Below are 144179 nucleotides of genomic sequence, written 5' to 3'. Positions count from 1 at the left end.
TTCGGCTCATTACATTGCGTCTGGGTCTGCACAGATCTAAACAGTGTAGCTGCTGCAAAGGTGTATCATAGTCATGGCATAGGGTCCACATCCTCTATCTGCCCCAGCCAACAGCATGTGCCATGCTTAGTCACTCAGTCATATCCGACTTTTTGTGACCCCATGGACTGTAGCCCTAGAGGCTCCTCTGCCCATGGAGATTCTCCAGGCAAGAATACTAGAGAGGGTTGCCATGCCCTCCTCCAGGGTATCTTCCCAACCCAGGATAGAACCCAGGTCTCCCTCATTGCAGGCAGATTCTCTACTAGCTGAATCCCAGCCAAGAGCATGACCTTGCTTAAATCACTAACCCTTGCACCACAGTGTTTCTACTTGTAAGACGTGGATCATAATTCCTGTCCCATGTGCTCCTGTAAGAATGTTGTAAAAAAAAATGAGATTACTGATAGCAAAGCTCTTTGTTTGAAAGGTGCTATTTAAATCACAAGTACTATTATTAAGGCTCTCGGCAATTTTTCAGCTAATGGACGATGCAACAGATGGGACCTAGAAGATGTTTGATACTATTGATATTTCCCTTGGAGTTTTTTTCTTCTTCCCACCTCTCTTATTTATTATTTATTAAAATTCTAGCTCTCATCTACATAACAAGAAGAAAACAGAAGGCTTCTGTGTTCGGGCTGAATTTGCAAAGATCACCTTATCCATGCAGTTTAAAAATGTATTATTCAGTGCATTTTTTCCCCCTTGGCAATACCGTGTAGCATGTGGGATCTTAATTCCCAGACCAGGGATCAAACCCATAACCCCTGCAGGGGAAGTGCAGAGTCTTAACCACTGGACCACAAGGGAAGTCCCCACCTCTTCATTTTTAAATGCATTGAGGCCTTACCAGGAGAAACAACAGACACAACTGGATTAAGATGTTATAGATGTGCTAGGATTTCTTTCTTTTCTTTTAAAACTCCTTTTTAGGTGTTTGGGGCTAATAAAATAAAAATTAAAAAAAAGATTTTTGAACCCTACCTATACTAAAAATGCTTATCTGGAAGGTATAATGTAAACACTTTAATAGAGTAGCATTAAATACTGGCAGCAAGAGAGTTCCAGAAAAACATTTATTTCTGCTTAATTTACTATGCCAAAGTCAATTATTACTATTATGATCCACTGTGTGGATCATAATAAACTGCGGAAAATTCTGAAAGAGATGGGAATACCAGACCACCTGACCTGTCTCTTGAGAAATCTATATGAAGGTCTGGAAGCAACAGTTAGAACTGGACATGGAACAACAGACTGGTTCCAAATAGGAAAAGGAGTACATCAAGGCTGTATATTGTCACCCTGCTTATTTAACTTCTATGCAGAGTACATCATGAGAAACGCTGGGCTGGAAGAAGCACAAGCTAGAATCAAGATTGCTGGGAGAAATATCAGTAACCTCAGATATGCGGATGACACTACCCTTATGGCAGAAAGTGAAGAGGAACTAAAAAACCTCTTGATGAAAGTGAAAGAGGAGAGTGAAAAAGTTGGCTTAAAGCTCAACATTCAGAAAACTAATCTAGTCCCATCACTTCATGGGAAATAGATGGGGAAACAGTGGAAACAGTGTCAGACTTTATTTTTGGGGGCTCCAAAATCACTGCAGACGGTGACTGCAGCCATGAAATTAAAAGACGCTTACTCCTTGGAAGGAAAGTTATGACCAACCTAGATAGAATATTCAAAAGCAGAGACATTACTTTGGCAACAAAGGTCCATCTAGTCAAGGCTATGGCTTTTCCAGTGGTCATGTATGGATGTGAGAGTTGGACTGTGAAGAAAGCTGAGTGCTGAAGAATTGATGCTTTTGAACCGTGGTGTTGGAGAAGACTCTTGAGAGTCCCTTGGACTGCAAGGAGATCCAACCAGTCCATCCTAAAGGAGATCAGTCCTAGGTGTTCAGTGGAAGGACTGATGCTAAAGCTGAAACTCCAATACTTTGGCCACCTCATGCAAGAGTTGACTCATTGGAAAAGACCGTGATGCTGGGAGGGATTGGGGGCAGGAGGAGAAGGAGACAACAGAGGATGAGATGGCTGGATGGCATCACTGACTTGATGGACGTGAGTTTGAGTGAACTCCAGGAGTTGGTGATGGACAGGGAGGCCTGGCGTGCTGCAATTCATGGGGTCGTAAAGGGTCGGACACAACTAAGCAACTGAACTGAACCGAACTGAACTACTGGCCAGAGATACACTGAGCATTTACACTTCAATGAAGGAGGGGATCAGGAAAACCTGGTAATGAAGGCCCTGCCCACTAAGAAACAGAAGGAGAGGGTTGGAGGTGTGATCTAGCAGGTGGAGGTGTGAAAGCAGAGACACAGGAGGTTTGTAAACGGCAGCTTGATTCATAGACCCAAGCTCCCAGCAGTCTCCATCGCCTGCTTATTCTGTGCCTAAAATCACCTATGACCAAACCAATTCCATCCTGAATGTGACTGAGTCTTCCTTTCAATACAAATAATTTCAACAGTTGACTGACTGACATGGTGCACTTTAAGCTGTAAAACACAGCTAAGGTGAGAGAGAGAGAGAGATGCCTACTAAGACCCTTTGTGTGCATGCGTGCTCAGTTGCTTCAATCGTGTCCAACTCTTTTCGAACCCATGGACTGTATCCTGCCAGGCTCCTCTGTCCATGGGATTTCCCAGGAATGGGTTGCCATTTCCTTCCCCAGGGGACTTTCCCAACCCAGGGATGGAACATACATCTCCTGCTTGGCAGGCACCTGGGAAGCCCCAAGAAAGACACATTATTTAGTCCCAGTTTGATTTTAACTCAGGCACCTAAAGGATGCTGTTAAAGCTGCTGAAGCAAGTCTCCAATGAGCAGGCTGCTGCTGGGCAGAACAGGGGAGAAAGGAAGAGGTTGTGCCTGTTTATTGCCGCTTGGTGTTGACCCCAAATAAATGGATGCTAATTGAGAGGCAGTGTGGCTTCCTAGTTTATGACACCCTGAGTGTATGCTAGAAAGTCTCAGGAGGGCCACTTTAAATTAAACCTAATGTTAAACTCTGCTTCATTAGCACTGCTGTAGTGGATTTCACTTTTTCCTGTTAGGAGAAGAATGTGGTATGTTACAGTTTTCCTGCTGCAAAACACTAAACTATCAGATAGAGGTGAAGAAGTGATTTTGGAACTGAATGACTCACTGGCAAAGAACCAGACAGGATGGCATTTTACTAATTAAGATGAGTGGTGTGCTAACCAGATGGGAAGAATACAGAGTAGAACAATGGAGAGAAATCCTCAGAATGACACCATTATTTTGGAAACTGTTATGAATCAGATGGGTGCTGGGGGCCTATAAGCAATTCCCAATAAAAATGAGCCAATCATTCTTGAACATTCTGAGAGCAAAAGCGTTAAGGCTATTGAGAACCGAAACTTCTGACTTCCTTGTAATTCATCTGTACTTGATGGGGGTATGACAGTAATAGCAGAGGTGGAAAGAGCCCCTACTTTTGCCAAATATCACTGCCAGTCAGCACACTGCTCTGCCTTTGATCTCACTTAATCTTACCCCTGACGTTTGCTTTTGCTTTGTTCCCATTTACACATAACCTGTGCAGACTTTACGCATTAGTTTAAGTTCCTTCGTCGAGTGCCAGAGCCAGAGGAGCCCCTTAGGCTGCCAGTCACCCAATCTGTTGGTGACTTCACTTGCAGCAGACATGGAAGCACAAGACTGGTTGTCTCTGGACTGACCACCAGATACTTGGCTCTGGGCAATACATAAAGTCCAACCGGGGCCAGAGGTGCTTTCACAGATTGATAGAGCAACAAGTTGACCCAAAAGAGAGAAATTCAAGCTTGTAGCTTTACCTAAAAGCTACTAAGTGAACCGTCCTACTCAGAGTCTCAGGAGGAAAACTCTGACGTTGACCACTGCACAGCTGCCTTCCTCTGCCAATGACAACTACTGCCATCCCATAATAAAGAGATGATTATTCAGCTCTCTGATGCAAGTCAAAACACTCACATCTCCTGCTCACAAGGAGCCAGCATAAAATGGGTACTGAGCTCGGAGAACAGGTGTGTTTGCGCTTGGAGGAAGCAGCTAGGGATATGAAAATGACTTAGCAGCTGGTGAAAAAGAAGATTGAAGCTGTGCCAAGCAAAGGGTGTTTTTTCCCTAATTATGCAAAAGCCTTAATTTCATTGATCATGTTGTTCTCTTCTTTCTCCATCTAAATAATATAAAATCTATGTAGCCACTCTTTGGGGAAGTCAAAAACATTGCCAGGAACACTTATTAAGGGAATGAGGGTCGAAAAACACTCTTTAGTGGATAACCTTGCTATTTTCTCAGGACTTGTGAACCATGCTAAGCTTAATTAGAAAAAAAAATGAAAGATGTAATAAAATGAGATGTAGTCATTAGAGCTGGAAAAAAAAAAAAAACAGCCTATAAAGAGTAACCTCTGAAAACAAGATCCAGGAAAGCTGATAGGCTCTTTTTTTATTTGCACTGCTATTTAATTGTTGGCATGCATTCCTTTACTCATTTGACAAACATGTATTTTGTGCCAGGCACTGAGACACACTTCTAGAATATAAGGATGAAAAGTTTGTTTTCTGCCTCCCACAACAGCACATAATCTAGGGGTGAAAAATTGTTTTCACCCTAATTCAGTTGAAGTGGTAGTGCGGGCAGCTGCTTAGACAGAACTTCATTCTAATTGAGAAGGTTAGCCTGACCTTTTATCTCAAGTGCAAGTTCCAGTTTCTAAAGTTGCAGTTCGGTGGAGTCCTTGTGATGATGTGTAAGAAACTTAACAAATGATTTAAACTGAAATCAAGGACCTTGGTCACTCACATACTGACGATGCAACCCCGAAGGCTTGCTCCGTGATCCTGTAAGTAATCCTATGTGAGCATATAACCCATATATGCTCACCTTCTCCAAACAAAATAAAGTTAAAGACCCAAATCAATAAAGTAAGAAACCTCCCCAACATTCACATTGAAAAGAACAACTGCTTGAAAAATATGTTCATAACATCACTGCCCTTTGCCTCGTTTCTTTCCCACTCAAGGAAGCAACATGTGCCAAGAGACCAAGGAGCGGAAGCTACCTTCTGACTCTACAGCTTGTGGCTGTGAACCGACACCACACATCTCTCTACACTGTCAGAAACGGCGTCAGGCATCCTCAGAGCTGGAAACAGCAGTCACGGGCTGAGGTTCCATGTCGCTCTGTTTGACTTAGAGAGTGTCAATCACTGTGTGGTCTCAGATACATTGACTTGTTCACTGTTTGGTAACATTGCAATGACAATGTGTTTTCAATATATGCTGGAAGGACAATTTAAACACTTGACAGCAGTGAGAGTCAAGACAGACCATATTTTCCTTGCTGAATCTAGTATGCAAGAGAATCTGCACAAACCGCCAGTGTTTTATTGTCATTTACATAGTCTTAAAGTGTAGAAGGGTTGGTTAAGCAGGCAATTCGCTGGCTGGTTTTACCTTGAGAGCCTGATAGAGGAATGAAAGGTTACTAGTTGAAGAGAACAAAGAGGACTAGAACCACAGGTGCCAACCCACAGGTTTCCTATTCATTTTGCTCATTCTCTGTGCTGCCTCTTTCCTTAAACCCTGCTCCCACCCCCAGGCTACTGTTCGGGAAGTGTACGCTTAACACGGTCCATGCAACACTTTCAAACCGGTCATCCACTTGTATTAAAGGAAGGGGTCCAAGGAGAATGCAAAGAAAACATATAAAACACAGTCTGGCAGGATAATTTACTGAAGTATGCTTTATTCTCAAATTACACTTCCATCTTCAGCCCATTTCCAGAAAAAGAGCCACACCCTTTAGATTCCTTTGTTGCAGGAGCTCAGTGTTTCCTTTTTGACTTTGTCAACCCGTAAGAGCTCCTTGAAGGTATCATGGTATTATGTCATCAGGACGATGAGAAAGAAGCTGATCTGAGAGAGAGGGGGGTTCCTTCCTCCCTCATCTGGAAAGGGAGGAGCTTACAACCTGTACCGCTTACCTTACATGGAGCTTCAGCAGAGACAATGTCCAGGGCCAGGTGTCATGGCAACAGCAGGATTGGCTGCTTCAAGGAAACACTCACAGGCTTAGACAAAGTGCATATCAGTGGTGACTATGCGGTCTCTGTGAAATAAAGTAATACAACATTTCTTAGTCACACATATGTATGATTCTAAACTGGACAGTTTCAAATACAAACAAAATAGATTAAGCACATTTGTTAGCAGTGCATTCTACTTAGGTGTCTTTTTCTCCCAGGGATTGGGTGGCTGCTGTTATTTCTTCTTTGGTTATACTTTGTAGGGCAGTGCCAACTTCTCCAAGGACCACTATTCTGTGATCAGAAGACCCAGACTCTATTATCTGGGCTTTATTCTGTTCTATGGTCTTTAGTTAATTGAACACCATTTTGTGGTTGTCAAGAATTGTGAAGGCTGTGAGATTTTACTTACTGATTAGATAACAATAGTTAGCCTGCCGTAGTTTCATGAATGTTGGCTGATGACATAAGACTCTTGGGTCAAAGATGAAGGACTTACTACTCACAGCACAGCAAGCAGCATGGGTAGCATAGGTCAGTTCTTCCTTGTTTTCAAATCCCAGGGAGGCAATGCAGATGAGCCCAGAAGGATGCTGCACATGTGTGGGTGGCATTTCAGAAAAAGATCTTTGAACTTAGGGAACTTAGATCTTTTATACTGGACAGCAAGCATGTCTGCCCTTTGTTCTGGTAGGAAACACTCTGTCTTCAAAGACTGTTTGCTATACAAACCTTCTTGAAAAGACATTTTGGAGCAAAGGTCAGTCCATGTCTCTGCTCCCGAGACACGCAGAAATGTGATGGACACACAGAAAACAGTGCTGAGCCTGCCGTAGCATTTATAAAGGCTAAAAACTAACATGACCTCAACTCTCAAACAATCCAGTAAAAGAAACCAATTAGCTGGTTTGTGAAACAGAAAACTTCATTTTCCAGAGCTTCTTTTCTTGTGATTATGAAATAGGAATGATATCTACTCACTCACTGCTTATTTTGAGAAACAAAGGAAAAAGAACAGTCTGACAAATGCTCTGAGTTTCATGATGGACACTCTGAAATAGAAGAGCATCATATGAAAACATTCTGGGTTCTAATCACACTTTTATTCTCTGATGCCCTTGAAGGAAGTATGATAAGCATACAGATATTTCATTCTAATAATGTGAAAATATTAATTTTTTAATGCTGAACGTGAATTTAAGCCATTAATTTCATCAAACTATAAAGCTGACTTGTTTAGCTGCTCAGTCACATCTGATTCTCTGCAACCCCATGGACTGTAGCTTGCCGGATTCCGCTGTCAATGGGACTTCCCAGGCAAGAATACTGGAGTGGGTTACCATTTCCTCCTCCAGGGGGATTTTCCTGACCCAGAGATCAAACCTGCCTCTTTTGCATCTCTTGCAGTGGTAGGCGGATTCTTTACCACAGAGCCACCTGGGAAGCCATAAAGCTAACTGCTTGTGTGCCTGCTAAGTCGTTTCACTCGTGTTCGACTGTTTGCAAACCTAGGGACTATAGCCCACCAGGTTCCTCTGTCCATGGGATTCTCCAGGCATGAATACTGGAGTGGGTTGCCATGCCCTCCTCCAGGGGATCTTCCCAACCTGAGTCTCTTAGGTCTCCTGAATTGGCAGGTGGGTTCTTTACCACTAGCACCACCTGGGAAACCCATAAAGCTGACTGCGGCTGCTATGTCGCTTCAGTTGTGTCCGACTCTGTGCGACCCCACAGACGGAAGCCCACCAGGCTCCCCCGTCCCTGGGATTCTCCAGGCAAGAACACTGGAGTGGGTTGCCATTTCCTTCTCCAATGCATGAAAGTGAAAAGTGAAAGTGAAGTCCCTTAGTCGTGTCCGACTTCTAGCGACCCCATGGACTGCAGCCTACCAGGCTCCTCCGTCCATGGGATTTGCCTGGCAAGAGTACTGGAGTGGGCTGCCATTGCCTTCTCCGATAAAGCTGACTAGATGTGCCTAAACGTTCTGTTTTTATTGAAATCACTGTTTGGATTTCTTAAGAAAGCCAACAGATTTGTTGTCTGTAACATTGCTGCATAGCTCAGGAAACCTGGGTTCTCCTTACAACATCTTCCCCACATCCCTTTGTCTTTTCCTGAAGACAATGATTCTTCATCATGTATACTCTATATCCCCTACACAAGGAAGTCTAGAGCCACACTCTAGATCTAGTTAATCGATACATCTTAGGATAGAGCCTGAAATGTGCCTATTAAAAGGCCCCAGGTGATTCTGGAAGTCACTAGTTTGAGAAACAAACCTTTAAAATAACCACCAATAGAATTTCAGTAATTGTATTCATTTTCTAAATTATGGACTACAAGACAGATGCATAGGCCAAGAAAGAGAAAATAATTTTTTTTAATTAAATAGAATGACTTCTGAAGACCAAGTATATCTTAATTATATATATGTAAACAGCCTGATTAACAATAGGAAAAGGGTTACATAAAGTATTATACGTCCACTCAATGGAATATTTTGCAGTTGTTTTAAATGATCATTATGAAAACTAATTAAGCAATATAAAAATATCTATGAGAGATATACAAAAATGTAGAGTACAAAATTGCATGTATGTAATTTCTACAACTAAATATATATATGAGTTTAGGAAAAACTAAGAGAGAAAAGGTCAGAGTTATAAGATTATAGATGAATATGCCACTTTGTATTTTTTCAAAAATATATTTAATGTATTTTTTCTACAATTTAAGCTAAAGAAATAGATTGTGATAGAGTTTGGGAATCCAAATTGCAGCCTCTGATAATTCTATCAAACAGAATAACAGTGCTATTTTATAAGTATTATGAAATGGGAATAAGTGAAAGTGACTAGTTCTGTATGTTTTGATTGCTGATGGGGCCTAGATTTCACATTAAAGTATTAAGGTCTTTTTGTTTCCATCATCTTCCCCCTAACATCCAAACACTTATCCTTAAGACTTTTAACTCACTTCTCAAACTAGAAACCAAATACTCTCCCTTTTCTCCTCCCTCCCGCAGTAGCTTAAGGTTCCTGCATCTGTCCACTGTCTCTCAAGGCATAGCACCATGATCTAGCCTCCAAAAAGTACCTACATTTCCCCTCTCTGGAAACCCACAATAGAATTCACAATAAATTTTGCTCTGCAGTGCAAAAGTCACCTGATTGACCTACGAAAATAAGACATACTTGGGGGTTTTTTTTTTAGAGATTTTTGGTTCTTCTTAGAGTTTCAGTTTAGGAGGAAAGAATTTTATCCCTCAACTTACAAGTTGAAAACATGATATTGAGACTCTGAAGATGAAATACCTGTCTTCAACCACCCCCTTTTTCATAAGCAGTAAAATAATGTAAATAAAATAAAATCTTGTGTCAGGAATGCCATGAAATGTTCAGGAGGTGCAGCATACATGAGGTTAGGCAAGAGATTAAGTGGTGGCCAACATGGATTCAGAACCCTGCTTGCTAGATCTGTTCCTTTGTTTAAGGGACTGTACATTCTCCTCAGGGCTTCCCTAGTAGTTCAGACAGTAAAGAATCTACCTGCAATACAGGAGACCTGGATTCGATCTCTGACTCAGGAAGATCTCCTGAAGAAGGGATGGGTTACCCACTCCAGTATTCCTTCATGGAGAATTCCATGGACAGAGGAGCCTAGTAGCTACTGTCCATGGGGTTGCAAAGAATCGGACATGACTTAGTGAGTAACACTTTCACTTTCACATTCTCCACTGGGAGATGAAAGCCTCCGTATGTTTGTTTATTTTTAAAGCTCCTTGATTGCATGGTTTTCACCCCATCAAAATGCCTACCCAGGAAAGACTTAAATATAGCAGACAACCTGTGAATACAGAACTGTTCCCTTTCTTAGCACTTTTCCCCCACCTGTCCTTTTAACCATACTGGAAAAGAAAGGAACTAGATCAGACCCTCCCAAGACTACTCCTGGTGCTCAATTTTTTTCAGGGAATACAGACTCCTGAACAGAATATGACTCATGTTTACCTGACTTAACTCTAGCATCTGTCCCACTCAAGCACAATTCCAGGGAAGCTCAATAGTAATGATACTGGTGCCCCTAAAAATGCCATAACTCCTTCAGGATATTGAAAACAAAAGGTAAGCTGGCTCTTTGTATCTACAATAAGTCTTCCCTATCAAATGATACAAACTCATAGTTATAAAATAGGCAAATACTCAGAATGTAATGTACAATATGATAAATGCAATTAACACTGCAGTATATGTGAAAGTTTATCCTGAGTTCTCATAAGAAAAAAATTTTTACTATTTCTTTAATTTTGCAACTATGTAAGATGTAGATGTTCATTAAATTTATTATGGTAATCATTTCATGATGTATGTAAATTAAATCATTTTTCTGTATACCTTAAACTTTTATACTACTGTATGTCAATTATATCTCAATAAAACTTGAAAAAAAATAAGTAAAAAAATGTCCTTTCTCCTTATGAGCTTTAACTTCAGAAATAATGTGTGCATATAAGTGCTTAACACAAAATCCAGAACCATTGTGTATCTAATGAATAACAAGTATTCTCATCACTGTTGTCTCTCTCATCTAAACTTTTAGTAAAGAGGAAACCAGTCAAACACTCAATTGTAGGTGGGAAGAACACAAAGTAATGCACTGGGTAAGTTTCAGACTAGTTCCAAAACTGTATTTTCCGCTTAGCTAACCCTTACCTATATTGATGAATGTTCATATCATGCTTAGTATTGAAACCGTAACTTGTGACAGTCATGTGCCCACACAGCTGCCCCAAACCACCACAAGCCTGCTTCTACCACCAAACCCATCTTATTGTTATCAATTATTTAACCACTGATCTTTTTTTTATAGATCTACTTATTTTTAGCTTTCTCTCTAATTCAACTCTAACAAAAACTACAGCTTTAATTTTAGTTATTTAATAGTGTCCATTTTGTGGTTACTATCAGAAAACTTTTCCTATGAGTTCATCTTAGTGATTCAAGCAGTCTATTTTTTCATTTACATTTTTAAATTATGAATACGATAACATTTACAGGAGACTTGGAAAATACAGAACAAAATTACATATAGTTCCACTATATATTAAAATTAATTTTTAAGTAGATAAAGATTTTTAGTTGGAGTTTCAATATCAAACTCAAAAATTAATAGAATAAATATTATTCTATCTAAAAAATAGAATAAATAAATAAATATACAGAGAAGTAGAAGGATATAGTAGACCTGAAAATCACTGTGAACCAATTCAACGTAATTAAGATTTATACAATTTTCACACAACAGTAGGATACAAATTCTATTCAAGTTCCCATAGATTATAAAACTAGGAGACACTGAAACATATCCAAGGACATAAAACAAGGTGCAAAATTTCATGGTCTAAAGGTATTAAAATCATACAGGGTCTGTTCTCTTATCATTGTGGAATTGTGTTAGAAATCAATATCAAAAGATATTTGAAAATAACCCACATATTTTCAAGTGCAATGTGACATTTTCAAGAAGTTTAAACATCAAATTATACAGAAGAAGCAGCCCCAGAATTAACCTTTGACAACAGTTTTATTCAGTTCCATCAATAATTCAGAAATATGAAGAGTCTTAGAAACCCATAATGTTAACTACTGAGTGTTAAGACTGAATAAATCTCTGAATTAGACTGTTTGAAGTTATGAGTCTATCCCAGTTCCACCTGTATCTAATTCAAATCAAGGCTCTAGACACCATGCAGCTCATTGAATTCTCTTGGTGTCTCCAGGCTTGGTCCAATCTGACCCTCCACCTAAAGTGGCAAAGACTATCAGGCCAGAATTAGTAGGTATAGGATTTATAGAGAGTCTAGGAGTTAGACTGGCATTTGCCTCTCATCTCCACAGGGAGAGAAGGAGCATATCATAGAATCAGAATAGATGAAGATTTATCAGAAAGAGAATGATGAGAGATGATGGAAAGTGGGAGGAGCAGATCACAGCTCACTGCCATGATATAAAACACAGCTGGACACACCTACCTAATGTGTGTGTCAGGTGTAACTTGACTATGGATTCTTAAAGAAATACTTGTCAGACATCCATCATGTTTGAGAAATATCTTTATGGATATCAAAATACATGATCTAACAGGCCCTCCTCCCCTCTGGGGAACACAGCATGTATGCCATACAAAGATCACAGGCCCTAGAGACAGACATATCTGGATTCAGATCCTGGTCTGCCATTTACTACCTCCAAGTTACTTGGTCCCTCAGAGCCTGTTTTATCCTCTGAAAAACATCTAATTCACAAGGGAGTTGTGAAAATGCAATGAGAAAGCTTAGCCCAACACAGAATAGACTCTCAATAAAATTTAGCTTCTTATTAAAAAAAAAAAAAGATGTTAGCTTCCTGCTCTTTTCCTTCATAGGAATTTGCCTACTAGGTGTTAAGGTAATAAAAAATAATCCCTGAATTTCCAAGATTAGCCTTTTGTGGAGTGGCTCCACTTCAAGGCAGTCCAATTAACACCCACTCTTCACCTTCACCCATGTGTTCATCAGTCTCAACAGGGTTAATCACTAGAAGGAAGTCACACAGCAGATTCAGGCCTCCTCATTCTTAATCCCAATTTAACTTCTGAGTATCTGTTTGCAACAGGAAACCTGAAGTGCAAAGGCTTTATTTGTAGTTTAAAAAAAATAAATGGCTCTTCAAATTCATGCTCTTCCCGCCCCATCCTTCTAGGTTCTAACACAATTAAAAGATATTTCTAATTAAATGTTTACAATAATTTTTATATTAATTTATGTCACATATATTTATGCTATAGGAGAGCCACTTTTTATGAAGTATAAATACTTATTATTACTTTTCCCCTGCAGGGTTTTCTTTTAAAAGTCTTTAAAGAAATAAAATATCAAGACTTTGCAATGCTGTTTGCACAGAACAATCAACTGGGGACATTTTAAAAATAATGACCCTTGGGACAGACCTCAGACCAATTAAATCAGCGTCTCTTGGGGTGGTACCAGGCACTGGAGAGTTTCTAAGGTTCCCCCAGATGATTGTAATAAGCAGCCTGAGGGAAGCAGTATGGAAAAGCCATGACTAGTTCTCTCCTCTTTGTTTATTACACCTCTCCCCGCTGATTAATCTCTAGTCCCGACTCCAGCCAAGGCTCCGGATGGGATTTTAGAAGAGCCACATCATCCCTTTCCAGGAAAGAGCCCGGTGAGTCTGCACTCACTTCCCAAGCTCAGCCCCAAAGCATTTCCTATGACACAGCTGTTCCTTTCAACCTTCCTAATGACTTGGCTTGGTTCCATGTCCCCACGGCACTGGGCTCCTCTTTTAAACTTGTGCTAAGAATGCCTCCATCCTGTGGTCACGAGAGATTTTGTTCTGTCTGCTAGTCCTTCAAGTTCTGGTTTCCTTGACAGAGCAAGAATCACCTGGGGATCTTGTCAGAATGCAGAGGCAGGGCCCACAAATTCTGCATGTCTAATAGCCTGATGGTGCTGCTGCTGCTGGCCCATCAACCACATGTAGGGAGCAAGGACAAGGATGGTTTTTTCATCCTTAAATTCTAAGGAAGAATCAATTCTGTTGTTTCAAGGCCTTTTTTTTTTTTTTTTTTTCTTTTGTGGGACATTCTTTGCTACTTCCAGTATATTTAATGTTGAGCATTTAAAGCACAATTAAAGCATCGCTCCCACACAAAAGCACAATCCATTTTGTGAAAACCCACTTTTATATTCAGTTCACAGGAAGTACCATGGTAAAAAGAAAGAATTTTTCTGTGTAAATTAACTGAAAGCTACAATTAGGAGCAGTATATCCTATATCCAATGAAGATATCAACCCAAGTTGCTAAATAAACACCACCACATCGCCTCTGGAGCCCTTGGCAGATATCAGTGACCATTCATAATATTCTTTCTCTTTGAGCACAAATTTAGTCTTAGAATCCTTCCCAGCACAGTATCCAATATCCAATATTTGCATCCCTGACATGGATATGATGAGAAACAACTCCAAGAAGAGCATTTCCCAAAGGGAGTAGCATTTTATTTATTCTGGCCAAACAATAACATTTCTTGGTGACACCAACCTGACAGTGAAATAAATTAGTATGTTTAAATGGTCACACACTTATGATAACATTATATATATTTTATCCATGACTATGTAATTATATGTGTGCTTTATCAATACTTCTGAAATCCTTGATTTTAGTCTTTCTGATCTACTATCAACAACAAACAGCAATAGTTTCAAATGGTACTATGAAATAGCTTTGATAGAAAACCCATAGAAGACATTTAGAATGTTTGTTCCACACCCCATTTGCTACCATGCAAAGAACACGGTTTCTCCCTGACTACATTTCCTGGTTCCTTGTCAATGGGTGTATATCTGGAAAGCATGTGGCTTAAATCAGAACTCCCAAAACGTTTGGATTTTATGCACTACTAATATTTTCAAAAAATATTTTGGAGACCAATATAAAGCTGTTCATCTTTAATTTACTAAGCAAAGACATAAAACAAATGACCATATCCTAACACTGCTGTTTTATTTTTTAAAAGCACACATTAATACCAAAAAAATTAAGTAGGAGGGAACAACTCTCAGAATAAAAAGTGGTTCTTTAAAGTGAATAAAGTTAGCTTTAGGAAAAAAATCACTACATTATCTTCCTCATCACACAGTCTGTTAAAAACTTAATCATAGACAGCAGACTATATACTGTCCTTAGGGCACTATGGATTTAGAACTCTGGGCAGCAGGTAATGTTTTCCTCATCAACAACAAGAACTAGGGTCTTTCTTTGCTCAGGGAATGAATTGGCTCTATTTGAACCAGAGTTGGAAATCAGTGCCTGCCTAAATCAGCCTTGTGCCTATCATGGTATTGTGCTCTATATGGAGGACACCCAGCTGTCCCTGTAGGGCCAGCTCCTGTATCCGTCTGCTCCATCTCAGCTTCTTTCCCTCATCTGCTCGTCCACAGTGATAAATTCTATCACGTCTACATATGGCAATCCTCTCTCTGACCTGCTGAGGAAAAGGCCTGGTTATGGACAAAATGAGCTTTCCCTTTCTTCATTTATTCTAGGATGTGAACCTCTGATTTCTAGCAAGTCACCATAGACTATTTTACACTGTGTGGGTTGCTTTTATGAACCTACTTATGAGGCAGCCCACACAGTATTAAGTACTTAGAAGAGGAACAAGTTTCTGACTCTCTGTCAGATTTTAATCCTGCCATTGCTCTTAAGAAGCTGCATTGGCTTTGAAAAGAAGGCAAAACAATTATGTTTTCTCCCAGTCTTAAGCTGGCCTCAATGACAGAAAAGATGAAATCAAAGAAAAAAATTGGAGGGATTAGAGAAATAATAACTTTTGAAATCTTTACTAGCAGGTAAGCTGTGGAAGCAGTGGCAGGATTTCAAGCAAGGGAATGGCAGGAATCAGGCCAAGACCGTGACATCAAGACTGGAAGTACGACACTGGAATCCAGAGTAAAGCAGAAATAGCACAGGCCACAGCTGTGAGTCTTGATAGTGCCAAAACTAGGAACACGATAGGTCAGCATTAGATCATTATTTGAGACTCAGGAACATAAAAGGCCAGAGGCAGGAGGATGCTTAGTGAAGCGCCTGATTCAGGCTTTCTGGAAAATAAGACCTAAGAGACCTTAAAAAGACCTCTTGGAAATCTGCTCCTCTGTTGTATCTAGCCTAAAAAAATAACTCTCATTTGAACAGTCTATTCATTGCCTGTTTGTGGAAACTACCCTGAAAGAATGATGAAAGCCTCTGAGGTTGATTCTACACACCAAACTGGTTCGGTCATATTGACTAAAGCAATATTTTAAATAAGTATGTAAATTAAGCCATTGTGTTCTGTTGATAGATATAGCCTGAATCTACACTTTGTGTTAAAACTGTCTCAATAATAAAATTACTGATGTGTGTAGCAGTATAAGTAGACTTGTTCCTGTTGCCACTGGTTTTCTTCTGAAGTCCCAGAGCAGAGAACAGTGTTAAGAGCTCACATCATAAATTTGCTCAGGAGTCACTCAAAAACACAAATCCAGAAATTCAACTTTAAAAATAAAAGGTAAGTAAGTTTACTAAAGGTAAACTAAAGGTTACTAAAAAAATAAAAAGTAAGGTGATGAATCCTGACAAGATTATATTTGGCATGGGGGTGGGATGGGGGTTGGGGGATGTGGGGGAAGGAATTGTCCAGAAAGAATAATCATTTACTGAAAAATTTCAAAAGGAAATGGTAACAAAAAGACAAAAGATAGATACTAGTGTGCATTTAGAAAGAAGGGAACACTTTTGCAATATTAGTGGGATTGTAAATTGGTATAGCCACAATGGAAAACAGTATGGAGGTTCATAAAAAATTTAAAAATAGAGCTACTATATGATCCAGCAATTCCACTTCTGGGAATATACCCAAAGGAAATGAAAACACTAACTCAAAAAGATATCTGCATCACCATGTTCACAGTAGTATTATTTACAATAGCCAAGACACAGAAGCCACTTAAGTGTCCATCTATGGATGAATAAAGTTGTGAGATACATGCATATATATATATATATATATATATATATATATATTATTCACCCATACAAAAGCACAAGGAAATCCTATCATTTGTTACCACCCATAAGCATAATGACCTTGAAGTCATTATACTTGGTGAAATAAGGCAAAGAAGGAATAAGATCTCACTTATGTGTGGGATCTAATATAAAACAAAGAAACAAACCAACTCACTAAATTCCTTGAAAAAGAAATTAGGTTTGTGGTTACCAGAGGTAGAGTGTGGGAGGAAAAGGAGTTCAAGGAAGGTGGTCAGAAGATACAAACTTCCAGTTATAAATAAGTGCTAGAGATGTAATGCCCAACATGATGACAATAGTTAACACTGCTACACGACATCTAGGAAAGTGAAGAGAGTAGATCCTAAGAGTTCTTATCACAAGGAGCTTTTTTCCTTTTATTTTTGTTGTGTCTATAAGAAATGATGGATGCTAACTAAACCTAGTATCGTAATTATTTCACAATATTTGTAAATCAAACCATCATACCATATACCTTAAACTTAAACAGTGATGTATGCCCATTATTTCTCAGTGAACTTACGGGAAAAAAAGGGAAATAATGATTGAGATACAGAGCTTCAATTAGTCTCCTCAGATTTTGATAGGATTTACCACCTTAATATTTAATGAGTGGTCTTAAATCCTTGCTAATTTATCATGGCATCCGGTCCCATCACTTCATGGCAAGTAGATGGGGAAACAATGGAAACAGTGACAAACATTATTTTTTGGGGCTCCAAAATCACTGCAGATGGTGACTGCAGCCACGAAATTAAAAGATGCCTGCTCCTTGGAAGAAACGCTATGACCAACCAAGACAGCATACTAAAAAGCAGAGATATTACTTTGCCAACAAAGGACCATCTAGTCAAAGCTATGGTTTTTCCAGTAGTCATGTATGGATGTGAGAGAGTTGGACTATAAACAAAGCTGAGTGCCCAAGAATTGATGCTTTTGAACTGTGGTGTTGGAGAAGACTCTTGAGAGTCCCTTGGACTGCAAGGAGATCCAACCGGTCAATCCTAAAGGAAATCAGTCCTGAATATTCATTGGAAGGACTAATGCTGAAGCTGAAACTCCAATACTTTGGCCACCTGATGCGAAGAACTGACTCCTTGGAAAAGACCCTGAAGCTGGGAAGGAATGAGGGAAGGAGGAGAAGGGGACGACAGAGGATGAGATGGTTGGATGGCATCACTGACTTGATGGACATGAGTTTGAGTAAGCTCCAGGAGTTGGTGATGGACAGGGAAGCCTGACGTGCTGCAGTCCATAGGGTCGCAAAGAGTCGGACATGACTGAGTGACTGAACTAAACTGAATTTATCTCCACACAGATGCTTGATTGCCGCTGAATATCAACTTGCATAAAACTGAACATCTCCTCACCACCATAGTCCCATTCTCTCTACATCCTTCATCTAGGTTCTACAGTGACTACAAAGTTTCAGTGAAATGAGAGATTTGCATACAGTATCTAGAGTGTTGTCTGGCACAGCAGTGTCTCTCAGCAATTTTCCAATCATCTACTTATAGATGCAGTAGCATCGTCAACAACTGCCTTTCCTTGCTTTTCCACAACCAGTCCCCACAATCTGCCAACTTTACAGTCAAATCATCATTCCTAACTGACCTCCTTACCTCTTCTCTTCATTATATTATAATATTTTATACCTCTCTGTATCCCACAAACTAGTACAAAGTAATTTCTTTTCTCAGAGCTTTCAACCATTAAATAACCATTTCCTCTGAAGGCTCAGAAGAGAATGGTATACACAAAAGATGTCTCAACTAGATGACAGAAATTTTTTAAACATGATGGGAAATCCCAATAAATAAATACCCAAGGTACGTTTAACCTCAGAAATTTTCAAGACTCCAAAACTATTCTAGCTGTGGTTCCACCTGTTTCCAGAGCATGGCCCCCTAACTCTAGCAAGGAGCACTCAACTGGGAAAAAAAAAACCTTGCCCAGCACACCCCTGCCTGCTGGGTCACCAGTTGGTTGAAAACTGGTTCTTGTGCAGGCAGCTTCCCTGACAAGCCCCCACTTCATTCCAACCAATTTCATTCAAAGCTACAAACCTAATCCCCACGGAAATGTTCTCTGGTTTTGCACCTAAACTAAGGGAATTTTCCACTCATTCTGATTATTATAGATTCTCCTCTCAAGAAAGAGTATATCATATGGTAGAAAGAGCCTGGGCTCCAGAATCAGACAGGCCTCAATTCAAATCCTGGTTCCACTTAGTAATTGTGTGACCTTGCCATTTCTGTTTTTTCATCTGCAGAATGAGAACAAAATCTACTTAATAGTGTGGTTGAGATGAGTCATTGAGATAATGACATTAATGATAATACAGAGCAGTTAGTATGGCATCTAGCACAACAAAGTTGCTTAGTAAATGTGTTTCTTTATCTTCTTTATTAATATTTATTTTTGGCTCTCTTGTCTTGTGCCCTGAATTATTTTGAAGATCTTGGGGGAAAGCCTGGAGTCCTGCCAGTGATGACTCATAATGAACATTGTCATAAAGTTTCTTTGTTGTATACCTTGGACCATAATTCTTATAAATGGGTAAGACCAAAGTATTCAATTGTATAGTTTCCTCAAGTTTCTGGGTGGGATTCAATTCCAGAAAAGAAGGAATGTCCAAAGCCTTTCAGTCTCTTTTTTCTGTGAATAAGAGTCTTGTTACTATAGGAAGTTTTTCTTAACATGTAATGCCAATAGGAAATTCTTCCTTTGGATATATCATTAACTCAAATGTACAATTAACCTCATAGGGCTTCTGGGTACTGTGAGGGTACAAATTATGTGCAAATCATGGCCTCTACTCTCAAAATACATGGAATAATTCTAGAACAATAAAAGAATATATAAGATATAGCTAAACTGTGTGTTTCAGAATTTCGGTGCTTAGAAAAGTTCCAAAGAGACAGCAAAGTCTCCCTAATGATAGGGGAAAGTTTCAGCTTAGGGAAAACGAAAAAGATTTCTAATTCAAGAACAGAATATTCACAATGAATGTGTCATCAAATACTAAATTAACTATGTTTGTTACAAGTTGGATAACTTAATTTTTCTTCTCAAGAATCCCAACCGCAGCCTTGCATACTGGGCAAGAGCCCATCTCTGCAGCCCACCTGTACTCAACCATCCTTGTTCACATTTGCATTCCCCACCTTCACCCGTGCTCCACCGTCTTTGCTTCTCAGTTTTCTCCTATGTCCTATCCCCTCATAAACAAGTTCTGTGTTAGAAGTTTCAATGATGACAAGAGATAGAATGATAAAGTATTGATGTGTTAGAGCCAGATGCCATTTTAGACATCATAGATTACCCTTCCCTTCATCCACTCTATGCAAAGGACTTTCCATCTTCCACTGCCATTCAGTTACTCATTATTTCACTTCAAAAATATCTAAGCCACCCTACCATATACAAAGTTCCCAGTAACTGTAGTTACTGCTAAATCCCATTTTTCCTTAAGAATCTTATCTCCTGCCCCTTCTCTATGTCATCAGGTTAAACAAAACTGAGAAATGGATACAACTCTTTGGTACTCCTAACCTCTTCATTCTTAACCCACATTCTTCTTCACTGATCACCCCCATCCTAGTTCCTCAAAAATTTCTCATTTCCCTTATCAATAGTTATCATTAGAGTCTTCAGTTACCCTAAGGTTTAATGGCCCATAACAGTATAACGTTTCTCCTTTATGAATTACATTTTAATTGGGGCAAAAGACTTCTATTACAAGTAAAGGTCTAGCCTATTTTGGACACCAGTCAAGGAGGATTTGGGGAGCCCCAAGGCTTCAGTGTGGAGAAGGCAATGGCACCCCACTCCACTACCCTTGCCTGGAAAACCCCATGGATGGAGGAGCCTGGTAGGCTGCAGTCCATGGGGTCGCTGAGGGTCGGACACGACTGAGCGACTTCACATTCACTTTTCACTTTCATGCATTGGAGAAGGAAATAGCAACTCACTCCAGCGTTCTTGCCTGGAGAATCCCAGGGATGGGGGAGCCTGGTGGGCTGCTGTCTCTGGGGTCGCACAGGGTTGGACACGACTGAGGCGACTTAGCAGCAGCAGCAGCAACAGCAGCAGCAACAAGGCTTCAGTGGGGAGCTGAAAAAACATTTTAGAGCTAACACGTGTTATATCTATCTTTAAGTAATATAGATAATATACTTCAATAAAAGCTACTGTTGAACATTGTCATAACAGGCTAAAATGAAAACAAATCCCTTACATTCAAAAGTTTCTAGGTAAAACTGTGTATTTCCTCCCAGTTCCAAAACCACTCTTTGTTGTATGCCCTATGAAATGGAGCTGAAATGTTGGAATATTTCTTCTTTCAATAAGCGCAATGTCAAGTTTTGTCAGTGTAGAGAACTGGAGAGACACTATGAGAGGAACAGGGCTTCTCTTACTGATTCTGGAACTTTCTATTTGCTTCTTCTTGTTCCCAGCTCATTGCTGCCAGCTTCATGTTTGAAGTTCATCCAGTGCCACTCATCTCCATCAAGTTACTGTGGCACATGTACAGACAGCTTCTCATCAAGTTTCAGCAGCATCCTGATTGACAGCTTCCTGAGTCTCATAGGCATCCCAGAAGTCAGTTACCCAGCCTTGGCCCATCTGCACTTTGGAGGAGTGGAGTGGTTCCTGCTTGTCCAGTGAGCACAGATCAGTCCTAATCTGGGCAACTGGATTGCAAAATTCTCTGCAATCCAGTGGTCCACAGCCATACCTTTTCCAATGTGGCCTTAATCTCAGTCTTGGGGAAGAGGAATATTTTCCACATTTGCTCCCTCTTTAGGTACCATCCCTGAACTCTAGGCTATTCTTTTGAGTTATCTTTATCCTTTATAAATCACCATCTGTTACAATTAATAATTCTTTATATAAAACTTTTCCTGTTTAAATTACTCTATGGTGTCTGTTTCCCCTATTGGCTTCTCACTGATATAAGAAGGGGGAGGAAAATATCTTCATTTCTGAGGAATAAACTGTCAAAGCATTCGTTTAAAAACTCAAAGAATGCAAAGAATCAGACAGTTTGACTTTCTGCCACAGCAATCTATTACAAATGAACATAATATCTTGATTATAATAAATGAAGTAGAAAAAAAAAACAATGAACATTCAAATCTTAGAAAAAAAATTCTCATATTAAGCCTGCACTAAAACAAAGCAAAATAAACAAACAAAATTAAAAATTCAAACCTAAATACACAAGGGCCCTAATCAATTGTCAAGTTTCAGTATTGTTGTGCCCAAATGATTATGTCCTGTACTTATTTTAAAAAATCATCTGAGGGATCAAAGAAAAGGAAGCCAAACTAATTAGACTTTTATATTTGTTTTCTGCAAAAATATTAGTACAAAATATGCCACCTCGTGCGAAGAGTTGACTCATTGGAAAAGACCCTGATGCTGGGAGGGATTGGGGGCAGGAGGAGAAGGGGACGACAGAGGATGAGATGGCTGGATGCCATCACCGACTCGATGGACCTGAGTCTGGGTGAACTCCGGGAGTTGGTGATGGACAGGGAGGCCTGGCGTGCTGCGATTCACGGGGTCGCGAAAAGTCGGACATGACTGAGCGACTGAACTGAACTGAACTGAATGCCACAAACAGGATCTGCTGGAAGCATAAGGCCCACTGTCATGATACTTTGTACATGGTGTTCAGAGTTTCACTCTTTGACTCGTGAGATTCATGACTGTCTCACAGTTATTATAAAGATCAGTACCTAGGACAGTGCTTGCCACATAGCAACTTCTCCAAAAGTCTTTTTTTTTTTTTTTTGATGGCTATTGCTGTTACTCATGATTTCTTTTTTTACTATAATGAGTATTATAGCAAGAAGATTTTGGTTGCCAGTAACAGAAAAGCCAACTCAAATTAGCTTAAACAATTTTTTAAAGTGCTACATAATAGGGAAGTCAAGAGATAAAGGAAAGTAAGCTCTGTATTCCAGACCAGAGTTCTGGAATTCACCGAGATTAGACTGACTTGAGTCACTTAATAGCTCTCACCAATAGATCTGCTCACCACAATAGCAAAGTTCAGGGAAATGTTATATGCTGACTGATTTAAGCCAATCCTAGTTTACGCACGGAATCAAGGGTGGAGTTTTCCCAAACTGCGCATAGACTATAATGGGGAAAAAGAAAAAACAAATATGGATGCTACACAGAGATATAAAAAGATCTTGCTTAAATAATTTTAATTTCCCTCTGCCTAGTTTTCCTGTAAAGTTCATTTAAATTCACATTGTGATTTTATAGAGAGAGTGAATAAACAACAACAAAAATCTCACATAGTCTCATCATGTGCTGCTGCTGCTGCTAATTCGCTTCAGTCGTGTCCCATTCTGTGTGACCCCATAGACGGCAGCCCACCAGGCTCCCCCGTCCCTGGTATTCTCCAGGCAAGAACACTGGAGTGGGTTGCCATTTTCTGCTAAGTGGTTAAATTCTTTAGATACACTCATTCAGTCCTCAAAACTACCGTAAGATTTAGGCAAGGAGCTATCCATGGAGTTAGGATTTGGAACCTAGACAATAAGTCTCCAGGAACTGTGTGCCTAACCCTTCTGCTAGACTACCTCTCAATAAAGCAGTGATTTTCCCCATTCAAAGCCTGAAACCCAATGACAAGAGACAAAGCACATAGGCCATTTACTTATAGAGTAATCTAAAGTTCTCTAGTCACCTCCACTCAGCTTCCAAACCTTAATGGCATCCTCACATTATAAAGTTAAAGATGATCAGGTACATGGGATCTAGAATCTCTAATTCTTAAAGACAGGAAAGCTGTCAACACTATCAATCAGCTGCTTGATACTGAAAAAGTCAATCTGAATCTCAGTTTCTTACTCTTTGAAGTAGAGGACTACAACTAGGTTATCTAAAGAACAGCATGTACATATATACACACAATTACTCCTAGACTTCTATTACGACCTCAATTTTTCCTCCTCAAACAATAGCTTGTGATTTTACTTGGGACTCTTGTTTATTGAATTTTTTTATCATGTTTCTGGCATCTCTCCAAATATGATAAAATTAAAAAGGAGCTTAACTGGTAAACCAAAGAATAAATAACACACAAGAAATCATGAAATCTCTCTGCGAGATTCAGCTAGTTAATCCTCCCAACACCCCCCTGGAATCAAGCTAAACCATTTTCAAAGGTCAGATCTTTGAAAGCCTGACTTATTTGATTAAAGCCATAGAAAAAATCCAGAGTTTATGGATTATCCTTCCTGTCTCTCCCTCTTTTCTCTTCTCGTCTCACTGCCATTATGTCTTAGAGGTTATAGATGGGGTAAAATGTTTTTTTATCTCTTCATTTATATAGAATTACAAGTTGGAACTATTCATCCTGCTAATATTAGAAACTATATCAGGACTAAATTACTGTGCTGTGTGCTTGCATAGAAAATTATTGATGCACCTTAAGCGCCTCAGCAATTTCAATTTCATAAATTTACAAATCCAAAATAAATACGTCTCAGGTAGTGCAAAATTTGCTTTCCACCTTTTATAAATTCTTGACCTTCATAAAGAATCCAAATAATTTCTAATTTCTCTGTTCTAATACCTAAACTATCTTCTGGGTTTCTCAGCTTGATAGAAAGTGCCTGTGAGACTCATTCTTTTGGTTGGTGATTCTCATTAACCTCAGACAAGAGAAATCCCAGTACATAGATCAAAATGAAAGGACCAGTTGGCAATAAACTAAATATATTGCTACATTGGCCACTAAAAGAGAAAGTAGAATGTACAATACTGAAACAAACCTTTCTGTGATGAGGTACCTTCATTCCCTGATGAAATTCTGTCAACTTATAGAGATTTTTTATGGAGACTTAGATCGTTCACCTTGTATCTGGTAGGAAGTATCATGGATTTTTTTATGAGACTTACTGAGCAATCCATAACAGATTAGAAGGGGAAAAAATTGAAGGCCAAGTAAATCTGCAGAAACAAAATGTGCACTGTCATCTTCCTTAACTAATGGTATTGCATCTGCTCCAAGGCTGCTCTAAATTGACACTTGAGAAAAGGCAGCAAGCCTACAACCTCCTCCACTTCTCCCCATGATCCCTACTCCTGCCCCACGCTCCTTTTGCTGTCTCTAGTAATATCATCCTTACATGCCCATCCTAAGACCAAAGTGGTAGATATCCGGCAGGGATCGGAGGTGACACATGCTCAGTTTGTTAACTTCCTGGCAGGCTGGAAGCTTTCAAATTGGACGTGAGAAGAAATAAAAAGTGGTGGAGAACACATCTGAATTTCTTTCTGCCTCTAAGATTTCGTGCTCTCAGTGACTGAAGGAATCTGTATTCAATCAAGCACACTGTAACAGACATCCCAGATGCACTACAGTGAAGTTGTTAAGAACACAGACTTTAGAGACAAATGTCAGAAAGTGAAGTGAAAGTTGCCAAGTCATGTCCAGCTCTTCGCGACCCCATAGACCATACAGTCCATGGAATTCTCTAGGCCAGAATACTGGAGTGGGTAGCCTTTCCCTTCTGCAGGGGATCTTCCCCAACCCAGGTCTCCCACATTGCAGGTGGATTCTTTACCAGCTGAGCCACCAGGAAAGCCCAAGAATGCTGGAGTGGGTAGCCTATCCCTTTTCCAGAGGATCTCCCTCACCCGGAATCTGAACCGGGGTCTCCTGCATTGCAGGCAGAGGTTTACACTTACTAGCTATGTTGCTGCTACTAAGTTGATTCAGTCGTGTCCGACTCTGTGCGACCCCATAGATGGCAGCCCAGGAGGCTCCCCCGCACCTGGGATTCTCCAGGCAAGAACACTGGAGTGGATTGCCATTTCCTTCTCCAATGCAGGAAAGTGAAAATTGAGAGTGAAGTTGTTCAGTCATGTCTGAATCTTAGCGACCCCATGGACTGCAGCCTACCAGGTTCCTCTGTCCATTGGATTTTCCAGGCAAGAGTACTGGAGTGGGTTGCCATTGCCTTCTCCATACTAGCTATGTGCCCTTGGATAAATTAGTTAGCTCTCTTTATGCCTCAGTTTTTGTATCTGTAAAAGAACACCTTCTTTGTAAGGTACTTCAAAGAATTAAATGAGGTAATACATGTAAATCACTTAGAATTGTGCAAGGACAACAGGAAATGCTATATAGGTATTAGTCATTATTATCTTAGCTGAGACTTTTTATAACCTTTCAATGTTCCCAAGCAACGGTCATTTATCCTATGTTGATTTTTCCCCAGACCATGGAACTCATTATCTCCCAAGGTAACTTACTATTTTTCTTTCTTTCTTTCTACAGTGAAGCAAAATTGTGTTCTTTTTGTCTCCTACTTACCTTGAAGTTTACCTTGGAACTCTACAGAAGAATATAATTGATATTTAAATGCAGTTATTTCCTTTCTATAAGCCAAACATCTTCCATTCCTGCAATCACACATCTGTAACATGAATGAGTTTATAACTAGTTTGTCTATGGTCTTTTTAAACAGTAACACCTGGAAAGATGGGTCTGGAAGAAGAACTAGTGCTTCCCTCATTCTAGAGGGAATTCAAAGGTCCTATTCATTTTGGAATTTTATTAGCATCCCCCTATATCCACCTCAGGTGAAAGTCTTAAGTCTTTTTTTGTATGACTGCTACAAATTGCATCTCATCATCCCTTTCTGACCATATGCAATTTTTTCCTGTTTTTTTTGTTTGTTTATAGGATGGTGGATGGTTGTAGAGTAATGTAGTCTGTAAGTAAAAGTAGTAACTAGACAACTTTATAGTTACTCCTGTTATAGCTCATAAGGCATCAGCCTACAACATGAGTTTGTCAAGATATTTTTGGATTTTAGTTTTATCAACCTTTATTTCTTCATACATAAGGAAGTGTCCTCTTTCTTTTGATAGTCAAAAATATGTAGCCATATCATACAATGAGGATGACAGAGCACTGGGAAAGGTAGAGTCCTACTTCTATTGCTAGTCTTAAAATAACAGGCTTAACATACTTCTTACATGCTCAGGCTCTCTGGGTACCTCGCAGCTTTGGTTTGTAATAATAGTTACCCAAAACACTAAAATGGTGTCTATCTATCATCAAGACTGTAAATAATTCTTTAGAATGTTAAAGGCCAAATTAAGATTTTAGAAAATTTTTACTTATAAATCTATAGAAATGAAAAAAAGCCACAAGGTTAGCCTAAAGGAAATCAGAATGAACTTACTGAGAATATGCAAAAGGTACAAAATTGATTTTTAACCCTTGATCTTCTGCTTGCTCAGTTCCTGGATGTCTAGGCAGGCATCTTCTCATGAGTCGCTCTGGCTCTGAGAACTGCCTCTCTGCCCACACAGCACCTTGTACGTATCTCTGCTCTCATCTTTGGCAATGGGTGGAGGAAAATGTTGTTTGCCCGTCGGTCTGTTCCTTAAGATCATGAGCCCCTCAAAGGCAAGAAAAAGCATTTTAATGATTTTTACACCCAGCATAGAACCCAACACTTAATAGATAATATATGTTTATTGAATAAGCATGCCTACCTCCTCCCTACTTCCACCAAATCTCCTTCCCCTCTTCACTCTAAGGGCACTTTGATTCTACACGTCTCTATGACAGAAAACGTACAAATCAACACTGGAGCAATACTTTGGCAGAAATTTATGTTGCGAACTATCCATACCAACCATTCCTCCCAGTGCCATTTATAGCGATTGAGGTGGTAGTGAAAAAAGAGTATCCGTTCCCCGCAAATGCCAGCCCTGTTGTGGCCATTGGCCAATGAAATCCCAGAGCATCAGCCCACCAGCAAGTAGAGGCTAGAAAATTCTGCTTCTCCCACAAATACCATGCCTGGAATATAGATTAGTACTGCAGGTGTCTTTGTCATTAAGTTTCCCAATTAAACACCTACCCGTGCAGCCTGGCTGCTTGTCTCCTTGGCCAGAGTTACAGGCACCTGGGTCCCCTCCTGAAGGAAGAAGCCTATCTCTAAATCCCGGTCAGCAATGAGGAACATCAGCTTTTGTGCCTTCCACCTCCTCCAGGGTAGACTCTGCTTTCCAGGAACTCTTCTTCGGGAGGTCTTTCACCCAGACCTGCCTAGAGAAACTTGTTGTCCTATGGTGGCAGTCTCTTAATTCTTTGATTAGCAAACTGTTGGTCGTTCACCTCTGCCTGAATGGGAATCTGACTTGTGACTCCCAACCCCTAATTTGGACTTGGAGCTCCCCACCCACTGAGTCCCCTCCAGTCCTAAACATAATATTCTAACCCTTGTCAATACCAGCTTGGCTCTCTTGGCTCTCCATACCAATTTGCTCCTTCCTCCCCTGCAGAAATCACTGTATTTCTGTCTGCTCTAGTCACATGGTGTATGACTCTGAGAGGAAAACAGGAGGGGGAGGGAATAGGAAAAGGAACCACTAGAGACAACAAAAGCTTCCATCTGCCTCACATGTTTTGCTTAGAGCCAGAACCAGCATAGGTTCTACATTCCACACACACAGCCAAAATTTCCTCCAAAAGAGTCTTTGTGTCTTCTTTGTCTTGGCCTCAGGACCTTCTTGCAAACAGAGCTCCATCAAGTTGAGACCGATTACCCAGGATTAGCTGGTTCTGCTGTGTCTTGGGCGCATACCAAGCTCATACACCAAAGTAAAAAAAAAAAGGCGGGGGGGAGCGGGGAGAAGAGGGAAGGGGCCCAGAATGGAGGGACCATTGGGGCATTTCCCAGTTAAAGCATCAACAGCGATTTAAAAACAAACAAACAAAACTGTGTTTATAAAATCCAACTCCAAAAAGTAAATTCTTGAGAGAAAAGTTTTCCTTTCACCAATGGCTAGTTCACTTTTTTGTTGGCTATATTTATAGTATTAGATAGGCTTTGTTTTCCCATTATACACAGGAGAGTTTGAGGTTTATATCAGTAAACTAATAAGACAATGTAAGATTCTAAAGGATATTAATACTTCCTTATATGTTAGATAAGTAAATGGAATGTTTTTAATCATAAGCTTATTCATCATTTTAGATTAATTCAGAATTATTTCCTTTTTATACAATAATTTCTTCAGGAATAGAAATATCTCAGGCTTATTTGACACTTAAGAGAGGGTGGTGTTTTAAAGTGGAAAAGAAACTAGACCAAGAATCTGAAGTTCTAAATTCTAGTCTTTTACTGACTGGGAACCTTTGAGTAAGATCTCAGATTTCTCATCCGCAAAATGCAGGAGCTGAACGAGGAGAGGGCTCCATCGCCACAGTCCTTTTCCTGTTTAATAACCTGCTACACTGAGAAAAACACACTCAGATTCAAAAAACAGATTTTAATCTGAGTGCTGCCTCTAACCTTCTTGGTGACTTTGAGCATTTGCCCTCTCCTGTTTCCTCATCTGTAATAAAAAGGAAATGGAACAGATGGTGTTTAAGGACACCAGCTCTGAAATTTTACAACAAAGGAAAATATCTGGGGTGCACATGCTGCCTTCTATTTGCATGTAGATCTTGATGTTTTACTCCAAGTAGCCTGAGAAGAATCTATGTGTTTGTAAAGCATTTCCCCAGTGTTCTGGCACATACACTTATCCATAGAAGAGCAAATCTTAATTCCCTGGGAGGAAAACTCTTAAGAAAGCAGAAAATTGTGGTCAGACTCTGGAATCTAGCATAAACTTTATTATTATGAGGCTTCATCCTAGTGACCCCTGTAGGCCATGTAGCAAAGACAGCTATACTAAAATCTTGTCTTCACCTGCTGTTTATAATTATACTGCTTAGGTCCAAAAGTGATTTCCTAAAACCTTAAAAAAACATGTATCGAATAAGCTTTCTTTAAAATTTTCTGACATGAAAATGTGCTTAATCCAAATGTATTTTGGGATTTACAATTTCTGGATTTTTGTTAAAATGTCCTAGCTCTTCAAGTAAAGTATCTTTGCTTCAAAAGGAAGTCAAAGCTACAGTCACGGTGGTTTACAGACATTTCTGGTAGCCTTTGCTTCATTTCAATATCTTGCCACGATTGGCTGTTGATAGTTACAAAAAAGGAAGTCTTCAAGTTGGGGGATTTCTCAGTGGAAGTTCCCAGTTTAACACAAGGGAGATCTCAGGACAGTTTAAGCAGCATTACTAGAGCCTGCAGATAAAACTTCCAGACTCTGTAACTGTCTACTTTAAAGAGCAGTAGTCTACGAAGGAGTCTTGTAACCTGCAAAAGAGGTAATCAGAACTTTAGTAGTTCTTACCAATTCACAAACTAGCAAGGTAGCCTGGATGTCTTAAACTGCTGTGTTGCAGATTCGCTCTACAATTGATTCTGTTAAGTGAGTAATTTATGATGTGATTCAATAACGTCTTTTGGTCATTGCCATAGTTGGAAATTCAGCCTTTTAAAAAATGTGGTCCCTAGCCAAGATTACGAGAAATTTTTAAAAACTGTGATCCTTTTGCTACTGTCCCAACTTTTAAGATAAAATTTATGTCTCTATTTGAAATGTTTTTTTTAAAGTTTATGTCTGGAATACAGCCTTCTCCAGTGAGTGGTTTCTATAACGTAAAACTTAAAAGGTATCTATTTGGCATAAGTTAAGTTGTATATAGCTTATTAGGTTGAAAAGTAAATACTATATATATATTCATACTTTTTTGGTTAAATTTTTAAAGATCAATTCTGACCTGATTCAGTGTGTTCCTTTCCATCTTCTAAGAAATATGTTTATAAATATTTCTTTACAGTATTTTCCTTATATTAATAGAAAACTTTGCATTACCTATCTTCAAACATTTAAATTTACACAATAGCAATCCAGTCTTATTTCATTATCCGTTGGCCTTTATTTTCACAAGAAGTGAATATTAAAAATTGTGTAGAGTATTCTTAAGAATAAGTTGATTGTTCAAAAAAGATGAAACTACAAGGGTCATCACTACTCTTATATAAGCACCTGCCATTTATCGTGTCTGCCAGAGGGAAAATGATCACAGGACCTTCCAACTAGTAACTAGCAGCTGCTGCTGCCAAGTCGCTTCAGTCGTGTCTGACTCTGTGCGACCCCATAGACGGCAGCCCACCAGGCTCCCCCGTCCCTGGGATTCTCCAGGCAAGAACACTGGAGTGGGTTGCCATTTCCTTCTCCAATGCATGAAAGTGGAAAGTGAAAGTGAAGTCGCTTAGTCGTGTCCGACTCTTAGCGACCCCATGGACTGCAGCCCACCAGGCTCCTCCATCCATGGGATTTTCCAGGCAAGAGTACTAGAGTGGGTTGCCATTGACTTCTCCGAGTAACTAGCAGAGCCAGGGCTTAACCATAAATCCACATCACTTCTTTTTTTCTGGCTCTCTGTTACCACTGCCTTGCCTTCTTACAACACTGAAAAATATTTTAGGATATCTTATCCAAACTGCAAAAAGGATGGGGTTTTGGGGGAAGGGTAATACTGGGCCAAGGTCACAGGAGAGCCAAGTCATTTACAGAAACAGATAATTCATTCCTAGGTCTTCCTTGTCCTTACTTGCCCACCCCATCTCCTCACTCCCTCCAGGGCTCTCTTCTACCTGGGCACAGGTGCTCACATTTATCTGCCCCCATGCAGAACAAGGACCTGGGAATGTATTCCAGGTCTAACCTGACTGAAGTTCCTGCTAGCAGTCAACTAAAGCAATGTCCAATTATTTCTCTTAAACACTTGTGACAGTGAAAGAGATGGCCAACTGGAAGATTCAAAGAAATCTCTAAAATTCCTCCCCAAAAGTGTTGGTTGGAATTTCATGAAACTTATGCACTAATTTGAGGAAAACAATCATTCTTCACAGGAAAGAAACTTCCTGTCTGCAAACATTTTTTCTTTCCATGTGCTAAGGCCTCAGGAAACAGGTTGTTTATTATAAAATGTATTCCAATGCATTTTATCTTCTTCATGAGGGTAACAGGGATGCAATCTTGATAAGGACATTCTTTCCATTGTATTTTCTAACTAAATACTGCTGACATTTAGGAAAGTTCTTGATATAATAATTTTATCTTGCATCCAGTGATTGCATTGATATTTTACTTATTCTAAATTATTTTGGGTAATTCACATGCAATGCCCAGATAGGAAAAACATAACTTTGTCTTCTTTTTTTCTTCTGATGGTAACATTGGCAAGAACTTCTAGAACAGTGTTTAATAACAGGAGATAGCAGCCAACCTCATCATGTTCTGATCTCAGTGGGAATTTCCCTAGTGGTTAACATTAAGAATGACGTTGGCTATTGGTTTGAGATAAACACTTTAATCATAAAAACCAAATAACTACCAAATATACTCCTAACCCTAATTTGCTAAAAGTGAATCAAGACTTCATGTTAAACTATATTCATTGTCTTTTTTATATCATTAGAGACAACCGTACAAGTGTTTCTACTTTTAAACTATATGGGTCCTGTAGTTACATGATACAGTAATTGCATTTTTTAAAGTACATGTTATAGAAATCATCCCACAGTAATAAAAGTAGGTTCATAACTATAAAGTGTATTTTGTTATCGTTCTAGATAATAAATTGGCTGATCAAAACAAAACAAACCAAACCTACACATTTCCTCCTTTTCTCTTCAGTCCACATGCTTTACGCCTCTCCTCTATTATTTTGGCTTCACAATTCAGTTCACAACTCAAATTAACAGAAAAGAATGAAAACAATGTGGCATAGCCAAGGAACCCTATCAAGGCAGAGCAACCATTACTCAAACAAAGCAGCTGCTCCTACACATTGTGCAAAAAGCTTTCTCCCTATTTTAGCAGTGCTATCTGCAGGCCACGGTTCAGCCAAAAGTGGTGTGCAAAATGTGTGTCCAAATTGATTCACCTTATACCAGTTTATATTAACAAAATACATACTGAAAAAGAAATGCCTATAGTTTATTGAGAGTTTTTGCATTCCTATTTATAAGTGAAATTAATCTTCATTTTTATTTTCTGATAAAACTACCAAACATTTCCATGTTCTAAAAAAGTTTCATGGGACTTAGTGGCTCCTTGAGATATTTAAATAGAAAATCTTAGCACGTTTGTCCTTGGCACACATTTTTGGAAGTAGTTCTTTAAAAGCTTTTCAATGTTTTCTGTTGTTATTGATCTATTCAAGTTTTATGCTTATTTTTCACACAGTTTAGGTTTTTTATGTATTTTATAAGTAAAGTTTTATGAAAGTTTTCAAATGTATTATTATGCAAAGTATTGTATTTCTGATCATCTTCATAACCATATGGATAACCATTTTCATTATTAACTTTATCCATTTATGTTTTCTCTTTTTTCCCTGATATGACATGTCAAAGTACGAATCTCTTGGATGTATCACTTTTATGGTTAGCTCTTTTTTAAATAATTAATTATTGCCTTTATCTTTATTCTATTTTCCTACTGCCCTTCCCTCTTTTTTTTAAACTATTTTACTTTTCCTTTCCTTAGTTTTAGAGTTGGATGTTTAGTTCATTTATTTGTATTATTTCTTATTTGGGAATCAAAGTATTTAATTCTAGGAATTTTCTGAATACTATTTTAACGACTCTTAAACACTTTTGCTATGTCAATTTCACATTATTATTTTGTTTTTTAGTTGCCATTTTATTTCCTCTCTGATCCCAGAGTTATTTAGGAAAACAAAGGGTTTTTTCTTTAGCTAATAGATTTTTTTAGAACAGTTTTAGATTTAGAGTAAAAGTGAACAAACCCTACAGAGAGCTCCAGGTACAACCCTGCCTCTTCCCCATCCTTCCCCCTGCTCCCCAAGACACATAGTTTCCCCTATTATTAAAATATTAATGTATGGTACACTTGTGACAATTGAGGAACAATATTGGTACATTCTTATTAACTCAGTTTATAGTTTATTTAAATTTCCTTATTTTTTCCTTTTAAAAAATTGAGGTAAAATTCAGAGCAAAATTAAACATCGTAAAGTGAACTATTCAGTGGTATTCTGTCCTCTCATAATCTTGTGCAACCACCACATCTATCTAGTTTCAAAGCATTTTTATTACCCCAAAAGGAAACCCTGTACCATTAAGCAGTTGCTCTGCTTTCTTGTTCTCTTCAGTCCCTGGGGACAACCAGTCTGTGTTCTGTCTATACGAATATAGCTATTCTGCATATTTCATGTAAGTGAAATCATATATGTGACTTTTGCTGTCTGACTTTTTTCATCCAGCGTAAAGTTTTCAAGACACATCTATGTAGTGTGTACATGCAATTTATTAATCCATTCATCTACTGATGGACAGGGTGGCTGAGCTGTTTTCCCTTTTTGGCTGTTGTAAACATAATGCCGCTATGACTGTGCATTTGCATTGTTTGAGTACCTAATTTCAATTCTTTTAAGTATTTGCCTCACAGTATAATTGTGCATTTGAATGATTTTCTTATGTTTAACCTCCCTTTCATTCCAGGGATAAACCACACTTGATCATGATGTATAATCTACTTAATATGCTACTAAATTCAGTTTGCAAGTATTTTGTGGAGAATTGTTGCATCTTCATCCATAAAGAACCGACTCCAGTTTTCTTGCCTGGAGAATCCCAGGGAAGGGGGAGCCTGGTGGGCTGCCGTCTATGGGGTCACACAGAGTCGGACATGACTGAAGTGACTTAGCAGCAGCAGCAGCAACAGCATCCATAAAGCACACTGGTTTTTAGTTTTCTTTTCTTGTAGTATCTTTGTCTGGCTTTGGTATCTGAGTAATGCTGGCCTCATACAATGAGTTGGGAAGTATTCCCTCCTCCTTTATTTTTTTAAGAGTTTGACAAGTGAAGTGAAGTGAAAGTCACTCAGTCATGTCCGACTCTTTGTGACACCAGGGACTATACAGTCCATGGAATTCTCCAGGCCAGAATACTGGAGTGGGTAGCCTTTCCCTTCCCCAGGGGAGCTTCCCAACCCAGGGATCGAACCCAGGTCTCCGGCATTGTGGGTAGATTTTTTACCAGCTGAGCTACAAGGGAATCATTCTTCTCTAAGTGTTCAGTAGAATTCACTGGTGAAGCCATCTGGTCCTGAACTGCTTTTGGGAGGTTTTTGGTACTGAGTCTTTATTTGATATAAATGTCTTTATTTGATATAAATCTATTCAGTTTTTTTTTCCTAGATTCAGTTTTGGTATTTTGTGTTTATAGGAATTTATATATTTCATCTAGATTATCTAATATTTTGGTGTGTGGTTATTCACACTATTGTTTTATAAATAATTTTTTTTTTCTGTTTGGTGTGGTAATGTCCCCATTTTCATTTCTGATTTTAGTTACTTCTTTTCCTTTTTCCTAAGTCTAGCTAAAGTTTCTTCTATTTTTTGATCTTTTCAAAGAACTGACTTTGACTTCATTGATATTATTTTTCTATTCTTTATTTTATTCATCTCTGCTCCAATCTTTATTATTTCCTTCCTTCTTCTGTCTTTGGATTTAGTTTGCTCTTTTTCTTTACTTCCTTGAGCTGTAAAGTTAGGTTACTGATTTAAGATCTTTCTTCTTTTTTAATGTAGACATTTACTTCTATTAATTTCCCTCTGAGCACTGCTTTCATGGCATCCTATAAATTTTGGTATGATTTAATTTTTTTCACCCATCTCTAAGTCTAATTTCCTTTTTTAACTCATTGGTTACTTAAAAATGTGTTGGTTGACTTCCATATTTGTGGATTTTTCATTTTTCCTTCTGTTATTGATTTCCAGCTTCATTTCATTTGGTTGGAGAATATACTTTGCATGATTTCAATCTTTTTAAATATATTGAGACTTTTTGTGGCCTAACATTTGATCTGTCTAAGACGGGAGAATGTTCTATATCCACTTCAGAAGAATGTGTATTTTGCTGCTGTTGGGTGGAATATTCTATATATACATATCTGTTAGATCTATTATTTATGTTATTATTCAAGTCTACTATATCCTTTTTGGTCTTCTGCTTTTCTATCCATTACTAAAAATGATGCAGTTAAGTCTCCAACTGCTAGTGTAGTACTCTATTTCTCCCTCCAGTTCTATCATTTTTTTGTGTTATATACTTGGGGGGGGGGAGGCTCTACTGTTTGATGTGTATATGTGTGTAATTGTTATGTCTTCTTGATAAATGACACTTTTGCAATACATAAGGTCTCTTTTTTGTCTCTAGTAACAGTTTTTAACTTAATCTATTTTGTTTGATATCAATTTAGTCACCCCATCTCTCTTCCACTATTTGCATGAAAAATTTATTTCTGTTATTTTATTTTCAACATACTTGTGTCTATGGATCTAAAGCAAGTCTATTATAGACAGTATATTGCTTGATCTTGTTATATTATCCACTCCACAAAACTCTGCCTTTTGATTAAGAGGTTAATCTATTAACAGTTAAGGAATTACTGGTAAGTAAGGGTTTACTTCTGCATTTTTATTATTTGACTTCTATATACCTTATACCATTTTTCTGGTCTTCACTTCCTCCACTACTGCCTTCTTTTGTGTTTGATTCTTTTCTGTGTACCATATTATTCCCTTCTCATTTTCTTTTATGTATTTTTTCAGATATTGTCATAGTGGTTATCATGGGGATTATAATTTGAAACATTTATAACAATCTAATTTGAGTTAATACCAGCTTAGCCTTAATAATACAGAAAGCTCTACTCCTATACAGTTTATTTCCCTCTTCTACATCCTTGTAATCACAAATTTCATCTTTATACATTGTGTGCCTGTTAACATAGATTGATAAATTATTTTTAAGCATTTTCTTTTAAATACGTAGGAAATAAAAAGTTACAAACCAAAAACAAAATCATGACAGTCTTTATAGCTACCTAGATAGTCTATGGGGTCACACAGAGTCAGACACGACTTAAGTGACTTAGCAGCAGCAGCAGATAGTTACCTCAACCAAAGTGTATTTCTTTGTGTTGCTCTGAATTATTGTCTAACGACCCTTTTATCTGAGTGATAGTTGCTCAGTCATGCCTGACTCTTTGCAACCCCATGGACTGTAGCCTTTCAGGCTCCTCTGTCCATGGAATTCTCCACGCAAGATTACTGGAGTGGTTGCCATTTCCTTCTCCATTTTATCTGAAGGACCCTTAATTCCTTTAAGGGTAAATCTATCAGCAACAAACTTTCTCAGATTTTTTTTTTTTGTATCTCAGAATGTCATAATTTCTCTTTCATTTTTGAAAAATGGTTTTGCCAGATACAGAATTTTTCATTGACACCTATTTTTTTCCCCAGCATTTTAAGTATGTCATCCCACTGCCTCTGGCCTCCATGATTTCAAAGTGAAATTGGCTGTTAATCTTACAGAGGATCCCTTGTATATAAAGAGTTGCTTCTCTTTTGCTGCTTTCAAGATTCTCTTATTATTGTCTTTGGCATTTAACACTTTGATTATAATGTATCTCAGGGTGAATCTATGAGTTTAGCCTACTTGAGTTCATTGAACTGCTTGAATGTGCAGATTCATTCTTTCAACATATCAGGAAGTTTTCAGCCATTATTTCTTTAAATTTATTTTCTGCTCCTTTACTCTCACCTCTCCTTCAGAACTTCCATAATGTATATTTTGGTTTGCAAGATGATGTTTTATAGGTCTCTTAGACTCTATGCACTTTTCTTTATTCTTTCTTTTTTTTTCTGTCCCTCTATCTGGATAGTTTCAATTATCTTATCATCACATTTACTAACTTATTTTGCCTGCTCAAATCTGTTGTCAAACTCCTCTAGTGAATTTTCCATTTCACTTATTGTATTGTTCATCTCCAAAATTTCTATTTGGTTTCTTTTTACAATTTTTTTTATCCCTTTTACTGATAATCTCATTTTGTTCATATACCATGTTCTGACTTCCTTTGGTTGCTTGTCCATGGTTTCCTTTAGCTCTTTGGGCATATGTAAGACAATTGATTTAAAGTAAGATATTTTTATACTAAGTACAATCTCTACATTTCCTTAAGGTAAACTTTTAAAGACTTTTTAAATGATAATTCTGACTACTTACTTAGTAAAATTAAAAATCAACTGCATGTAGAACCAGCTACTTAAGTTACAGATATTACCTGTACAACATGGGTTTGAACTGGTGGGGCCACTAATACATGGATTTTTTTTACAAACGTACTACAGTACTGCTTCTCTGGTGGCTCAGTGGGTAAAAAATCCACTTGCAAAACAGGAGACTGCCTGCTATGCAGGAGATCTGGGTTCAGTCCCTGGGTCAGAAAAATCCCCTGGAGATGGAAATGGCAACCCACCCCAGTATTCTCATCTGGGAAATCCCATGGACAGAGGAGCTTGGCAGACTATAGTCCATGGGGTCACAAGAGTCGGACACAACTTAGTGACTAAACCACCAACTACCACCACCACAGTCCTACATGATTTGTAGTTGGTTGAATCTGCAGCTACAGAACCATGGATATGGAGGGCTGACTGTAAAGTTATGTGTATTTTCAACTCCTTAGAGGGGTTGGTGTCCCAGCCTTCTGGTTGTTCAACTATCAACTGAATCAGCTAATGTTTACTGAGTTCGTCCTATAATTTAGGTCCTGTTCATATATTATCCCACTGTACACACACACATATAGACACAACATTTGAGGCCAGTAATATTGTAATTTATACTTGACAGGAGAAGAAACTGAAGCTCAGAGTTAGTAAAGTCATGTGGTTAGTGAATGGCAATACCAACATACCAATGAGGCAATTTTAATGACAGCTCTCATTTATAGTCTGTTTGCATTAGCCTATATGAGCTTGAGTTTGCCTTTGTGAGGGAAATGGCCATCTAGGCCTCAGACTGGTAATGCAAGTTTCTTTAATATCAGTTATAATAGCCATTCTAACTTCAAAAACATCTAAATATGTGTCTTAGAATTTAAAGTGTGGTGCATATCATAAAGCAAAACGGATAGGGTGAAATATGAGCCCATAGTTCTAACCTGCAAGAGAAGTGAAGTGAGGGCCTTGCTTTGACTCAGTCCATTCAGCTGAGGCCTTAACAGACCAAGCAAAATGTGAAGGAAACATGTTCTGCGATGAAGAAAACACACTTGCAAACAGGACAGAACTATTCTGTTGAAAAGAACAAAACAGGGATCATTGGAGGTATTGAAAAAAGCCAAAAGAGGAGGCAGGATATGAGTCTATAGAGAAGTAAGAAGAAACCTTATGCTATGTTTCAGTTCAGTTCAGTTCAGTTCAGTCCAGTCGCTCAGTCGTGTCCGACTCTTTCTTTAGAGTTTGGATTTTATCCTAAGGTTAATAGGAAGTAACCTTAGGTGCCAAAGGAACATAATCAAATTTAGAAAGTAACCTTAGGTACTAAAGGAATCTTAGGTACTAAAGGAACATAATCAAATTTAGACAGTATGAAGGATTCTTTAAAAACTAGGAATAAACTATCATATGACCCAACAATACCATTACTGGGCATATACCCTGAAGAAACCATAATTGAAAAAGAATACACATAATCCAATGTTCATTGCAGCACTGTTTTTTTACCAGTAGCTAGGACATGGAAACCACCTAAATGTCCATCAAAAGATGAATGGATAAAGAAGTTACATAGATAATATTCCATTGCGTATATGTAGTGGAATATTACTCAGCCATAAAAAGGAATGCATTTGAGTCTGTTCTAAAGAGGTGGATGAATCTAGAGCCTATTATACAGAGCGAAGTAAGTCTGTATCTTACTTCACAGACTAAAGAAAGAGAACAACAAATATATTAACACATATATATGAAGTCTAGAAAGATGATACTGATTTGCCTATTTGCAGAGTAGCAATGGCAACACAGACGTAGAGGACAGACTTGGGGAAGGGGAAAGAGGGACGAATTGAAAGAGTTACATTGAAACATATCCATCACCATATGTGAAATAGACAGCCAGTGAGAATTTGTTGTCAGACTCAGGGAACTCAAACTGAGTGCTCTGTGACAACCTAGAGAGGTGGGATGGGGTGGGAGGTGCGAGGGAGGTTCAAGAGGGAGGAACATATGTATACCGATGGCTGATTCATGTTGATATATGGCAGAAACGTGGCTCAGATGGTGAAGTGTCTGCCTACAATGCGGGAGACCCGGGTTCAATCCCTGGGTTGGGAAGATCTCCTGGAGAAGGGAATGGCACCCCACTCCAGTACTCTTGCCTGGAAAATCCCATGGACGGAGGAGCCTGGTGGGCTGCAGTCCATGGGGTCGCTAAGAGTCAGACATGACTGAGCGACTTCACTTTCTTTCTTTCAACACAGTACTGTAAAGCAATTATCCTCCAATTAAAAATTTTAAAAAGAATTTTTTTAAAAAAGAAAAAAATTGGAATTTGCCGAGAGAAAGTTAGGGGAAATGTTAGAAGACAAACATGGTAAATGTGAATTTGAAGATGGTCTGAACAAAGAGTGTCAATAGAAACAGTGTGGTGGTGAGGACAGAGGGTGACAATGAGGGCAGAGTGAGGTGAAAGTCACTCAGTCATGTCCGACTCTTTGCGACCCCAGGAACTACACAGTCCATGGAATTCTCCAGGCCAGAGTACTGGAGTGGGCAGCCGTTCCCTTCTCCAGGGGAGCTTCCCAACCCAGGGATCAAACCCAGGTCTCCCGCATTGCAGGCGGATTCTTTACCAGCTGGGCCACAGGGCAGCCCAAGGACAGAGTATATGCTTGCAAAAAAAAACAAAAAACAAACAAACTCAGACTTTCCTGCCAGTCCAATGGTTAAGACTCTGAGCTTTGGCTGCAGGGCATGGGTCTGATCCCTGGCTGGGGAACTAAGATCCCACATGCCATGTGGTGCAGCCAAAAAAAATGTTTTTTAATGTTGTAGAGGAATGCTCACAAGAGTTGCTTATTAAATGATTGATAAACCACTGGGATGAGAGTTTTACATCTTTGTTATCTGAGCAATGTTTTGCTTTCTTTGTTCCTCTATTGAGGAACATGAAAAAATAAGGAATTACCTGAGGGGCCAGTGCTTAGGATTCTGTGCTTTCACTGCCGAGGGTCTGGGTTCAATTCCTGGTAAGGAACTAAGAACCCATGAGCCATGAGATGTGGCCAAAAAAATAAACAAACATGAAAAAATAAACATATAATTTTCAATTCTATTTGTAATTATTTATCTTCATGTTTAAAAAAAAAACATAAAATAGTATATGTTCAATTACAATGTCATTGCTAGAATGAGAACCTATCATTTCCTTGTTTTCACAAATAGAAAATGAGGAAATTAGAACTTTCTCCTTCATGCCACCTCTTTTCCAACCACTTGAGATCTTGTTGCTATAATCAGGAAGTTTAGAACACATTATTACTAAATTATTTATTTATACTTGGACTGTATGTCTTAAAAATCACTTTTAATATTCTCATTATATTTGTGACAAGTTTTTGTCTCATCCAATATTTAAATTATTTCAAATATTTATAGGTATTTCTTTTATAACAGAATTTCATCTTTCTTAGTTTTTGTACTTGGATTTCCTTCCTGACTTACTAAAGTGTATATTCGATTATTTCGGTACAGAGGTGATATATTTCTGAACTATAAGGTATCTAAGAATGTCTTAGTTTTCCTTTCCTATGCAAATGATAATTTGTGTGGGTATAAACTTTGTAAGTCAAATCTATTTCAGGCTACTGTATATGTTATTCTATTCAGCTTCTGAAGTTTAATATTGAAGATAAGTCTATTTTTCTTTTTCTTCCTTTGAAAGTAGTTTATTTTTTCTGAATTCTTTTTTTCTTTTAGCTGTACTGTCTTAGCTTCAGCATGTGGGATCTTAGTTGTGGAATGTGGGATCTAGTCCTCTGACCGAGAATTGAACTGGCCCTCTTTCATTGGAAGTGGGGAATTTTAGCCACTGGACCGCCAGAGAAGTCTCTTCTCTGGATTTTTATTGAATTGTTTCCATACTTGAGACCGAGAAAGCTTTCCCTCACCTCCTCTCTCCAATGTTTTTTGAGCACCCTATTCTTACCCCATTGTAATGTTATAATAGCATATTGTGTAGCAACTGCCTGTTTCTCATATGCATATCCTCCACAAAAGACACTAAATTCTTTTTTAGGTAAAACTGTGTCTTCATAGTCTTTGTGACCCTAACTTTTATCATACAGCAAGCACTCACAAAATAGTTCCTTAATTAATGAATGAATTGATACATCATTGAATAGTAAAATTTTTCTCTGGATAGATTAAAATGTTTGATCTCTTTTTATTGGTATGTTTCAAAACTCACTGAGGTTTTTTTCATCTCTGATTGCCTTATATCAAACTATTACTTCAGATATATTCTGATATATCTTAAGCTGCTATTTCTGTTCCATTTCCTCAGATTTCTTTTTCAAAAGATGGAGCACTCTCTCTCCATTATTATTATTTCCATTTAATTGTTTCCATCCATTTATCCTTTCCCTTGTAGCTCAGATGGTAAAGAATCTTCCTGCAATGTGGGTAGACCTAGGTTCGATCCCTGGGTTGGGAAGATGCCCTGGAGAAAGGAATGGCTACCCACTCCAGCATTCTTGCCTGGAGAATTCCAGGGACAGAGAAGACTGGCTTCTGTCCATGGGATCAGAAAGAGTCGGACATGACTGAGCAACTGACATTTTCTCTTTTTCACTTCATTGCTGCTGCTGCTGCTAAGTCACTTCAGTCGTGTCCAACTCTGTGCAACCCCATAGATGGCAGCCCACCAGGCTCTGCCGTTCCTGGGATTCTCCAGGCAAGAACACTGGAGTGGGTTGCCATTTCCTTCTCCAATGCAGGAAAGTGAAAAGTGAAAGTGAGGTCACTCAGTTGTGTCTGACTCTTCATGACCCCTTGAACTGCAGCCTACCAGGCTCCTCTGTCCATGGGATTTTCCAGGCAAGAGTACTGGAGTGGGTTGCCATTGCCCTCTGTTTCACTTCATTATCTTTCCTCTAATCATTGATTTAACATTCTGTAGTATGTATTCCCTTTCTTATGTTCAAATAAATATTCAGATTTTGACATTGCATGTTCTACGTCCTTACAGCCTTAACTTACCCATCTTTGTTATTTCTCCCTTCTTATCTTAGTCTAATATCATGTCTTAGATTTCAAGTTTTGTATCACAGAGAATACAAATCCGATTCTTTCCGTTTACTTATGGTTATGGCAAACCATTTTCTAAAGTGTTCACTTTCCCCAAATTTTGGGGGACTTTGTTCTTCTTCCTTTATGCAGCACAATCTTTTCAAAAGGATGCTTTATCTTGTATTACACTTATTAATACAAGTTTATCTTGTATTAAACTCATTGCAAGTTTTTTGTAGCCCTTATAACTAGATGTGTGGATTTTATTTGGTTCTTCTCATTATCTGTCTGATTTCTACTAGCTCCTCAGCATAGGTCTTGAGCTGGGAGACATAAAGACATGCATAGCTCATATCTAACTTTTGAATCTAAAGCTAACATTTATCAACGTTCTCACTATGAGTACTGGCCTAAGGCGAGATTCCTCACCCTTATTGTCGAGTTATTATAATATGAAGAGAGAATTCCTGGTTAATTAGAAAAAAAAATCATTCATCTTTTCCTTGACCGGCACCATGTATGAAAATTAAACTCCCAGAGGGTCAAACACACCAGTCTGTCTGCCCAGGCCCTTCCATTATTTGCTTCACATATCCTTAGATACAGAATATCACATGTGTCTACACCTATTGGAATCATGTTGGTATTCTCCAAACCAGAGGTCCAAACTATCAATAGATAATAAAAAGAAGTACTAATGGGAGAATGATGGGGCAACAAGATGTAAAAAAAAAAAAAAAAAAAATAGCATTTGGAGGTAATACGTACTAGTGGAATTAGTACTGTCCATTTCACTAGTAGGTGCCATGAGGCAGATAGCTTGCTTACTATCCTTAAAGTCACAAGTTTGCTCACCTTCAAACTACAAAGCTTCGTGTCCATTTCAGCCCTATGGTTCTTGAAAATGGCGAAAAATCTTGTCAAATTCTGTCAGTAGGAGCCTGTCAACAGGGTTACATCTACTCTTGAAGACTTAAGTCCCAAGGTAGCAAAGCTTGGCAAGTGAGTGCCTATTTCAATTGAGGGCCCTATACTGGGTATAGCTTCTCAGCCATGTGCAGTGGGTCTGGTCATCAATCCTGCCTTTTGATGCTATTATGAGTTCTTATATTTTTCTGATTTTTCATAAGGCATTTAATTCAGAGAGTTTGAGACAAACACAGCTAGTCCAGATGTCATCCTAAATCAGAAGTCAACCAGATTCTATTAATAGTGATATTTCACATCAAAGATTTGACTGAGCTCATTGATGCATACCTGACATTCCAAGTTGTAGTAGTATTTATACTGGCAGCTTTCCTTGTTTCTGGATTTATATTCAGAACCCTCAATAAAATATTTAGCAGTTTTGAAAATAGGTTCTGAAATGGTTTTAATAAGCCTGCAGTTCTCATTTTCATTTCATCCTACCCTTCAATACTTGCTTGCTAACCTTAGGTACATAATAATATAAGTTAAATTAGAGTGAAATTATATCACTTTTAAAGGGTTATTCCTCAAATTCCTAACCTTAATAAAACATATTGTATTTAACAAGTTTATCATGGGGCTTCCCTGGTGGCTCAGTGGTAAAGAATGCACCTGCCAATGCAGGGGACACGGATTCCATCCCTGGTCCGGGAAGACCCCACATGCTGCAGAGTAACTAAGCCTATGTGCCACAACTGTTGAGGCTGTGCCCTAGAGCCCAGGAGCTACAACTACTGAAGACCACGTGCCCTAGAGCCCGGGCTCTGAAACAAGAGAGGCCACCATGATGAAAAGCCATGCACCACCTCTAGAGAGCAGCCCCCACTCTCCACAACTAGAGAAAAGCCCACGCAGCAGTGAAGGCCCAGCGGAGCCAAAAATAAATTTTTAAAAATTCATTATAAAAAAGGAAAATGTTTGACACCATTTTAGCACAAAACTCATCCATTTAGCCCAGCATTTATGCATATTTCAGCCATTGGAGAAGTATGCAGCCACTTCTCTTCATGACTACAACATTATGGGAGTGGAAAGATAAAAATATATAGTTAAGAAATGGATATGTTTAATTTTTTCTTTCTTTATTTAAAATGTTTAGCACTTTCATATTTCAAAATGCTCATGAATTCAGTTTTAGATTCTGAGTATATTATTAAATTCTACTATTTAAATTAGAAATAGTCAAAGTAGCTCCTTCAATTTGCTCAAAAGCAGTGCTGGATAAGTTAGACTTCATTAAAATTAAATTTTTTTGCTCTGCAAAAGACACTGTAAAGAGAATTAAAAGACAAGCCACAGACTGGTAGAAATATTTTCAAAAGATACATCTGATAAAGGACTGTTATACAAAATATACAGAGAATTCTTAAAATTCAACAATAAGAGAACAAACAATCCAGTTTTAAAATGGATCAAGAACTTTAACAGATAGTTTACAAAAAAAGATATACAGACTAAAATCACCATGTGAAAAGATGCTCCACATTATATATCATCAGGGAAATGAAAATTAAAACACAATGAGATACCACTACAATCCTTTTAAAATGGCCAAAATCCAGAACACTGACAACACCAAATGCTGATGAGGATGTGAAGCAAAAATAATTCTCTTACATTGTTGCTGCCGCTGCTGCTGCTGCTAAGTCGCTTCAGTCGTGTCCGACTCTGTGCAACCCCATCGACGGCAGCCCACCAGGATCCTCCATCCATGTGATTTTCAAGGCAAGAGTACAGGAGTGGGTTACCATTGCCTTCTCCAGCTTTTGCTCTACAACCCAACAATCACACTGCTTTATATTTAGGAGTGTGAAAGCAGCTGAAAACACACACAAAACCCTGCATACTAATGTTTATAGTAGCTTTATTCATAATTGCCAAAAGTTGGAAGCAACCAAGATGTCTTCCAGTAGGAATGGATAAACTGTGGTACATCCAGACAATGGAGTATTATTCAGCATTAAAAAAAAAAGATTTTTCAAGCCATAAAAAGACATGGAGGAAATTCAAATGCATATTACTAAGTGAAAGAAGCCAATCTGAAAAGGCTACATCAAGTGTGGTTCCAACATATGACATTCTGGAAAAGGCACAACTATGAAGACAGTAAAAAGATGAGTGGTTGTCAGAGATTAGGGAGAGGAAGAGATAAACAAGTAGAGAATAGAGGGTTTTTAGGATAATGAAATTATTCTAGTATAGTTCAGTTCAGTTCAGTTGCTCAGTCGTGTCCGACTCTTTGCGACCCCGTGAACCACAGCACGCCAGGCCTCCCTGTCTATCACCAACTCCCAGAGTCCACCTAAACCCATGTCTATCAAGTCGATGATGCCATCCAGCCATCTCATCCTCTGTCGTCCCCTTCTCCTCCTGCCCTCAATCTTTCCCAGCATCAGGGTCTTTTCCAATGAGTCAGCTCTTTGCATCAGGTGGCCAAAGTATTGGTGTTTATGGTACTACAATTATGGATACACGTCAGAGTATATAGAGTATACTGGTATCCTCCAGTATAGTATAATACTATAATGATAGATATATGTCATTTATGCTTCTGTCAATACTCATGGAATGTATGATACCAAGACTGAACCCTAATGTAAACTATGGACTTTGGATGATAATATGCCAATGTAGTTTCATCAGTTGTGACAAATGTATCACTCTGTTGAGAAATGTTGATGATGAAGAGTCTTATGCATGTTTCAGAGTAGGGAGTGTATGGTAAATCTCTATATGTTCCTTGCAAATTTGCTGTGAACTTAAAATCGCTCACAAATTTTTTTTTAAAAGTACTGTACTATCATGATTAACTCAATTACTTATTACAAGAAAACTGTTCAACTGGTCACAATGCTCTACCAAAAAGTTTCTGTTTTTTAAAAAGACAATGTTTTTAAAATTATGTTTTGGCTTTGACTTAAAAATAAGCCAAATATTTGAGATAATCCAGTAAAATACACTGTAATTTGGCAAGTCTTTAAATCCTTAGATGTACTGGGCCTAAAGAAAGAAGTGTAAACGTCCATGATTCAGAAGTGTAGGGAGAAATTGAGGCAATCAGAACTTGATTGTTATGCTCTAACAGAGAAAAGTTACTATCCTAGGAGGAGCAAGATCCTGGACTCCCCTGGAAGGATAGCAGCTTCTAAGTAATATGCAGCAGTACAACTAGAAAAAAAGGAGCTCAAGACTGCAGAGCTAGGCTTGAAACGTTCAGGATGAAGAAAGAATCTTGGATAGACTGAAGACCTGTCTAAGCATGGCTTGTCCAAGATCACTAGGACAGGCATGTTCTCAAATTTGGAAATTTCATCAAGTCTGTGGATATAAAGCTATGTTCTAGAGTGGGTTCTACCTGACAACAATATATAGTATTCATGGTCATTTTAATCTTGGTTTTGAAATTGCTATTTTCAACACCCTTAATATGCTTGTGCTTGATGATAAAGTCTTTTTCAAACACCACCAACTCTTGTCAGATACATGCAAAAATAGTGAGTTTTTAAAAATATTGTTTTAATTAAATAAATAGTAGGCTTCTGGAAGTGTTACATGCATTCAGCCAAATACAGTTATACCTCAGTCAATGTGGAGAGTCCCAGCCTTCAGTGTTCTCAGGGAGGGTCCATATACATATATGCTGTGGATTTGACTACTCTTTTCCTAAAAGGAATACTAGGAATGTGCTTGATGGTGGGAAGGAGCCAGGATGACATGACTGACTCCAGACAGCCCCTTTCATTTGCAGAGCATTTTGAATTTTACCTTTTTTTGAGGGGGGGGGGGGGCTTACATTATCAGTTGATCCTGCAACCATCCATCCAGTGAAGTAGGTTATCATTGTCCTCTGCTGTCAGATTTTAGAAAATCAAGATTCATTAGATTAAGCAACTTGCCTGAGATAGCAGATATCCGAGCTAAAACTTTTCTTGAGCTATCTGTCTAAAATTTTCATCTTGAAAAAAAAAAATAATAATAAAAAATAAAATTTTCATCTTGGAAAATATTCAAGCATGGGTAGGAAATGGAATAACGGAGAATCCTAAGTTAGGGGAAATGTTTTTAATAGAGATCTACTTGCATGTAGCAATCATTCAGCTTTAGCAAGTACTTTTAATGATAGGTGTTGCTAGTTGGGGAAAACCCAAATGGGGTTTTGTGTGTGTGTGTGTGTGTGTGTGTGGTTTTTCTCAGCATGTGGAGCTTAATAACCCTAATCACATTCACATGAATATCTTCTGAAAATGACGATTCTTGGAATTCACCCCAGTTGCTCTTAACTCTTGGAGCAGGGCATGGCAACCCACTCCAGTATTCTTGCCTGGAGAATCCCATGGACTGAGAAGCCTGATGGGCTACCATTCACTAAGTCTCAAAGAGTTGGACAAGACTGAAGCTACTTAGCTGAGCTCTTAACTCTGGGAATCTCTAAGGGTGAATCTATATCTTTAACAAGAGACCCTCCGCTGACCTTTAAACTTGACTTCTCGTGCCTTTCCGGGTCTGTAGTTTTCCCCCTAGAGTCCCGGCCGGGCTGCGCTGGGCGGGGCAGGGCTGGGCGGGGCTTGGGTGAGACTGGGGGAAGTGGCGGGAGGGGCACGGTCTGGCTTGGAGGGGTGGAGGGTGAAGGGTTAAGGGATCCACGCGCAGGCGCTGCCCTCTGAACTGGAACGGAAAACAACTTCCGGTTGGAGTCACTCGGCCGGGCGCCGGCGACTTAGAGACTGGAGAGACCGGTGCGCAAACCTTGAGCTGTGAGTAAGAAACTTCGCTAGCGAGTTGCAGTGTCCGAATGCATCGGGCACGGCGACGGAGAATTTGTGTGTGTGAGTGAGAGGGATGCGCTGGCCGTATGGGCGCCACAGGGAGAGAAGCCGCGGAGCTGCAGAGACAACCAGTTCTCATGGTGGGGAGGGACTTTGTGCGAAAGAAATCACCTGGGTCCCTGTCCCGGAGCGGACCGGGAGGGGCTTTCCGGGCCCACGGCGTCTGCGCAGCAACGACGGCCCCTGCTGTGACGGCTGCCGGGGACGGATCCTGCCCGATTCCGCGTCGGCCGCTCTCTGTGACTTGATTTCTTGGCCTGCCAACCGGGGAGTCAGGCCTGTGATGTCAGAGTGAGCGGTAGACCCCACCTGGAGGTCCCAGCCCCCTTGAGGACCGGAGGCTGCCTTCCAGAAGTTAATACTGTCTTTGTTACTCTTTCAAAAACTTCCTAAGTTCTTTCTGTTGTTTTTTTCCCCAAGGTTATTGCACAGTTTCTGTCTCAGCTTTCCTGTGGGGTGTCATCATAGCCTTGTCACTGAGAAGTTGGGTAACCTCCCCGAGGGTCAAGGAGAAACTGGATGGCTGAGGCGGAAAGAGCAGAAGCAAACCCTGCCCCCAGTGGGAACCGGGCGTTAGGCGGAATCCCTTGCGCGGTGTAAACTGACTAGTGACGAGTTACACGTGTAACAGGCTGTACTCGTCACGAAGTGAAGCAAGGAGGGGGAAGAGACTCAAACCAAAGAGTCTCTGTGTCTCTTACTATGCTGTAACAAGAAGTAGAGCAGCCTTTGCTATATAAAGTGTCATGTGTCTCACAGATTCTTTTGACAAGTTGTATCTTAAGAGAGAAATGGTAGTAAAGGAAGTGAAGTGACACGAAAGTGAAGGGAAATAGCGTGATCTGTTTCCCTACCACGACGGGAATACACACTTCAAAGAGGGGGAACAGAGAAGCGAGCTCTGTAGTCTGCTGAAAAAAATGTTTTGTCCCTTTCATTGGGGAGGAGAAGAGAACCCTAAAGTGATAACAGTCATGTTTTAAGCAGAAAATGAAACTCCTTCACAGCCCATTCCCCAGCCACAGGTACTCCAACGCTTTGCACATCTCTCTTAGTTGTACATAAACGTGTTATTTCGCTTTCTTATGAAAATAAGATTGTATGTGCATACAGTCCTATGATTTCGTTTTTCAGATAGAATATATATAGTGGAAATCTTACCATATATAGCTCTGCTTTACCTTAATGTCAGCATGGGATTTCTTTGTCTGGATGTTCCAAATGTAGTTAAACATCTCTTAATATGGCCTGTCTATATATTTTGCCCCTGTTCTTCACGATTATTTAATCTATATTTCATTAGGATACAAATTATTAACCCTTTGTGAATTATATGGCGAATATTTTCAAGAACTATTAGTCTTTGGGTTAAAATGTCCAGATTTTCTCCTAAGAAGATGGTCCTCACTCAAAAATTATTAAAATATTTTCCTATATTCATTAAATATTCTTACACTTGTTATGCTTTACTCATTAAAACATGAAAATTATTTTTTAACATTTTATAAGATAGGGATTTAGCCATTTTTGCTGAAATCATTTGCTGAAATCAATTAATTCCCAATGGGCTAGAAATACTACCTTAATATAGTAAATTTCCAGGCATACATGAGTCTTTTTTGGATTCTTGTGTCCCTTTGTTCTGTTTGCTTCTTCTATACAATTACCAATCTCTCTTTGATTAGGCATTTTGTAGTCATTCATACGGAGAAGGCAATGGCACCCCACTCCAGTACTCTTGCCTGGAAAATCCTATGGACGGAGGAGCCTGGTAGGCTGCAGTCTATGGGGTCGCTAAGAGTTGGACACGACTGAGCGACTTCACTTTCACTTTTCACCTTCATGCATTGGAGAAGGAAATGGCACCCCACTCCAGTACTCTTGCCTGGAAAATCCTATGGACGGAGGAGCCTGGTGGGCTGCCGTCTATGGGGTCGCACAGAGTCAGACACGACTGAAGCGACTTAGCAGTAGCAGTCATTCATAAAGCAAGTCCCTCTTTAAATATCCTTGGTGATTGTGTTCTCTCTCAGGTAAAATTTAAAGTAAACTATTTATATTTCATTAAAACAGGTTTCTTTGGGGGGTTTTGTTGTTGTTGTATAGTTGCTCAGTCATGTCCGACTGTTTGTGACCCCATGGACTCTAACCCACCAGGCTCCTCTGTCCATGGGATTTCCCAGGCAAGAAAGCTGAAATGGGTTGCCATTTCCTTCTCTAGGGGAGAGATTCTCCTGCGTTGAAGGCAGATTCTTTACCACTGAGTCACCAGGGAAGCCCTTGGGGGGTTTTAACTACCCACTAATATTTTGTGACTGACATGTAGATGATTTATATATCTGGCCAACTTTCTAAAATTACTGGTTTTAATAAATTGTCTCTTGAATTTTCTAGGAAAATAGTCTTCTGAATATAATCTTACCTCCTTCTTTATACTTACTTCTTTCTTTTTTTTATAAATTTCTAGTTTCTCCAAAACAGTGATATATAACAACAGTGATTCTGGCCATCCTTATCATATTTATTCATTTGCAGTTATTTTATTGTGTCATCATTGAATATGAATTTTATAATTTCAAATAATTTTATTTATCAAAGTGTCTTTAATATTTCTAGCTTTTGGGATTTTTACAGGGAATAGATTTTGGATTGTGTCTAAAGTTGGGGTTTTTTTATTTTGTTTTTTCTTTTGCATTGGCTAGCACTTTGAGAGCAGTTTTGGACAGTAGATGTTGAGTTTTCATTTGGTGTATATATTTCTTGTTGTCTTGATGTATTTTCATTGCTACTTTAGTACTAAACATTTTTATCAGGGGTGGAAGTTGAGTTTTGTCGTATATGACATTTTGGCATCTAATGTGGCCAATCATGTGGTTTTCTTCCTTGACCTTTTAGAATGGCAAATTGTTTTAGTAGATTTCTACTTTTGTTGTTGTTGTTGTTTTTAATTTTTATTGGAGTATAGTTGATTTATAATGTGTTAATTTCAGGTGTACAGCAAAGTATATGTACATATATCCACTTTGTTTGTTTGTTTTCCCATATAGGCCATTAGTCAGTTCCGTTGCTCAGTCGTGTCTGACTCTTTGCGACCCCATGGACTGCAGCACTCCAGGCTTCCCTGTCCATCACCAACTCCCAGGGCTTGCTCAAACTCATATCCAATGAGTTGGTAATGTCATCCAACCATCTCATCCTCTGTCGTCCCCTTCTCCTCCCACCTTCAGTCTTTCCCAGCATCAGGGTCTTTCCCAGTGAGTCAGTTCTTTCCATCAGGTGGCCACAGTATTGGCATTTCAGCTTCCGCATCAGACCTTCCAATGAATATTCAGGACTGATCTCCTTTAGGATGGACTGATTGGATCTCCTTGCAGTCCAAGGGACTGTCAAGAGTCCTCCAACACCACAGTTCAAAAGCATCAATTCTTCGGTGCTCAGCTTTCTTTATAGTCCAACTCTCACATCCATACATGACTACTGGAAAAACCGTAGCTTTGACTAGATGGACCTTTGTTGCCAAAGTTATATCTCTGCTTTTTAATATGCTCTCTAGGTTGGTCATAGGTTTTCTTCCAAGGAGCAAGCATCTTTAATTTCATGGCTGCAGTCACCACCTGCAGTTTCAATTGTTTCCCCATCTATTTGCCATGAAGTGATGGGACTGGATGCCATGATCTTAGTTTCCTGAATGTTGAGTTTTAAGCCAACTTTTTCACTCTCCTTTTTCACTTTCATCAAGAAGCTCTTTAGTTCTTCTTCGCTTTCTGCCATAAGAGTGGTGTCATCTGCCACTACCACCAAATATCAAGGTTATTGATATTTCTCCTGGCAATCTTGATTCGAGCTTGTGCTTCATCCAGCCCTGCATTTCGCATGATGTTCTCTGCAAATAAGTTAAATAAGCAGGGTGACAGTATATGGCCTTGATATACTCCTTTCCTGATTCAGAACCAATCTGTTGTTCCATGTCCAGTTCTAACTGTTGCTTCTTGACCTGAATACGGATTATGGAGTATTTAATAGATTTCTCTGTGCTATACAGCAGGTTCATTAGTTATTTTATATAGTGTGTATATATCAGTCCCAGTCTTCCAATTTATCCCTCCCCTTTAACTCATGTTAACTGTATGTTTGTTTACATCTGTGCTCTACTTCTGTTTTGTAAATAAGTTCATTTGTATCTTTGATTTCTAGTTTTTGAACCAACCTTACACTTCATCATTGTGTTGAATTTAAGCACATAGGTTTCTTTTTGGTAACAATTTTATTTAAAATCAGTGATTGAGTTACATCTGTAGTCATCTTTTTTCCTGTTATCTTTGCCAGAGTTTAATATCAAGGCTATGCTGATTTTCTAAAAAGAATTTAGAATAGTTTTTTCTTTCTGTGCTTTGAGGTAGTTTAAATAGCTTGTTTAGTTGCTAAGTTCTATCTGACTCTTTGCAACCCCATGGATTGTAGCTCACCAGGCTCCTCTGTCCATGGGATTTCCCAGGCAAGAATACTGGAGTGGGTTGCCATTTCCTTCTCCAGGGGATCTTCCTAACTCAGGGATTGAACTCAGAATCTTCTGCATTGCCAGACTCAGCTCAACTTGCTGAGCCACCAGTGAAACCTAAAATAGTTTAAGAGCTCTCTGTTTGAAAGTCTGAAAGAATTAATTCATGAAACCATCTGAAAGTACAGTGGACCCTTAAATAATACCTGGAGGTTAGGGGTGCCACAGCTCCCAGTAGTTGAAAATCTGCAAGCAGTTTATAGTCAGCCCTCTTGTTTCCGAGGTTCTGCATCTTCAGATACAATCAACTGCAGATAGTGTAGTACTGTAGTATGTATTTAGTGGGGAAAAAAATTCGCCTATAAGTATATCCATGTAGTTAAAACCCATGTTGTTCAAGGTCAACTGTACATTATTCTTAAGGCAACAGTAATATTCAGCAGAAAGATCCAGAACTTTAAAAGGCAAACAAAAGCTCCTTAGAGTAAATCCTTATAATTGAAGGGGTGTGAAGCACCAATAATGTAGAGAATGAAGAACTGCTGTACTGATCCTGGTCATTTTATCCTCCACCTTTTTTTATTTTTCAGGGAAAATGCTGTAGGTAGACTGAGGGTCTAATAAAGTGCTTTACTGTTTTTTCTCTCCTCTACTCCAATTTATAAAGGAAAGGGTGTTGCTTCTACATGGGCAAGCTTTTATGCCCTGAAAGAACAGTTTCACTTTGTTGTCATCAGCTTCCCAATTTTCCCAGGAAATTTCTTGCTTTAGAGGTAGTAACCAAGCTGACATTCTACTCTAGCCAAATCCTATAGGGGAGTTTCAAAATGAGTGGCTGAGAAAATATACAAGCTCAGCATGCTTTGACTTACTGAATATGAAGTGAAAATCAGTAACAGTCTAGGTATGTACATAGCCTGTGGACACAAGAACAGGGCTGGCTTCTGAGGCATAGAAACCATATAAGCACAGCCCACTGTTTCGCTCAGCTAATGAATGGCTTACTGTTAATATGTGGATAGTAGTGTATTATGTAATCTTTGGGAGAGCTATTCACTTTTATAAATGATTATTTGAAATACTTTTTGATTGCTTTCAAGTAAGACTATTACTTTAGATAATGCAGTTTAGCGGTATACAACTGTGAACTGGAGGAAACTTCAAGACGCTCATAAATGTTATTTACAGAGGAATGCAGGCATTCTGTCAGTGGATATTTGAGTATCTTAACTTAAACATCTGTTAATCTAGAACATATTGGCATAATTTGGGGGCATGCCCTTCCCTGGTAGCTCACTGGTAAAGAATCTTCTGCCAATGCAGGAGATACTGGTTCCATCCCTGGGTTGGGAAAACTCCTTGGAGTAGGAAATGGTAACTCACTCCAGTATTCTTGCCTAGGAAATCCCATGGATAGAGGATCCTGGTGGGCTACAGTCCATGGGGTCACAAAGAATCAAACAAAACTTAGTGACTAAACAACAACCTATAACAGACAAAGACTGCATATTTTAAAAAAGCATACCCATTATCTTTCAGGAAATGATAAAAAAAAAAAAAAGAATACATAGCCTCTTGATGTAAAACACTATTCTAACAACAGTTGGTCCTTGAACAACACGGAGGTTAGGCATGGCAACCCTCTGCTCAATTGAAAATCTGCATGTAAAGTTAACCCTCTGTATCCAAGGTTCCTGTGTATCTGTGGTTCCACCATATCGTCAATTGCACATCCAGGGATTCAACCAATGACAGATCGTATAGTACTGCAGTATTTACTCATGAAAATATCCATGGATAAGTGGACTTGTGCACTTCAAACTAGTGTTGTTTAAGAGCCAGCCATATACTCATGCTTTAGCTGATTAGCTGTTGCTACTCAATATCCTTTTGTTTTCTAACAGCTTTCTAAGCATGAATATTACTATTCAGTTTCAACTTGATTGTGTGTAATGATGTCAAACCAAGTTTTAGTTTCTATTTTCTGTAGGATTTACATTGTGGCTGCCATTCATCCCATGTTGTCTCTTACGCTTACTGCTATGGTTTTCAACCATGGGTAGAGGAAAAGAGGAGGCTATTAGCAAGAACAGCTAACAAAATTGGTAACAAAATTTCTCTGTAGTCCAAAACCAAGATTCTGAATCATTTTCAGAAAAGGATAACAGAATATGAATTCAACTCCCTTGTGGGTGGGTGGCAAATTAGCGTACGCAATCTTTTGAACTGTGTGCTTTGTTTGAAAACTGTTCAAAAAAGTTGAGGAGGATTGAAACAGGCAGTGGTACCAGAGCCTTGGCAACTGAAAACAAGCCTCTGGGACCTATGTAATTGTATATGTTACAGTTTTTCAATTCCTCATCTATAAAAACATTTTTTAAAATCGTGGTAAAATACACATAATGTGAAGTTTACCACCTTAGCCATTTTTAAGTGTACAATTCAGTAGTGTTGAATGTATTCACATTGTTGTTCAAGCAAGAAAAGCATTTCTTAAGAGACTTTTTAAATTACTTTAAGAAAAAAGTTTGGGAAGTAAATAATAATGTTGTTTGTTTGTCTCATGGGAGAAGTGTCCTGAACAGTAACCTTGTTTTCTTCCTTTTTAACTTCAGAGATATACTTTCTTTAATGGCAATTATCATTACTAAATTATGAGGGTAAACATTTTGAGCAATGATCTGTAGTAGCTTTCACTTACCACCATGCTTTTTTCTTGGCAAAAAAAGGGTCTATTGAAAACATGTTGTTAACAGTGAAAACAGTCTGTCTACAAGTCATTGTAGTTATGAATTATTGGAAATTGAGTGGACTAAGAAAAACAATGAGTTCTAGTTTGATGGTTACTTACCTGAAGTTATAGGAATCCTTGAGATATTTGCAGTAGAATTAGGTATGGAGAATTGTTCTCTTCAGCAGCAGAATAAACTCAATCAGGTGATTTTGCTGTGAAGAATGATTTGCTCTAAGGACAGAAATCAGGGATTCAAGTCCCTTCAAGATAACAATTTTAAATTACTCGAAAAAAAATGAACTATTCTTGTGGGATATGTAAGTGGTTTTACTATTTCTAGCCAATTAAATATATGGCTTTTACCATGATTAATTTCATGACTTTATATATTTGCTATCCCTAAACTAAAATGCCTTTCCCTTCATATTGATGTTTTTCAGCCTTTTTAAATCCATATTTCCTTTTTTATAAACATTAAAATACCACAAATCCTAGGAGATAAAAATATGTGACCTTTCTTCCCACAAAGTTCTTACACCTCCTCATACTGAATGTAAACTTCCTCTTGAAGTTTTCCCCATCCAAGAATATTCTGTAGAGCCCTACTTTATATGATTTATGAAAGACAGATTTTTTAAATATTAGGTAACCATTTTAAACTGATAATTCTTTCTCCCACATCTCCAGATTCTAACATGGCCCCTACTCAGAGGAAAGGATACCCCTTAACATGGCTAAGCAAGCTAACTGAGCAGTACCTCAGATGGGTAGAACATCTCATGTCCAGTTTCCCTTTTGGTGTTACACTATTTCATTTTGCACTTCAACCCATAGAATTTTATACAACTTGAGGGAAAGAAGTGCTGCTGGAGATAAAAAAGGAAGTGAGGCAAAGCTGAGACTCATGGGTGTGGTCTTTGGCTATGAAGTCTTCTTTTAACTCTTAGAAAATAACAAAAAGTTTCACCAAGTTCTGACATCCAGAAAAATAGAAAACCTAGTTTGGTGAGTTTTGGGTTTGATCTGTGGGATTGTCTTACCTTATCTATCCTGATGCATTTAGCTAACCAGCTTATTTTTTAAAAAATGCAAAATGCAAATTCTGACTCTGCTGGATCTGTGATATTTAAGTTTCTGTGATTTCAGCTGCCTGATTGGAAGGAACAGTGTTACACAGTGACAGCATAGTGCAGTGTGCTATGGGTATATCCATAACCGAAGTTTACAACCTGGAGAGTGAGAATAGAAATGGAAGCTGTCATTTTGGGGAACTGGCTGCTGTACTAATGGAACTCTCTTAAAAGTGGGAAATGATTGGAAGTAAATGTCAGGAGTGACAGTTCTCTTCCATTTCCTTTCTTCAAGTAAGGAAACACACATACTTTTCAGTGTCGTCAAAGGTTTACCTTAACCATCTAAGACAGAAGATGTTCTTTTATTTATGTGTATATACTACATTATTGACTTTTTTTCTGCTTTTTGCTTTTGTTGCTTTTTGTGGCTGAGGGGTCAAACATAGAGCTAAATAGGAGAGACAGGATGTATCTCTCATTCGCTTGCTCACCTCTTCCTTTGCTAAAATGGCAACTTTTCTGAAGTAGAATGTGAACTGTTATTATTCATACCCCAAGGGGTTGGGAAAAGCAGGTGACTTTCTTTTCTAGGGCAGAGTAGAAGAGGTAAACAGTTACTCTAGAATCACCCCATCCTGAAACTGCTTTAGATTTAAACTGGCCTCTTACCACAAGTGTCAACCCTGGTAGAACACTTACCCAGAAGCATAATAATCTCAGCAGTGGGGAAAACCCAGGAGAGGACCCTTGTTCTACTTACTAAATAACCCACACTTGTCTCTACTTGTCCACAAAAAGTAGACCTTGTTAAAGATGCTTTTGAACTGTGGTGCTGGAGAAGACTTTTGAGAGTACCTAGGACAGCATGGAGATCAAACCAGTCAATCCTAAAGAAAATCAACCCTGAATACTCATTGGAAGGACTGATGCTAAAGCTGAAACTCTAAAAAATAAATAAATAAATAAAGCTGAAACTCTGATACTTTGGTCACCTGATGTAAACAGCCGACTCATTGGAAAAAACCCTAATGCTAGGAAAGATCGAAAGCAGAAGGAGAAGAGGGTGACAGAGAATGAGATGGTTGGATGACATCATCGATTCAGTGGACATGAACTTGGGGGAACTCAGGGAGATGGTGAGGGACAGGGAGGCCTGGCATTCTGCAGTCCATGGGGTCCAAAGAGTCAGACGTGACTTGGCGACTGAAAAGCAAAAGGGGTGGAGGAAATCTACCTTTAAGCATGTGATTCTTTTCAAACTTGAAATCCAAATGTGTATAACTAATCAAAGTTGAGCTGCTCTGGTTGAGCTGGGCAATTGGTAGTAATTGGTAGAAGAGCATTGTTCGGCTACACACCCACAGCCTCAGTGGAGTTCCAGAAGCACACTATTTTCCTTGATTATTACTTTTTATTGAGGATTGGTTAGACACCATTTGTCATAACAGTGCTTGTTGTCAAGGACAACAAATTTAAGATACATGTATCTATAAAGTAAGGGGGTGAATGTTTGTTTAAAAAGAAGGAGGTAGGAGGAGTTAGAGTACCACTTCAGAAAATTTAACATCCCGATAGTGGGAGTCCCAAACAGGCACAGAGAAGGAATGAAATGGCCCAAAAAGTAATTCAAGAAAATTTGCAACAACTGACGGATGAACTTCCAGATGGGTTAAGTACAAAAGCAGGAATCAAAATGGCCCTGAACTTCAACAAAAACAAAAGGGAGTGTAGCAAAACTTACAAAATTCTGAGGAAAAATTACTTCCAACCTGGGACTCAACCTGACGAACTGTCAGTTAAATCTTAGGGTAAGACTGTTTTCAGTTATCTGAAATATAATTTCAGCAAAGTCTGAAAATATACTTTCAGCAAGGTCTCAAAAAATTTACTTTGTAAGCACTTCATCAGAAAGCTACTGGAGGGTTTACCCCACCAAATTGAGGAGTAAAACAGGGAGGATGAAGATTTGGGATACTGAGAATGAGAGATTCAGCTAGAGAGAGAGATATGAATAAAGGGAATCATCAAATTCAGGTTGAAAGAAGGTCTCAAGGTGAAGGCTTTCCTCTCTGCACAGAGATGAACAAGTCTAAACTTGAGCAAGTCAGAACACTCAAGGAGAGAAACTTGTAAGAACATGAAATTGATAGAGTAATGTCTGAACTTACTGAGGAGTTGCATTAGTGATAGTAAGAAATAAAGCAAATAAGTTTTTTCAGTAACAATATTTTTAAGGAAAGGAAAAGGAGCCATAGTATATTATATGGCTCAGCAGTGAATAGCATTACACAGTCATAAGAAAGGAAAAGTGCAATGTAAATCTAATAAATAGTACATAAATATTAGAAGGATGAGGAGGATATAAAGGGAGGGGAGACTTTAAAAGAGAGCTGAATCCTTGTCTTGCATAATGGGAGGACAAGTAAAATAGAAATCAGTAGTGACAATATTAGCAAATTATTTAGAAATACAAAGATAAATACCAAAAAGAATCAAAAGAGCTGAAAATTGTTGCCACGGTGAAGAAGGAAGTGGGGAGGGAGAAGAGGAGAGTAAGGGACTACTGTTTTTCTTAAACCTTATAAAGTTATTTGTCTCATTAAAATATAGATGCATTATGCTTTGATTAAAAATAAAATAGAAATGAAATTACAGTGAAAAGAACTAAGATATTGGTCTTTTCACATCAGAGAGACCTGGATTTATCTGGGTCTTCCATTTTTCTAATTTGTTGACATTAGGCAACTTATTTAACCTTTTGAATCCCAGTTTCCTTATCTGGAGAGGGAAGATTAAGATAAGGTAGTTTATGTAAAGTAGCTGGCAAGTAATTTTTATCTCAGTAGGTGTAAGACTACCCCCCTCCCTAATGTTTCCCAGGAGGAAATAGGGAACGACCACCATTGTTGGGATGCTTACCTTTCAGATATAAGGTTCTTAGTGTTCAGAATCTTCTGGTTCATGGCTGTGTGTGTGCCTGTTCAGATTGAAGGCCTGTCACTGGGATCTCTGTCCTTTATCAACTATCTGTAGATAGAGAATTTAAAAAGAATTAAGATGATTTGGAATGTTGGTAGCAGGGACAATCAAGTTATAAGGACTGCTTGGTGGGAGAAAAGCTGTGGTCTCAGATTTGTCTTTCAACACTAACGTCAATGCAAATGCCATTAATGGTGTCTCTTCCATTAATAGAGAAAACACTTGTCACATAGACTGGTGAATTGTGGAGATTTCATGAACCAAGATCAGCAAGAGTGCTATTGCTCTGAACCATCTGCCAAAGTATCAAAATACCTTCTTTTTTTAAAGAACATCTGCCTTAGCAACTGCTATTTTTGATTCTGAATTCTCTGCACTTTCATAACAATTAAAAAAGCATATCACCATGGACAAAAGGACACTTTATGGAAGCCCATTTCCCTGCCTTGGTACATATTTGTGTAGTATTTTTCAGAGTTCAGTGCTTTCCCATTATGACTTGGCCCTCTGCGGCAGTGATTCGAAATCTCTCACACTTGTTTCTCTCTTTTTCTACCCTCACCTACCTTCCCCCTACTCCACCCCATGCCAAAAAAGAAATTATGGTCCTAGAAGTCTTGGACAGGGTTTGCTGATGTGTTTTTTTTTTGTCTGTCTGTCTGTCTGTCTGTTTTAACTGCCCTGGATTATTCTGATGTACTGACAAGTTGGGAACCATTGTCCTACAGCATGCTGTGCCCCAGACATTCTAAACTGGGGCAGATGAGGGAACTGAGGCTCACAGAAAGGCTATAGCTTATTCACTCTCCCCCATCAACAGGCATGTCTAGCTTGGACAGGGATTCTGCACTCCAGCTCTGATTTTATCTTTGGTTGACTAGGCTTTTTAATTTTGATTCTCTGATTTGTATTAAGAGAAGCTACTATATTTTACACAAGATGTGGCCTCAGTTAAAAATAAGATTTGGAATTTTTATTTTATACCATCTTTTTAATTTTTTCCAAATGCAAAAGGAAATGAAATGTCAAATCAAAATTTTTAATAAACTCTTGCCTCTCCACAATAGGATAGGATAGCAAATGCTAGGACTTACTAGATCTGAGTATTCACATGTGAGAAAAACTGGGGTGGCCCTGAAAAGAGTGGAAATGTGGGTAATTTTTGGCACAGAGACAGGTTTGAGAAGTTGGTTTGTAGGGTTCCTCAGAGATTTGGGGTCCTGTATTCAGGAGTATTTGACATTAAGAATAAGAAAGTGTGTTGCATGGTATAAAAATATTGTATCTGGTTTTAAACTTTTATCATATTATACATTTACAGTCACACCCTAAACTTCTTGGGAATGCCTAGAAATGGAGATCTGGAGATCTCTGAAACCTTATTTATTTTCTCACTGGAGTTCTCTCAGTTACTTCTAATAAAACAAGTTGTGACTTGGCAAGCATTGGCCCAACAGCCTCTAGCTGTCCTTAGGGAAATTAAAAGCTTGGGTTTGAAGAGTTCTGTGCCAGTGATTAAGAGCACAGAATATAGCTTTTATAATTATGTAGACTTTTGCCTGTTCCCATTTATCACTGGTAATATTCTCAAGGCTAAATATGACTGCCCAGCAATTTAAACTGCAGTTTAAGAGGAGGAAATAGGCCTTTTTGTGAAAAAGGTCCTCTGTCTCCCGAAGTTTCATTCTCTTTTCATAGACGAGCTCTGTCCTTTCATAGTGATTGTGATTTAGTAAATGACTCAGAGTTGTTGGAGGGGCCCCTAATCTGTTAACTCATGACATTTTAACTACTTTTTCAAGAAAAACTTTGCCTTTTGTGAATCTGGTACCGCCTGTGACATCTCTTACACTATTGTCTTCGGGATGGAGGGACTTTTTTTCAAACTTTTTAAGTTAAAACCAGAAAATAGGTAGAAACTGTTCTACTCCTGTGAAAGATGATTACTAATACTATTTCATTATCATAAGTTTGGTAGAGTAGACTAGAAAGACTTAAGAAAAATCACACATTCAAACGCTCTACCAGAAAGTTATTTTTCTCGTTATTTAACAGTATATAAGGGTTAACACAGCAGAGCACTAGACAATATTCCTGCCTATATTTTGGTTTGTATTTGGGAGAAAGAAAGGTGTATATCTTGTGACACAAAGTGGTACAATAGTGAGTTTTGCTTCTTTCTCTCTCCACTGTTTTCTTTTAAAACAATGTAGAGGTTTTGTTTATTTTTTGGTAGAAAGATTTTGGCCTGGTTGACTGTCAGCCAGTGTCAGAGGACATTGAAAACAGGACTTTAAGAATAGTAGCTGGATGGAAGGCTTACTTAGCCATCATTTCTTCCTTTAGATTTCGTTAGCACTCAGTTGGTACATTTTTTCCTGCCTATTGTTAATTATGTCTCTGTTAGCACTTTTGTCCAAAATTAAATTCAGTATCCTCTCCTGTCTCTCAGTTTTTCTTCCTATTTCTCTGTGGCTGACTGGCATTGCTGTTTGCCCTATATTTTGAAAAATATGGCTGGCCAACCACCTTTGACAAAATAAACCGGTTACTTTGCTTATTAAAATACAGATGCTAGGACTCCCTCCCAGGCCAACTCTCTCAGAGTTGCTGAATGCTTCCTTCTTGTCTGTTGTACACATCCAGTTGGCCAGTGAATCCTGTTAAATTTGCCTTTTAAATGTCTCTTGAATCCATTCATCTTTCATTTCCCTTACTCTAGTTCAAGCCCTTAGCTTTTACCAGAATACAACAATGGTTTGCTATGGATATACTCACTTTGTCTCCCTCATTAGTTTGTATTCTGCTGGTATCCGGTTTATCTTTCTAAAATATATTCATCTCTTGCTTGAAAATTCCTTAATGTCAGCAGGTTAAAATTAGAGTGACATTCAAGGGTCTATTGCAGTCTGGCCATATCTAAGTCTGCTGTGTACAGTTCATGTAGTTAGTACACTCTGCAACTGCCGGGTGCTTCATTCGAATTATGGTCTACATGATTGGGACCCATAGGGTTTTTTCAGTGCAGGACAGTCATATGTGGTGGCCCCAACTATCCTGTCTCAGCACCCTGACCTCTCCATCCTTTCTGTATACATACCTCACTTGCGTAAATATTGTACTCAGCACCAGTCCCTAAATGCACTATACTACTGATGGCACCCCACTCCAGTGCTCTTGCCTGGAAACTCCCATGGATGGAGGAGCCTGGTGGGCTGCAGTCCATGGGGTCACTAAGAGTCGGACACGACTGAGCGACTTCACTTTCACGTTTCACTTTCATGCATTGGAGAAGGAAGTGGCAACCCACTCCAGTGTTCTTGCCTGGAGAATCCCAGGGACGGGGAAGCCTGGTGGGCTGCCGTCTCTGGGGTCACACAGAGTCGGACACGACTGAAGCGACTTAGCAGCAGCAGCAGCAGCAGCAGTGATTTCTCAGAGCATCTACTTTTTCAGAGTGAATGCTCGTTCTCCTTTCATTCTACTTGTTGAAATCATTCTCATATTTCAGGGCCCAGTATAAGTGTCAGATCCTCTGTGAAACCTTCCACAATTCTCTCGTTTTAATTGTTCCTTCTATTATACCTTTTTACTGCTTACACTTTTACTTAACAGTTCTTTGCTTCTTCCTTTGAGATAAAACCTATGTACAATGAAATGCACAAATCTGGAGTGGACCTTTGGGTGAGCTCATGTATTTTTGCCTTACTAAATTATAAGCTCTAATTAGAGAAAAAGGCAAAGACTATATAAGTTTGTCTCTTTCTCATGGAAAAAAAAAGGGAACCTACTGTGTCTTCAGTGCTGGGTCAGTCCTGAATATGATTCCAGTTAGGATACAGCTCAGCTTCTCTTTTAAGAACTCCCCAATGGCAGTGGCTTAAACCAACAAGATGGATATTTTATTTCTCTTGTGTATGACAGTTCAAAGTATAAGATGTCCAGAGTCAATACAGCTGCTCCACAGGGTCAAGGACTTAGGCGTCTATTCCTGTCGTTCCACATCCCCTTGTTGTTCCACCATCCGGAAGTATTGCCCTCATCACAATGTTTCGGGTGACTCACACAATAAAGGAAAAGGAAAGGGGGGAAAAAAAGAGCTTGTCTTGGAAGTTACACTCACTGGCCTATGACCAGAACATAGTCACATGACCACATCAGCTAAAATTCAGGAATACTAGAAGAGCAGAGAATGGACATTGAGAAACAGTTAACAGATATGTTTCACATATGATCTCAGTCTTCAAAATAAACCTACAAACTATATATAAAAAACTAATACTCAGAGAAACTAAGTAAAAAGCCAGAAAAATTGCAGGTCTGAGATCTGAATTCAAAGCCTGTACTTTCTTTTCCATTCTACCTAGTAAAGTGTTAGGAGGAAATATATAATTGCTAAAGTCATTAATTTTCACAGTGTTGTATCATATATTTTCATATCACATTTTCACAGTATCATATCATCTCTTCTAGGACATACCATGTAACTTTATTCCACACTTCTTACTATCATGAAATGAATTGCCATGCTAACTTGTTTTTAATTTTTAAATCTAAGATATCATTTATGAGGAAAAATAAATCACTATGTTTGCCAAACAAAAGCTTCTGTACTTCGTATTTGTTTAGAAATGTTATCTAATCTTAAAGTTGACAAGGATGATATCTTGTCAGTTTAGTTCAGCTCAGTTGTTTCCCACTCTTTGTGACCCCATGGACTGCAGCACACCCGGCTTCCCTGTCCATCACCAAACTCCCGGAGTTTGCTCGAACTCATGTCCGATGAGTTGATGATGCCATCCAACCATCTCATCCTCTGTTGTCCCCTTCTCCTCCTGCCTTCAGTCTTTCCGAGCATCAGGGTCTTTTCTGATGAGTCAGTTCTTTGCATCAGGCGGCCAAAGTATAGGCTTTTCGGCAGCAGTCTTTCCAATGAATATTCTAAAGGAAATCAATCTTTTAGAATTGACTGGTTTGTTCTCCTTGCAATCCAAGGGACTCTCAAGAATCTTCTCCAACACCACAGTTCAAAAGCATCAATTCTTTGGCACTCAGCTTTCTTTATAGTTCAACTCTCACATCCACTCATGACTACTGGAAAAACCATAGCTTTGACGAGGAGGACCTTTGTTGGCAAAGTAATGTCTCTGTTTTTTAATATGCTGTCTAGGTTTGTCATAGTTTTCTTCCAAGGAGCAAGCAGCTTTTGATTTCATGGCTGCAGTCACCATCTGCAGTGATTTTGGAGTCCAAGAAAATAAAGTCTGTCATTGTTTCCATTGTTTCCCCATCTATTTGCCATGAAGTGATGGGACTGGATGCTATAATCTTAGTTTTCTGAATGCTGAGTTTTAAGCCAACTTTTTCACTCTCCTCTTTCACTTTCACTTTCATCAAGAGGCTCTTTAGTTCATCTTCACTTTCTGCCGTAAGTGTGGTGTCATCTGCATATCTGAGGTTATTGATATTTCTCCTGGCACTGTTGATTCCAGCTTGTGTTTCATCAAACCTGGCATTTTGCATAATGTGCTCTGCATATAAGTTAAATAAACAGGGTAACAGTATACAGCCTTGATGTACTCCTTTCCCAATTTGGAGCCAGTCCATTGTTTCATGTCCAGTTCTAACTGTTGCTTCTTGACCTGCATACAGGTTTCTCAGGAAGCAGGTAAAGTAGTCTGGTATTCCTATCTCTTTAAGAATTTTCCACAGTTTGTTGTGATCCACACAGTCAAAGGCTTTAGTGCACTCATTGAAGCAGAAGTAGATATTTTCTCTGGAATTCTCTTGCTTTTTCTAAGATCCAGTAGATGTTGGCAGTTTGATCTGGGTTCCTCTGCCCTTTCTAAATCCAGCTTGAACATCTGGAAGTTCTCCATTCACATACTGTTTAAGCCTCGGTTGGATAATTTTGAGCATTACTCTGCTAGCGTGTGAAATGAGTACAATTGTGTGGTAGTTGAACATTCTTTGGCATTGCCTTTCTTTGGGATTGGAATGAAAGATGACCTTTTCCAGTCTTGTGGACACTGCTGAGATTTCCAAATTTGCTGGCATATTGAGTGCAGCACTTTAACAGCATCATCTTTTAGGATTTGAAGTAGCTCAGCTGGAATTCTGTCACCTCCATTAGCTTTGTTTGTAGTGATGCTTCCTAAGGCCCACTTGACTTCCCATTCCAGGATGTCTGGCTCTAGGTGAGTGATCACACCATCGTGATTATCTGAGTCATTAAGATCTCTTTTGTATGGCTCTTCTATGCATTCTTGGCACCTCTTCTTAATATCTTCTGCTTCTGTTAGGTTCGTAACATTTCTGTCCTTTATTGTGTCCATCTTTGTATGAAATATTCCCTTGATGTCTCTAATTTTCTTGAAGAGATCACTAGCCTTTCCCATTCTATTGTTTTCCTCTATTTCTTTGCGTTGATCACTTAGGAAGGCTTTCTTATCTGTCATTGCTATTATTTGGAACTCTGCATCAAATGGATATGTTTCTCCTTTTCTCCTTTGCCTTTTGCTTCTATTCTCAGATATTTGTAAGGCCTCCTCAGACAACCATTTTTTTTTGCATTTCTTTTTCTTGGGGATGGTTTTGATCACCGCCTCCTGTACAATGTCATGAATCTCCATCCACAGTTCTTCAGACCCTTTGTCTATCAGATCTAATCCCTTGAGTCTATTTGTCAGTTCCACTGTGTAATCATAAGGGATTTGGTTTTAGGTCATACCTGAATTGTCTGGTGGTTTTCCCTACTTTCTTCAACTTAAGTCTGAATTTTGTAATGAGAAGTTCATGATCTGAGCCACACTCAGCTCCTGGTGTTGTTTTTTCTGATTGTATAGAGCTTCTCCATCTTTGGCTGCAAGGAATAGAATCAATCTGATTTTGGTATTGACCATCTTGTATTGATATCTTTAACCCCTTCATTTTAAAAGCAAGGAAAATCGAGGTCCAGAGGAGGCAGGACTTGCCCTTGATGTCAACACCACCATTGCTTCATCTCAAGTTTCGCAGGACAAACACTAGCCTAGGTCATCATCATTTCTCTGAGTAACTGTCAGTGGTATACTTAACAGTTGTCTCAGGTTTGCAGAGTTGTTCTGATCTGGAAGTTCAGGCTAGACAATGCACAAGAAATACATATAATCCTGGCCTGTTTTAGTGACGAATGAGTATTATATAGTACTAAAAACGTCTTTATAGCTACCAGGAACCTGTTTTAGAAAGGATGACTGCTATTTGATAGTCAAATAAAAGGAATGGGTGAAATCATTCCTACTTATAATTCAGAACCCAAATCAGATGACATCTGCCTCTCAAAGCCTTTCCTAAACCTCATAAATATTAGATGTGAGTATTCTGCTTTCCGAACTCTAGCCTTTAGATATATTCAGGTACTCATATATATTCTTTAAATTACAGCTAGTGGTGTCTTCATGGGGGTGGGTTTTGTGTCTGTTTTGTTCTCACAGTGGTGAGAACATCAGTGGTGCCCAGCCCAGGCTTTGTTTTTTGTTTTATTGAATGAAATATCCATCATGGCATCCTGGGAGAATATTTTGCAGCTGTAATAAGCAATCCTTGAACTAAGATTTTCAGAAACTTAGTCCTAGTCACCTCAGTTATAGCTTTGTAGCTATATGCGGGTCATTTAACTCCTCTGAGCCTTGTCAGTCAAATTGAAATATGAGTAATAAGAAATGAAGAACTGGTGGGAAAAAACTTCATAAAAGGCATGTAAAACTAAGGTGGCACTATCCCTAAAGCTCCTTGCTGCATCCCACACAGTGCCTTACGTGTATTCAACAAACACGTGCTTTACTTTTTCTCATTTAATTGGATAGTAATGGTATATATTTTATAAAATTAAAATTTGGCTCTTGTAGTCCATACATCTTTGTTGGAGCTGGGAAGTTTTACCAAGGGAAAATAAAATTATCACCCTTGTGCACGCTGACTTTCCTACTCCAGGACACTTTCATTATGCACCAAGGATCAATGAAAAGAGAAGGCAGCCTGATGCCCATGAGTTTTCTTAGTCCTTCCTACTGGACGAGCACCTGCTGGACCTGGAAGGTAGAACAGGAACTTGCTGCCCTCTCCATTTGCATCTTACGGGAAGTACCCAAAGGAAAAAAGGAAATACTGTCAGAGTAATAGAGGTGGAAATGACAAGACTACCTTGGCTTCAAGAGGATTGCCCTATGCTTTGTGTTTTGCCCACCCAGCTATAGTGTTGGGCATCAGTGAGTTAATCTCTTCCAGGTGTAAGTATAAGGAAACCAGCAAACCATACCCAGAAATAAATTAACACAGAAGGCTTTCCTGAAAATACATTTAAAAGAGTGAAGCCATAACTAAAAAGAGTGTTTCCACAGCAGAGGTAGCTCTAGCTTGGACCTTCTGGATTTGGGGGATGGTAGTGGCTATTAGGGGCTTCCCTGGTAGCTCAGACAGTAAAGAATCCGCCTGCAGTGCAGGAGACCTGGGTTCAATCCCTGGGTTGGGAAGATCCCCTGAAGGGGGGCATGGCAGCCTACTCCAGTATTCTAACCTAGAGAATCCCCACGGACAGTGGAACTTGGGGGGCTACAGTTCATGGGGTCACCAAGAATTGGACGTGACTAAGCAACTAAGCACAGCACAGTGGCCATTAGATTTGAGTTTGGACATGTTTATTATAAATAAAACCATTTCCTTGGAGTCCAGCAACTTTAAGGGATACCAAAATGTAATTGAAATGTGACTATCTCTTGAATTGTGAAATTAATTTTATACTTAACAAATGCTTTAAAAAAATAGAGGAACAAGTGGCTTTAAAGTTCAGGGTGTTAATATTTGAAATCTGTCCAGTTTAACTAGCTGGGTTCCAGAGACTGTTTCCTTTTTCTCTAGTCAGTGTCACTGATCTGACACCCAATTTTCTTCTTGGCTGTGAGATAGGAATTAAATGTATCATTTATTTAGTTGTATTGACCTGAATCATATCTCCCCAGCATACATTCTTACTTCAGGAAATAGAATGTGGAATTTACTCAGTAACTCTTCGTCGTGACATTTGTGTGATCTAATTCAAGGACCTGAAATGAAGACTCCACATGATTTACTTGCATATGATGCAGCTATTTTTAGTACTGTATTTACATTTTTATTTTTCTTATTTTTTTTTTAATAAATGAAGCCTATTTTATTACTTCAAGTGTTAATGATAAAAAAATTTCAGCACAGCTGTTGCATTTAAAAAAGTGAATCTACATACTATGTTTCTAGCTCGGTAAACAGATGAACCTGATGTCGTTGAATGACATAACAATTGAGCATTGTACAGTACATCTTATGAAGACCCGTAAATTAAAGAACTACTGGTTTAAAGTTAGTGATTATGAAACAAATATGTATTCATAGTTTCAGCTTCTTTTTTCTTCCTTGGCCATCAGGTGCTCCGTCCATTTTACGTTTCTGTGTTGAAGGTTTGGGTCCTCTTTTCTTCTTCTCTGCCTTCTCCTTTTCTTCTAGTTCCATATTTTCTCTTTCAATCAAGGTAATTAAGGTGTTACACCTCCTCTGGAGTTCCATTGCGGTTCTGGACTTTAGAAACCAGTCGAATCTGAACTGAGGAGAGTTGCGAATGCACTGCTGCAGCTCATCATACACGTTTTCTTTGTCTAATCCAAGTTTGTGAAGCATACAGATCAGGAAGCGGTCTTCCTCCTCAGTGTAGTTTTTCCCTTTGTTAGTACCATAAGATATTCTCAGCTGATGAAAAGGTGCTTTGTACCTACATTTTTAAAAACAAGAATGCACCTTCTTGATGGAACAGACATGCATTTTTCGATTCACAGACGCAAGAGGTGTGTAACAAAGAAGTTTCTTAGAAATCAGATCCAAACATCTTTTTTTTTGAAGGAAGAGAAACTTGAGTCCAAAAAGATTTAGTAGCCCTGAACTAAGGTCCCACGGTCAGTCAATGACGGAATAAAACAAGAAACTAGATGAGTTCCCAGTTCAAGATTCTTATTTGTCCCAGATTTTAAAATATAAGTGTGGTATACATTGACAGTTTATTATGACATCTGCAGTTTGTTAAGACAGTTTTAGGCAATCAAGCCACATAACTACTTATATTGTGTGATTTCTGTATGAGTGTATTATAGTATACTATAGTCCCTATAGCTCCCTACCCTTATTTTTCTTTTCCTGCTCATATACTTACTTTTAATCTCATGTGCTTTTTAAAGCCACCCTAAATCCTTTTTTGAATGATAATAGTATCTAAATAAATACTCAAAATGAAGCTTTGTGCTAATGCTTATTACTCTGTTTCCATAGTGTCTATGGTATGTTAAGAGATCCTGGCAATGTTAATTAATTATCTTAACAGTATTTCATCTTTTCCATCTATCAGAAGTAGCAATAAAAACAGACTTCTAACTGGAATGCCTAAAAAAGTATCACTTTCATTGCTTCAGGGCTTCCCTAGTGGCTCAGATGGTCAAGTGTCTGCTTGCAATGCGAGAGACCTGGGTTTGATCCCTGGGTCAGGAAGATCCCCTGGAGAAGGAAATGGCAACCCACTCCAGTACTCTTGCCTGGAAAATTGCATGGACTGAGGAGCCTGGTAGGCTGCAGTCCATGGGTTCACAGAGTCGGACACAGCTGAGCGACTTCACTTACTTCAATCACTTCATTCTTTCACAAGGTAAAAACACTGTGATCCCCATAATGTTGTTGTTCAGTCGCCAAGTCGTGTCCGCAACTCTTCATGACCCCATGGACTGCAGCAGTCCAGGCTTCCCTTTCCATCACCATCTCCTGGAATTTGCCAAAGTTCATGTCCATTGAGTCAGTGATGACTTCCAGACATCTCATCCTCTGTCGTCCTCTTCTCCTTCTGCCTCCAATCTTTCCCAGCATCAGGGTCTTTTCAAATGAGTCAGTTCTTCACATCAGGTGGCCAAAGTATTGGAGCTTCAGCTTCAGCATCAGTCCTTCCAATGAATATTCAGGGTTGATTTCCTTTAAAATTGACTGGTTTGATCTCCTTGCTATCCAAGGGACTCTAAGGAGTCTTCTCCAGCATCGATTCGAAAGCATCAATTCTTCGGCACTCTGCCTTCTTTATTGTCCAGCGCTCACAACCATACGTGACTGCTGGAGAGACCATAGCCTTGACTATCCAGACCTTTGTCAGCAAAGTGATGTCTGTGCTCTTTAACCCACTGCCTAGCTTTGTCATAGCTTTCCTGCCAAGAAGCAGTCGTCTTCTAATTTCATGCCACAGTCGCCGGCCACAGTGATTAGAGCCCAAGGAGGTGAAATCTGGCACTGCTTTCACCTTTCACCTTCTACTTGCCATGAAGTGATGGAGCTGGATTCCGTGATCTTAGTTTTTTTAATGTTGAGTCTTAAGCCGGCTTTTTCACTCTCCTCCTTTACCCTTAAGAGGTTCTTTATTTCCTCTTCGCTTTCTGCCATTAAAGTGGTATCATCTGCATATCTGAGGTTGTTGATATTTCTCCCAGCAATCTTGATTCCAGCTTGTAACTCATCTAGCCTGGCATTTCTCATAATGTGCTCTATGTGTAAGTTAAATAAACAAGGTAACAATAAACAGCTTTGTCGTACTCCTTTCTCAATCCTGAACCAGTCAGTTGTTCCATACGAGGTTCTAACTATTGCTTCTTGACCAGCATAAAGATTTCTCAAGATGGTCTGGTATTCCCATCTCTTGAAGAGTTTCCGTAGTTTGATCCCCATAATAAAATCCTTGAAAATTCTTCTTTACCAAGTCTAGAAAATGATGTAGGAGTGTGCTTAGTATCTTATTAAAAACTGGCTGATAGGATTGAAATATTACCTGGGTATTTAAGGGCATTGTGATGTATGGTTAGCTGGTTTTCAGCAAGTATGCCAAGGGCATTCAGTGGGAAGAGAATAGCCTTTTGAACAAATGATGCCAGGACAACTCACCAGCCACATAAACAGAAATGAATCTGGAGCCCTACCTCATACTGTCTTACACAGATTAACTCAATACAAATCAAAGGTCTAAATGTAAAAGCTAAAATTATAAAATTTCTAAAAGAAAATATAGGTGAAAATCTGTGTGATCTTGGTTGGATTAGGCAGGGGGTTCTTAGATATGAAAATCACAAGAACAAAAGAAAAAAGATAAATTGGACTTCATCAAAATTAAAACTTTGTCAAAGGACACTATCAAACAAAAAGATAATCTACAGAATGGAAGAAAATATTGGAAATTATATATATATATGCATGCACATACACACACACACACACACACACATATATGTATATATATGTGTATATAAAAGAAGGCAATAGCAACCCATTCCTGTGTTCTTGTCTGGTAAATTCCATGACTCTGGAGCCTAGCAGGCTACAGTTCATAGGGGTCACAAAGAGTCAGACACAACTGAGCATGCATGCACATGTGTATATGCCTTCCCAGGTGGCACTAATGGTAAGGAACCCTGCTTCCAATGCAGGAGTCGTAGAGATGCAGGTTCGATCCCTGGGTTGGGATGATCCCCTGGAGAAGGGAGGGCATGGCAACCCACTCCAGTATTCTTGCCTGGAGAACTCCATGGATATAGGAGCTTGGCAGGCTACAGTCCATGGGGTTGCAAAGAGTTGGACATGAATGAAATGACTTAACATGCACATACAGGCACATAACAGGCACATATGTGCATATATATTATATATATATATACACACATGCACATATAAAGTGGGCAAAGGATTTGACTAGACATTTGATGTACATATACACACATACACACATATATATGTGTACATATGTGTGTATATGCACATATATATGAAAAGTAGGCAAAGAATTTGATTAGACATTTCTCCAAAGAAGATATTCAAATGCCCAATAAGCACTGTAAAGATGCTCAACATCAAAACTGTGATGAGCTACCACTTCACATCCCATAGGATCCTAACATATTTTTAAATGGACAATAATTATTAATGAAAATGTGGAGAAATTGAACTCTTGGGCATTGCTTGTAAAAATATAAAATGATAAAGCTTCTGTGGAAATGGCTGTAATGTCTGTGGTAGTTCCTCAAAAAGTTAAACATAACTGTCATCTGACTCAGCAGTTCTGCTCCTAGGTATATATTTAAGAGAACTGACAACATGTGTTCACACAGATATGTATGAACAAATTGTAACTTTATTCAAAATAACCAAAAAGTGTAAACAACCCAAATATCCATTAATTGAGGAATGGATAAATGTAGTATATCCATAAAATGGAATATTATTCAGACATAAAAAGCAATGAAATACTATTACATGCTGCAACATGTTTAAAGATTGGAGATTTTATGCTTCATGAAAAAAGCCAGACACACTGGCATATACTTTATGATTCTAAACATTCAGAATAAGCACATCCATAGGGTCAGAAAGCAGATTAGTGATTGTCAGGGGTTACAAAGGAGATAGGAATTGGGACTAACTGCTCGTAGGTACAGAGTTTCTTCCTGTGATGATAAAAATATTCTATGATTAGATTTTGGTGATAGTTGCACAACATTGTGAATACAGAAAACCACAGAAGTGTATACTTTAAAATGGTGAATTTATTTTATATGAATTATATCTTAATGTAAAATATGGAAAGCAGGTATACTCAAAGATAAAGATGTTATGAAAGAGACTGATATTATGAAGGATTTCCAGTCATAAAGGGTGTGAAATAATTTGGTATCCCCAAAACCCCCTGTGACTGATAGACAACTTTGTCTATTCTGTGGCTTTCAGAGGATTAAGAGAAAGGCTCTGTGGTGTGGTTTTTTACAATTTAACAAGAAAAATCAGTCATTAGATAGATGATCCTCTGCTCAGAGTCAGGGAATGTCTTTAGAGATATAATGCAAATTGAGATGATAAAACTACATTACCTCCACTGAGGAAATTACCTGTAGTTCAGAAATAGCAGAGAAGTCAGAGAACTAATATAGAGTAGGGGTAAGACTGATGGGGTGTGATTTTTCTTTTTTAATGTACAGTTCAGTGGCAGTTTTCCCTAGATTTTGTGCTAAAATAAGAGCATTTTCACACATTTTAATTGCTGTGTGATAACAACAGTGTGAGCTTCATCCACAAACATTTATTATCTACTTAATTTTGCTCTAATTTCAGTATAGCAAGCATTCACCTTATAAGTGGAAGTAACTGTCCATTTAGTAAAAAGAAATCCCTTCTCACATTGCTAAGCCTGTTGTACATTTCTATAATAAAAGATTAATAACAAATGGCCTTTTATATTTTTCCATTTTTAACTTGAATTTATAGAATACCATTTGCAAAGTAGCATCTTTATGAACTGGAACCCTAATTGCTCCTTAAACATTCGTAAAGAATATTTCAAAATTGTAGAAGTTAAGGTTTTACAATATTCCAGGATTAAAATATCAGGATTTTATATGAGACTTTTTTGCTTTTATAAAGCTGTTTTATACGGGGACTTCCTTGCTGATCCAGTGGTTAAGAATCCTCCTTGCAATAAAGGGTTCATGAGTTCAATCCCTGGTTGGGGAGCTGAGATCCCACATGCCACAGAGAGCTAAGCCCACACACCGCAGTGACTGAAGCCTGTGGCTCGGGAACCCAGACGCCACAACTAGAGAGTCTGTGTGCTGCAGTGAAAGACCCTGTGTGCTGAGACCAAGACCTGACACGGCCAAAGAAATAAATAAATATACTTGTAAAAACTTTATAAGTACTTGATTCTGTAATGTTCATGATAAACAATACAGAACTGTCTTTGAGGCACATTTTAAAAATGATTTATACTACTTGATAGCTATCTAAATTGTTTGATTATTTTCCAGATCTGTTATTTACTTCATCATTTATAGTGATGCAACAGGACATAGAGGAATGGATAAAAACATTGGCGAGCAACTCAATAAAGCTTATGAAGCCTTTCGACAGGCATGCATGGATAGAGATTCTGCAGTAAAGGAACTACAGCAGAAGGTATGTGGTTTTAGTTGAAAGTTGTTATTTATCCTGGTGAATGGAATTTGAATCTTTTGCAATGGAAAAAATATTGTTAGAACTAAAGAAAGAACTTGAAGAACTAAAACGCAGGAATATATTAATAGATAAAATTTGAAGTTTTTATTTGCTAACTTTTTAGAGAATATTGTGACCTATGGAAAGAATTCATTTTAAGATAATTGTATTGAGGAAAGATAAGTATGTTATCTTCCATAAATAATTTTTAAGTAAAATGACAAACTAAAAGTCAGAGTATCACTATCTCATCTAGTTTTTTTGTTCATTTTTTTCATATTGTTACTTGGCTGACTGGAAGACTATACAGATTTTAAAATATCCTGGAACTAAATTTGTTATTAATTTATTCTTTAACTATAAGTTAAAAATAAACTATTATTTCAGTGAAATCTTTAATGTCTTACCAGAAGTTTCAGCTTTTTAAAACACTCCTGTTCACATAAAATTTCTGCTTAGTGTTTTCAGTTTCTAAAGAAAGTAAATTGGAAGAAAGGTATATCCAGGCAAAAATTACCTGGTTAAGTAGTTCCTAGGCATGTCTGTTAATGGTCCTTTATAAGGTTTTCACCAACCTACAGTAAAATGAGAAAAATAAGAATAAGGTAATGAACTTCCTATAATACTAAATTTATTCCATTTAAAATTCTATCCTTTATTCTGATACTGTTTCTATGTTTCTGTACTATCAGAATAAAGAGCAAAATTTTATCAACATACCCATTTGTCAAATGATGATCATAGAGTTTTTGTTTTGGTTTGTTTTTTTTCTTTCTTTTTTTTGCTTAGTTAGTATCATTACTTAGTGTTTTGGGAGTCCCCAGTACACCCAGACATTCTGCAATTCTCTAAAAGGATTCACAGGACATAGTACAACTGTCATATTCAGAGCTAAGATTTATTACAGAGACTAGTAAAGAAACACAGCCAGATCATTAATGGAAAAAGACACCAGGTGGAGTCTAGAGGAATCCATGTGCAGGTTTCCTATACTCTTTCCCTTCTGTGAGGAATCATACAGAGTGCACCCTCTCTCCAGCTTCCAGAAGTTCACCCAGCATATATGCAGTGCTTTGGCACGGGGAACTCCATTTGTGACTCAAGAGCTTGGAATATTTTTAAGGGTTGGTTACATAGGCACCCTGTATCAGAAGGAAAGTAGTTATTCACCATAAATCTCATGGTAGTCTAAGTAGGTTGGCACAGCACTTAGAATCTTATCACTTAAGAAATGTTTTCAAAGATTACATTCCCAGATGCCAGTCAAGAGGCCAGCCTTGCAAATAGGTCTCTCTGAAGATAAATAGCTTAAGGCCTGCTATGTTAAATTATTCCTGTAAGGCTGTTGAAAGTAGAGGATCTTATGTTGGTTCTCTCAATTAAAAAATTTTTTTTACTAGTCTGGTATTCTGAAGTCTTAAGAAATATGGTAGCCATGGAGTTCTTAGTTTCCTCCATAAGTATAGGAATACACAATTCCCTTTCTCCTTTCTATTTGATACAGCTACTGTAAAACTAGTGTTATACATACTGCACTCCATTTCCCAAAAATTATCTCTTTTTTTTTGTGATTCTCATGTTGATTTACAAAAGAATACTCCCAGTTACGTAGGTAAATTTAATGGTCTAGAGATCTTCAGTAGGGGTGCATAAGAGAAACAGAGATAGGATAATGACAGACACTTTCTCGATTATTGAAGTGAAGTTTAAAATTTGGATTTGTTTTCCTTTCCAATTCATGTATAAGGCATAATCACTTTTTAAAAAGAGTATCAAAAATTCCCAGCTTTTATTCTTATTTTCTCATTAGGTTCATTAAGCAACTTCAACAATGCTGTGCCTATTCTAGGAACATTAAGAAATATAGAATTAGGGAATAGGAATATTGAGATATTCTTGTGATAAGACAGAGACAGGTATTTCTCTATCTCCTGATCTTTCTGCCCTGGCCAGTAATAAGCAACTGAAAACTCGTATAATTCAATCTCTGCCGTGGAAGAAACCTTTATTCACTATGGCACTTATCCTAAAGAGGGGAAAGGAGAATATTTTTTATGTTTCTCAAAAATAAGAGAAGAAAAAATGTTAAACTCTAGACATTGAATTTATTTAAGAGACATTATTGAGTGTCTGCTATGTACTGAGCTCTTAATAAGGTTCTGAGAATACTGAAATAAAATACGGTTTATGTCCTTAAGGACTTTCAATAAGTAAAAAAGATCAGTAGTTATTACTGTAGCATGCTAAGTGCTGTAGTAGAGATCTGTACAGGATAACATGTGAGCACAGTGAAGAGGCACTTGACTCACTCTGGGAGGATCACGTCATAAGCCTACCACTAAGCCCACCCCTTGAGTCAAGATTAGGAGGAGCTGGGCAAATTAGGGAAGATGGATCCTGAAAGCAGGGGAGAAATATATATAGTAAAAACTCAGAAGTGAGGGCAGTACAGGAAAAGCAGCTGTGAAGATAGATTAGGGCCTTATCATGATGATTATAACTAAGTAGTTTTGTACTGTATTCTTATTCATTCAAAATATATTGAAGGACTTGATATGTGCTTTAGAAAAGTCTTCCTGACAGTGGGATAGAGGATAGATAGGATAGAGAGTAGTGTGGAATTGGCTCAACAAACATACTGGTGCTAAGCAGTGGTGTAAGATCAGGAGTATAAAAATAAGTGGCAACCATCAATTTGCACTTTATTATATATAAGTATATAATTATATACCTGTTAATATGCCATGCCTGTGTGCTTAGTCATGTCCGGTGACCCTTCGAACTGTAGCCTGCCAGGGTCTTCTGTCCATGAAGTTTTCCAGGCAAGAATACTGGAGCAGGTTGCCATTTCCTTCTCCAGGGGATTTTCCTAACCCAGGGATCAAACCTTCATCTCCTGTGTCTCCTGCATTGCAGGCAGATTCTTTACCCCTGAGCCATCGGGGAAGCCCACCTATTGATATACATATATTACATACATCATAAGAAATGCTGCACTGGGTGAAGCACTAGCTGGAATCAAGATTGGCAGAAGAAATATCAGTAACCTCAGATATGCAGATGACACCACCCTTATGGCAGTAAGCAAAAAGAACTAAAGAGCCTCTTGATAAAAGTGAAAGAGGAGAGTGAAAAAGTTGGCTTAAAACCCTGAATTTCTTAAAATTCAGAAAACTTAAGATCATGGCATCTGGTCCCATCAGTTCATGGCAAATAGATGGGGAAACAATGGAAACAGTGACAGACTTTATTTTTGGGGGCTCCAAAATCACTGCAGATGGTGACTGCAGCCATGAAATTAAAAGACGCTTGTTCCTTGGAAGAAAAGTTATGACCAACCTAGACAGCATATTCAAAAGCAGAGACACTACTTTGCCAACAAAGGTCTATCTAGTCAAAGCTACAGTTTTTCCAGTAGTCATGTATGGATGTGAGATTTGGACTATAGAGAATGCTGAGCGCCAAAGAATTGATGCTTCAGAACTGTGGTGTTGGAGAAGACTCTTGAGAGTTCCTTGGACTGCAAGGACATCCAACCAGTCCATCCTAAAGGAAATCAGTCCTGAATATTCATTGGAAGGACTGATGCTGAAGCTGAAACTCCAATACTTCGGCCACCTGATGCGAAGAACTGACTCATTGGAAAAGAGCCTGATGCTGGGAAAGATTGAAAGCAGGAGGAGAAGGGGATGACAGAGGATGAGATGGTTGGATGGCATCACTGACTTAATGGACATGAGTTTGAGTAAGCTCCTGGAGGTGCTGATAGACAAGGAAGCCTGGCATGCTACAGTCCATGGGGTCACAAAGAGTCAGACACAACTGAGCGACTGAACTGAACTGAATATTACGTTTCAGTTTACTAAAGAAAAATGAATGGCAATCATTTGGTTACCTCTGGGACATACAGGTGAAAATGTCCTGAATTGGAGATTATAGATACAGATTATAGAACAACAATTTCATTATAGTCCCGAGTGTGTACATTTCCGAATTATAATGTGTAGGGTGAAGGGATATTTGAAGAACAGAAAAGGAAGAGAAAGAAAATATGGCCAACCAATTGGTTGCTAGAGATTCAGAAATAGGTTAAGGAGTTTACTCTGAACATGAAGAAACACACATTCCTCTGAGAATTGGAGGGCACAAGAGAGAAAAATAGCTGCAAAGGAAAATAAGTTTGTATGGAAGAAGTGGAGATGGCAGGAAGTTTAAAGGGATTATCATGTATTACTTATATCTGGAATCCAAAAAAAGTCAAACCTGTAAAAAAATAAAACAGTAAAATGGTGGTTACTTGGGAGACAGAGAGAGGCAGAGAAGATTGATGTTGTTTAAACTTATAACAAGTAGTAAATAAGCCATGGATATCTAATGCACGTTATAATGAATGTAAACAGTAATATAAACAGTGATATTGTATAATTATTTAATGTGTTAAGTATGACTACAACAATAGTATTACAAAATAAATGTATCAAAGTAACTCACTATGCACCTTAAACTTACATAATATATGTCAAATTTATTCAATTTAAAAAATCAAACAAAAAAAGAGTGGATTTTCTTATGAGAGTCCGTTTTTTTTCCTGTGAAATACAAGATAAGATCATGTACTGAGTGAAATGATTTTAGGATTTTAGGATAGTCTGAAAGTGATAATAAAGACTTGAAAGCTTCAGTTAAGTGAGAGAAGAAAAATGTGGCATCCAGCCTTTATCATGAAGTTTTGGTGGTGTCAATCAATGTTTGCTGGTTATTCTTTCAGCAGCTTTCTTGATGTAGAAGTAATTGGACGGCCAGATCCAAGATTAAGAGATTGTAGAGTTAAAGTAAAAGAATTTTTGGTTAGGTGACCAGAAAGTACATACAAAAGCAATTAAGTTATGTGCTTTGAGATATAAGCTAAAATCAGAAAGAAGCTAATCCAGGAGGAGTCGAAGACTAAGAACAAAAAGAGGGTTTATGGATGAATTGTTCATGAAGCGAGAGGACAGATACAGAGGGAGTAGAAGAATGTGAGTTCAAAGGATGGATTATTGTCATTGAGCAAAGATTGATGTTTAGTATCATCTGTTTTCATAATGAGCCATGAAAGTGGATAGCTGGAACGAGATTGAGGAATTCAGGAAACTCTTAAATGAAGACTAGAGCACTTCTCCTAGAATGGTGGTAGATTTAAGAACATTTAGAGTGATATTGTGAAGGGAAGAGCAAAAATTCTTGAATGTAAGGAAATGACTAGTGTCTTGGAAGGTAACTGTTTTGAGGAGAGACTGGTATAATTAAAATACCTTGTGAATAGCTTTTTGCTTAAGTTTAAAGGAATAATGGCCCAGAAGTGGCAATAATGAAGCAAATGACTTACCTTTTTGTTCTCCTGCATCTAACTCCATTGCCCAATCCCTGTTTGACATAACACTAGACAGCTTTATATGAGGGGGTTACAGAGGCATCTATAATTATTAGGAGACAACATAATTACTCCCATTTTAATGTGAGATGCTAGACTTGCTAAAATTCAATTTTATTGGCCATTACATTGAAATAAGTACAATGAAATAAGAGTTTAGAAATTTGATCACATTCATTACTTTTTTAAAAAATTAACATTTTTCTAAAACATTTTTGTGAGAAAACATTTATATGTCCTTTTGACATTTTTTGGATTTTATTTTATGGAGCATTTATTTTTTTTAATTATAGACTCAAATGTACCAAGTGTAAATCACTAATTTCTCCTTATCTGTCTACTCTCAGAAGTGAGATTGAACTTTGAAAAGTTCAAGCAAGTTAGGTATTCTCCTTTCATAATCTTTAGTAATAAAATATATACACATTCTCAAACTTGTAGTATGAGAAGATAAGAACAAATATCACTTCCAAGATATTTAGCCTGGATAAATGGAAGATTGATGATACAGGCACAGAAAAAGAGAATGCTGATTTTGATAAAGGAACTTACTTGGTTTTATCTGATATTTTGAGTTCAAGAATTAGAAGATCATTGGGGAAAATTATCAGCAGACTATTGAGTTATGGGTCTTTGAAGTAAAGTACCAATTGAAAGTACAAATTTAGGAATCATCTTTGTAGAGATGATACTTGGAGTGATAGGAGAAGGACGTACTAAGGAGAAAGAGAGCAAAGGAAGAAGGGAAGCAAGAAAATAACCTTGGAGAAGTCACCTGGCCTTCTGAAAAGGCCCCAGGAGCTGTACTCTGAGTGAGCTTGGCTGTGCTTCCGAATGTTAAGCTTAAAATAATTGGTCTGTTGAGTGACATCAGCAAGGTGACAAAGTAGGAAGTTCCAATCCCCTGATTTTCCACAAAAACATCAAATAAACAGACCGAAAAAAATTTTCTAGGAATTTTGGAAATCAATCTGTGATGTATGGCAACAAAGCAAACAGTCAAAAAAAACCTACCTTGAAAATAGAGAAATTTAACAGCATTTTACTCACCCTTGACCCACCTCATCCCCAGTATGGCATTGTTCATTTGGAAGGAAGCAGCCTAGTTCCTGATTCCCTCAGGAGGGAAGAAAGGAAGAAGCAAAGTGGAACATTTTTGAAACATCCTGGCCAATCTGTTTATTACCCAAGGGACTGTTTTCTGTCTTAATCTGAATTGAAGCTTGGAGTTGGGAATGACTGCATAGTTTAGGTCTCAGACGGGCAACTGTGGAAAGCAGTGGTGGGCATCATAACATATGGAAACTGCGGGGAGGGGATTGCAGTGAACACGTGGTGCAAGAGATGCGGGAAAAGGAATATAATGGAACATCTGAGGGCCCGAGCAGAGACTTCCAAACAGCCAGGAAAAATCAAGAGGGAAAAAATCACAGAGAACCAAACAGGATACATACCCAGAAGATACTTGAGAAAACCTTAAACCTTTACCCTGGACTAATGTCAAGGTTAAAGGACCTGCTAATTAGTGAAGATCATCCACACGAGGTTGCAGGCTTGGAGAGGGACTGTTCAAACACCCAGTTTTCAACCATAGCAAAGCATTAAAAAAAATGAGAATGTGGCCCTTTCAAAGGAGAAAAATAAATTCCCAGAAACAGCCCCTGAAGAAATATATGCATCAGATTTACTAGACAAAGACTTTGAAAGAATTGTTGTAAACATGCTCAAAGAGCTAACATAAGGCAGAATCAAAGAGCTTAAGTAAATCAGGAAAGCAATAATATGAATAAAATGAGAAAATAAAAATTTTACCCTAGAGGTTCAAGAATATACTTGAACAAGCAGAGAAAGAATCAGTGAGCTGAAAGACAGGTAATTTGAAAGACTGGAATCCAAGGAACAAAAAGAAAAAAAGAATAACAAAAAGTTAGCAAAGCCTAAGGGAATTACAGGACACTATCAAGTACAGCAATATGCACTATGGGAGAAGAAGAGAGATTCTTTTGAAGAAGTAGATTATTAAATAAAGCTTCTCAAATTTGAGGAACTATATATATATATGCATATATATACATATATAAATCCAAGAAGCTCAACAGACTTCATGTAGGGTAAATCTAAAGAGCCCTCCATCAAGACAAATTGTAATTAAACTGTTGAAAGACAGATATAGAATCTGGAAAGCCTCAGGAGGAAAGGGACTCGTGTACAAGGAAGCACCACTAAGGCTGTCAGTGGATTTCTCAACAAAAAGCTTGCAGACCAGAGGGCAATGCTATGTTGTATTTAAGTATTAAGGTGGGGGGGGGGGGGGGGAACAACTATTAACCAAGAATTTTATATCTGGCAAGACTGTCCTTCAGAACTGAGGGAGACATTAAAATATTCCTAGACAAACAGAAGTAGAAGGAGTTCATTAACCCTAGACCTGACCTATAAGAAGTGCTAAGGAATGCCCAAGTTGGAGTGAAAAGGTACTAGAGAGTAACTTGAAGCCAGGTGAAAATACAGAACCCTTTGGGAAAGGTAAATAATAGACAAATATAAATATCAGTATTATTGTAATTTTGGTTTGTAGCTCTGCTTTTTATTTTCTACAGCCAGATTTAGAACAAAGATACAAAGATAATTTTAAGTCTATATTAATGGGTTTACAATATATAAAGGTGTAATTTGTGACATCAGTAACAAAGTGGGGTGCAGAGCTAGAAAATCTGAATAGGCCAATACCTAGTAAAGAAATTGAAGCAGTTACCAAAAAGTTTACAAAAAGAAAGCCCAGGACTTAATGGCTTCACTGGTGCTTTCTACCAAACATTCAAAGAATTAACACCAGTCCTTCTCATACTCTTTCAAAAATTTGATCAAAGTAGAATATTTCCTAACTCAATTCTATGAGGCCAGCATTACTCTAATTTCAAAGCCAAAGGCACTACAAGAAAACTACAGGCTGATATCCCGTATCAACAGTGATGCAGAAATCCTCAACAAAATACTAGCAAACCAAATTCAACAGTGTGATAAAAGGATTATACACCTTAACCAGTTATACACCTTATTCCTACATTGCAAGAATGGTCAAATCAGTGAATGTAATACACCACTCTAACAGAATGAAGAGGGGGACAAAAGCACAGGATCATCTCAATTGATGCAGAATAATTTACAAAATTCAACACCTTTTTTTTTTTAATGTAAAAACACTCAACAAACGGACATTATGTAACTATTACAATATATTAAAGGCTATATGTGACTGTTTATAATAGCCAGGACATGGAAGCAACCTAGATGTCAATCAGCAGACGAATGGATAAGAAAGCTGTGGTACATATACACAATAAAATATTACTCAGCCATTAAAAAGAATGCATTTGAATCAGTTCTGATGAGGTGGATGAAACTGGAGCCTATTATACAGAGTGAAGTAAGCCAGAAAGAAAAACACCAATACAGTATACTAACATATATATTTAAAAGCAGAGACATTACTTTGCCAACAAAGGTCCGTCTAGTCGAGGCTATGGTTTTTCCAGTGGTCATGTATGGATGCAAGAGTTGGACTGTGAAGAAAGCTGAGCGCCGAAGAATTGATGCTTTTGGACTGTGGTGTTAGAGAAGACTCTTGAGAATCCCTTGGACTGCAAGGAGATCCAACCAGTCCATTCTGAAGATCAGCCCTGGGATTTCTTTGGAAGGAATGATGCTAAAGCTGAAACTCCAGTACTTTGGCCACCTCGTGCGAAGAGTTGACTCATTGGAAAAGACTCTGATGCTGGGAGGGATTGGGAGCAGGAGGAAAAGGGGACGACAGGATGAGATGGCTGAATGGCATCACTGACTCGATGGACGTGAGTTTGAGTGAACTCTGGGAGATGGTGATGGACAGGAAGGCCTGGCGTGCTGCGATTCATGGGGTCACAAAGAGTCGGACACAGCTGAGCGACTGAACTGAACACATATGTATGAAATTTAGAAAGATGGTAGCGATAACTCTATATGCAAGACCGCAAAAGAGACACAGAGGTATAGAACAGTATTTTGGGCTCTGTGGGAGAAGGCGAGGGTGGGATGATCTGAGAGAATAGCATTGAAACATGTATATTACATATATATGAAACAGATCGCCAGTCCAGGTTTAATGTATGAGACAGGGTGCTCAGGGCTGGTCCACTGGGATGACCCAGAGGGATGGGATGGGGAGGGAGGTGGGAGGGAGGGTTCAGGATGGGGAACACATGTACACCCATGGTTGATTCATGTCAATGTATGGCAAAAACCACTACAATATGATAAAGTAATTAGCCTCCAACTAAAATAAATAAATTTTAAAAAAAAGAAAAAAATCTTGGCTTCTAGTGAACAGCCAGCCACTTGCTTCAGGCTATAAATAACCAGTTTAAAAAGAAATAAATAAAGGCTATGTGTGAGAAAACCGCATCTAACACAATACTCCATGGTGAAAGACTGAAAACTTTATTTTTCTGAGATAAGGAACAAGACAAAGGTGTACACGTCCACTACTTTTATTCAACATAGCACTGTAAGCCCTATCTAAAGCAGTCAGGCAAGAAAAATATCTAAATTGGAAAGGAAGAAGAAAAATTATCTCTCTTTGTTTGCTGATTTCTGGATCCTATGTATAGAAAACCCTAAAGATTCCATCAAACTGTTATAAGTAATAAATTCAGCAAAGTTGTAAGATATAAAATAAACACATAAAAATCAACGGCATTGCTATACATTAACATTAAACAAGCTGAAAAGGAAATTAAGAAAATTCCATTTACAATAGTATCAAAATGAATAATATACTTAGGAATCGACTTAACCAGGTAGGCAACAGACTTATACACTGAAAACTACAAAATGTTGCTGAAAGAAATTTTAAAAAGAGGGAGTTCCCTGGTGGCCTAATGGGTAGGATTCCAAGCTTTCACTGCCATGGCCCAGGTCCAGTCCCAGCTCAGGGAACTGAGATTTCACAAGCTACATGGTGTACTCAAAAAAAAAAAAGAACATTTGGGGGAAAGTCTGTGTTCATGGGTTGGACCCTTACCTTTCACCATATACAAATCAACCTAAACCTGCTCAAAGACCTAAATGCAAGAGCCAATACTGTAAAGCTCTTAAAAGAAATCATAGGGGAAAGGCTTCATGACATTGGATTTGGGAGAGGGTTCTTAGCTATGGGCTTCCCTCATAGCTCAGTTGTTAAAGAATCCACCTGCAATGCAGGAGACCCCAGTTTGATTCCTGGGTCAGGAAGATCTGCTGGAGAAGGGATAGGCTACCCACTCCAGTATTCTTGGGCTTCCCTTGTGGCTCAGCTGGTAAAGAATCCGCCTGCAATGCAGGAGACCTGGGTTCAATCCCTGGGTTGGGAAGATCCCCTGGAGAAGGAAAAGGCTACCCACTCCAGTTTTTTGGCCTGGAGAATTCCATGGACTGTATAGTCCATGGCGTTGCAAAGAGTCGGACACTAGTGAGTGACCTTCACTTTCACTTTCTTAGCTATGACACCAAAAGCACAGACAGCAAGAGGAAAATTATTAAGTTGGACTTCATCAAAATTAAGACCTTTGTGCATCAAAAGACACTATCTACAGAGTGAAAGGCAACCCAAGGAATGTGGGGAGATAATTGCAAAATCATGTATCTGATGAAGGGTTGATACTTAGAGTGTATAAAGAACTATGCTCAAAAACAACAAAAAACAACCTAATTAAAAAATCGACCAAGGACATGAATAGACATTCTCCAAAGAAGTTATACAAATGACCAATAAGCACATGAAAAGATGCTCGACATCATTTTTCAATCACTCGGCCATCGAGTCCAGCTCTTTACGATGCTAATGACTGTGGTCCGCCAGGCTGCTCTGTCCATGAGACTTTCCAGGCATGAATACTAGAGTAGGTTGCCATTTCTTCCTCCAGGGGCTCTTCCCAACCCAGGGATTGAACCTGTGTCTCCTGCATTGGCAGGCAGATTCTTTATACCACAGAGTCACCCTGGAAAGTGAAAGTGAAAGTTGCTTGGTCGTGTCCGACTCTTTGAGACACCATGGACTATGCAATCCAATGGAATTCTCCAGGAGAATTGGTCCAATCCATGGACTTGTATATGGTGAAAGGTAAGGGTCCAGCCCATGAACACAATCCAATTCCATGGTCCAATCCATGGACTTCTCCAAGCCAGAAAACTGGAGTAGGTAGCCTTTTCCTTCTCCAGGGGATCTTTCCAAGCCAGGGATCGAACCCAGGTCTCCCGCATTGCATGCAGATTCTTCATCAGCTGAACCACAAGGGAAGCCCAAGAATACTGGAGTGGGTAGCCTACCTGGGAAGCCATCATTAATTCGACATCATTAGGGAAATGCAAGTTGAAATCACTGTGCTTAGTCGCTCAGTCATGTTCTGACTCCTTGTGACCCTATGAACTGTAGCCCACCAGGCTCCTCTGTCCCTGGGATTCTCCAGGCAAGAAAACTGGAGTTGGTTGCCATGCCGTCCTCCGGGGGATCTTCCCAACCCAGGGATCGAACTCAGGTCTCCCCATTGCAGGCAGATTCTTTACCATATGAGCCACCAGGGAAGCCCAAGAATACTGGAGTGGGTAGCCTAACCCTCTGCAGGGGATCTTCCCAACCCAGGAACTGAATCAAGGTCTCCTGCATTGCAGGCAGATTCTTTACCAACTGAGCTACCAGGAAAGCCCTGAAACCACACTAATCCCATTCCCATTGGGATGACTATTATAAAAAATAAATTAAAAAAAAAAGTATTGGTGAGGATGTAGGGAAATTAGAATTCTTGTACATTGCTGATGGGAATGTAAAATGGTGTATCAACTGTGAAAGATAAATGATGTTTCTTCAAAACAAAACATAGGATTATTACCATATAGTCTAGCAATTCCACTTCTGGATAGATACCCAAATGAACTGAAAGCAAGGATTCAAAGAGATATTTGTATGCCTATGTTTGTAGCAGCCTTATTTACAGTGGTCAAAAGGTAGAAGGAACTCAAGTGCCCCTCAGTGGATAAATAGATAAACAAAATATACATACATTTTGTATGGTCCTGCTGCTGCTGCTAAGTTGAGTCAGTCGTGTCCAACTCTGTGCAACCCCATAGACGGCAGCCCACCAGGCTCCGCTGTCCCTGGGATTCTCCAGGCAAGAGCACTGGAGTGGGTTGCCATTTCCTTCTCCAATGCATGAAAGTGAAAAGTGAAAGTGAAGTCGCTCAGTCATGTCCAACTCTTCGCGACCCCATGGACTGTAGCCCATTAGGCTCCTCCGTCCATGGGATTTTCCAGGCAAAAGTACTGGAGTGGGGTGCTATTGCCTTCTCCTACATTTTGTATATGTATATACAATATGCAAAAAGACTATATATATATAATGGATAGAATAGTTGGTTTCAAAGAGACAGAAAGTAGTAGAGTGGTTCCTAGAGGCTGGGGGAAGGGAGTGGGGAATTCATGTTGAAAAGGACAGCATTTCAGTTGGGGAAAAAGAAAAAGCTCTGGAAATGGATGGTAGTGATGCTTGTACAACGGTGTGACTGTACTTAATGCCACAGAACTATACAGTTAAAAATGATTAAAATGGCAAATTTTATATGCTATATTTATTTTACCAAACTTAAAAAAAAATCTATTACTAAAAATTTAGCATAGGTTCTCTGTGTTTTGCTGCTATTAGCCTGTCATTCATTAGTTTATACTTGCCCACCCTTGACCACTCAGCTGCCCGCACTCCAGGCCAGTTCTCACAGCGTTTCTTCTAGTTCACTTCAGTTTAAGGTTCAGAAGCTCCTCTGTGAAAAGTCAGTGTGCTGCATCCGTTTTAGAACATTCTGTCAAGCAAAGACATCCGAGTATTCCAAATCAATAAAGGAGACAAAGACAAATACGACAGGTAAGTGATTTTTAAAAAATATTACTAGCTAAAATTACAAAAGCAGCACATGCTTATTGAAAAAAATGCAGATAATCTAAGATATACAGAGTATGAAGTGATGGTCCTCTCCCTCTTTCCCAGAGGTAACCACTGATAATAACATACCTTTATCCTTTCAGAATATGTGAATCATATCTTTTCAAAAATGGAGTTGTGCTAATTTGAAAAAGGTTTTAAAATTTTAAAGCTATGTTTATCTTCACCATCATCATCACTAAGATTTATTGAGGCTTATGTTTGGCAAAGTGTTACAGTCATCTCATTTAATTATTATATGGCTCTTATGAGTAAGTTGTTATTTAAATTTTTCAAATGAAACTGAAGTGCAAAAAGGTGAAATAACAAGCACTCCACTAATTAGTAGAACTATGATTTGAAAAAAATTGCTTGACCACGGATTTCATATCTATAACTTCTTTGCCTAAAATCATTGATCGTCTTTCAAGTTCACACATATAAAACTACCTTATTCCATTTAATAACTGATTGTATCTCTTGTGCTACCTCTTCCTTAAAGCACTATTTTTCCATAATGTTTCAGACACCATATTTGATTTTTCTCATTCCTTTTTGGGTTGCAATTCCTCATTTTTCTCTGTAGGTTTATTCTCTACCACCAGGCCACTAAATATTAGACTTATTCAAGCCCTTCGTTGTATCTTACTTTATATTCTTGTATAAGCTATTTCATCTTCTATGGCTTCAGATACTTAAGACAGTAACTCCTAAATTTATCTCCGTACTCCAGATGTACCCTCTGAGCTCTAGATCCATATGTGTCATTGTCACTTAAAAGCCATATTTTACTGAATGTCAGACCTGAGCTTATACATCCTCTTATTTTTTCCCACCTATACCATATTAAAAGAGTAATGAGTCTTATAAGCTGCTGTGTGGAATAATAGTGCCTTTTATTTATCCTAAATTATCTCACTTAAATTTCCAAGGATGATTGCTGACACTGCTACTAATGTCCTGTTGGTCATCAAGTATATTCACTTTCCCTGGGACCTGAGAGGTGTTCTTCTCGATACCAAATTTTCCATTGTTATACCTAGACACTGCTGCCACCATGACATTAAATTGTTTGTCTAAGGACCTGAGTCTTTATGAAAACTTGACTGTTTTTAGCTTTTCTTCACAGGATAGCCTTTATCCTCAGTCAGTTCAGTTACTCAGTCGTGTCTGACTCTGCGACCCCATGAATCGCAGCACGCCAGGCCTCCCTGTCCATCACCAACTCCCGGAGTTTACCCAAACTCATGTCCATCGAGTCGGTGATGCTATCCAGCCATCCCATCCTGTCGTCCCCTTTTCCTTCTGCCCCCAATCCCTCCCAGCATCAGGGTCTTTTCCAATGAGTCAACTCTTCACATGAGGTGGCCAAAGTATTGGAGTTTCAGCTTCAGTATCAGTCCTTCCAATGAACATCCAGGACTGATCTCCATTAGGATTGACTGGTTGCATCTCCTTGCAGTCCAAGGGACTCTCAAGAGTCTTCTCCAACACCACAGTTCAAAAGCATCAATTCTTCAGCGCTCAGCTTTCTTCACAGTCCAACTCTCACATCTATACATGACCGCTGGAAAAACCATAGCCTTGACTAGGTGGACTTTTGTTGGCAAAGTAATGTCTCTGCTTTTGAATATGCTATCTAGGTTGGTCATAACTTTCCTTCCAAGGAGTAAGCGTCTTTTAATTTCATGGCTGCAGTCACCATCTGCAGTGATTTTGGAGCCCCCCAAAATAAAGTCAGCCATTGTTTCCACTGTTTCCCCATCTATTTCCCATGAAGTGATGGGACCAGATGCCATGATCTTAGTTTTCTGAATGTTGATCTTTAAGCCAGCTTTTTCACTCTCCTCTTTCACTTTCATCAAGAGGCTTTTTAGTTCCTCTTCACTTTCTGCCATAAGGATGGTGTCATCTGCAATGACCATACTAAAATGCCAGGTAATCCCAGATAATACTGAACCAATTGTATTCTTTTTGCTCCTTCAATCCTTAAATTCATATTACTTCATAAAGCAGAAAGGAGAATTAACTTTTTATGAATAAGTATATTTTATAAATGTCACATCCTTTACATGTAAATATGCCCAGCCCTACAAAGTTGGCATTATTAGCCCCATTCTCAAATGAAGAACCTGAGACTCAGAAATAAATCAATATTGCAACATAAGTGGCAGAATCGATACTGAAACTGAGGTTATCTGACTCTTCTAAGTTCACAATCATTATACTAACCTAGTTAAATTACAGCCCTTTCCAGGTATTCCATCTGTTTTCTTCCCATTGCTACAAATAACAAATGCTTTTTCAGTAGCTCTTGGCCACATAAATAGAGAGTTCAAAGGAGAGTTCTGCTGGAAGGACAATTTGGAAGTCTGTCTAACTCTTTGGGACCACATGGACCGCACTGTCTCCTAGAGTTTGCTCAAACTTATGTCTGTTGATTCAGTGATACCATCCAACCGTTTCATTCTCTCTTGCCCCCTTTTCCTGCTCTCAGTCATTCCCAGCATCAGGGTCTTTTCCATTGAGTCAGCTCGTCATATCAGGTGGCCAAAGTAGTGGAGCTTCAGCTTCAGCATTAGTCTTCAATGAATAGTCAGGGTTGATTTCCTTGAGGATTGACAGTGATTTTGGAGCCCAAGAAAATAAAATCTGCCACTGTTTCTGTTTTTTCCCCTTCTGTTTGCCATGAAGTGATGGGATCAGATGCCATGATCTTTGTTTTTTGAATGTTGAGTTTTAAACCAGCTTTTTCACGCTCCTCTTTCACCTTCCTCAAGAGGCTCTTTAGTTCCTCTTGGCTTTCTGCCCTAAGGGTGGTGTCATCTACATATCCAAGGAGAGAGTAAATAGCAAAAAGAGGATCTTGGCAGAGCTAGATAGACTCATGTGAGTCTGCTGCTGCTAAGTTGCTTCAGTCGTGTCCGACTCTGTGCAACCCCATAGACGTCAGCCCACCAGGCTCCCCCGTCCCTGGGATTCTCCAGGCAAGAACACTGGAGTGGGTTGCCATGTCCTTCTCCAATGCATGAAAGGGAAGAGTGAAAGTGAAGTCGCTCAGTCGGGTCCAACTCTTCGCGACCCCACGGTCTGCAGCCTACCAGGCTCCTCCGTCCATGGGATTTTCCAGGCAAGAGGATTGGAGTGGGGTGCTATCGAATCTAGTCATGGTGATTATTCAAAGGGCTTGGGCATTGCAGTCAGGCTAACCTGGATTCAAATCCCAGCTCTACTTCCTACTGAGAAACTTTGAGCAGATTATTTTCTAGCTCTTTGCCTCAGTATTCTCATCTATAAAATGTGGGAAATTATCTCAGGAGGTTAATTTAATGCTTTTAAGTGAAATAGGGAAAATAAAGCTCTCTGATTCTGGTGCATAGTAGTCAGTGAAATGATCATATAATAATGTGTTGATGAAAAATTTGGTTGCAGAACAATTCACATTTTTTAAAAAGATACATACACATGTACGCTGAAGTTTTGAAAGAACACATACCAAAATGTCAATAGGAATTACCTCTAAGGAGGAATGGAGGGTAAAATAAAGGAAGAGACTGTGATTTTTTTACTTTGTACACATCTGAGGTTTTGATATGGTTGTGATGGTGGACATTTTGTTGTTTTTTGCATTCTTTTCAACAAATGTGCTACTTTTGTAATTTTTAACAACCATTTTGTTTCTTAATTTGAGCCTATTTTGTCTCTTTGTAAACTTTGAACAACCAGAGTTTGTTTATTAATTAATTTATTTGTTTATTGCTTCATAGAATGTTTTTGATTCAATGAAGATACCACACTGATTTTTCAGAGAAAAAGCTTCTGAGTCTTAAATTACAGTGAACTATAAGAAGAATTGAAAAAACTGGCATAAAGCATGGGATAGTTGTGTGGTAAGTCTGGTGACAAATTGTATATGTAGTGATAATCAATGATAATCAGAGCTTTAGTTAATGGACATATGTACACATGTTATAATGGTATGTAGAAACCTCGTTCATTATTACAGGAAAGGAGCTAACATTTGCGAAGAGCTTACTACATACCATACATTTTATACCTGCCATCTACTTCAATACTTCAAGTAAATATTATTTTTATTTCAAAGTGAAAAAAACCAAGGCTCAAAGAACCTAAGTAAATTAATTAGTACCAAAACACAATATTGTAAAGTAAAAATAGTTTACCATTTGGCATACAGAGAAATTGGTGACAGCACCATCACTTAATAGTAGATAATCAGATTGATAATCTAATGTCAGATTGCAGATCTCCTGGATAAGTCTTGGTATCAGGAGGGTGGGAGAGGGCAGGATTTATAACTCCCTAGTTATAGGAGGATATAACAGAGTTTGGTTTAGAAATGAGCTGTAGAAATCAGATCTCCAGTTGCTAATCCTATGCAGTCTCTCTTTTTCTTAACCTAAAATTTAAGTTGATGTTTTTAGTTTACCAGTTTCAAGATAGTTTTTGTCTAAAATGTTATGTATTGGAATAATTAATATTTAATTATCTTCCTTCATGAACTATGGAGTTCCCTATTGAGAGTTTTTATAGTAACCAAGGAAACCCTTCAATAAAGCTTTCATTCTGTTTGTTAATCTTGAAATAGTTTGGAAGGTTTTTAAACATTTTCTTTGAATCCATTCAATATTTACTAAATTTCTATTCTTTTTTATTCTTGGAAGAAAAAAAATGGTATTTCTCAGAATATTGGGATTAGTTTCTTGAGGATGAGAGAGATTATGTTTGACCTATTTAGAATATTATGGATGACTGAGGACACTTGACCTTTTTTTCCCATTTAGGAAATAAGTGCTTTGGAAAATATGAAAAATGAGAATTTTCAATGTCAGCAATAGAAAAAAATTCAGTTTATAGAACTCTATTTTAATATTTATGAAACCCATGAAAACTTGAGTAGCTGTATGTCCGAAATTATAGAAAATATGCTGCCTTAATTTTAAAGATGGATTGAAATTTTGCCAGGATAAAGGGACTTTTCTTAAGATAAGCTTTTTGCTTTATTTATGATAGTCAAGAGAGTGTATGGACAACCATTTTTAGTAAATTCAAAGTCTGTGCTGTATTTGATCACCATTGTTATAAGTTTTGCTTTTCAACACTGAGAAAGGATATAAAGTATATTCTGGCACAAGTACCTCAGTACCTGTTTACCTCTTTAGATGCTGGTAGACCACTTGTTTTGCTAGTCTTTGGAATTGGAAGGAGTGTCAGATACACAGAAGCCAGAGTCATCTTGGCCAGATGGTGTTTGATACAGATGGATGGTTAGTTGTCATGCAGATCTCCTAGTTGGTAACTTGTTGCTGCCATCTGACTCAAAGAATCATTCACACACACTGGCTGTCAAAAGCATCTTCTCTTCTGTCTGTTTTAGCTGTCATGTCTGTGCTCTGTACAGAAGTGTTGACAAGACATTGCTGTTGTACATTTTCAATGTGGTTGTTAGTAATTTTTCTGTTCTGTAGGGTCTTTGGTAGCGCTGGAATGTACTTGCTTTGTAATTGTACTGATTTTTGTGTATGTGAATACTATGACAGTGCAACAATTATCTAACCTTTTAAAAGGAGTTTCAGATAATAAGTTTATGTACATCTATTCAGTGAACAAGAAGCATTTAACAAGAAAAGCCTCTTGTTTCTGTTAGTTTCCAAACATAGCAAGTCAACTCAGTTCTGCTGGTTATTTCCCAATTTGATACAATATCCTCTTCTGGACTTTCCCTCTCATGGCTTTGTGGTCAAAGTCTTTATACTGTTTCTAAATATTTTCTCTTCTCAAATTAGTAATTTTTTTTCTGACAGTATAAGCTTCCCTTTTTTTCCAAAAAAAGGAAAAATGAAAAAAAATCTTCAGACATGGACAGTTTTTTTACATCTATCTTCTGAGACTTAATTTTCTTTGGTCTTATTTACTTACTGTCTCTATTTTTCTTCAGAAATGTAAGCAAAACCTTATCTCCGTTCCTTCAGGTTAACTTCTGAAGACATATCTATTTCTCTTATATTTTCTTAACTTAATTAGATTATTTATTTGACTAATATTTATTGAGCATTTCAGTATGTGCCAGGTACTCTGGAGATATCAGAAGAAAATAGTCTCTGTCCTTAAGGAGGTTATAGTCTAAAGAGAAATCATACATATAAACAATTAGGCTAGACTAATAATTGATATAATGAAAGTGTGTGGAAAGAACTTAAAAGAACATGGGTTATTGCTATTCTATTTCCCCTGCTATACTTCCAGAGTATCAGTTTTTTAAATTATTACAGAATTTGCTTAAGTTTATAAAGTACTTTGTTAAGTGGTTTACTAAATAGTGGAAAACTTCAACTTGAAATTGTTAATCTCTTGATTTTTTTTCCCCTGCTAATGAAAACATTTTCAGCATTATTCATTTATTATAATACGTTATATGGAGATGTGCTAAAGTATGTTTTTAAGCCAGAAACTAGAAGATGAAAATTACCTGGCAGAGGCTTTCTGAGTTGGTTCCAAAAGAAAATACAGGTCATTTGTTTTTTCATTAAGGTTGGGAACAAATATGTAATAGATAGAGAATGGGCTGAGGTTTGAATAACTTATACATTTATTCTGAGTGTGTCTCTACCTTAATAAGCTTTTTGTACTGGTCCTTTAATGCTGGATAGTAAAATATATATACCTATCAAAAAATAGTGAAAGAATGGATAATTTTTGGTTAATGTTTATGAAAAGCTTGGAGTTCTTTAGAGGATGTTCTAAATACACAAAAGTAGATAGAACAAACCATAATATCAGGCATGTTTGCTGATTCCTCAGCCCTGGTAGCTCTGTGTAGACAGGCAAATTTAAAGTACTACAGAATTAGCATTAGAGGTTTAAACCCTTCTTATAGTCAACCCACCCACTCTTTCTAGGGGCTTGGATGCAAATTTATGTAGGAAAAAGTCTTGTTCTAGGAAGCCTGGCCCTAGGCTGGAATTTGGTATCCAAGGTTCTATTATCACACTCCTAGTCATAGGATGTATGGTTCAGACAGATTCAAAAGATTCATTCTTATAATAATAGAATTTACTTGAATTTTATTTTAATTGGATTCTTTTTTTTTTTCAATAAGCTTGTACTGAATATGTCCTGTGTATAAGTTACTTTGCATAGGAATATCAAGTTACATGAGACTACCCTCAGGAAACATGCAAGACAAAACACCACTTGGATTACTTACCAGCTTTGTCAGTTACTCATGTTTAAAATGTAATACAAAATTTCACCTTTTATTTGGGAAAATGTGCTATTTTGCTTTCATTTCTTAAGCTAATTTCTTTTGGGACTCTAGAAACAGCTGTGTCATTTATAAAGCACTTAATGTTTGTAGATCTCTGAAAATACTAGAGCTTCACTAATTTTGATCATTGATTAAGAATCAATTTAAAATCAAATATATAGTATCCATTGAAGGACATTCCAAGATTATTAGAACCCCATTTCATATTTCAAAGAATTTGCAATTTAGTCATTTATGTGTTCTAGTGATAGAAATTGGTAAAGAATTCTCTATTATTTTTTGGTTATATATTTTTCAGACTTTGTGCTAATTTGATCATTGTAATGAAGTGTTTTCATATATCAGGTTTGCAACATTTGTGTGCTGCAAAATGTGAACTTGTGTCTTCTTTCACTGCTCCCATCCAAGTACTAACTAGGCCTGACCCTGCTTAGCATCCAAGATCAGACAAGATCGGGCGCATTCAGGGTGATATGGCCATAGACTCTTTCATTGCTTAATTCTCACAGCCATTGTAATAGTAGTAAGGTGACTGGATTAAAAAATGTAAGGGAAATTGTGGTATTTAAGATGTCCATTAGAAATTAACCATGTGGTTTCTTGACTTCTTAAATCTTAATCTTAGAAGTTTCTGATCAATGTAATTTTATAATTTGTGCTTGTACCTTTGAATTTCATAGTGTTTTAGCTGTAACTACTTCCTTTGTGTTTTTGTACTCTAAAAATAAACTCAAAAGTGCATTTATTTTAAGAACATGAAATCTTAATTTTTTAAAGTTAGTATTTTTATAGAATAACTTTAGCATCCATTTTACCATTCATGCTTTTTTGTTATCATTACAGATTAAATTCTAAATTACAATTTTTATCCAAGAACTGTACATTGAGCTCTTAACTGAAATTTCTTTAAGGTGATTTTTAAAATTTTACAGTGCTTAAAGTGTTTTAAATCACTTTTGTTTGTAATGATTATAAGTACATGATTGAATCCTGTTTTTAGCTCGTAAATAAACGCCCCTGTACCTGGGAAATGGCAATATGGGTAACTCATACCTATATGTAATTACTAATGGACATTAAATGTATGTACATGTCTATCAGTAAATATCAGGCTAACTGGTTTTTATGTCAGCAGACTGAAAACTATGAGCAGAGAATACGTGAGCAACAGGAACAGCTGTCACTTCAACAAACTATTATTGACAAGCTACAATCACAGTTACTTCTTGTGAATTCCAGTCGAGGTATGTTCATGTTAAATTTTTAAGTATTTCTTAAACCTGTGTGGAAAAGAAAGACGGAAGTTAAGTTTTTCTGTTTTATTTCTCCTGTGTTTCTCAGTATTTCTGGTATCTTAATAACTGTGGTGCAGTTAAGTTTTATGTTTATTTAGGAAATGAACACATGCAGGAAATGGGAAAGTGGACAGCCACATGTACCATATGGTGGCACTCTTAAGTTGATAAAACTTCCTAGAAGACAATTTTTTAGTAAATAGCAAAAGCTTTTTAAATGTGTGTGCCTTTTAAACCAAAAATTTGAGTCCTAAGAGTGTATCATAAAAAATATTTCTTCAGGTACTCAAGGTATATATTACAAGGATGCTCATCACAGTAATAATTTCTAATAATGGGATGTTCAACCATTAAATTACAGTCATTCACGTAGTGAACAGCTGTGTAGCCAAGTAAAGTGATGATAATAGGTGTTCACTTAAAAACATGAGATATATTCATCATATATAGCAAAATGAGAAAAGCAAGATAAAAAACATGTAATTTTATCTATGCAAAAAAGTTGTTTCTTGTGAATTTATATGTATTGAAAAATAAAAATTCTGGTAAAATATAAACCAAAATGTTAATAGGAATCATTCACAGATGATAAAAACTGTGAGTAGCTTTTTATTTATTCTTTTCAGCATGTCTGCATTTTCTGATTTTTTAATAATAAGCATAGAGTCATTATTCAAATAAATAAACAACAAATGCATACCTGAGTATATTTCTTAAATAAAAATTTAATTGTGGTTGCTGATGATAAGATACAAACGGCATACTTCTAGTTTTTAAATTCTACAGATTCTGTATACTGCTGATACTGGAAGTGTAGGAATTTTGTGTGTTTATTAGGAATGAAAATTTAAAAATACGAATCAAATATGCCAAAATCTAAGTGGGCAAATCTAAATTGTTACAGTAACTATTATTTAAAGAATTTTTAAAACCCATAGCTCAAAATCTGTGCTCTTTAAAATTAGGGGTTTGGGTGTATATTCTTTTTACTTTTCTAAGTGGTACCCAAAACAAGGATTTCCTACTTAGGTCCAAGAGGTTTTTGTCTTACAGATAACAGTTGTGGCTATGTTCCTCTGCTTGAAGACAGTGAAGCAAGGAAGAATAATTTGACTCTTGATCAGCCTCATGATAAAGCAAAATCAGGAATACCGAGAGAAAAAGAATCAAAGGTAGACTGTGCTGCCATTTTATTCCCTAAAGGAAATAAATGAGAAATCAGACTTTCTGAATTATTTAGTCAATATTCTGTTACATTTGGGGTGGGCAGGAAAGTTGGAGAAAGCAGACAAAATTCTTTTCAACCCTGACACTGTTATTACAAGAAGTAGAATTTAAATGCTAGTATATAACAAATCTTCCTCATCTTGTTTTCTTGAAGTGAATCCACCTCTGGAATTCTAAACAGAAGTTCTTTATATACAAGCAAGTAACTTACATGTTCCTAAATATATTTGAAGCACTATTTCCACGTAAAATAAAGGCTTAAATTTCTTATTTTCTAGTATTTACTTGTCTATGTCACAGGTGTTTACCAAAGAGATAAAAGATTTAACAAAGAAAGATAAAAATAATATAGTAATACACAGATGATTCTGGGCTAGAAAATAGCATTTTTGTTTTTTCATTTGCCTGTGCTTAATTAAAAAACAAAACCCACCTGACTAGCTTAAGCAAAAGTCTTCATTGAAGCAGTGTAAAAATGAATACTGCTTATCTGCAGAGGAGATACGCACAAGGATGTTCATGGTACTTTGGTTAGAAATAACCTGAACACCCATCAGGAGCACAGTGGTACATCATTACAGTTAAACATTTTAGAAAAAGTAAACTAAATATTTACATATTACTATACCTGGATTTCAAAAGCACTGTTGAATAAATAATGGAGATTACAAAATGATAAAGTAGGAATAATTTATTTAGATTTTTTAAAAATGTAATGCATGACATCATTTATAGAAACATAAATGCATAATAAAAGAAAAATACATGCAGGAAGGGTACATTTTTCTTAAGAAAAATAAAAATGGGGAGAACTAAGACTATCTTGTTTTTATTTAACATCAAATTGAGAAATCCTGTTTGATACTTCCCTATAAATAAAAATTTTAGAATGAAAAATTTCCTACAGTATCTCTCAGTTCATAGTTCTTTATTAAGAATCAATATTAGTTTTTTATTTGAATCATTGAGCTCTCTTCACCCTCAACGCCAATTTCCATTTATCTAAAACTGCTAGTAAACACAAGAAACCATGCCACTGGAATATGTTTAGATTTATTTTGCCAAACATAAAATTCAGAAACAGTGATTCTGACTTTTAGAATACAGTTTTATGATAGAGCCTAGTAAGTACATTTTAAAATCATTAAACTACTATAAAATGCTGACTTATAAAGGTAGTGCTTAAGTAAGCAATATTTGCAGACCATTTTCTTATTGCAAGGACTTCTAAATGTCATGATTTACTATTAATTTTTAGTCACAATTCTTATGTTTATTCTAATTATAATATCTTTGAAGATAATAAAATATCTCCAGTTCAAAATACATAGAAGGTATTTTTGAAAATAGCAATCTTGATTAGAACAAAAGGGGTAATGTGAAAAACTCTTAAGATGTGTTACTAATTTAGTTTATTTTGAATTTGGATAATTTGTCATTATTTGAAAGTTTTAGCATCTGTCAGTTATGAACACTTGAGCTGAAATTAAGTGTAACAGGAATCATGTCAAAGGTAGCTTATTATCAAAAAATTAATAATGTTGCATTGATTATACTTGTGGACAGATGATAAGAGGAAAATATAGAAAGCTTCAAATAAGAAATAAATCTAAAATTCATCAAGTTCTCTTAATTCTCCTTACTATATTTGACAACTGTATATTTAATGTGCACAGTTGAGCACACACATACATTAAAAATGGGCTTCCCAGGTGGCACAGTGGTAAAGAATCCATCTACCAATGCAAGAGGTGCAAGCAATGCAGATTCAATCCCTGTGTCGGGAAGATCCCCTGGAGTAGGAAATGGCAACCCACTCCAGTATTTTTGCTTGGAGAATTGCATGGACAGAGCCTGGCAGGCTACAGTCCATGGGGTTGCAGAGAGTCGGACACTGCTGAGTGACTGAGCACACACATGTATTTAATACTTTGAATAGCTCTTCAACTCAGTCTTTTTGTACTATAATAAAAATTAATAATTTTCCATTTCAGTTTTTTCATCTCCTTTTATATATCTAGAGCCAAAGTGCTAATAAGCACTAAACATATAAAGGATTAAAGAGAACAAATATATTCTAAAGGAATGAATAAATTGGATTTATGAGTATTTAAGAGCTAGATATATATTCATTGTAAAACCTTAGACCTAATTTAGAAAAATACTGGCCAGTTGAAATTAAAATCTTTTCCATTGGCATATATGTTGGCCTATGCTTATTAAGTTATAATTAAATGCACTTTTGGCCAATACAAGTGAAATTCTTTCCTAAAAACTTTAAATTGTATGGATACATTTAAGATTTTTCCAAAATGAAAAAATTCCATATTGTTTGCAGTTTTATAAAAGTATGCATGTATACACAAGATAAAACCTAGCAGGTAGTATTCAGAAATGGCTAAGATAGTGCTACAATTTTTTTCCTGTTTTCAATGTGACTTTATGCTTATTACCCTTCTCAGAAACTAATTAATTTCATTGTTTTTTAATTTCTACTGTACAGCAAAGTTATACATATACTATAAACATTCTTTTCTGTATATTCTTTCCCATTATGATTTATCATACTGAATATAGTCCTCTGTGTTATAAAAAACTCTTAATTGATTTCATTCCTGATCAGTTGGCCAAGTCTCTAATGAATTAGTGACTTAACAGAAATGTTTTCAACCAGTAACAGAAGGAAGCTGCTACTAACCACTCACAGCCCTTTCCTCCTCCTATTTGGTGGGTAGTTTTGAGGAATATTTATCTTGTTTAGGATTTGATTACCGTATTTGAAAAGGGAAAGATCTCTGGACATTATAATAAATGTCAACTATGGCTGCCTTGGAAAATGAGACACAGAGTGAAGGGAAAAGAGGACCTTTTAGAAAATTGTATTTGAGAAATATGAAATTTATAGTTCAGTCTCTGTTTATGGTAATCCTACACAAGGAGCCTGACAGCCACAAGTCCATGGGGTCACAAAAAATCAGACATGACTGAGGGACTAACACTTTCACTTTTTTTACACAAAGAATAAGCAAGAATCCTTTGATTTCTAAAAGGATATGAAAAGTCAAGATAGCAGAACCTGTATCATTGAATGACCCTTAGTATTCTGTTTACAGTGTAGAGACATTAGGGGAGAAGTCCTCAGTTTAAAAGAAAACCTGAATTTCACTTCTTGTTCACCACAGTAGTTTGTACAGTGTTTCTTGATGAGATAGAATTCATTATATTATCTATCATATAACAAACCACCTCAGATTTACCCTAGTACTTAGCAACAACTATCACTTCCTGTGAATCGGAAATTCAGGAGCGACTTAGCTGGGTGGTACTGGTTCAGGATCCCATGTTGTTGAAGTCAAGATGTGGCCAAGGCCTTCCAGTCATCTGAAGGCTTTTCTGTGGTTGGAGGATCCACTTTCAGGATTGCTGTTGACAAGAGGCCTGGCCACACAGGCCTCTCATCACACTGACAGGTATCTTACTCAGACTAAGAAAGAAGGAGATATAAGATAGCAAGGAGGAGGCCATAGTGCTTTCTAAAATCTAGTCTCTAAAATCACCTTTGCCTCTGCTTTATTCTGCTTTACTAGGAATGAATCACTAAGTGCTCCAGAGATAAGAAAATAAGTTCTTCCTCTTGAAAAAAAAAATATTATCGAAGTTTTTGTAGACCTACTGTATTTAAAAGTATCATAGGGATTGTAGATTGTGGTGTACAGAAGAGGGTACCAAAAAGATCAAGTGTGTGGGGGGACAGCACAGTGCTTCATTCACCATGTGATAAATATGAATGAAAGGTAAAGGAATCTGTCAGAATTTAATAATGAATTTGACTTCCTGAATTCTATTATTATGCATCTCAGAGGAAAGAAATATCATAGTTTATTTATCTTGAGAGTAGTTTCAAAAATTCTAATATGAATATAGACTTTCAGGGGAGATTAGCTGAGCAGTGCTTTAGAGAACCAAGAAACTTGCATTTTATTACTGTGAAAATTAAAAATTGTAAAGAATCAAATCACTCAAAAATACATATACTTATTCTTGGCAAAGACTACAATCTTGTTTGCAGGATACCATTGTCAAACATAGTAACATATGTCATGATGGCAGTTATTACTTAGCAAATTTTGTATTTTAATGTAAATACAAATTGGCATTGTTTAATTTGCTTTTGTAAAAAAGCTAGGATTGTAATATACTGGGGGGTTTTTTTGACTTGTGGGATCTTAGTTCCCTGACCAGGACTTGAACCCCGGCCAAGTGCAGTAAAAACACAGAGTCCTAATCACTGGACTGCCAGAAAAATCCCCTGGGTCATTTTTATGATCTTGAAAACGAAATTTTCTGTAATAGTGCTTTAGGAACCACTTCAGTTGTCAAAGTGAATGTTATCCTAGGTGTATAGGGTGTGTCAAAATTTTGTCATCTTTCTTTTACATTTGTGTGTGTGTGTGTGTGTGTGTGTAAGTTATACAGAAGTCTAGAGTGTTTTGACACAATATAGAGAGCAATAATGTAAAATACATAAAAGAATTTAGCAATATTAGTAAATTTTTTCTCTCATTCATTCAATACCTCTAAACTGCCCTCTGACTTAAAGTCCTGATTTAATAACCAAATAGACATTATTGAATGGTCTAGGATCCAGGATACAAAGTAGATATTGTATGAGTTTATTTGAACTTTTAACTAATTAGAGACCATGTATTCATGTGTAGAAACAGCTGTTTTTATGCTTTGTTTCTGATTTTACATAATTTATTATTTATGCATCTTTTTTTTATCTGAGGTATTTACTTTAAACAAAAGTTTAAAAACACAAAGAACACAGTTGTTGCTGAAAGATGCTAGTTAGACACTTGGCAAATTTCTAATGTAGCTATCATTGTGATTAGATCAGCAAATATATGGTAGTTTTGAGGAGCAGGAAAAATTTTGTAGGTTCAGAATAGTAAAACAGTGATGGAGCGTGGAGCTGCCATCAGAGCTAACGTTAAGGAAATAAGATATGCTGTACCTGGCAATTGCAGGTATATATAGAAGCTATGACATGTTTGAAGAAAACTCATGTCTAAAAATTAACTTGTCAGTCACTTAGACAAGAAGTATTTATTGAACTCCCTTCTGTTTTCCCAGTTTTGCTAGTCTTTGATAGGAATACCAAAAAAAAAAAGAGGTAAAATTTGCCTCCTTTAAGGAGCTACAGCCTAGTTGGGGAAACAAAGATTTGCAGATCCATAGTAATAACAAGCAAATTATAAGACAATATGAAACCCTAATTACATGACAAAATGAAATTCTAATTATCATTTTATGGTACAGATAAATATGTGTGAAAGTTGTTCAGTGGTGTCTGACTCTTTGCGACCCCATGGGCTATACACAGTCCATGGAATTGTCCCGGCCAGAATACTGGAGTGGGTAGCCTTTCCCTTTTCCAGGGGATCTTCCCAACCCAGACATCGAGCCCAGGTCTCCTGCATTGCAGGCAGATTCTTTACCAGCTGAGCCACAAGGGAAGCCCACAGATAAATATATAGAACCTTAATTTAGAAATAAATATTCCCAATGAGCTAAAGGTAGGCTTGATCAGGCACTCAACATTTAGTTTAAGTAGGGGGGAAAAAAACAAATTCTTAACTTGCTTATATCTTAATAGTATATACGTAGACATGTAAACTTAAGTTTTGTACAGTATTTTAATTGAAAAAGAATAATTTCTAGGCAAGGACTAATATTGTTCCAGGCTACTATGGACAACATAAAATAAACGGACAGCTAAAACTGAGGGTTTTGAAAAACCAATTTCATTTACTATAAACTTTTTTAAATGACATAATCATGACTTCAGAGGATAGTGCTTCTTTTTGTTTCTTTATTCTGTAGACCTTCAGTGAGAGACATTTACCCATGGTGTGTTCCTCCATTTATTGTGTGACAATTTTGGCAGGCACTGTAGCTTATAAAATCTTTGCCTCACAAGTCTAGGTCTTGGATGGCCTTGGGAAGTTTCCATCCTTGAATTGTTCATATCTCATATACTCTGGACTTCAAGTGCACTTCTCACTTCGAGATCTCCATCTGAGTTTCAAGCCCCCATAGCTTCTCTCACCACTGTAGATACTTTCTCTGTTGTAAGTCTCTTAAACTAGATTTATTTGTGGGCTAGGTTGCTATATATTATCAGGTACCTGGTTTTACATGCATAGTAAATGCTTTTAAATAAAAGTTATCATATACAGGTATATGATAAATATTGTTTTATTATTTGAACAGAAATTAGACCATTAGTCAAGATAGGTAACTATCAAGTGATTTCCATGACAAAATAAAATAAGATTTACATCACCAAACATACCATACCTTTCCTGAGAGAGGAACTTTAAAAAAAATATGACTTCTTACATTCTTACTTTTGTAAAAAGAAAAAAGTATATATATATATATATATATATATATATATATGTATGTATGTATGTGTATATATATATATATATATATATGTATGTATGTATGTATATATATGTGTGTGTGTGTGTATATATATGTGTGTGTGTGTGTGTGTATATATATATCTCCCTTATTCCATTAAGGCTTGATTCATCTTTTATTAGATAGAAATGTCCACTATACAATGGCACATCACAGCCTAGCCTAGAGATTACAAAGAGTTGGAGAAAATGTGTTTGTGTATAGTAACTTGCCTTCTCAGAGCAAATGTTCCATTCCCCCTGGTATTATTTTTAGAGATTGGATCAAATATGCCTTCTTTTTATACATAACACTTCTATATTACTTTCTTTGATGATTAGTCTTTGTTTGTAAACTTTCTGATAGAATAATAATTAGAAGGTTGCTTTCAACAAGTTTATTCTTTAAAGTTTTCCCCAAAGTGTCATAATAAATATATCACAAACTCTAAGAAAAAAATTGATATCCAAATCATTTTAATATTTACATTGAAATTTCTCTTGTAAAAATTGAAGAACTGACTCATTAGAAAAGACCCTGATGCTGGGAAAGATTGAAGGCAGGAGGAGAAGGGGACAACAGAGGATGAGATGGTTGGATGGCTTCACTGACTTGATGGACATGAGTTTGAGTAAACTCCGAGAGTTGGTGATGGACAGGAAAGCCTGGCGTGCTGCAGTCCATGGGGTCGCAGAGAGTTGGACACAACTGAGTGACTAAACTGAACTGATTCTGACCAGTATGAGGTGGTACCTCACTGTAGTTTTGATTTGCATTTATCTAATGATTAATAATGTTGAGCATCTTTTCATGTGCCTATTGGCAATCTTACATCTTCTTTAGAGAAATGTCTATTTAGGTTTTCTGCCCATATATTTTTTTTTAATTTATTTTAATTGGAGGCTAATTACTTGACAATATTGTGGTGGTTTTTGCCATACATTGACATGAATCAGCCATGAGTGTACATGTGTTCCCCATCCTACCTCCCCTCCCACCTCCCTCCCCTTCCCATCCCTCAGGGTCATCCCAGTGCACCAGCCCTGAGCACCCTGTCTACATGAATCGAACCTGGACTGGCGATCTGTTTCACATATGGTAATACACATGTTTCAATGCTGTTCTCTCAAATCATCCCACCCTCGCCTTTTTCCAGAGTCCAAAAGTCTCTTCTTTACATCTGTGTCTCTTTTGCTGTCTCATTGTTACCATCTTTCTAAATTCCATATATATTTCTGCCCATATTTTGATTGGGGTTTTTTTTTTTTTTTTTTTTTTCCTGTTAATGAGTTGTGTCAGCTGTTTGTATATTTTGGAAATTAAGCTCTTGTCAGTCACATCATTTGCAAATATTTTCTCCCATTCTATAGGTTATCTTTTCCTTTTGTTTATACTTTCTTTTGCTATGCAAAATCTTATAAGTTTGATTAGTCCCCATTTGTTTGTTTTTGGTCTTATTTCTGTTGGGAGACTGACCAAAGAAAACATTGGTACGATTTGTGTCAAAGAATGTTTTACCGATGTTCTCTTCTAGGAGCTTTATGGGGTCATGTCTTATATTTAAGTCTTTAAGCCATTTTATTTTTTGTGTATGGTATGAGGGTGTGTTCTAACTTAATAGATTTCTGTCTTTCCCAATAACTACTTGCTGAACAAACTCTTTTTTCTCCATTGTATATTCTTGCCTCCTTTCTCAAAGATGAATTGACTGTAGGTGTGTGAGTTTATTTCTGGGCTCTCTGCTCTGTTCTGTTGATCCATCTGTTTGTGCCAGTATAGTGCTGTTTTAATTACTACAGCTTTGTGGTATTGTCTGAAATCTGGGAGCGTTATACCTCCAGCTTTGTTCTTTTTCCTTAGGATTGCTTTGGCAATTCTGTTTTTTTTAGGGTTCTATATAAATTTTAGGCTTATTTGTTCTAGTTCTGTGAAAAATGTCATGGGTAATTTGATAAGGATCACATTAAATTTGTAGATTACTTTGAGTAGTACAGCCATTTTAACAATATTAATTCTTCCAATCCAAAAGCATGGAATGTCTTGCCATTTCCTTGAATCATCTGCTGTTTCCTTTATTAATGTTTTTTAGTTCTCAGCATATAAGTTTTTCACCTCCTTGATCAGGTTTATTTCTAAGTGTTTTATTTATTTTGTGATGTGATTTTAAAAGGGATTATTCTTTTATTGATACTTTCCAGTTCTGATACTTTATTGTTAATGTAAAGAAACACAACAGATTTCTCTATATTAATCTTGGTGAGCCTCTGGTTTTTAATTTAATATGTAGTTTTAGGTTTTGCTTTGTTATTATACTGGAAATAAATTTTGAGGGGAGAAGATAATGAGACGTGGCATATTATTTTTTAAATCTTTTTCTCTGACTTCTAAGCAAATTTATCTCAAATGTGGCTTTTCTCCCCTTATTTCCCACTTTTGTATGCTTTCTTACATTTCCCATTTTTCTCTTTCCTACTGTTCTCCAGAATCCACAACACAGAGTTACTGTATTCTATTCATCCCTTATTTATCTTGACCAAGGCCAGGATCGAACCTCTGTGGCCTGCAGTGGAAGCATGGCGTCTTAACCACTGGACCACCGGGAAAGTTGCTACTTTAACAACTCTTATTGAATTTGTAGTCTTCTTTAAGCTATTGCTAGAATTTGATGGGAAGAGATGGGGCTGGCACACCTAATTTATCATTTGTAGCCAATATGTTATGCTCTTTCAGTGTCTTTGTTGCTTGCTTAAGGCATTCTTGCCCTGTTATGAAAGCTGACTTTTTCCCTGAAAGATTTTTTTTTTCTTTGTCAATTAAACATCTTTCCATATACTTGATACTTTGCTCTAAAATAGAAAGATCCTAGAATCTTAATAAAACTATTGTAAATTAGTTCCTGGGCTTTCTCTAAGCCATTATTAAATGTGATTTGTTTTTCTCCTTCTCTGTTAAGTTCCTTTTGGAAAACCAAATAATTCTGAGGTGGCTATCTTTTGTTTTCTCTCTCCTCTTTTGTTTATCAGTAGTGATTTCTATATTTCATATTGGATGGGTTTACCCACTGCTGTTTCTACCTCTAATTGCTCTTTAGTATTATGTTTCCTTCTACATTTCATCCAAATAATGCTGCAAGGGCTCACTGACTTGTCCAGATTCCCTGAAAGTGTAATTTAGGATATATCCCTGCTGGGTGGTCAGTTGCCACAGTAAACCCTGCTTTCCTTCTTGATGCTGCTCATTGAACCTTCTCTCCTCCTCCTCTTTTCCCATGTTGCAGTCACAGAATCCCTGTTCTTGTCCCAGCTCTTGTTTCTTATCTTGTCCTGAGGACAGAGTGAAAACTTTTTGGTAAAGCTAAATCTAAAACTCTCCCTTCTACTTTTTTGATAAATGTCCATTTTTTTTTTCTCTTTTTTAAAATTTATTTGGTTACACCAGGTCTTAGTTGTGGCACTCAGGATCTTTGGTCTTCGTTTACAGCATGTGGGATCTTTAGTTGCGGCATGTGGACTCTTATTTGCAACATATGGAATCTAGTTCCCTGACCAGGGATCAAACCCAGGCCTCCTCCTCAGGGAGTGCAGAGTCTTCGACACTGGACCACCAAGGAAGTCTCTCAATTTCTCATTTATATGAAAAAGATAAGAAATCTTTATAGTTAGTTGTTTTTACTAAGCTTTTTCTTGGCAAAATAAAAAGTTGGTAGCATTTTATCAGACTTCTAGCTTTGTCTTGAATTTTACTATTCCAGGAAAGCCTAATCTCAGTTTCCTTAAGGTTTTTTCTCTAAGGTTTTTTGATGCTAAGGAGAATGGCCTTATATTAATAAAGGAAGATAAAGATTAGCAGTGTTAATCAGATTTAAGGAAATGGTCATTACATTATATATTAAAATGTAGTACTCTACAATAGGGAACAGAGTATGTAAAAATATATTGGATTCAAAGAAAATTGAGAGTGGCTATCAAGAGATACGGTGAGCCTGAAGATAGACTTTAAGAAATGACTACTCGATAGACATAACATGAGAATGAATAATAAGAAAGGTGTATAATGAGGGAAGAACAGTGTACCCTCATGTCTTAATCTTAGAGAATACCCTCATTTTTAGTCTTGGAAGAATAAGGACCAGTGAAAACACCAGAACTTAAGAAAACCTAAATATTATACTGGTAGCCAAAAGATTATCAAGAAAGAAAAGCTGCTCACTAGGGTGAAAAACTGTCAAATGAGCATTAAGCAGAAGGTGAACTTTAGGAAAGGTCACTGGATTGGTGATGAAGACATCTCTAGAAAACCATGGTGAAATCCTCAAAAGAATGGAGGGGTTAACAAAAGAAAATTGAGTTTGGAAGTTCAGCTTATGTTACAATGAGGAATGAGTACTGAGCAAACCAGTCCTCTACAAATAACAGTAATAACTGTGCAACATACAAACAAAACAATTATCTGAGGACTTTAGGTATAAACTTTGCATATTTTGGAGAGGAGTCAAAATGTGGAGCATATAATTGGCTCAGAGTAAATTCACAAGTTTTTTGTGGTTTTGTCTTGAGGGTGGCCACAGTTCTAGTGGCTGAAATTCCAATTGAAAGCCTACCACCATTCTGGCTGCAAGAACCAGAAAGGAAAACGAGCCCAGAATAACAACTGTCACCAGAGAGGGAAGGAGCCCCATAGAGGAGAGAGCCAGAGAAAATGAACTCAGAGTTCTGTGTTGAAGCCTAAGTCTCTGGATCTCCCCAAAACCAAGGATGTGTGGGCACACTGAAAGCAGTTTGCAGCTAAAGCATTAAGGAATGAGCTGAGAACTGAGCTGCTGCTCTTCAGAGGAGTGACAGTGTGAAGTCTCCGTCTAAACAATCTCATTACCTGGCGAAAACAAAAAACATCAACACCCTTTGGCACCATAAAATAATGTCTCCCCAATGTAATATTCACAGTGTTTGGGGTATAGTCCAGAATTATTCAACGTATGGTGAGTCAAGAAAATATCACCCAGTTTCAAGGGAACAGATATCAATCATGAAATAATGTACCAACTGAGATTATCAAACAAGGATTTTCAGTCAGCTACTGTAACTATGTCCAGTTGTTTATTAGGAGGTATTTAGGAAGGCAGGTAGAGAAGTAAGGTTTTGAAAGGATAGAATTAACAGTAAGGTACTCCAGTTGTCATGCGTTGTCAGATGGTTAGCTTTTAATGACAAGGTTGAGAAACACTTAAACTGAAATTTTGGTTAAGAAACTGTTGCCAAATTGCCTCTGAGAATACATGAACTGGTTTGTAAAGCTTCAGTAAATCTATCCAGGTAATTTTGGGGTTTAAATTTCTTGACATTCTTGAGCACAAAAAAAGGCTATACCAAAAGTTTCTTCTCCCAGGTAATATTTAAACATCAAAACTTGGCTTATAACTGTGCCTCACTGAGAACTATATTTGTTATATGACAGACAAGTTTTAGAATCTTAAAATTAGTTTCCATTGGTGCAATGTGTAAGTGTTATCCATCTTCCTCACCATGCTAGATGAAGTGAAATGAAGTGAAGTAAAGTGAAAGTTGCTCAGTAATGTTTGCTCAGTAATGTTCAATTCTTTGTGACCCCATGGACTATATATATAGTCCATGGAATTCTCCAGGCCAGAATACTGGAATGGGTAGCCTTTCCCTTCTCCAGGTTAGATAACCTTACTATTTTACTTCTCTAGCAATTAGGACCTATAAACCAAGAAGTTGGGAGCCTGGGGCACTAAGATTTGGGTTCCAATTGTAGCTTCTCTTTCTGCTAGATGGTAGACAAATTATTTGACCTTTCCAAAGCCTTATAACTGTTGTTGTAGTCGCTAAGTCATGTACGACTCTTTGCAACGCCATAGACTGTAGCCCCCCAGGCTCCTCTGTCCATGGGATTTCCCAGGCAAGAATACTAGAGTGGGTTGCCGTTTCTTTCTCCAGGGGATGTTCTGGACACAGGGATCGAACCTGCGTCTTCTGCCACCAGGGAGGCCTCTAGCAAAGCCTCTAGCAAGTGTTAAAATCAAATTCAAGTATTAATACTTAATTCACAAGATTGAGCTTCCTTGGTGGCTCAGTGGTAAAGAATCCATCTGCCAATACAAGAGATGCAAATTCAATTCCTGGGAAGATCCCTTGCAGAAGGAAGTGGCCAACCTACTCCAGTATTCTTGCCTGGAAAAGCCCATGGACAGAGGAAACTGGTGGACCACAGTCCATTGGGTTGCAAAGTCAGACACGACTTAGCGACTAAATAACAACAATTCACAAGATTATGTGGATTAAGTTAAATAATATATGCATATATATATATAAGCAATAATATATTGCTTAAATAACAGCTATTTTCATGAAGATATTCTCTGTTCACCATGGTAATAACAAAACATAAAATGAGTAGTTAAAGAAAAGAATTTTCCCAGGTTATTTTGTTTTAAATGTAGTGTTCAGCAAAGGGGTGAGGGAAGTATGGGAAACCTTACTTTTTAAAATTAATCATTTATTTTCTGTTCCATATAAAAAGGCATTCCCACAATTAGATATATTTATTTGTTAAGAAAATTCAGCAAGACAACTTTTTTTAATGTTTTATTGTAACATTGAGTTGATAGTAGTTTGGGGGTATTAACATTAAACCAAAACCCTATGAAGCACTTGGAAATAATTGGGATATTTAATATTATTTTTATATTGTTTATTTTCTTGTCACTTCCTTCAGAACTCTGGGATGGATCCCATCTTGCCCCGGAATTGTTCCTGCACCAGCAGTGGATCTGCCTAGCACACTGCATCATGCAGAACCAATAAGGCTCCTAGAATTTGTGCTCCTCTTGTTTTTCTAGATTTTCAGTAATACTACTGAGAGTGAGAGGACATAGATTTCACATGGCCATAAGTTCTTGTAAACACAATTTCTATGTATTTTTTAAAATTATATTTTGTCTTTAAACTTTTAATATGCTTTTTTATTCTTATCAAATCTCTTGTAGCTTTTTTGTTCCTATTTTCTACTTGAAGCTCTTCCCTTTCTCAGTCCATTTTTGTCTCAGTATATCTAAACTAATAAATGCAACCTCAGTTTCTCCTCTAACATTTCATTCTTAGTTTCAGAAATCTAAGTGATAACTGAATCCTTATTTTCAGTTTCTTTTTCCATTGCTCATTTTTCTTTTTCTGTAGTAAATTTTATTAAGCTAGTGCTTATAACTATTCCACAGTCTATATTCCCTTTACTGATCCATCCCATCTCACCTTGACTTCTTGGTTGATATTGATTCCAAGTAAAAACATAGCTGTCTTTTCTGTTTTAAAAGCATAATCTCAGAAGTAAAATCAAATATACCCTACACTCAGTGGCCTGAGATATTGGAAAATAAGTATTCCTTTTGCATGAAAGGATCTCAGCTAAATTTAGAGAGAATCTTTGATATGAATCCTAGAATAAAGTGATAGTCATTGCTGTAGTTCAAATACGTATCATTGAAGACTCACCACCTTTATTCAGTATTAGCCTTGTAAAGTTAAGATTCCTTCCATATGAGAGAATATACCCTAAAAGTATTGAAGAGTTTGAAATAACTCAGTTTAATTTTGCTGACTTTAGTTCTTCAAAATTTTTAAAAACTAATGATTTTTAAGAAAAACTAATGAGTCAACTAATGATTCTGATTAAAATTGTTTTTTGCATTTCTTCTTCTCCCTTAGCTTTTTGGAGGTATAAATTGACAAATAAAAATTACATATATTTACAATGTATAACATGTTTTGATATATGTATACATTATGAGATGATCACCACAGTCAAGCTAATTAGCATATCTATCACTTCATATAAGTATTTTTCTATTTTATTGTGGTGAAAACATTTAAGACATACTCTTAGCAGATTTCAAGTATACGGTATAGTGGTATTAACTGTAGTTGTCATACTCGGCTTTAGATCTCCAGAATTGATCGATCTTGCATGACTTAAACTTGGTACTCAAATCTCCCCCCACTACCTTCCCCCAAACCCTGGCAGCCACCATTCTCCACTGCTTCTATGAGTTTGACTTTTTTAGATTTCACATATAAGCGAGATTGTGCTATATTTGTTTTTCTGTGCCTGTCTTATCTTATTCCACATAACATAATGTCCTCTAGATTTATCCATATTGTCTCAAATGACAGAATTTTCTTCTTTTTTAAAGCTGATGTCTTCAGCCTTAAAATGTGTGTGTGTGTATACACACAATATTCTATTGCATATATACCACGTTTTCTTTCACTACTCATCCATCATCAATTGACACATAGATTGAATTCGTATGTTTGCTATTGTGAATCATTTCTGTATTTTTTACATTGATTTATAAAAAGAACAAAATACTTTTAGTGCCAAATATTAAAAAGGCAGGCATTAGGGGAAATATACATTTCTTTCTTTGAAATGTTGATGTGTGACAAATCTTGGATTCCAACACAAAAATATTTGCCATTATCATATGCATTAAGAATAAGAAGGTTTTGGACTAATGAAATATTAGCACTTTTTCATTTTTCTCCTTCTTAAATATCTTTGTATATTTAACTAGGTCTTGAACAGAACATTTTTTTATATATACTACTCATCTATGAGAAACCTAAATTGATTTACACTAAAACAAATTCTCCTAATTTACATAAGAGGAAATTTAAGGAATCATTTCACAACGTCTTCCAACTGTTTCAAATGGGTTTATCTTAATGATTTAGTTGAATGACTTATCCAGTGCCATACTGGAAGTGTAAATGAAAGTACGACGTGTAAAACTCTTATTTCAGTATTCATTCCACAAGTTCGCCATTTCCAAACTAGTACTTGGAACAGTTTATAATGTTAAGTATTTTAAGTTTTAGTACCTCGAAATAAATTCATTTGTTGAATGATTTCATGTTAAAATCTCCTAAAATATAACGTTCAGAGTTTTCTTGCTTCCTTATCTGAAGTTGTAGTAACTTCAACTTCCTGCAGTGCAGGACCCACCTGGAAAATATTTGAAAATAGCAAAATATTAGTTATCTCTTCTAATGGTCACTTACTCTCTGATATGCTCACAAAACTGAGTAGTCTTCATTAGGTAAGATAATTTTATCATTTAAAAGAAATTCTGAGCTTCTGAGTTGCTATTAACTATACTAATCTTAAATCCTATGAGAAAATAGATGATCTTTTTCAGAAAATTGCATTTGATAGCTACAATGGAAAATAATATTAACTTTCTCTACCCATTCTAGATAAACCCTGCTTCAAAATGTCAGAGAATTACTTTCCTTTATTTTTTTTTAACTAGCATGTTAAGATCTCTTGAATTTTCTCTTGGGATGTGGGACATAAAAATTTCATTTGAAATATATCAACAGTAACAGAAATAATAGTAAGTAGAGCCGTCCCTAACTCCAAAGAAACTTGAAGTCCTTAATTTAGATGCTTCAGAGATTCTTCAGTAAGTCTGTCTTCCTTTACCCCCTGCCAGTACAACCCAGGAATCTTTTCCAGATAAATTCAGAAGTAAGTTGACTCGAGTTATTTGGCAAGCAAAACAAAATTCATCGTTCTTTTTCTACCTTTGCTTCACCTCTTTCTCCCTCGCCCCCCGCCATTAGTCTTTAGGCTTTGGTTTCAGAAGCAATCATTCCTACTTTATGTGTGAATCAGTATACTTTGAAAACTGGAATAGTCTTCATCACTGTTTTCTTTAACTATTTTCATTTTCAGACGAAAATTATAGGAGTTACTTCTCTTGGGTTATTTCTAGCTCCTAAGAGAGTTGGTTTTTTTTTCCATGTTGAGAATTTCAGATACTAAATTTTAAAAGGAGATTATTAGTTTAATCACCTTTTTTTATTATTTAAATTGTCAGATGTTTCTGTTCTCTTAATATTACCTCTTCTCTATTTTGTTGCTATAGATTTAATATAACCTTTTAAGAGGTTTTTATTCTTGCAGTGTCCTGACATGATTGGTTAGCTTTAAAATGTTGCCTTTTTGCCTCGTCTACACTAAAATCTACTGGTGTTCTAATTGCACATAACACTAAAGGAAAACGTTGTCTACCACTTTTAAAAACAAACTGTGAATGTGAAAATGTCTTTTATATGACTGCTTTGTAAAGCTCAGTGTGTGCATGCGTGCACGCTTAGTCACTTCAGTTATGTCCAACTCTGGACAGTATCCCACTAGGCTCCTTCATCCGTGGGATTCTCCAGGCAAGAATACTGGAGGGGTTGCAGTGCCCTTCTTCAGGGGATTTTCTGACCCAGGGATCAAATCCATTCTCCTGCATCTCTAGCTTTGCAGGTGGCTTCTTTACCCACTGAGCCACCTGGGAAGCCATAAAGCTCAACAAAGCAGTTTTAATCCAGAAGAAGAAATGGCCTAAATATTGCAGACAAAAAGTATGCATCAACAAATGATCTTTGTTTTACCTCAGTATGAAAACATAATATATAAAATCGCATATGTTTGTGTTGCCAAGATTATATTTTACTACTTACTAATAATACTATTTTAGAAATGTTAAGCAAACACTAGTATTTAGAAAAAGCTGGAAAAGTAGAACAATAAACTGAAGAAATTGGAGAAGATACGAATTTTAAGAAAAACAAACTAGAATCAGATTTTTCCCTAAAGAACAAACAATACTCTTAAGAAACTGAAAGAACCTATTGGAAAGTAAGGTTATAAGGGAGATGTACTCAGGTGGTAAGCAATGAAGTAAAATTATCCATGTTAGTAATAGCTACAATGCCCTTAATTGAATAAAATCTGAAAAGTCACTTAATACAAAATACTCGTTTGAATTTGAACTTAAATAAGATCCCATGCAGTTTGGCCAAATTATAAATAATTGAATAATATTAAGATTTTTTCAAATATTTGAATTTATCAATTTGAAGTTTTAAAAGGTACACAAAGTTCTCTAGGTGTGATTGAAGATTTTTAAAAAATCTAAACTATGCAGTGGATACATGTTCTTTAATGTTGACTTGTGTCATAATAAGTGTAATACCAGTGGAAGCCACAGGGTGGTGGCAAGAACTTGTGTTAAAGGAGCTTAAATTCATAATTGCACTGTCTTTAAAAATGCTTGTTAAATGCTAAAGAACTGTAACTTGGTTTTGTTTATTCCTCTTATACAGCTGCATTTCTCATCAAAGAATCTATAGCAAAATACAAAGACATTGATTTAGATGTATAGGCCAATAATGGAAAAGAAGTAAACTTACATGGATTTTTTTCCTAAAGTTTCTAGTCATGTCAGATGCTTGGTGATCAGAGTAGCAGTTTCATCAAGATATTAGCAATACTGGAAATAGTATTGAAGTTACCAGAAATACTTCATGACTTCATCTTATTTTTCTACTTTCATTTTCCTTTTTCTACTGAATGTTCTCATTTTTTAAAAATCTGTTGTAATATACACATATATATGGGGCTTCCCTGCCTGGTGCCTTACCTTTGAAGTAAACAAAGAATCTGCCAGCAATGCAAGAGACCAGGGTTCAATCACTGGGTCAGGAAGATCCCCTGGAGAAGGGAATGACTGCTCACTCCAGTATTCTTGACTGGAGAATCCCATGGACAGAGGAGCCTGGAGGGCCACAATCCATGGGGTCACAAAGAGTTGGACACAACCGAGGGACTAACACTTTCACTTTAATACATATAAACATATATATGTAAAACTAAACTTACTTTTCAGTGAGGAAGGTAAATTTTCCATTGTTTTCTGTTAATCCATTCTCATTTGAGTTTGGAAGCAATTTAAAGTGGTAATCATTTTATATCTTTAAGGTAAGAAGACAAGAGGTTTCTTCTCCAAGGAAAGAAACTTCACCAAGGAATCTTGGCACTCCTTTATTCCATGAAAGGTAGTTCTGTATCCTTTTTTGCCCACTCTACAAATTATAAATATTGAAATACATGTTTATTTACATATTTAAGTTTTTAGCAATTGTAAGAAACAGCAGCCTTTTAAAACTAGAAGAGATGAACTCAAGGCTTCTCCATGTTAAAATGACCTAAATAAATCATATAGTTAATATCAGAGATGCTCTAAAAACTGAATTCTCTGAAGTTCTCCTATTTCAGTAGAATAAGTATTATGGCCGCATCATTCTATATGGATAGATCTTTAATCTTTTCAATGTGGAAAATAAAAAATTAAGTTTTTTCTGTTTAAAATATCTACAGAGAACAAAAAGTCAATACATTGCAGCTTCTAATGTAAGAATGAGACAGCCAGCATAAGTGAAATATAGGAATAAGGAGACATGCTAGTTTGTGCAATATGTATGTATTAGAACTTTATCACTTACTTTGTGCCTGGCTCGCCAAATATTAAAGTTGTTTTAGGAAATATTGTCTAGGAATTTAAAATGATATTTTTAAACTTGAACATTTCAGTAATTATTTTGTGGTAGAGTCAAAGGTGCTTGTAAATTCAATCATGATTTTTAAAATTTGAAGATATAGTCTTTACATTTTAAAATGTTGATTTATTTTTAGAAGCTATATAGAGAAGACTTTCCGTGATCTGAAAGAAGAATTTCATAGAATATGCTTGCTAGCTAAAGCACAAAAAGACCACTTAAGCAAACTTAATGTACCAACCGCTGCACCTGGTAAGGTTTGATTTAATATACAGAAATGTTAATTTTATTGGTTGAAATTGATTTCTTTTTGATTGTGAAAATATTTCTAAATGCTTATTAAGTGCTGAGGATTGTGACTTGTGCCTTTCACCACTTATAATGGGTAAGTGCTGTTTAATTCTGTAATTATTACATTATATAATTATTGGCCTCTTCCCTGTCTATTTTGTGTAGCGCTATTCAGATTGAATTGATTGACATAATTACTAATCCTCTTAATAAGAAGTCCTACCTTGGAAAAATAAATATAGGCTATATCTCTCAAAATCTTCAATTGCTATTGGGTGTCTTATTAAAATTAATTGATATATTAGTAAACAGCCTAGAAGCTACATGATCATATATGAGCTAAATAAAATTATAACATTAGATTTGCTTTTTAACTTCTGCCTGAAAGTTAATTGGACACCATAGATACATTCTTCTAACTTGATTGAAGAAATGAACATTTCACATTTCATGAGTCCAGTTCTGTTGAAGGCACAAAGTGCAAATTGAGTATAAAATACAACTCAAAAGGAATATCTGTTTTACAGATATAGTTTGGTGTGGTTTTTAAAAGCCCTACCCTTCCCTAAAACCCCAGACAGGTTTCCTGGTATTTGCTTCAGTAGTTAAATATGAATAGCAAAATACCAAGGATTGAATTTGGCTACCAAGCACCTCTGTAAACAAAAGGGAGGTAAGCTGATCATTTATAATGATAAATTCTCCTTTGCCCTTGTGATTTGAGGTATTCTGCATACAGTTCCGAAGAGATGTGATTTACAGTTTTCAATCTGAAAGATGTTGCAGCAGTGCTAACACCCCTTTAATTAAAGATCACTTCCCATTTCTTAAAACTCATAGCTAGGCTATTTCAGAAATCATTTTATTGTGAAAATTTACTTTTTGCTTACTGCTTCCATTTTGTTTTCAGAAAAGGTACACAGTGTTCTGTTGGAAAAGCAAAACAGTCTTTGTAGACAGACAGTTTACTTCTCTCTTTGCTGTACTTCCCCAGAAAGAGCTCTGATTTTTTACACTTTAATTTCTGTCATTTTCATGAGAAATTGATCTTTTCTACAGACTGAAAACACTAGGTACTTCTGAAGTAAAAGAATTATCTTTATTTAAAATCTACTAGCTATAGAGATGGAGTACCTAAGAATTCATAAACATGCCTCTTTGAACATCAGCATCTTATCAAAACATTGTAATGGTGACATATTCATTGTTAAACAGAGAACCTACCCATTATCAGTGGCATAATACTTTGACCGTTTTTAAGTTACACAGGTCTAAATCTGAGTATGTATCTGTCAACTGGAATGCTTAACAACTGGAGTGTTTAACTTCAATTTCTTTCCCACTAAAACTGTTTGATAACAATATTCTTACGTTTTATATTAACTGTGTCACAAATAATAAATACAGCATTATTCTTGAAATATTTTAGGTCTTTTGTGCTACAGACTCCAGTGAAGTTTTCTGACTCCAAATAAACCACAGTATCAAATATTATGCTTCTGAAAGGAGTAGATCAAAGAGGGAAAAAAGAAAAAGAAATGTTTGGAGATGGGTTGGGGAAGACGCCTGCCTATTCAGGTTTATTTTAAGGGTGAACAACTACATTGAATACAAATATCAAGTAACTGTTTTAATGTGATTTGCATAATATAGCTGGAAAGAGTATATTTAACATGATTGTCCCCTGTGTTATTTTTTGTTAAAATTTGATTTTTACTTTTAAGAAACAGATATAGTTCATAAATTGCTGAGTTATTAGAATAATAAATTTTAATTTTTTCTTCTCATCCACATATGACAATAACCTTGAGAAAGGATAAAGATGAAATGTATGCTTAAACAATTATGGCTTCAGGAAGAAGTACTGTTTGGTCCATGAAGCAGGGTCATATTTCATTGGGGATCAGGAGACGAGGATATAGGACTATAAGTTAAAACAACCATCAGATCTTTTTCTTTTGTCATATACCAGATAATTAAACTGAGAAGTAGTCCAAATGGACAGCCTGTTCTTAAAATTTAGAAATCTAAAATTTAGAGAAAAGTGTCCTTGAAGTAAACAAAGTAGAAAGACACTTAGCTCACCTAATCGTGTTTCTTAGTATACTGTCAGAATGACAAGCACTTTCATGCAGCTTGAGTTTTAAATTTTCTAAGCTTAGATTTCTAGTAGCCTTAGAAATCTTAGGTTTAAACAAAAAAAATTTTTTTGTGAATAGTAACTCTCATTGCTTGAACAGATTAATTCAGAAGATTAATGTGCTGAGAGGTATGCCAACTAGCTATACTGAAAGAAAATATATGCTTTTTTACACTTGTTTGGGTTTTCTATGTTTTGTTCACAAAGGGGATAGACCTACTTCTGGAAAAGAAATTTAAAGCACATTTCTATCATTTTGGAGATTCTTTTCTATAATGTAGAAAGCAGCACGTTCAATGTGTCATAATGATTCAGAACACAGGCTCTAGAGTTAGGCTGCCTGAGTTCCAGTTCCAGATCTGCCATTCAGTCATTAGCTGTGTAGCCCTGGAATTAACCCCTGAATTAACACACATACAATGGTTATAAGTGTGAGGCACATAGAAGTTCTTTTAATGTTAATAGTTGTCATTAGCAGCAGCAGCAGATTCTTTTGCATTCATCTGTTCTCCTATTGAAGAACATTTAGATAAGTGTTTCCTCCTTCTCAGGTGTTAACAAAATTTAGTTACCTCAAGAGGTGGTTTTCCTGATTTATTATTTGCAATTAGTAAGTGTAATCTACAAAGAAAGTACTATTTCCTAGAATTTCCTACCATTTTTTAAAGTCTACTACCAGGAAAAATGACTACTTGAGAGTTAATGGACTTTAAGAACCTCAGAGGACAAAGAAATCCTGCCAACCAGTTGTGCTTTATCTTAATTACTGTACCACTTCCCTTGTGGCTCAGCTGGTAAAGAATCTGCCTGCAATGCAGGAGACCTGGGTTAAATCCCTGAGTTGGGAAGATCCCCTGGAGAAGGGAAAGGCTACCCACTCCAGTATTCTGGCCTGGTATAGTCCATGGGGTTGCAAAGAGTGGGACACCACTGAGACACTTGTACTTTCACTTTCGCTCCTAGTTACAGACAGATTATCTAGCAAATGTAGACTATTATACTAAGCTCCATGGAAAAGAGATTCAGATTCATTCAGAATGCATTTATTGAAGACATACTGTGTGCAAGTTCTGAGCAGGGTTCTGGAGAAAATGGGAAACAAAACAGTTCAGGAACTCAAGAAATCTACCGTAATGGGAGAAAGAGGTAATTTGCAAATAAAATGCAGAGTGTTTAGTCCTCAGGGCACCCACGAGTCATTACTAAACCAGTCTTGGGAAGCCACAGCCAGCCATCCAGAGAAGTGAATGTCCAAGCCAAGAAATGAAGAGCGTATAAGAGTGAGGCAAAGAATACCAGAAGCGGGCAGTTCAGATAGTCTGCACAGCATGTGCAAAGGCCCAAAGACAAGAGAGTATGGCCTTTTGGACAACTGTACCAAAGTTCATTAAGGCTGGAGTAAGGAGTGGAGCAGGTGTGGTGAAAGATGACAGCAGGGAGAGGCGATCAAGGATCAGTCATGCACAGTTTTATACGAATTTTAGGGCTGAAGGTCTTGGAGAGCCATGAAAAGGTTTTATTAAGAAAATAACCTGACCAAATACATATTTTAGAAAAACTAAGGCAGGATAGAGGAAAGCAGTGTAGATAGTGGAGTGGATATGAGAAAAATTTAGATGCAAGGAAGCAGTTCAAAGGCTGCTGTAGTTAATCCAGTAAGAGAAGATGGCACATACTAAAGAGAGGCAGAGGTATGCAACAGGATGAACTAAAGAAGCTGTTGGCATCGTTCTACAATCATGTCCAAACAGTAAACATCTTGTGTTGGAATGTAGCTTGGCAAAGAAGAGAAAGGTGTTATAAGACTGTAAACACCAAAAGGAAAGGAAAAGAATGACATTTGTTAAGTGCTTACTGATCTGGGCAAACGCTGTATTGCACAGTGCTCTCTATACCCTGTCTGCTTAAATTGGCATCATTGGTTAATGTACAGCTTCACTGATGACTAACTTTTTAGTGTGCTGATTTAAAAAAAAAATCACCAAGCTTCGCTGGCGGCTCAGACGATAAAGCGTCTGTCTGCAATGCGGGAGACCTGAGTCCAGTCCCTGGGTCAAGAAGATCCAGTGGTGAAGGAAATGGCAACCCACTCTAGTACTCTTGCCTGGAAAATTCCATGGATGGAGGAGCCTGGTGGGCTACATACAGTCCATGGGGTTACAAAGAGTTGGACACAACTGAGCGACTTCACTTTCACTTAAAAAAATTTTTTTTTTTTTTACCATTTGTCCATTTAATGAAAATATACATATTACCAGCCTCCAATTTCACTGTCTTCTAGAAATAACATTGTGGGGCATAATTTAGCTTTTTCTAATCTCTCAATATCATCAGCAATGGATAGTGCTTTGATCATTATTTTTTTGCATTGAAAAACATAGCCCTTGTTGGCCCTACGCTGAACTGTAGTGTTTTCTGAGTTCTGCTTTTTTGTTTTTCTTGTCTCGTGCTTTCAGCTCTTACTGATAACTGCATCTGCTTTTAACAACTCAGGTCCATACCTTGTAGTTTGCTGCTTCTAACCAGCTATGAACTAGGCAGACATCATCAAGCTTGTTAGAATGAATCTAAAATGAGAATAAGAGCAAAATTCATCTGTGGGCCTTGTGGCTCTAAACCTGACTCCTCAGAAGCACTGTTTTCTTATTTTCTAGCTTTTGCCTGTGTCCTTGAGAGCTGAATTTGTTGGAAAAGTATCTTCTAGATAGATGAGCTTCGGAGTTTCTAATATATACCTGATAACTACCTGTTATCTAGAGAGGCCTTTTATAAATGAGAAAATCCTATCTTCACGTAGAGTTTTCTGAACATGCATCCTAAAATTTCATCCTTCTTGGTTGCTTCCAATCTTTTCTCTCCCTAACACCCACCACCACCACTCCCTCACATAGAGTAGACAGTGGCTAAGCTGATTGGTGATATATTGATATTTGTCACACAGACATGTTATAGGGGAGTAAATGACCTAATTCATATAGATTCTTAACCTGTACAGTATATTAATATATATATGACTGGTAAGGAGTTTTCCTTTTAATAACTTACTTGTCTAAGCAAGCTAACAGTTGCAGCTTCCATTACTGACAAAATGTTGAAATGTATATACTATAAGCAAATGTTTTTAAGTGTAGAGCAGAATAACTGTGAACAAGACTCAAGGCTTACAGCACAAGACCTAGGAAAAGACAAAGTGGTTAAACTGTGACTAGTACGTTATATTCCAGTTCACACACTGGAGACTGCTAATATTTCTGTGTAAGATGGTCGCAAATGTAAAAAAAAATGCCAGTTGTCTTCAGTTACTATAAAAACCAATAGAAAAAATAATACTCATCTATCCAAAGCTAATTGAACATTCAGATTTGTAAGAATGATTGAAATGCGACTGTTTTCCTTTTGTGTTTTTTTCCCTGCAGAGACACAGTGCTCTATGCCTATACAGTGTACGGATAAAACAGATAAACAAGAAGTGCTGTTTAAGCCTCAGGCAAAAGATGATATAAATAGAGGTGCACCGTGCATCACATCTGTCACACCAAGAGGACTGGGCCAAGATGAGGAAGACACATCTTTTGAATCACTTTCTAAATTCAATGTCAAGTTTCCACCTACGGACAATGACTCTACTTTCTTACATAGCACTCCAGAAAGACCCGATGTCCTTGGTTCTGTCACATCTGAGACTGTGTGCCAGGATCAGTTTAATATGGAGCCCAGAGACAATCCAGGAAACTTGGTCAAAACAGAAGAAACTTTATTTGAAATACAGGGAATTGACCCCATAGCTTCAGCTATACAAAACCTTAAAACAACTGACAAAACAAAACCCTCAAATACTTGTATTAGGACATCTCTGGATAGAGCTCCGTGTTTGCCACCTGGAGACCATAATGCATTATTTGTAAATACATTCCCACTTCAGGACCCATCTGATGCACCTTTTCCTTCACTCGATTCCCCAGGAAAAGCTATCCGAGGACCACAGCAGGTAACTGTTTTGCATTAACAAATATATTATGTGTGAACACACATTTTGCCATGCATGCACAGATACGCATCTCTTTCAGGTTATCAGACATCTTTTTTAAACTACTGACTAGCCAAAGTTAAGCTTTCAACTAACAAAATCCAGGTCTTGTAATAAATGACATGAAATTTAAAAGATGATTATGGCAAAGGTCTATTATAAAATACCTTAAAATTTATGGCACATTTAAAAATACATGTAAACCTTATCTATATCTAGTGTGTGTCATTATCTTACATAGTCCCTTACTCAGATTTTTACTCAGTATCATTGTTATAATAAGATTCTTTATTAAATTTCATTCTGTGAAGCAGATGTCATTTTTTATCAAAAAGTTGTATATGTTATACTTACCTTTATAAGAATGCATCATTTTTTTAATAATAATCACATTGTATGTTTCTATTTCTGAAAATAAGTGAAATGTCTTTCAAATAATACTTTTGTGCAGTCTCATTTATACAGTACTTAGGATCTGGAGGGTTTGGTTTTGGTTTCTAATCTGGCCCTGAACATGCAGCCTAATATATTTTTTAAATAGTCTCTACATATATATAAATTTTATCAAATTCTTTAATGTTTCTAAAGCTTGCAGACTACTTACAGCCCATCCTTAACGCCACCCCAGTCCCCTCCTACCCTCCCTTTTATTCAGGTGCTATTACAAAATGATTCTTTAAGTTTAAAAAAAAATGGGGGGGGGGGTGTTTAATGCCTGAAGACAACTGAAAAATATACAGTTGTTAAAATAAACAGAAGCTTGTTTTAAAAAATCCAGATTGCTACAAGTGTCTAAAACAAATTGAGGACATTTGTTTGATTTCCCTTTGCCTTGAGATATTGTACTGAAAACCAAAACACACCAACAACTTGATTAATACTCTTTGGCTTTGTCAGTATTTTTATAGGTTATAGACTTTTAAATCCACATACAAAGAAGGCAATAGTCAAGCTGTGGTATAGTTTAGCAGTGGAGAAAAGGAGGCAGCTCTGACAGTAAGCTTTAATTATTGACTCACTTATGTTCTACATTGTACCTTATTTTACATCCTAGTCACAGTTATAGTTACTACTTAATGAAACAAATTACACAGTTTCATTTATTGCAAGTAGAATTCCTGCGGAGCTGTGAAGCGCATCAGTTCTAATGCTTGTTACTTTTTCTCCATTCTATCCCCTGCTTGTCCTTTTACTAGTCTGTACAGTCATGTTTCAGTAGATGGCACCCTGCATTGTGCATTTGCTGTCTATGCTGCAGCAAGGGAAACAGCTGGTATGTGATTACAACTTGATGGAAAAGTATTCAGCTTAAAAAATGCAGGAGAATTGGTGTTGAGCTGTCACAAGACATGGGGCATAAGGTTAGATAATTGATATTTTGGCAGAAAAGGCAGAGACATTCGTCTGTTTTGAATGCTGTGTTACAGTTTAGGATTCAAAGGATATTTCTTAAAATGGGTTTTTTAAAACATTTTGTTGTTTTATTTACTTTAGTAAAGCTACTATGAGGAATACAGAATTCTTGAGTTGTTAATAACAAAAGGAAGTGAAATTTTGGTTTCATAATTCAGATTTTTACTTTTATATCATTACTACTTAACACCTTTTTTATACATTCAACTATCATAATAAAGTCTAAAGTATATCTGTTTATTTTGCTCTATGTGATTTTCTTTTCTTCCAACTTTTGCTGAGTCAGTCATTGGGGTCCCAACCAAATTCTGTGAAAAGATCAAATCTGAACTAATAGCTCCTAACAGAGAAGGATAAGTATGGACTTTGAAAATAAATTGGCAGTAGAAGATTGGCTTATCAACTGTTTGCTCCTGAGCCTGTTACTATTTTACAGATTTTAATTAAAAGTATCTTTAATTTTAATAATCTTTTATTTATACCCATATCAATTTCCCATTAGAATGGTACCTATTTTAGTTGTACTTTTTGTTTAAACTGCCAACACTAAAATTTAAGTCTAGTTAACTCTTATATACTCACAGTTACTACTGCTTTTCTTTCATCATGGGAGAAAGGAAATGATTTCACTCCAAATTTCAAATATGTATTTTAAATATTACTGTTTTTTGTTATAAAATAGCCACTTCTCACAAAAGGATTTGAGTCAATGTTATAAGCCCTCTGTACTGATACTTGAATGTATCTGGATGCTTAGACAGACTTTGTATATTTACACCAACTGTACACAGCTGTCCAGTAAAATGTTTATAAGAAGACAGTGATGACGTGAACCCCAAATGCTTCAATTAGTAATATACTGTTTACGTAATGATTGGCTAACCAGGATGAAAGAGATTGGTTAAAGGAATGAAAACTAACACTGTGTCAAGAGTTGGATCAGGTTGTTATTTTAAGAGCAAATTAGTAATAGGAGCACAAAGGGATCTCTTTAAGTTGGCTTTTTGAGGTGATTTTCCTCAAAGTGCCAGAGTTTAGATATTTTAAGATAAGAAAGCAAATTTAAGAAATAATTTGGCTTATAGCATTTCAGGAAAATAAGATATTCTAGTCAACAAACATTTACAGAGCACCTACTCTTGAACTAAATGCCTTCTCTTGCCCTTCTAAATATTTTTTTAATAGTAAATACAGTTAAGAGTATGTATGTGCTACTTATTATACTGGAGGTAGTTCTGTTGAATTATGCTTTTCCATAATTCTTCAATTGGGCAACTGTTGACAGGCTTCACTTTATTTAGCCATAAGAAAGGGTAAGAAGGCCAAAGTATGCACTGTATAACAGGGGCAAAATAAGAAGTCAAAAGAATGTATCCAATGTTGGGTTTTGTTGAATGATTAAATATTTGAGGTTTCAAAAAAGAACTGATCAATAAAATCCATTTCATACTTAAAAAATTATTTTCAAAAATTACTTATTTCTATGATTTATTCATTGTGGATTTGCTGGTAAATAGTAGTAAAATTTAAATTACTCTTGATCAAAATGCATGTTCACACGCATCAGGTCTAGTGTTCTGTGTACTAATTAAGGTCCTATAACTGAAAGTTTCCAATTAAAATAAAAAAGATAGAATTTTAATTTTTTTAAAGTCTCAGTATTGACTGTTGCTCCAAAACTATTATCACTGTGATAATGGGTATTAAAACATGCTGGTGTTAAAACTGAAAGTTTTTTAGTTTGTGAAGATAAAGTGTGTGAATGTGTATTTTAAGTGATTCTTTAAGTTAAGCTATACCCTTTATGAAAAAGAGAATTGAGTCATGTCCTTATGCTAATTCTATGGAAAGGTAATTTGCTTTCATATTAGGGAATTTCATATATATTATATATCCCATTCAAAAAATTTGAATTTGAAATTCAGTGCAAGTTGATTTTAAATACAAATAACAGAAGATGTTTTTATTTGTTTCCTGCAGCCCATTTGGAAGCCCTTTCCTAATCAAGACAGTGACTTATCGGTACTAAGTGGCACAGGCTCTGAACTGCATATACCTCGCGTATGTGAATTCTGTCAAGCAGTTTTCCCACCATCCATTACATCCAGGGGGGATTTCCTCCGGCATCTTAATTCACACTTTAATGGGGAGACTTAAGATGCATTGAAAACAGACATGTCAAGTTCTACGTGATGATTTTGGGTTTGTAATATTATATATTAATACTTGATTGCAAACTTAGCTCAAGATCATTTACTGAAAAATCCAGTCACTGCTATTTGAATTTCTAAACAATATTGTAACTGTCTTTTATTGCCTTTTAAAAGATTGTTTTGTACAAAGCTGTAATTCATTGTATTGATGTTTACAGTGTTTATTATATATGGGATTATGCAATTGTGTAACAATAATTTATGTTTTTTCAAATGTCTAAGCTTATTGCTTGGGTTTCTAGTTAGAACTATTGAATGTGGTGATGTCAAATGTTTATAGGGTTTTTTAAATTTGTTTTCATTTTAAAATTTAGATTATTTATGCATTGGGTGTTCTTTTTGAATAAACCTATAATAGAGAATAGCAGACAAGATAAATATCTGAGTAAATACCAAACTTAAGACATTTGTTGCTCAGTGATAAAAATCACTGGTGGGATTATTTAAAGACTTTAGTGTTCTTTTTTCTTTAATAATAGACATAGGTTTAATTTTTTCTGTATGTATAGCTACAGGATGAAGTTAGTTAAATATTAAGAGTTACTTATGTTGTGATAGTTAATGTGTTCTTTGTTCCTGAATAAAAAAATAAATCACATTTGGGGGAAATTCATAAAATTCATGTTTCTTTCCAGTAATCTGAAAGAAGGGTGATACCAGATCTGGTGACATTTTATTGCAACTAATAGATCACACTGAAATTTAAAATTATTTTTCAGGATAAACTTTCTAAAGGAACACATTTGTCTTTAATGGGAGCAAATATAAAACCTTGTAAGGATTATTCATATTTATTCATTTATATTAGAAATGTTCACATTCTTGTTAAGAAATTGTTAATTCATTGTTAGCAGCCTGATTGATGACCAGTGGAGAATATTTAAGAGAGAGGATACCAAATTCAGAAGACTGCAGAATTTTGTTTAAAATGAGACTTCCCTATGATTCTTGTCATTTAGGTTTCTCTTCCCTCCCCCACCCCACTCTCAATTTTTTTAAATGTTTGAGGCATGGCTTCTCTTTTATGAAGTAAACACTGATTTGCAACTCTCAAAACAGAAATTTAAGCCTTCTTGGGAGCAAGTGTTTTAGAAAGCTGGAGGGAGGGTTTCTGATAAGGGGTTGGAGCAGTTTGTTAGTATTTCACCTGTGCCTCAGTAGAAGGGCCTTAGCTTGTGGAAGAATGAGAGTGGTGCCTCGACTTCTCAGGGTGCCAAGCACATCACATTGACATCTTCCTCACCAAGGTGACAGTGATTATTAGGCATTCACTGTGAAGGGTTCTGAGGCATGTACATCTTTCTTTCATTGCCACTGGAGCTGAATGGAAATGCCTAGACAATTATCCAAGTCTCTTCCCTTCCCCCCTACCTCCCGCCCACCCAACCTCCCCTCTCACTCACTCCTCCCACACACACGCAAAATTTAAAAAAAACTTCCCAACGTGTTCCAGCCAGAATATACCACTGCATCTATCTAGTGAAAGGGGATTCTTTTCCCTTCTTTTTTCCTAGGTGAGGAAGAGTTCCTCTCTCACAGTTGACATCTACTAGCCTACTGACAAGGGAAGGAGATTATGGCCCAGAAAGGGACTCAAAGTGTATCACTGACTCCTCCAGTCCACCCTTTTCCCACCTCCACCACTTATAGTAGGCGGGGAACTCTTGTTTTCTGCTAGGTTCCAGTGCTACCCCAAGTTCCAACTTGTAAGGTTCAGAGGCCTTCTCGGGCCAAGGGACAGGCCGCCTGGAAAGCCAGGCTCCAAGCCCGCACTGCAGAGGTGGCGCTGTCTGCAGCCTGATAAGTGGAACGGGCACCCGCCGGGTCTCCTCTCTTAATCCTGAGTCGTGTAGGGGCTGCATCTTGGCATCTGCTACGCGTGGCCGGGTAAGAACAGCTCCCAGGTAAAAAAGCTTCACACGCGAAACGCTGAGTCTGAAAAAACCACCCCCGCCGAGGCGAGGCAGTTGTGAGCGGGATGCCTGAGAAGTGGGAGGTGAATGTCCTCGGGAGGGCCCCCCCGTCCCCCCCCCTCACCCTCCCCCCCCCAGCCCCGTGCAGCTTTCCCTGGAGGCTGAGGCTGCTGCCAGCGGGGACATCTGCTTTCTTACACTCCAGCCTGGCTCACCCCGCCCCCTCAGCCCCGGGTTGCGTGGTTATTTTACCAACACCGGGGGAGGGAGAGCTCGAGGAGGTAGAAAAGGGTGGATCGAAGCTCGGGAGATGTTCTTCCCACTCCCCCATGCTCCCTCCTTTTTTCTTCACATCTTTTAACCTTCAAGGTAAAGACTTTATAAATATGAAACGATCAGCGTGCCCTGGCTCCCAGGCCCGCCTTCTGCTCGCGGGGCTCTCGGGTGCGGGGCCTTGCCCTCCTCTCCAGCCTCCCTGGAGGTGGCCCGGGTTTCGGCGGCTCTGCCGCGCGCAGGGGCCGGCCGGGTGCGCTCAGCCTGTGGCGACTTTTCTCCCGGGCTGCTGCCTCGACAGCTGCTTGTAGCTACAGTAATTAGACTGTCAGTGCTTGTTAGAGGAGAGAGGGGGAAACACGCTTCTGACAGCAGATTCCGAGACTCCCCAGTTTGTTAATTTCTAAGAGATCTTTAAAGCATTAATTGAGGTCTCCCCAACTCTCCCCTCCCGTCCCTCTCCCCAACTCCTCCCTTCCCAAAAATATCTTTAGGGGAAGAGAATTCTCTCCGCGTGGAAGCAGTGTTTTCCGCAAAACTGCCAGCCCGCCCCCGACTCACGCACACGCACACTATTTTACATATACATCTATATGCACACATGTATACGCAGAAGGTTAACTCGGCACAGGCCTCGTCCAAATAGGAACCAGGATTGCATTTAAAATAATAATAATAAATAAGTAAATAAATAAACTAGGAAGGAAAGGGGGGAAGGGAAGCAGAAGTCGGGAAGAAAAGAGAAAAGCAGCAGGCTGATTACGAGGTGTCAAAACTGCCAGGAGCAAGAAGGTGATAGCAATCAGGGGTGAGAAGAGTGCGGCATTCGTGCGGGGCAACTAATTATCCGTCTCATTTGAGAAGAGCAGCATTTGAGGCAGCAGCGTTCGCCTGCTGAACGGTGACAGATTGGCGCGGAGGAGAGGGGAGGTGTTAAAACAATGGAGCCGGGCGCGCGAGCGCTGCTGCATGCTAATCAGCCCTCCCTCCGCCTGCCTGCCGCGCTCCCTCCTTCCTCCCGGCCTCCCTCCTCCGCGCTCCCCCTCCCGCCTGCGGCGCTCCCTCCTTTCCAGCGGGCCCGCCGCCGCCGCCGCCACCCGCTTCCTGCTCCTCGCTTTCCCGCGCGTCCTTCCCGCCACTGGCGAGTGGAGCCCGGGCCGGGCCGCCGTGCCCCACGCGGCCCAGGAGCCTCCACGCTGTTCCCCGCGGGCGCCCTCCCCGGCCCGGGCCGCCCGCGAGCCATCGGCGAGCGCTGCCCTGCGCGGTGCTCCGAGGGCCGGCCCGCTCCCCGCGCGCCACTTCGGGGGAATGGGTCTCGGAGGAGAGGCCGGGGAACCTGCCTTCTCGCAATGGACAGCGAGTGGGAAAGACAAGCGAAGTCAAGTAGGGCGAGGGGCAGCTTGGGCTGGGAAAACAGTCGGGGCCAGGAAGGCGGAAAAGTTTCCCCGGACCGAGGGCAGGCCCCTAGACGCGGCCCTGGAGCCGCCCCCAACCCCCGAGCAGAGTCTCCCCCGGGCAGAGTCTCCCCCGCGGTTGACCTCCCCTCGCCAGCCCGGCCAGAACTAAACGGACATGGTTTAATATGCACCTCTGCGAGGAAGGCAAATAAAGGGCCTGAGCGTTAGTTGTGCTGCCTAAGGCTTGACCTCCTGACCCCAAGACCAGGCTTAGGGGCCTCCGGACCCCTAGAGATACACCATTCCATTGTCGCCGGGGAAAGAACGCCTTTAAGAAACCGTCCCCCTCCCTCCGCCCTCCGCCGCAGTGACCAGAGGCCGGAGGGGTCCGGACCATCTCTCAGCACAGTTCCCCGCCGGCGCTCCGGCCTCGGGGAAGCTGGTCGAAACTGCAGGGCCGTGCTTGCCCGCCCCTGGACGGAGACCACCGGAACCTTTCTGCTGGAAAAGGTCGCCTTAGACCTGTTGAGGCAGGCTTGGGACCTGAGTTTCTTCCTACATTCTGAATTTAAAAGCCCATTGTTGAGCTTTAAGCTTTTGCCCAAAATACACTTTTACTCGTATGTTTTTACTATTACAGATTTACATAAACTACCCTTCGAGATTCAAACACATTGAAACACTGACGTTCTTAAGCAGGTTAAGCGAAACACAGCTACGGAGAACTGGTAGGTATTTAGACTTGAAGGAGAATGCAATTCCTTTCTAACGAGTTCTGTACTACTTAGCTAACCAGGTGTCTGCTGCTGCTGCTAAGTCACTTAAGTCGTGTCCGACTCTGTGCGACCCCATAGATGGCAGCCCACCAAGCTCCCCCGTCCCTGGGATTCTCCAGGCAAGAACACTGGAGTGGGTTGCCATTTCCTTCTCCAATGCATGAAAGTGAAAAGTGAAAGTGAAGTCGCTCAGTCGTATCAGACTCTTAGCGACCCCATGGACTGCAGCCTACCAGGCTTCTCCACCCATGGGATTTTCCAGGCAAGGGTACTGGAGTGGGGTGCCATTGCCTTCTCTGAGCCAGGTGTCTAAATTAACATAAAATACTTTCTTCCCCCAGTCATAAATGGAAAAGGAAAGCAGTTAAAAGATAATCCATACAGTATAATTTTTGTTCTGCTGAACTTTACCACTGCATAACTTTACACACACAATTGTTTGTTTAAAAAATCAAAATGTGAAAGTTTGAAAAAATTGTCATATATATTTACGAGGGTTTATAGTATTCTCTCTACCCTTCTCTATTTGTAATATTTCATTTAAAAAGTGCAACACAAAAAATAAAATGACCTGAGTAAGTTCTGGTATTTTTGATCTTCATCCCTGATCTAGTCCTATGAAAAACTACAGGAAGACACAGAATGAATAATTTTTCCTTTTAGAATGTGCCCAGGCATACCAATACAATAGCTGAAAGCTATTATAACTGTATAATTGAAATTATACAGAATGTTTAAAAGTTTTAAAATTGAGATTTCTTAAAAGACTCATATAAAGAATTGTGTGTAGATAAATGTTAATGCTTTTTTGTTTCCACTCTGGAAAACCACTCAGCAGGCCTCTCTGCCCTTAGTACATCACAGACTTTTTAGTGCTACAGTATTATCTGGCATTTAGAAAATTCCCTGGCATCTGAATCTGTTAAAATAGCAAACTATCTAACAGAAAAAAAAATAATAACTTTACATATCTTAATGTAAACTTCAAAATTCAGATGCTCCATCAGTATCAAAATTAAGCAGTTTATTAGCTATTCATCAGCCTTTTCTTCATTAACCAACTCTATGTAAGCCAAGTGTCTCTGATGCAGTAAACCTTTAGAGTTCAAATAAATTTAGTTCAATTCTATGTTGTGTTATGTATTTCTAATACGTAATCAAATTCTTTACTGTCTAACAACTTGGTTATTATGGATTTACTGTAATTTCTTTTCAGTCTATAGACTTCGGAAATTTGCATGATTGTTTTAATGGTGTATTTGCAGATAAGTTTTTATTTGCACATAAGGACAAAAAGGTGAAGTGAAATTTGGTCCCAATGGAAACCTGTTAGGTTCCCTGAACATATGGCTCATTGGGCTGTTACTTCCTTTTTGAGATCATTTTCCAAGATTTTTTAATATATACATCAACTTGACACCAGTTATAAAGAAAATATATTGACTTTGTAGATGCCTCCACCTGGGGAACATCTCTCAAAAACAAACCATGCAGTCAGGTGCACCTTTAAATGTACAGGTGTCCAGGCTCAAGAACAGGGCATCATTTGAAATTAGTCAGAACTGACAGTTGATTTTACACTGTCTTTGAAATTAGGTAGTTCTTTGGATTCTTAGAATGCCACAATGACTTGATTAATACAATTAGGGGTGACTACTTAAAACTACTTTTTTACAGAAGGCTGTGCATTTGGAACCTACAGTATTACAATGATTTCTCTCAGTAAATACAAGTGATGTAAGTCTCATTTATTGAAAGTGTGTGGTGCCAGCTTAAGGGGAAAATCACAGCACTTTGAAAAAGATGTAAATGTTCCATTGGTAAAAAAGGGGGGAAAACCGTGCTAAAACATGTGCCTATTTCCATTATGCTTAATTTACTATTCAAAACAAGTTTTTCCTAATAAGCTCTATTGTTTCTTTCTGTTTTGTAAAATTTAATATGTGTGAGACAAAAACCAGATTCAGAATGTGAATGAAGTCTGGTTAGCGAAAGCTTGTTGGAGCTTTCAGTTCAAGGAGGGCCTCAAATTAAAAGACATATCACATTATGACACTGATAATATATAAGGGAGAAAAGTGTCTCAGGTTGTTTCCAGAACCAGTTACAGTTAGATTGCTAAATTCCTCCAGCCTCCGAGCGAATAAAGTGCAGCAAACACCAGAATATTCAGAATGATAGTGCTGCAAATATTTACTAAGTAACTTTAATTTTTGCTTTATTGCAGTTCTCTTCTTTCTGAGATTGAGATTCCCAAACAGGACTGAAATATAAGTTCTCAAACATGTCATCCCCTTGTCTTATCTGTACAAGGTCGTTTGTCTTTAAGTCAGTCACACTTTTCCAGAATATTTGCACCTGATTATGGAAGCTCTTGATGCCTAACTGGTCTCTCTCCTTTGAATATCTCCTCAGGATCTGAAATGCCTGATAACCTGGAGTATGCCCATGCCTCCTTTGCTGTTTAGGTCTATATCATGATTACATTTTTAAAATATCCTGCTTGTACCCTTTGGAAGCACTGTACAAAAGATGAGTTATCACTTATTAATTCAAGGAATGATTGTTTTAGAAATAACCAAACCTTAAAGACTGCTTTCTTTTTGTGTGGACCAAAAACATTAAAAAACTCAAAAAAACAAAAAGACTGTCTCTAAAGAGAATGAATGAGTCCTTCAAACCTACTCAAGAAACCCATCTCAAGCTCTCCTGCCTTTCAATCCACTATTTTTTCCATAATAATCCTTCACCTCAAGATAGAAATAACTTTTCACTGTCTTTGTACTTGCCTTCACAGGAAGCTTAAATCACTTTATATCTGGAATCTTTTGTACCCAAAGAAACTAACTAATATGCTAAACCACAGAGACATTAGAGAGCCCGGCATTCCCTGACCATGAGATGGGGTGGTTATTGGGGTGATTATCGATTTATCACCACCCTAACACAGGGCCCCAGAACTTGTCTGCTGGGAGAAGCATCTTATAGCACACTGAGTGTGAGATTCCCCATACCTCCTCCGATGAGCAAACAACAAGAGTTGGAATGTATTTTGTAGCGTGAGACACAATCTGAGGTAGGAGAAAAGGTAAAAAGGATTTGTACCTCTAAAACATGGAGTTAGAGGTATGACACCCAAACCACAATGCTAATTGTTTAATAGTCCAAATTCTAAATCAAAGGTTATAGTTTGTATAGGAAATTAAAAGAAAAAAGTCAACCAGTATGAACTGGAAGTGAGCCTATGTATTTTCTAAAACTATTAATCTGGAACTAAAACATATTCTAAACCAAACAAACACTTCATTTGCTTCAAGAACCAGCCTTTGCTTGTCTCCTTGGACTTGAGACTCAGGAGGAGGTCTCAGCTTTATATTCTCTTCCCTAGAGTGTTGGTGAATCAACTCTGAAAACAGCTCTCATTAGACAAATAGTTTCTCCATTTGCAGTTGTTAAATGGCACTAATCGCCAGTAAGAAAGGGGCATCCTGTGTGAGTGTATTCATACAACTTCAAGCAATTGGTTTAAAAGGAAGGCAAGCTCACTGGGAATCTGAGGTATCAGTAAGGGTGATAAAGCTTGCTGGAAAAAGCTCTCTCTAACCAGGACTGAGGAAGAAATGCAAGCAGCAGGCTTCCTCTGCTAAAGCAGCTTTGTGACACACTCACACATACACACACTCTCTCTCTCTCACACACACACACACACACACACACTCACTCGCTCACTCCAATATCCTGAGGTTTTATTACTGGCATTTTGAAAGTCTCTTCCTTCAGCATCTATAAGGGAAGACCAGGATGAGATCTATTTGTAGGTTAGGGCACTTGGTGAATTTTAAAGCAGATTTTGCTCCACCTTTCCATCTTTAAAGTTATCAAGTCCCAACTTAGTTTATTTTGAAATACAATTAATACCAAGGAGTAGTGTGGCTCTATAGCAAGAGTTAGAAAAAAACACATAATCCCAATTTGGAAGTACCACTGTAAGTGACACTCCACTTTCAGAGGGTGCTATAGTACCCTGGACTGGCTTGGAAGGAAACTGGCCACAGAGGGAGCACTGGGCCATTGTCTAGTCAAGAGTCAACAAGAGTCAAAAAACCCTGCCGCTTCTGCCAAAACATAAGGACATTTCCAAACATTGCAGTCATTTCTTCCTGGTTCACCCTACAATATGCTTGGGAGTAACTCATATGCTGTGGGGGTAACTCATTTCCTTTCCAAGGCAAAGCCCCACTAAAAATGTCTCGAATATCCCAATTAGTATACATCAGAGAATGACCCTTGCTTCCTCAATCTAGTATTTTTTAGTTAGGATTGCCTGGTTTAGCAAATAAAAGTACAGGATGCGCAGTTAAATCTCTGTTTCAGATAACTAATAAATAATTTTTTTTTGCTGTAAGAATGCCCTGTGCAATGTTGGCACTCCTATTTTTAATATCTTGTTGACTAAAAAGATGTGAAATCAAGTCTTAACAGATATTTCCCTAGTTTTTTACTTTTTGTGGATTTGGGGGTGGGGGTGGGGATCAGGTGCAGATCAGATATGCCTTTTGTGCCTGGAATTTTCTTTCTTCCTTTCTCATTCCGCAGGGAAAGTCTCAGTGCCTCTTAAGCATCTCTCAGCCTCTGCTCTACACGCTACTCCCCTTGCTTTTGATTATACAAGGTTTTGCGTTGTATTGAAATTTTTGTGTGTGTATCTAGTCTCCTCTAGGATGATGTGAGCTTTTTCAAAGGGAGAAAGACCTTATCACCTGGCTTCCACCCTTCCACAGGCTTCCCTGGCGCCTGGCTAGACTCTGCTTCCAGGCTGCCCAGGTGGACGAGGAGACGCTGCGGGAATTCTCCACTCCCACCTGGGACCCAGGTGCCAAGGGAAGCTGAGACTGGGCATTTGGGCCCCTGGAAGCATGGGCAAGGAAAGGGAGAGGACGCAGGAGCGCTAGGTCCTTCCAGCCCGGCTCTGGGATGCGGTGAGGGCCCGAGCAGGCCCTTCCTGAGGCCCGGCCTGGAGGCCTTCTCCCGCCGCCCGGGCCTGCCTGCCTGCCGGCCGCCCGGCCCGGCCCCGCGAGGTCGAGAGCTGGGCCGCCTGGGCCCGGGGCCCCTGTAAGTGGCGGGCGGCGCGGGTACCGCCGGCTCGGAGCGCCCGGGGGTCGGGGAGGCCGGAACCCTCCGCCCCAGGCCCTTCTCCGCCCGGCCGGCCGCTCGGCGCCTCGCTACAGCCGGGCGATTCTTCCCCTCATTTGTTGCATTGTTTGCATTAATATGAATATCTTGTTCTGTTTGTTTTGTCTCCTGGGAGCCAATAAAGCTGTGAGTTTTTTCTTTACACCAAATGCAGCTCTACGGGCGATCAATCAATGGGGTAGTCTTCGGATAATCTGTGAGAGTGAGAAATCTAATAAAACTAGCGACTAAAAAAGGAAAACAAAGTCTATTTTTCTCTTAGGTTCACTACGTCAGGATGAGTGTGTTCCACTTCTGCTGCTTGAGGTGGGTTTAATTTTTTTGTTTGTTTGTTTTGTTTGCTTTAAACAAATAGAGTTAAATATCAAGATGGGAGGGGAAGGGGTTTGAGGGAAGAGTGAGAAGAGGTTTGTTGGGGGGCTTCTTACATTTTTCTGATAATTGGGCGGTTCTTGCAAGAAGAGAAAAGAAAGTACTTGCTAACATCCCAGGGAACCAGAGAGATGCACTTTGCATCTAATAAGAGGTACTTTGGCAAAGAGGACTTTCCTTAGTTCTCCAGGCACACAGGGAATGTAAATTAATAAAGAAGTTAACTAAGTGAGGATAATAAACCGGGTTATTTTCGTGTCCCCTGCCCCCATCCCCAGTTTCCTCCTGCTAGACACTAAACCCCCCAAACACATTTTGGGAAGGCCCCTCAGCTACCCTGAGCAATGCAGGGAGGATGTGAAAGACTGGCCTGGCTGCAGCAGCCTCCTCATAGCACAATGCAACCTAAATCATTTATAAACAGATCAAAATAACAATCTGAATTATCTAACATTAACAGCTGAACTAAAGAGCCCAAGATTATGTGATGAATTGTTAAATTGCAGTAGCATTGTTTTGGATTGCTAATTAAAAAAAATAAGCAAACCCCATGACTCTAGATATGACAACTGAAAATACCCACAAATTATTTAATAAATGAAGTGTCTAACAACTTTAACACTTCCTGGTCGCCTTGTTAATAAATGTAATTTGAGGTAGATTTTTTAAATCTTCAATCTAAACAGTGAATTCATTACGCGCCATTCAGATCTCTGGATGCCTATGGACTTCTTGGAATTAGGTGTTAAATAGACAAAAGTGAACCAAACTGCCTTTAAAAGCACAGCATGACCATGTAATTCTTTTTCCAGTTTGTGGTAAAAAATGATGAAACTTCTTTCCAAGTAGCTATCACCCAGATTTAGTGTGAAAAGTAGTGTAATTGTAATTCACGCCATCAGGGTCTATCGCTGATAGACGATCAGCTGTTCTGTAGTGGGGAGAGGCTTTCTTTTCAAATAGGAAAGCTGCCAAGTGCTCTGCGATACCTCCAGCAAGCTTATCGGATTGAGTTCAGAGCCAAAACAGCAGCTGCACACATATGCAAATTGGCAATTAATAGTATAACATTCTGCAAAAAAAAAATGTTTAAAAAATTTTTTTAAGCAAATAGAAAGAAGCTACCTGAACATTAACCTTAAGTGTAACTGGGACTTCTAGGATGAGTGACTAATGATTAATTACCCTCTGGAGAGGACTTGCTCTTTATTACCTTCTCTCCTACAGATCAAGTCTTTGTTGTCTTGCTGAGTTTTGTCTGTTTTATGGAACACAATAATGGACTCAAAGGAAGAAGTTTAAAAATAACTAAAATTCCTTATATTTTGATTCCAGAAAGATGGAAATTAAGCCCTTTCCACTGATCATTCTTTCTCTGCACAGAGAACACAAAGCAAGAGCTTTCGCATCCTCGTGAAAAAGACGTTTTGTTCTGGATGTCATCATCTCTTTCCACTACAGCTTGCAGTAGGAGCAAGCTTCACATCCTGGGGGTGCTGCCTGTCTGTGTCTTGATTTCTGTCTGTCTCTTCCTCCCGTTGACAGAAATGCAGTTTGTAGGCTTCACGCAGCAGTTTGCAGAAATCCAGCAAGATTTATGGTTTATGTTGCCCAGCATGAATAAACACAACACTCTCAAATGTTTAAGGGAAAAAAAATCATATGAATTTGTTAAATTTCTTAACATCCTGGCCCCCCACCTCACCCCAATTCTCACACATGAGTACACTGTTTCCCCCGATACAGTCATACGATGGTTGTGGCTGGGATTAGGTTGACAACCTAAACCCCAAGAAGGGCCTGGCATTTTCACAGCAGCCTTTTCCCAATGCTCTGAGTCTTCCTCTCTCTCTCTCTTTCTTCTTTCTCTCTCTCTCTCTCTCTAGCATGGGGATGGGGTGATTAGCAAATGTTTCAGATAATCTGTGAATTCTTAATAGTCATATTTCCATGGTTGAAGATCTGCCTGTTTCTGGTATGTAGCAGGTTTCAGAAGTGTTGGTGTTGAAGGTTTTACAGACATTTCTAAGTTCTGGGAGTTTGAAATTTGGGTCAGTATCCTGATTCCCTTCAGTGTGTAAGGATGAAGCAGGTTTTATTTCGCTTTATTTTCTGGATGTTTCACGGTGAGATTGGGTCACTCCTGACTGTACCATATATCATAATTGCAGAATTGCGACCATTATTTCTGTCTTTTTCTCCTTTGATCACCTACATGTCTGGCATTAGTACTTTCAGTTTTATTGCAAATCAAGTGGGCATTTAGCTTAAAAATATTCTTATTCTTACACCCTAGGAACACTTCTTTTATAATCTGAGACAAGTTTTGGATTATTAACATTCCAGTTGAAAGCATACTGTACATTTTCATTACTAATATTGGCTTTGAATTTTGAATATTAAATTTTTAATAAGAACTTCATTCATGTAGATTTAAATGTTTGTTTATATTATTTGGAAAAAAATTTGATAACTGTCAATTAAACAACCAGTCCCATTTGGGGTACAGAAAGATGTCAGCCTTTAATAAAAAGCACAAAAATCCTATCCTCTGGGTCAGTAGATTACACTTTTCTAAATATTTTTGATTAACAGAACTCTTTTGGTCTGATTCCAATAAAAGTAGCCTATGTTCTGAAGATTATAAAGTATAGAAGAAAATTATCAAGCCTATATTTTATTCATAAGTATTATTTTTCTTGATTTGTGATCCAATTAGAATGCAGTTAGACTTTTCTTATGACTAATGAAAACTGATTTAAAATGCTATATAGCAAGTTAATTGAAAAGTTGCTTTTCAATAAAACAGAACAATGGGAATGCCAACTTTCCTTCTCTATAACTTCATTAACATGGTTGTATAGACATTTGCATGCAAAATGTAGTTAACAAAAATTACACAGAAGTAAATTTAGTCCTTTAGTGCCTACCTCTATGGTAAAATCAGACCATTTGGCATAGTTTGAAGTCTTCCAAGAAGCCTGGTTTCCACCTGGAAAATAAATTACTAAATTTGAATGTGTTACTTATACTATGATGAGTTGTCTATCTGTTACATTTTATTTTAGTACATATACTAGAAATTGTACTTAGAGTTTTCTAAAATTGTCATCTGTTAAGGTAGAGAATTATAATAATATAATTATACCCAGAAGAAAGTGTTCTGACTTTAGATTATTTTGGTACTGTTACAAATATGATGCATTTTTAAAATTTCAGAATGTTTGTCACAAATTCATTTGTTTCATTGTCAAATTTTGAGTTAATTTAGATTAGCTATAAGTGTTCTAATCCAAGTTTATTTTCTTTGCATTTATTGATACATAGATCATGCTTATAAATGGGCTTCAATTTTACACATATACACTATATAGCTGTACACATTACACATCTAGCTGTACTTACTTTGCACCATCTTTAAATGAAACTTCATCTCAAAAATTTCTCAGTTTGATAAATATATTTATCAAATCATCATTTCTCAGTTCAATATATCCTACTATTTTAAATCATAAACAATTTTGCATTATAAAAGCTATTTTGAGTAATGAAAATTCTATGCTGTATGACAGAGAGCATCATGAGATGCTTGGTGAGATGTCACAGACAGTGAGGCCAACAGTTAACTTCTGCAGATAGAAACTCTGCTTTCTAACGCTGCAGGTGTGCACAGTGGGAGCAGATGAAGATGTGGGACTCATGGCTCAGTAAAAACTCTTCACAACAATCATGAGAAGGGGAAATCACGTCTCATTAGAATGTGTCTGTAAGTTTTTCTTCATCTTAAAGAAAAGTGCATTTATCTCCGAAAGAAAGCAATATTTCTCCCTGAAGTGTACATTTTCTAAGTTGAATTAAAACCAGAATGGGTGTGGTTGTGGAACTCTTTATTCTCAAACCCAGAAACTTTATAATTCACTGCAATACACCCAAATATGTCTCATCCCTCTACCACGTCCATAATAATTATAATTTTTATCTCTGACTTTTTTTAAACTCTAAAGTGCTTTGTGAATCCAGGTGCATATATAATAGATACCACCTTCTGTGGAAGTGAAAAGAAGAAACCCTTGATTTGTCTTTAAAGGTGCTATCTTTAAGCAATATGATGTTAAAATGTTTTGTCTTAGCACAAGGTATTAATTTTGAAGAATTTATCTGGAGGACTGTATGTAGTAAGCTGAATGAGGAGCCTTTACATAATGTGATAAAAGAATAGTATTTTTAGAAAATCATGCTTCTAGGAAATCTACTTGGCCATTGGATTACTAGTCTAGAAAATGATGGTGATAGAGTAATAATAATTCTTGGTTCTGGCCAGGCACTTTACAAACATTCCCTTATTCAGTCATAATAATATCCTTGTGAGACCAGCATCATTATTTTACTGATGAAGAAAACGAGGATAAGTCTAATAGCTAGTAGTGGACGAGCCCCTGTGGCTGTGGAACCCTGAAGACTGCACTCTTATCATATAAGGCGTTTCCATTCTGATATCTAAAGGATAGAGGCCTGGAGGTTGGAAAACCATTTCTACCCTCTTAACATTCCATTTTGCCTTTACAAAATCAAACAGAGTCAATGAAACAGTTCCAGAATTTCGCAGTGTAGTCCAGGTTCCTTTGATTGGGAAGACTTCATATGACTAGGAACAGCACTGCTTTGGCACATGCATGAAGAAGACTCAGGCGATCTACACACCCATCCTCAAATTTAGCAATTCGAAGCAGTTAGCTACACGGACAGTTTTGTATGCATTGCTAAATGCAGACACAAAAACTGCATTTGCAAAAAGAGGAAACCCAGTTAAACTAGGTTGCAAATTTGGCCCTAATTTAGCGTAGCATTTGTGATACATATAGGTTAGAGTGACATTTATATAATGGTGTGAAATATGAGAAAGTTCCAATGCTAGACACAAAGACTTTTTAAAATTGCTTTTGCCTACTTTGGTTAGTTTAAGAAGCAGGAGGGAGAATTTGGTTTTTCAAGTGATGGGAAGGCTTTAAGGATGTTGGAATACTGTTCAGTCCCCTGGGGTTCTGCCTGCTGTACAATTTTAAATGTCTTTTAGCTAAAAAATTGGCCAACAAGGGAAACATAGAGATGAAATTTCTTCTCCCTTCTCTGGGAAGTAAGAAGCTATAGGTGGCTAACATAATCCAATTGTCATAGTCTAATAGATGGTCAGCTTAGGTGGTCAGATGCCATAATCATTCCTCCTAGTTAATATTTCTATTTAACTAGAGTAACTACCTATATATTAGAATTTACTCTGGAGGTTCTATCCTTATACTCAGTTACTCAGTTGTAGATATAGGTTTCAGCTTAAGAAACATAGCCAGAAATAAGACGAGGTAAATACTCACATATTTTACATAAATGCTGCAGTCATGGTACCTGAAACTATTTCCATTTCTGCAGTGAAGACCACTGGAGGGCAGTGTTTTCTCCTTTGGGACCATCACCAAGTTTCAGATGGAGAGTGCGTTGATGTGTAAAAAAAAGTCTGGGTTAAGGAAAATGAGTTGCACTTCTTATTCAGACAATGCTTGAAATTTACCCCCTCCTGTTAACCTGTTATACAGTTTGTTGCTTATCATACTGCCAGACTAATTAGTCATACCTAAAAATCAGATCCTAGAAGATCATATACAGTATTTGCTACTTGGGAGTCATTTAATATTTTATATTATTTTGCCCTTTGAGGACTGTGCAAAGTTGTTTTATTAATATAAATGGAAAATGATGGGCATATGAGCAAGAATGAGTCCTTTTAACTAGCTGCTTTGCACGTCATAATTTCAATATTTTGTTAAGTTTACGTTAATTTTATTTTCAGTATAATATATGTACATATGCTTGTCATAAAATCAGTGTCAGTATTTTCTAGAAAGAACAAATGAAGACTTTTCCTGGAAGTTATATGCCATATTTTATGGTATGACTTAGTCTCTAGGCATAGTATATGAGAAAATATTTAGAAATTTTTTATTTAAAAAATGATCTGTTGCTGAGTGTCAAGTTATAAAATTATACGTATTTGTGTCCCACGTTAAAAAAATGAAACTGAATTACATAATATATTTTGATGAAGAGCTATTTAATCTTTATTTAAAGACATGTAATGCTAATTGAAGGCTTTAATTATACTAATTTGTTTCATTTTAAAAATTGAAAATATATTCTAGCTCTGTGGAAAAAAGATTGCTACTTTTTGGAAAAAAAAACATACAATTTTACTATACTGATTTATTTTTTACAATGAAATGCCTAGAAAGTGGCCTCAAATCATGCCTAAAGACCATTAAGCAATGCAAAGCTACCAGTCTCTCGAGAAAAAACATACATTTTAATATCTACATCTCAAATAATTGTTTAATGTATTTTATTTTTATAACATTATTTTTGGTTATAAAACTAATACGTTATTTATTTTGGCAGTTATGAAAATAATATAATGAAATAAAATTACACATAACCTATTCAGTTAGAGAGAGAACCAGTTAATTTTTTAGAGTATATACTTATAGCACATTTTCCTATGCATTAATATAAGTTAAAAATAACTATAATACATGAACTATACTTTTCACTTAAAATATATCACAAATATTTCCCATATCATTAAATATTTGTTAACAGAGTTATTTTGAATGCCTGTATAGTATACCATAATTTGCCTAACAAGTTCTCAAAGACTATTTGATGGTTTCTAATTTTTCTGCATTATAAACAATGCTATGATGAACATCTCTATAGACAATAATTGTATACATCTATGTTTCCTCCAGATGAATTTCCAAAAGGAGAATTTCAAGGTCAAAAGTTGTTAGTTTTAGGGGGTTTTATGCAATTTTTGATACTTAAGGACAAAGTGTCTTCCAAAATGGAAATGTATGAGAGTGTCCACTTATCCATATCTTCACCAACCTCAAATGCTATTAGGTTTTTAATCTTCTTTAATTCAGTGTGGGCTTCTCAGGTGGCGCTAGTGGTAAAGAACCTGCCTGCTAATGCAGGAGACATAAGAGACATGGGTTGGATCCCTGGGTCAGGAAGATCCCGTGAAGGAGGGCATGGGAACCCATTCCAGTATTCTTTTTTTTTTTTAACTCACTCCAGTATT

The 144179-nt window shown here is 37.7% G+C and overlaps 1 protein-coding gene and 2 long non-coding RNA genes across 8 annotated transcripts; 2 read left to right on the top strand and 1 right to left on the bottom strand.

Annotated features, from left to right (window-relative positions):
• Positions 1 to 25738: 25738 nt before the first annotated feature.
• Positions 25739 to 29683, bottom strand: LOC102398662. Its single transcript, XR_006547792.1, has 3 exons — positions 27648 to 29683; positions 27277 to 27343; positions 25739 to 27180 (listed from the first exon to the last, which is right to left on the bottom strand). It is a non-coding gene; the product is annotated as an uncharacterized LOC102398662 (long non-coding RNA).
• Positions 29684 to 29821: 138 nt separating this feature from the next.
• TANK (TRAF family member associated NFKB activator) lies at positions 29822 to 127739 on the top strand. Of its 6 annotated transcripts, none has more exons than XM_006074295.4 (8): positions 29822 to 29953; positions 74767 to 74914; positions 96772 to 96883; positions 97988 to 98106; positions 116465 to 116541; positions 117179 to 117294; positions 122890 to 123461; positions 126894 to 127739. In XM_006074295.4, exons 2-8 carry the CDS (start codon positions 74816 to 74818, stop codon positions 127068 to 127070), a joined length of 1272 nt encoding a protein of 423 aa, XP_006074357.3. In that variant the 5' UTR covers positions 29822 to 29953; positions 74767 to 74815; the 3' UTR covers positions 127071 to 127739. The 6 variants fall into 6 exon arrangements, 5 of the variants coding, with proteins under 5 accessions (XP_006074357.3, XP_006074356.3, XP_025131784.3 ...); XM_006074294.4 differs by lacking the exon at positions 29822 to 29953 and adding an exon at positions 48401 to 48531; XM_025275999.3 differs by lacking the exon at positions 29822 to 29953 and adding an exon at positions 124697 to 124773 and having other exon boundaries at positions 96775 to 96883.
• A 4007-nt stretch (positions 127740 to 131746) lies between these two features.
• LOC123331239 lies at positions 131747 to 140933 on the top strand. The gene is made up of 2 exons (XR_006547784.2): positions 131747 to 136984; positions 140714 to 140933. It is a non-coding gene; the product is annotated as an uncharacterized LOC123331239 (long non-coding RNA).
• Positions 140934 to 144179: the final 3246 nt, after the last annotated feature.

The sequence above is a fragment of the Bubalus bubalis genome, chromosome 2 (assembly GCF_019923935.1).
Source record: "Bubalus bubalis isolate 160015118507 breed Murrah chromosome 2, NDDB_SH_1, whole genome shotgun sequence".
Taxonomy (NCBI): domain Eukaryota; kingdom Metazoa; phylum Chordata; class Mammalia; order Artiodactyla; family Bovidae; genus Bubalus; species Bubalus bubalis.
This window is presented reverse-complemented; position numbering and strand designations above follow the sequence as displayed.

Excerpts from the sequence above, each read along its gene's own strand:
- TANK (XM_006074295.4), top strand. The coding sequence starts at position 74,816 with ATGGATAAAAACATTGGCGAGCAACTCAATAAAGCTTATGAAGCCTTT. Across the intron at positions 116,542-117,178 it reads ACTCCTTTATTCCATGAAAG|AAGCTATATAGAGAAGACTT; the intron begins GTAGTTCTGTAT and ends ATTTATTTTTAG. Across the intron at positions 123,462-126,893 it reads CTATCCGAGGACCACAGCAG|CCCATTTGGAAGCCCTTTCC; the intron begins GTAACTGTTTTG and ends TGTTTCCTGCAG.